This window comes from Pinus tabuliformis, chromosome 9, assembly GCF_031772625.1.
Source record: "Pinus tabuliformis cultivar Carrire ecotype Pingquan chromosome 9, CPIR1, whole genome shotgun sequence".
NCBI lineage: Eukaryota > Viridiplantae > Streptophyta > Pinopsida > Pinales > Pinaceae > Pinus > Pinus tabuliformis.
The window spans coordinates 1,146,949,001-1,147,085,698 of record NC_142307.1 but is presented as its reverse complement, the minus strand read 5'-3'; the positions used below and the strand labels follow the sequence as shown (position 1 = coordinate 1,147,085,698).

At 35.9% G+C, this 136,698-nt stretch overlaps 1 protein-coding gene and 1 long non-coding RNA gene across 2 annotated transcripts; one reads left to right on the top strand and one right to left on the bottom strand.

Annotated features, from left to right (window-relative positions):
- Positions 1-16,409: 16,409 nt before the first annotated feature.
- LOC149152687 (uncharacterized) lies at positions 16,410-116,803 on the bottom strand. The gene is made up of 4 exons (XR_016262201.1): positions 116,719-116,803; positions 16,916-17,002; positions 16,636-16,752; positions 16,410-16,535 (listed from the first exon to the last, which is right to left on the bottom strand). It is a non-coding gene; the product is annotated as an uncharacterized LOC149152687 (long non-coding RNA).
- On the top strand, positions 42,218-43,613 carry LOC149152688 (glyoxylase I 4-like). Its single transcript, XM_089440146.1, has 3 exons — positions 42,218-42,390; positions 42,516-42,621; positions 42,981-43,613. Exons 1-3 carry the CDS (start codon positions 42,218-42,220, stop codon positions 43,308-43,310), a joined length of 609 nt encoding a protein of 202 aa, XP_089296272.1. The 3' UTR covers positions 43,311-43,613.
- Positions 116,804-136,698: the final 19,895 nt, after the last annotated feature.

The following is a 136,698-nucleotide window of genomic DNA, read 5'->3' as shown; positions in this document are numbered from 1 at the left end:
CTGAGGTTATTCACCTCTGTGCTGCAAATTATGAACCAAGTCAAAGGGATGTCAAGTCTTCATCTCGAAGCGTACTTTTTTAAACCACTCCCGTCTCCATCAACTAGATGTTGAACTTCAAAAAGACTCAGTCACTATTGCCCTTTTCCATAAATGATTTGCTGCAAAGTGCCTTTTGGTTCCCTGGTACCAAGATTGAAATGATTGCTAAGACATTTATGAGGGCAGATTGCCAACCAAAGGAACCACCTCCATTTCCTTATGACCATTTTAATGAGGTGGGCCAGCTACTGGTAGATATGGTATCCTATGTATTGGGCTGCACAACAAGTGAACTTGTAGATGAGACAGTCCTAGTTATATTGTCATCTTTCAGCTAAGAACAACCTCCTGTAGTCAAATATAATTATGCCAGGTTCATATCAAACAAAATCCATGACCAGCTCACTAGACTAGATAGGCAGGGAATTTTCAAATATTCCTCCTATATCTATCATTTGTTCATGTTTTATCAATCCGAAAGCTTCCAGTGTCCCATCAAGAAGTTGGATTCAAAAGGAGAAAGGAGGTTTTTTGTCTTTTGGTCATCTGTATTTCATCAGGTCCAGCACTCTCCATATTCATACTGTGAGTTCATTGACCAGTTTGTATACTCGATGTCCTGTCTCTTAATGAAGGTTCCTCCTCCCAGAATAACCTATGAAATGCAAAAGATCTACAGCTGTCTAAGAATTACAAAGTAGGTGATTGGTACCTATATCAAGACCGTACTGTCATCAGAATTTATGGCTTTGAGCTGTGTCCTTACAAGCTCCCGAGATATGTGCCAATGAGGCTGTTTGCACTAGAATACTACAGGCAGCTTATAAATTCAGATTTGACTCACTTCCATTGCACCAAGAAGAAGGAAAAACTGAAATTCAAAGACCGCCTAGGCCCCTTCATCATGACCAAGAAGGATGGTTGGCAAAATGCTGACCTGATACTCAAAGATCAATTTAAGCTGAAAAGGAGTTTCTGGTGGGTCCCTTACGACCCTCTTGTCTTTGTTAGTGCTAGAAGAGTCAAATATAGGTTAACACACTATGACCACTGCAAATACCCAGACATTGAAAAATATGCTAATCAAGATGCATGGGCACATGGGACTTTAGTTGAATAATTTACTCAAGAGGAACTTTTGGAGCAAACTGCTAAGGATTTTGAAAAGATTCTTGACTTGGATTTTGCTGACCAGGTAAATTTCAAGCTGCCTTACCAAATTGAAGAGGGCACTTCTACAGCTGCAGTTTCACAAGCGGCCCAAGGAGCTTCTACATCAGCAACAGGTACAGCCAAAGGGAAGGAGCCGATGGAGACAGAACAAACGGTCACGGAACAGCCGTCACCTCAATGGAAGAAAATCAAGTACAGGCCCCTCCTCACCAAACGGAAACGCTACAAGTGCCACCTCTGCAAACTCCGATCAATGAAGAAAGAGGCAGAAAGCGAGACTGAGAAGACTCCACACCAGCTAGTGGGTCTACACAGCAGCGTGAATAAAAAAGACAAAGAGGGGACTCTCCAATTGAGGAGGAGGTCAATGAAGAGGTCATAGAAATCCCGAGAAGGGAAGCAAGCCTGAATACACCAACAAGCTCTTTTAAGCAATAGCAAGATAGACAACACGACATGGAGGTGTCTCCCTCCACACAAAAAGGCAAGAAACCAGCCAGCACCAAGGCCAACTTCAAAGAAATCAAAGCTCAAAATGAGCTGCTAAGAGTGAAATTGTATAAGCAATTCCTGAAGGCAACACCTGCCAAACAGGAAAGATTGATGGCAGCATTTGATATCAAACAAGAAAAGATGATTCTTAGCCATTTCAAACCCAAGGTTCAGCAGCCACAGTCAGCTGCAGATTTTGTTAAGACAAGGTTGGAGGTCGTGGCCAAGGACATTCACCCAATGGATCAAATAGAATTACACAAGCAGAGAGCCGAAATGCTTTATGCCACCCTTGCAGAGAAGGCCACATTGGCCCATGAGTTGAACGAGTCATTGGAGAATACTAACACTCAGCTGGATTTCGAGAGATTGTCCTCCACAGCCAAAGATAATAGAATTAAAACACTGGAGGAGATTATTGTGGACTTGGGACATGATCCTAAAGATCCTAAGGGTGTGAGAACCCTTATGAAAAAGAAAGATGATGACATTGCTGCATTAAAGAAGAGATTGAGGTTGCTTCCTACTAAGCATCCTCAAACAGAAGAACTGCAGAAGGACAAAGAAGATGAGGATCAGTTGGATTTCATGATGAAATTAAACCAAAGAGTAATTGATTTGGAAGGGGAATTGGAGAAAGCACTGCAAAGAAAGCAGGGAGAGTCGACCTCCCAGCCTCCTCAAACCATCCCAATTGTTGTTGATCCTCCAGCACAAGCAGCAGTGACCCATCCAATTATTCCAGCCACAACGGCAGCTACGGAAACTACAGCGGCAGCAACAACAGTTCCTGAGTCTAGCACGAGTGTGGATGAGTTGAAAAGAGCTGTCAACGAGCTAAAGCTACAAGCAATAGAAATAAAGGAGGCCAAAGAAAAGCTGGCTAAACTAGAAGAAATATATGATAAGTCCAAAATGACAGTGGCTAAACAAACAAGAGAAATTAAGGCCCTGAAGGACAGAATCAAAACCCTGGAGAAAGAGTTATCCTTGGACAAGACCTTGGGCGAAATAAAGAAACTTTTGTGAACCAAAATAAAATAGTCAATCACTGGCCAATGGAGGTCAATTCAAGCAATATATGAACAGGTGGAACTAATTGTTCGTGCTAAGCTTGAAAACCATAGGGCCAAGGTAGCATTAGGAAACATGCCTGAGCAGGCTAAAAGAATGATCAACTTTCTGAATCGTCAGACTAGGGAAGAGCTGGCAGCACTCCATATCATGAACATAACAGATGCCATATTAACAGCAAAAAGTGTGCTCACATTGAGAAGCCTGGTGCAAACTCTGGAGGCAAGATGCCGGGATATACAAAGGCATGTAGACAATTTTGACGTAAAGCTTGCAGCACTATAGATTAGAGGATTGCCTAGCCTGTTGACCAGCGCTGGAAAGCTATTGACATGTGACCAATATGCTACCAGGCTCAATAATTTTGTCACAAATCAGCTTACTGCTGCATCAAGTTCTACAACAGAGGTAGGGCCGCCTACAGGACAGACACTCTACGACAGGCTGGAAAGCTTATTTTACCTAGAGAACGAGGTCAATCATCTGTTTGAGATGCCGCTCAGTTATTACAAGTACACAGAGGCCAATGAAACACTTGTCAAAATACAAAGGCATTAGTTGCCTTCTGAGAACTGGTGGCAGGCAATGCTGGCTGTCTTGCCCAGGTAGCGTCAATTTTCCCCCTTTTTTGTTTATTTTAAGATCACAGTCAGCTGCAGGTCACCAGCAAGCACGGGTTAAGGCACGAAAGCACCGGGCAGAGTAGTCAGAGAGCACGCTGAACAGGTTGAGGCAGTCACAAAGAAAAGACGCTGGGACAACAACCCCCAAAAAAAGCGCGGATTTTTTAGGAAGCACGGCCCCAACCGACTCAAATGAAATCAAAAGTCAATATTTCCTGACAGAAAAGAGCAGCTGTTATATTAGTATTTATTTCAACATTTACTTTCTCATCAACCACTGATTAGGAGTTGGCAGAGAAGTTATGAGCTATTAACTTCCGACTCAGATATTTTTGCATCCAATTTTTGTATATATACCTCCCCCTACATTGTTAGAAGGGTTGGTCGGCTAATGTATCCAGCAGAGACTCGCACTGTATTTCTGATATTTCTCTATAATCAAAGACTGTATGCAAGCTTGGAGAATGGACTGTTGATGTGTTGTTAATGTTTCTGAGGAGTTAAATGAGGAATTCTTGTGCTGCAATGTGATACAATAAGTATTCACTACCTCTGTTATTTCATTTTCATATATGCTCAAGTCACATAACAAAGGATTGGTATGGAATTTGCTTTGCTGCACTCTATGCCCAGGTTCTGTGGCTTCTTAATGTTTTCTTCCTGATCTAGACATAAATATGAATTCTGTTATGGCTCATGTTTGATCTATTTCACATATGAATGACTGATTATCTAAGAATTCTTAACTGCTCCTAGATAAGGTTTATTCATCTTCATTCTGTTAAATTGTTAGAGAGATTCTTTGTTGCCTGTCTTTCCTTAACTTTCATTCCATCTTTAAGCTTTAAATTTTGTTTCATAAGCAGCTACCTTGCTCCTCATTTCCCTCGTGACCAAGAAAACGCACCATCAGTGTGACTCCGTGACTCCATGCCCAATGGTTTGAAACTTACCACACTATGCATTGCCTCTCTGCTTGAAAGCATTTTCCTTCCCACAAAAATACAAAGACCCCTAAACTCAATAGCTAGCCTAAAATGCCTTTTTCAACAAAGCTAAATCCGAAAGAGAGAGCCCTCTCTGACTGCAGGTGGGCTAGAACCTGCAGTCCAAAGTTGGTTTGTGGTTACCTCAGCCGTATCCTTTCTGGAGCTTAAGGATAACCTGAGTGATAACATAATGGCGACTCCGCTGGGGACATCCTCAGATAATTTCACAAAGAAAGTTGGAAAGCTCCACTGAGAGAACCAGAACTTCAGAAGAATTTTAACAATTTCAGTTCTGATCTGTGAGGATGGAGACAGATCAGGCACTTCAAAGTTGAACCATCCACCTGGCGACTCCACCTTATTTTCAAACAAAGACTCCACTGGAGGAGCGAACCTGAAAAGGGAATACCTAGAATTTTTCTTCAAAGATCTAAAGCTTCAAAGTTTCAGAACACTACTTCGGCTAAGTAATCCCAGGTCAAAGAGCTAATAGTAACACAGGATGGCTGGATGTGTGGAAGATCTTGCAAAACAGCAAGCTTTGGATGAATTCAGGAAGCTGTTATCCCAATATGAACTTGATCAAGATTTTATTAGATCTGTGCTGTTAAAAATCAAAACAATAGAGCAGCCTCAAATCAGAATATCTCTCCTGGACCTAGTTGTTGAAGAACATGAGAATGAGATTGAATTTTTGCATTCTCAAATTCAATCATATGATTTTGCTAGTCCTAAAGAGTTCTTCCAAAATCTTCCTTCTCCTAGTCATAAGGAAATTGTATTACCTTCTGACTTACAGACTAAAGATGATCAAGCTTTCAAGGGAAAGAATGAAGTATTGGCTGCAGAGGTTGTTACTAAGGATGCAGCTGTTCCATCAGACAAAGCAAGCCTAGAACAAACTCCCCCACATAATGCTTTTATAGATCCTATAGCTGATTACATGGAGGATCTTTTCAACTCAAAATCTTCAACATATTTTCTCTATGAAGACCAAGACATTCAGCGAATACCTTCATATGTCACAATCTTGATTGTGGGAGCACATGACCAGACAATGTCTCTGATTTCACCAACTGTCAGTCAGACAGTTTGTTTCTTTCTACAAGTGCTAAAATGGTTGCACTGGTTGTTTCATTTTACCTAACCAGCAAACAAGTGCTGATTAGGGTAGGTAGGTAGGATTTCAGTTTTCTGTTTAATAGCAGCTTGATGCAGTTGACGCCCGAAGAGAAGGCCCTAAGCTCTTCAACTCTGCTGTTATATATACAAATAATGCAGCCAGCAAAAGGAAAGTTTTTTAGAGTACAGAAGCAGTTGAAAAACAAGGCAGTCTGACCTGCTGTTCTTGGCTTTTCACAAGGAAAAGCCATCCCCAAGTGGAGCCACTGTTAGCCTCCTGTTGCAACAGGTTTCATATTTCATGATTGACAATGGAAGTGCCAAAAATGTTCATATTTTTCAGGCTGTAAAAGTTCCATTTTTGAATAGTTTCTCAGTTAAGGGGAAGCCAAACAGCTTAAGGTTGGTTCCCCTAGGTTTAATTTTTTTTTTGCTTTAGAATATAGAGAATGTACCTGTCCAAACAGCTTAAGCTTGGCAGAGTAGAAACTAGGTAGAGAATGAAGGAGCCCAACAGCTTAATCTGGGTCCTTGGAAGAAACAAGGGTAGTTTTAGATAGGAAAGGCAGTCTACAAGAAAAAACAATCAGGGTTTGCAAGTCTAAGTGCACCCTTCCCGAAGTAACAAAAAATGCTAGGTGTTGTAGAAAGGGTAGGTAGCTTGGGGTTGCGGAAACAATATTATCTTTAGTTTTGGCTTTGACAGGGATAGCTCATCTCATCAGTGGCAGAGGTAGCAAAGCAGTGTATAAAAGGAAAATTTTTGGAAGCATGTATAACTTCCCTTCTCCTCCCTCTCAAACTCTCTTATTAACATCCCCCTAAAGGACCTTAGGATCTTCCCAACAGGTCCTCATTCCATTTCATTTTTGTGAAACATCAAGTCAAAGTGTTGTCTTTCTTAAATGAAAAGAAGCCACATTTCTTGTCTAAAATCACTTTTTCACTTTCATTTGCCCCTATATCTAAATTTTACTGTTGAAACTTAGCCTTTTGCTCTTCTTTCACCTCATAGAATCATATTAACTTCTAATTGTATTATATAGCTCCCTAACCACTCCCCTCTCCCCATTTACTACAAAAATTATATAAAATCCCAAAAATAATGAATATCCTCCCCGGGCACTATAGCCATATGTTCTAGAAGCGAGGGAAATATTAAGTCCATCTGGGACTTGTATTTAGCCTTTCTCCTTTCCCTTGGGATCAGTTAACCCCTGGTTGAACTGATAACCTTTCATTTCTACCGTTCGCACTCATTTTTTCCAAAGGTTCAATGTTTAAAAGGCTTTATTAAACATTAAATTAACTCTCGCTTGTATATCCTGAAAAACCCACTTTATTAACATTGAACCCCCCCCCCCCACCGTGTGATTAATTAAATTAAATAACGTGCGGGTCCAGTTATTAACCTTCCCCCACCTTACCCGCCCCGCCAGCCGTCAGATCTGGCCCGCCCAAGATGTAAGGTGGGCGGGTCCTTAGCGTGCGCCAACTGCACGAGGGTTAGCGTCCGGGAGTTCGGCAGTTTTGCCATCGTACCCCCGCCACGCGTCAACCTCTCGGGTGTGGCGGAGCCTCTTCCTTCAAAACCACCCAGGCGCTAAGGCGGTTCGCCCAAAACCACTTACCGCCCTCGCCTGTGTGACATCAGCACCATGTCCTCCCTTATGACATCATCTCCTCGCCTCTGCTGCCATACCACGGTGTCGCCACCTCATCCCATTGCACCCGCGCCGTGCCACCTTGTCACTACCACCGTGTCCCTGCCATCACATTGCCACATCACCCATCCGTACATGATGATGTCATATGCTAACGTCATCCTGCCACATCATCCATCCGTACCTGGGACTCGCCGATGACGTCATGCTCACGTCATCCCGAAAAAGCGCCAAAAGTGCCCAAATGTCAATTTTTTCTCAAAAAGAGCACGGACGACCGTTGTAATTCATTTTTATGGGCTCATTTGAATGGTCTGGTGCCCTGTTTCATTCATTTTCTCACTCCCAAAGCTTCAAAGTGACCAGGCAAGCTACTGTGGCCTACAATTCGGCTTGATAGTTTACCTGCGCACCAGTTCGTCCACTTTCGGCATCGTTTGAACCAGGTATTTGTTGTATCTTCCCCCTTCTCGCTCCTGTTCTTCATGTTTACCAACTGCACATATTGTAAACCTGAAAAAAAAAAACTCCCCAATTTGTAACTCTGCGGCACCTAAGGCTCCATTAAACCTACTGGAAGCCCTTCATTTCAAAAAAAGCTTCGTAAATCCTATGCCCATTTACAAATTTACTGTCAAACTCTCGTCAAAGCTCGACATTTCCCTATTTTTACCCTGTTTCGCTGTTCAAGTCTGCCCACTGAAACTGCAATTTCCCTCTGCTCCTCTGCACTATTCCTTATAGTCTCTAGCTCCAGAAATTCATTGAAAAAAGGGAAATTGACCCAAGACTTCGCAAAATTGGCCTCTTACAGCATAAGCTCTCAAAGCTGTCCAGCTACTGTTACATTTGAGTTCAGTTCGCCTACTCCTGCTAGTTGGTGTAAGCAAAATCTGTTAGCCAGTTGTTGCATTAGCCCTCCTTTCAGCTCAAGTATCCAAAGCTGCATAATGGCCACTCCAACTGCCCTGAATATTACTCCCATGAACCCACCAAGTAAAGAGCTCAAGTCCATGCCCTTAGCCGATACAGACTATCTTATTCAAGACTTTGTTGCCAAAAGGAATCATCTACACACTTATTGCCAGCTGAGGAACAGTTTCATAAACAAAACTGACCAGTATGGCATATGGGAGTCCAATCTGCCCCAATTTTTCCTCCCTTCTGTGAATATTTTTCCTGAGATTATTCACCTCTGTGCTGCAAATTATGAACCAAGTCAGAGGGCTGTCAAGTCTTCATCTGGAAGCGTACTTTTCTACACCACTCCTGACTCCATCAACCAGATGTTGAACTTCAAAAAGACTCAGTCACTATTGCCCTTTTCCATAAATGATTTGCTGCAAGATGCCTCTTGGTTCCCTGGTACCAAGATTGAAATGATTGCTAAGACATTTATGAGGGCAGATTGCCAACCAAAGGAACCACCTCCATTTCCTTATGACCATTTCAATGAGGTGGGCCAGCTACTGGTAGATATGATATCCTATGTATTGGGCTGCACAACAAGTGAACTTGTAGATGAGACAGTCCTGGTTATATTGTCATCTTTCAGCCAAGGACAGCCTCCTGCTGTCAAATATAATTATGCCAGGTTCATATCAAAAAAAATCCATGACTAGCTCACTAGACTAGATAGACAGGGAATTTTCAAATATTCCTCCTATATCTATCATTTGTTCATGTTTTATCAATCCGAAAGCTTCCAGTGTCCCATCAAGAAATTGGATTCAAAAGGAGAAAGGAGGTCTGTTGTCTTTTGGTCATCTGTATTTCATCAGGTCCAACACTCTCCATATTCATACTGTGAGTTCATTGACCAGTTTGTATACCTGGTGTCCTGCCTCTTAATGAAGGTTCCTCCTCCCAGAATAACCTATGAAATGCAAAAGATCTTACAGCTGTCTAAGAATTACAAAGTAGGTGATTGGTACCTATATCAAGACCATACTGTCCTCAGAATTTATGGCTGTGAGCTATGTCCTTACAGGCTCCCGAGATATGTGCCAATGAGGTTGTTTGCACTAGAATACTACAGGCAGCTTATAAATTCAGATTTGACTCACTTCCACAGCACCAAGAATAAGGCACAACTGAAATTCAAAGACCACCTAGGCCCCTTCATCATGAACAAGAAAGATGGTTGGCAAGATGCTGACCTGATACTCAAAGATCAATTTAAGCTGAAAAGGAGTTTCTGGTGGGTCCCTTACGACCCTCTTGACTTTGTTAGTGCTAGAAGAGTCAAATATAGGTTAACACCCTATGACCACTGCAAATACCTAGACATTGAAAAATATGCTAATCAAGATGCATGGGCACATGGGACTTTAGTTGAAGAGTTTACTCAAGAGGAACTTTCGGAGCAAATTGCTAAGGATCTTGAAAGGACTCTTGACTTGGATTCTGCTGACGAGGTAAATTTCAAGCTGCCTCACCAAATTGAAGAGGGCACTTCTATAGCTGCAGCTTCACAAGCTGCCCAAGGAGCTTCTACATCAGCAACAGGTACAGCCAAAGGGAAGGAGCCGATGGAGACAAAAAAAATGGTCACGGAACAGCCGGTCACCTCAATGGAAGAAACTAAAGTACAAGCCCCTCCTCACCAAACGAAAACGCTACAAGTGCCACCTCTGCAAACTCCGATCAATGAAGAAAGAGGCAGAAAGCGAGACGAGAAGACTCCACACCTGCTAGTGGGTCTACGCAGCAACCTGAATCAAAAAGACAAAAAGGGGACTCTCCAATTGAGGAGGAGGTCAATGAAGAGGTCATAGAAAGCTCGAGAAGGGAAGCAAACATGCATACACCAACAAGCTCTTTTCAGCAAGAGAAAGATAGACAACACGGCATGGAGGTGTCTTCCTCCACACAAAAAGGCAAGAAACCAGCCAGCACCAAGGCCAGCTGCAAAGAAATCAAAGCTCAAAATGAGCTGCTAAGAGTGCAATTGTATAAGCAATTCCTGAAGGCAACACCTGCCAAACAGGAAAGATTGATGGCAGCATTTGATATCAAACAAGAAAAGATGATTCTTAGCCATTTCAAACCCAAGGTTCAGCAGCCACAGTCAGCTGCAGATTTTGTTAAGACAAGGTTGGAGGTCCTGGCCAAGGACATTCACCCAATGGATCAAATAGAATTACACAAGCAGACAGTCGAAATGCTTTATGCCACCCTTGCAGAGAAGGCCACATTGGCCCATGAGTTGAACGAGTCATTGAAGAATACTAACACTCAGATGGATTTCGAGAGACTGTCCTCCACAGCCAAAGATAATAGAATTAAAACACTGGAGGAGATTATTGTGGACTTGGGACATGATCTTAAAGATCCTAAGGGTGTGAGAACCCTTATGAAAAAGAAATATGATGACATTGCTGCATTAAAGAAGAGATTGAGGTTGCTTCCTACTGAGCATCCTCAAATAGAAGAACTGTAGACGGAGAAAGAAGCTGAGGATCAGTTGGATTTAATGATGAAATTAAACCAAAGAGTAATTGATTTGGAAGGGGAATTGGAGAAAGCACTGCAAAGAAAGCAAGGAGAGTCGACCTCCCAGCCTCCTCAAACCATCCCAATTGTTGCTGATCCTCCATCACAAGCAGCAGTGACCCCTCCAATTATTCCAGCCACAACGGCAGCTACGGAAACTATAGCGGCAACAATAATAGTTCCTGAGTCTAGCACGAGTGTGGATGAGTTAACAAGAGCTGTCAAGGAGCTAAAGCTACAAGCAACAGAAATAAAGGAGGCCAAAGAAAAGCTGGCTAAACTAGAAGAAAAATATGATAAGTCCAAAATGACAGTGGCTGAACAAAAAAGATAAATTAAGGCCCTGAAGTATAGAATCAAAACCCTGGAGAAAGAGTTATCCTTGGACAAGACCTTGGGTGAAATAAAGAAACTTTTGTGGGCGAAAATAAATCAATCAATCACTGGCCAATGGAGGTCAATTCAAGCAATATATGAACAGGTGGAACTGATTGGCCGTGCTAAGCTTGAAAACCAGAGGGCCAAGGCAACATTAGGAAACATGCCTGAGCAGGCTAACAGAATGATCAACTTTCTGAATCGTCAGACAAGGGAAGAGCTGGCAGCACTCCATATCATGAACAAAACAGATGCCATATTAACAGCAAAAAGTGTGCTCACATTGAGAAGCCTGGTGCAAACTCTGGAGGCAAGATGCCGGGATATACAGAGGGATGTAGACAATTTTGACGTAAATCTTGCAACACTACAGATTAGAGGATTGCCTAGCCTGTTGACCAGCGCTGGAAAGCTATTGACATGTGACCAATATGCTACCAGGCTCAATAATTTTGTCACAAATTAGCTTACTGCTGCATCAAGTTCTATAGCAGAGGTAGGGCCGCCTACAGGACAGACACTCTACGACAGGCTGGAAAGCTTATTTTACCTGGAGCACGAGGTCAATCATCTGTTTGAGATGCCGCCCAGTTATTGCAAGTACACAGAGGTCGATGAAACACTTGTCAAAATAAAAAGGCATCAGTTGCCTTCTGAGAACTGGTGGCAGGCAATGCTGGCCGTCTTGCCCAGGTAGCGTCAGTTTTCCCCCTTTTTTGTTTATTTTAAGATCAGAGTCAGCTGCAGGTCACCAACAAGCACAGGTTAAGGCACGGAAGCACCAGGCAGAGCAGTCAGAGAGCACGCCGAATAGGTTGAGGCAGTCACAAAGCAAAGACGCTGGGACAACAACCCCTAAAAAAAGCGCGGATTTTTTAGGAAGCACGGTCCCAACAGACTCAAATGAAATCAAAAGTCAATATTTCCTGATAGAAAAGAGCAGCTGTTATATTAGTATTTATTTCAGCATTTACTTTCTCATCAACCGCTGCTTAGGAGTTGGCAGAGAAGTTATGAGCTATTAACTTCCGACTCAGATATTTTTGCATCCAATTTTTGTATATATACCTCCCCCTACATTGTTAGAAGGGTTAGTCGGCTAATGTATCCAACAGAGACTCGCACTGTATTTCTGATATTTCTCTATAATCAAAGACTGTATGCAAGCTTGGAGAATGGACTGTTGATTTGTTGTTAATGTTTCTGAGGAGTTAAATGAGGAATTCTTGTGCTGCAATGTGATACAATAAGTATTCACTACCTCTGTTATTTCATTTTCATATATGCTCAAGTCACATAACAAAGGATTGGTATGGAATTTTCTTTGCTACACTCTATGCCCAGGTTCTGTGGCTTCTTAATGTTTTCTTCCTGATCTAGACATAAATATGAATTCTGTTATGGCTCATGTTTGATCTATTTCACATATGAATGACTAAATATCTAAGAATTCTTAACTACTCCTAGATAAGGTTTATTCATCTTCATTCTGTTAAATTGTTAGAGGGATTCTTTGTTGCCTGTCTTTCCTTAACTTTCATTCAATCTTTAAGCTTTAAATGTTGTTTCATAAGCAGCTACCTTGCTCCTCATTCCCCTCGTGACCAAGAAAACGCACCATCAGTCTTACTCCATGACTCCATGCCCAATGGTTCGAAACTTACCACACTATGCATTTCCTCTCTGCTTGAAAGCATTTTCCTTCCCACCAAAATACAAAGATCCCTGAACTCAATAGCTAGCCTAAAATCCCTTTTTCAACAAAGCTAAATCAGAAAGAAAGAGCCCTCTCTGATTGCAGGTGGGCTAGAACCTGCAGTCCAAAGTTGGTTTGTGGTTACCTCGGCCGTATCCTTTCTGGAGCTTAAGGACAACCTGAGTGATAACAATATCTACATCGTATATGCACAAATTCCATATACAGAAATTGCGCATATACGGAAATTGTGCATATACGGAAGATATGCGCATATACGGAAATTGCGCATATACGGAAGATATGTGCATATCTTTTGTATATCCCTAACTTTCCCGTATGTGCATATCTTCCGTATATGCACGTCGTTCATGTATTCTTCATGCTCGGTGTGTATGCATTCCAAACTTTTGAAAAAATAATAAATCCACATTAATTGCATGCTCCATAGTGCAAGTTACTAGGTTGTTACACTACACAACCCGAATTTCTACTCCCAATGAACTTAGACAACTTATGAGAGTATAAATAAGGTTTATGTTATGGAGAAGGGGGAATTGACCATTTTTGTACCTTTATTTTGGAGCATTATATTGAGAATTTAACCTTGGATTTTATGGTTCTCTTCTACACAAACCTTTGTTTATAAAGTTGACTCTCTTACTCAAATTTGATATGCAATCCCTTATTGGTTTTCCTTTTCACATATAATGAGGAGTTGTAATTAAAGTTGAAGTCTATAAGTGGTCTAAGTTAGGAGGAACACAACCTTTGTTGATGAAGGCATTGGAATTATATCAAGTATTGCCCACACACATTAACACACGTGCACACACACACACACATGAAGCGATCTCTTCTCTCCCAAAAGAAACTATGTTGTAATTCATTTAATTATTAATTACATGATTTAGAAGAGAAATTAATTACTTGATATTAATTAATATTAGTTAGTTACAAGTGTTCTTGTTTAAATATTATTAATAATTTATATTGTAAATTGTTTGAGCAATGTCATGTGATGATTTTGAGCATATCTCTATAGAAGTTTGGAGCATGCAAGACTTTATCTATACAATTACAAATCCAACCAAGGGACCAACTAATTGGTGAAAGGTATTCTTCCCCGTCCATTATTTATATCTTTGGCATAATAACTTAATCTTAAAAGTTGAGTAATGAGTCTTCTTATTTTCTTTGTCGTTAACTTGACCCTGATAAAGTAGGGATCATTCTCTGTCAACCACCCTGGACTTTCCCAAGAAAACTTTCTTTGTATTTGGTTTGTTTGTATATATATATATATATATATATATATATATATATATATATATATATAACTTTCATTTTAATGTTGTTTGTTAGTTCTTCAATGTATCTATGTGAATGAGAAGCACCATTAATGACACACTTAGCCATCCATAGTAACACTAAAAGAGGTGCTACTATTACATGACAATGCATTACATGACTTACAAAAAGAAAAAAATGGGATGGTGGTGTGTTTCTCTAGTAAAGTAGCAAAACCTACTGTGTTATACCCTAATTATCCCATGTCCATCAATATGCACTTCTCATTCACTTAGTGTAGTTATCAAAGATGTGTGATACACATTATCATATGGGAGTATTGCAATAAGTGCTCCCATACATTTGTTAATGTACCAAAGAGCATAGTAAATTTATGCACATTTCATATATGACTATTTGATGCACTTCAAACGATAGTGAGTTTTGTTAATTGATGTGACCTGTGTACATGCTTAGAGTTAGCATGGTTTGAATTCCAAGGTGACACTATTAAGAACTTTTTAAAAGAAAAAGAAAGAAAATAGAAATGTAGGCTAATTTTAAATGTTTAGCTAGTTAAAACAACTACCAATATATGGTATCTATGTAGATGAAAACTATAGATTTATATGTTTGCCAAATTTCTAAAAATAAATCAAATATATTATGGAATAGAAGGAATAATGAAATATAACAATTCAATAACACAAGACAAAGAAGTGCTCATACTAGAATATAAAGCATCGGTGCTTGTATGTGTGTGGTGCATTATATACAATTTAAAATGAAAAGTTCAATGCGATATATCTTTTTAAACCCTACCATGGTGCCCCACTTATTATATTGAAGGTACAATAAATATTATTTTATAAAATAACTTAACCTACCTTAGTGCACATAGGAGGGTAATACATGGCTATGATGGTATCTTTCATATATAACATTGGCCAAATTTTTTGAAACCTTTACAACATACCATAGAACAATCTACATTAATATAACTCTATTTAACACATTGAAAATAATTTATTAAAAAAAATTGTTGATATTAACATGAATAAGCACTAACAAAAATATATTTAGTAAAACTTTAACCTAAATTTACTTATTAAAAATATAATATAAATAAACTAATTTTATTAAAACATTTTACAAATTAATATTTAATATTTTTTGAATAAATTATTTATTAAATTTGAAACAAAACATTATTTAAATCTAAATTGAAATTGTTGTAAACTTACATTTTAATAATAATTAATTTTTCAAAATTATCAAATTTACCTTAATCTTAACTAAAGTATTTGATTTCAATTTTGTTAAAATTGGTGAAAAGTGCATATGTAAATAAATGACAGATACACAAAATGCTTTAGATAATTGTTATTGTTATAATATACGGAATCGAATATACATGAGTTTGGATTGTATTAAAGTTCATTATCGCCCTTACATCGAGGTGTTAATGTAACAAAGAGCATAGTAAATTTATGCACATTTCATATATGACTATTTGATGCACTTCAAATGATAGTGAGTTTTGTTAATTGATGTGACTTGTGTACAGCGAATTGATGCCACAGATCGGCACCTATGAATACATAAGATGATATAACTTATATTGTGAAGCATTGTTCTGTGCCTAGTGTGTTCTACTTGTCTGGCTCCTTCAACATTTTCTATTCAAACAATGTTTTCATCACCCAAGGGGGTTTTGATATTGTGGTATGACTCAACATAACAGATGCCTTCAACTAGACAAAATCAGAATATCTTAAAATACTTATGTACAACGGATAGAAGCTTTCTGTGTATTGTTGTACCTTATTGTGAAGTAAAACTGTGATCAGCAATCTAATAAAAGAAAGTTAATATATTGAAACTGTCCTTGTAGCCCCTTTATAGACAAAACAATGGCTAAAGTTATATTATTGTAGCCTAAGTCATTTAAACTTGCTGGAATGTTTAGCCTTCAAAGTAGCAAACCTAGTAGGTTTAGTGAGAGCAATGGTAGTTGAGCATATATGCTCTATGTATTGTTTTCGTGACTTGAACCCACATGCTTTCAAGTCCTTTGGCGTGATTTTGGTCCTTTTAACCATAGCATCAACATTTATCTTTTTTGTTTTCTGTGGAAATTAAAACATTATCAATAAATATCAAAATCCACATAGATATAATGAAAATATACGGACCATGTAACGAATATGAAAAGACAATTCATTGACTAGCTATCAATAAATATCAAAATCTATATAGATATAATGAGAATATGGTGAACATGTAACGCATATGAAAAGAAAATGCATTAACTAGTCATAAAAAATATGTCAATGTTATTATGAGCTAAGATATGTAGTGTATAACTTACCTCTCTTAATTTATCTTGAAGTGTAGGTGAATGCCGCAATGGTTGAGGAGAATGTGATTTTTGCTGAGTATCATGTCCACCATCATACATGTGCAAAGGTGTTTTAGGAGATGTATATTCATTACTCTGAACATTAGATTATACATAGATATAAGTATGTGACTCAAATAGAATTAAATGTAAAAATATGATAAAATTATAAGAGTATAAATAAATATAATCTTACCTTGCATTGTGACATTGGACGTGAAGATGGTTGTAGCATTTGAACCATTTCATTTCCATTTTTCTTAAGGCTTCGACAAGGGGTTTTCATTGATTGTGATGGTTCCAAAGGGAACACCTGCACCATAAATAAGAAATACACACACACGCATAATAGAAAAAAATCAAGGATAACGATATATAATACAGAACATCCATTTCTCATCCCACATTATGGTAAAACATAACAATTTATATATTAATGTTTTTAGTGGAATAGGCTATATGGATTAAAAACTTACTGGCCCAGTAACGCCTTGAAAACCTTGAAATCTAGGTGAGCGTCGTAATAGTTGGTGGCTTGAATTTGGGGAATTTTGTTGATTAGGCTATGTATATCAATAATAATGAGAAATTAGTATACAATTATAATAAATATAAATATTATTTAATGTTAAAATGTCTAAAAAATTAATATATGAAAAAAAATGGACTCAACTGTGTTGTCATTGGCCTGATTAGTTTCATCAAAGTTTAATATATGGTTGTGCCCATCTAATCCTTCTTCCCCCACATCATCGGGAACCTCAGTGCTTGCTTTCTCTTTTAAAGAAATATCTATGCGCTTCATTGTCTCCATACGTCTACGAGGTAGGCTCTGATCCCAACGTTGAATTTTTTCACAAATCCTTTGCTTTGAAGTATCATTAAGCTGATCAAATGTAACAACTGACTGTGAAAACAAGTTTGAATGAATTTAGTCCACAACAATAAATTAATATTAATAGAAAACATATACAGATAAATACTAATAAATACTTACAGCTGAAAGAATTTCTTCATTGAAAATATTAATAAAAAATCATATACAAATAAACACTAATAAATACTTACAGCTGAAAGAATTTCTTCATTGACAAATCTTTTATATGCTTGTTGTTGTGCACGACATAGCCTTGCATCTAAATCATATTGTATTTTGGCATTTTGCCTTTTAACTACACTTGTTGATTTGACCGCCCATGTAGCATTTGAATCTCTTACTCGACCTCTTTGACGTGGAGGAATTGGTGGGAGATTGTGGGTGGTAGCCCGATGACGATTAAGGCCATATAGCTTAGATCGACTCAAGTTCCCCGCACAACCACCAACAAGACAAGTGAACACTTTCTTGGTGCCTTTGATAGTTACCTCCCATTCATGTCTAATTTCCTCCATTTTCTTACTTCCTTATAAATGAATATGTAAACAACAATGTTGTTAAAAACATCATAAAAACAATTTAAAGTAAAAATCAATAATCATATCTATTTTTTTGTGGTTACCATAACTATCCGGCTTATCCCAGCATCCTCATTCCACTTAAAATTAGAAAGGAGAAAAAAATCTTGGACAGTCAAGGCTTGTAAGCCTCCGGCAATTGTAAGGCCATTACTGTTGCACATCCGGTAAGGACAAAGTCTGTAAGTGCTTTCATCAACTGATTTTAGTCTGAACATCTAAAGTGTTAATATTTAATGTAAATAATGTCAACTCCCATTTCTTTACTTCTCCATTTCTTCCTATGACATCAGATCCTTCTGTTGTTTCCATGTGTACCTCATTTCTTTATTTCTCCATTTATACTTATTAGATCAAATTTATCTACTGTTTCCACTGTGTATATATACTCACAGTGTTAATAACTAAACAGATTCCTTAACAACAATATTCCACATTTATTAGACTATGCAATTGTTTTGTGATTTTTTACTATGGTTTTCCATTTCTCCATCCAAACAGATGACACCAGATTCATCTACCAATTCCACTGCGTATAATATACCTACAGTATATAATATAAAATTGAATGAAATGAGGATAGGTGATTTTCTGTAAGATTTTGCGGATATAGGAAACACGAATACTTATTAATCAAACATTTAATTGAAAATTTTTACGATCCTAAAGCAGATTTTTGAGAAAAACAAATCATTAGGAGAAAAATTTGAATCGTAACAAAATTATAATTATATTCAAAAATTTAAATCTTTTTTTATCAGGTTGGAAAAAATAAATTAGAGTGAGGAAAAAATTCTATCTATTCAGAATCTTTAAATGCTTGCTTACTACATTTACGATATTTAAATGCTTTTGCTCACAAGATATTTGACTAAACATGCAGAAAAAAGATTCTTTAAAACTTTAATTTTCCGTCAATGGGAAGAAATTTCGATTTTCCTAACTAAAATTCCGGAACACGGTTCTTCATTGCCTCATAAAATTTTGCGAGCGCTGACTTCATCAAAACCCTAATTTTTTTTAAAATTCATCTAATCGAATGAAACTTGAACCTTTTATTAATCAAATTCCAACCAAAATAAGATTTTCACAGCCATTTGGCTTTGGAATACTCCTTATAATTAACCGTGACCAGGACCGATGCTTGTGAGAATGATGAACAAGATTCTTCTTGGCACCGCATTCTTAAGGAGTCAAATAAAATTTATTCCGAACTGTGAGTCCAGTTGTGATCTAAATTTGGCCATATATTACTGCTCCAGAATAAATTTGCTATCTTTTACGAGACAGTTTGGCGGAGTGAGCAAATCGAGCTGTAATCTCTGAATCTTTAAAATACATTTAAATCTTTAAATCAATCGAAACGTGTTTCGGAATCTATGCTAAATCAATTACAGATCATTAACCAGGGAAGAGTTCATAAAACATGAAATGTCGTTCGGAATCTATTTGAAATGCTAGGGCTTTGTCGCGTTGCATATGGCTTTTTAAAATACAGCTTCGAGGCATTAAAAGGATGCGCACTAACCTTACGAAAAGCAATTTTCGATCACCAATGGCCAGCTGCATATAGTTTCAAACTTTCAGTAAAAGCTCCTCTATTATTGAAATTCTGAGATGTATACTACATTTTCAAAGTTTCAGTAAAAGTTCTATCATTATTAAAACGATGGGCCTTGGTTTTGTTCCTTCCTATAACCCGTTGGAGAGCCCTCACAGTTACAGTTCCAATTCCAGATCGGGTGTCGCATTCTAAATTTTATGCGTTGTGCGCTGATTAAAGGGAGATTTATGTGCTGGATCGACGCTGATTGCGTTGAATTGAAGAATGCTTAATTGCTAGGATCTTTTCACCTATTGAGTTTGTGCTATGAATCCAAATCGCTCGAGATCGATTCCAGTCTTAATTACAGTAAATAAATCAAGTTAAAACGCAGCCAGTGTTACATCTGATAGGAATTACAATTGCAGAAGTAAAATTTAATGAAGCATTGGGAAATATATGAAATTACCCTGTCTTGGAATGTCAATTGGGCTATATGCGCTGAAATTACTGAAGATTGGGAGGAATTTCGGGCCGTCTAGGTTGCTACTGCCACTGCTAGACCATGCTGAAAAAGAAAGGTATTCAGGGGTATACGATAATACTTGTATACGCGCAAGACAGAGGTCGAAAGAGCGTTTGAAATCTTCCGTCCTCGAAGCGCTGCATGCACTGAATCACCTTCTGTAACCTCTCCTCCATTCGTCGGAGTTCAATGGTTGTAACCACTCCTCTGTTCACCGGAGTTCAATGCGTGAATTGTCGGGAGTTTGAATTTCCAGGAGGATGGTTGGTAAGGTTCGTAAATATGCCTCAGGTTCATAAATGTGCCTCATCAATACGCCAGAGTGGAGGCCAAAGTGGAGGCGGGCAGGGTCGATGGGTAGGAGCACGACAGACGACAGAGTCACCGGAGAGGGATGCATGCCATGATCCATGGTCGAGCATGTAAGGGCGCCATGACGTCAAGGAGGTTGTCTGCCGCTGTTAGAGGGTGTAAGGACATAGCATTAACTTTGCTATGGAGGTGGAAATAGGAACTGCCGAGCAACAGCTCATTCCTATAGATTTATTTATGATTATATTACTTTTGTTGACGGCCAATTAATTTTGGTGTTCAAAAGCACATGGACATTGCATCGTCGCTTATATAAACTGGCATGAGGCATGTTTTGGAATCTTACAATCAAATCATACCAATTAATAGTTTTTAAAAAAATGCGCTCTCCTCTTTGAAAAAAGTAAATGACCATGTGCATATTGTTGATAAAAATCTATAGGAAAGTTATTTGTAAAGACATAATGGGAGGAGTCAATCTTCCTCTTTGATTTACTGATCATTATTCCAATTATATTGTTTTCTAATCAATGAAACTTAAGACAATAATGTAAGGGAGAGAATTAATTAAATTGAATCATATTTAATTTAAAGCAAATCATTTTTTAAACATTTTGCTTTAAATAATATAAATTGGAATTTAGAATATAATTAATTTTTTTTTTTTTATAAAACCATTAATGTACCTATATAGTTAATGTAAATAATACACAATTGAATTATTAATTAATGTAAATAATATATACTTGAATTTAATATAATTAATTTGAATAATTTCTATAAATATTATAAATAATGTGTATATAGATTTAGATATACGAATTATTATGAGTAAACATACACGAATAAAAAAAAAAAAAAATTATACCTTAAAAGATTTGATCGTTAAATTGAGTGCTAAATTTGAATTTAAAATAAATTGAGATAAATAAATTTCATAACATGTATTGATATTAAAATATAGAAAACAAAAAATAATACAAGAGGAATTTGGGTAAAAAAACCTTAAGCCATAATTTCTATTCTCACATTGTATTCATCTTTCAATGATACAAATATATATTATAATTATGAAACCACCTCAATTGCACTCACCTTGACACCTCACTAAAATATAAGGTAAGATGAGACAAAATATGATCTAGAAACATACTTAGGATAACAACTATATCCCAAGATGTTAAATACAAAATGTGGCATATTAAGACTTCGTGATTGTATATAAGAAAGAGGTTAACATTTCCCCCTCAATTATAAGTCTAATCAGTAATACCCAATGCAACATAAACATGACATAAACTGGCACCATCTCCAAGACATCATGTTGAAGCCCCTAATTTGAGCCTCAATGAAGAACTGCTTGAAAAACTGCCAAAAATAGATATTGAAAACTCTAATATGAAGAGAACACACCAAGAGAATTGAATCAACTGCAAGTATGACACATACATGAAAATGCTTGACAACTCAATCTAATGCCAATTTGTAATGCAAAATATCCATCTATCCCTTACCGGGTCAAATGACCATCCAAGTGAAAAAAAATGTCCACAATTTTCTCTCAATCAACATTGTAATCTTATATCCTATGTATGATTCAACAACAAAATATTGAACCATAATTCTTAAATTTTGCTTGCCCATCCAAAAATTTCATTGTGTTGTTGAAACTTTCAGTCTAACAAAAAATTTCAATTTCATTACTAATTCCACCCTATGTCAGCTAAAAGGAGAGACCACATGTAGTTTTTGTTTGACCACTAACCATCTACATTTAATCTTTGAACCCTCCCACCCTCCTTAAAATGTAGGAGAGTTTCAGCATTGTACTCTCGTTTTAGGCTCATGAGAGTACCATCTTCTTTTCACTGTCAACTACAATATTTATCTTCTCTCATGATCAAATTCTTCAGTAAGATGTAAATAATCGTTTAGATATTGACGACCACTCTCGAGGATCAATCCATTGATAATCAATCTCCAATCTTGTTGGTTTGTTTCTTTCGGAACATATCTTTGACAAATGGTTCTTCTTGCCACAATGGCGACAAAGATAGAGATCAAAATAATGATCTTTCATATGGCCAATGTGATTGCAATGTTGGAATTTATCTTTCCCCTCATTGTTTTTGATGTTTCTTTATCCAAATAATTGCCATTGGAACACTTGAGTGGCCTTGAAAAATTGCAATATGCAATTTGTTATCATATTTGACATATCCTAATGCATGTCATTTTTTGTTGCATTGGATTTCTTCCCATGGTCTTATGATTGTATTTTAAAAACAAGGTTGAGTTTGATCATGTAAAACTTCTTCATCTTCTGCACTTGAATTTGTTTCGCTAAGTGACTCATGAAGAGTTTAATGAACTGAATCATCAACATCATTATCATCGCATTCCTCTTATTTATCATCTTCATGATCATCATCCTCCTACTCAAAAAGGGGGTTGTTATGAAACATTACTATTTCAGAATTTTTTTGTTGAATTTTATCTTGAAGAAACTGAATTTTATTTTGAAGAAGATTAAGTTTATCTTGGTTTACTTGCAGACAATTTACCACTGATTGGAGAGAATTTTTGCGTGGAATGATTGTGACGTGTTTAGTTGTGATTATCAAAATATTTAATAATTCTAATGACTCAATACTTCACTATATTTGATCTTGGAATGATTATGTTGTGTTTAGTTGTAATTAGCAAACTATTTAATAATTATAACGACTCAATACTTCACCACATTTGATCTCGCTTGCTTGAACTATTGAACTTACTCACTTGCATTTCACACTCACTTGATTTTTGCTTCAACAATATTGGGGGTGTTGAATACGACCAAAAATGAACCCAAACTAATGATTGTTAGAAACCAGTGAACACCCAACATTTTTGACTTACATTGATTCAATAGGTGTCGAGTTCAATAAAAAATGCACCTAACACAAGTCAACTTCCAAAAGAATATTATTTGCAAGTTGCAATTTAATTTGGTTTATTTGACACTTACAAAAACTTTGCAAGTACACTATTAATAATTTATTTTGATTTGTCATTAAATTTTGAAGTAGTTGATGCCACTTAAACACATTATTATGAGTTGTGGTTGCTCAATTGCATGTGCTTTTCTTGTTTGTGCTTGATTGTCCTTCATTAAATGTTCTTTGTAGCTACTTGCTTACAGGTACTTAATCACATGTTCATATGGGCTTTAATTTAACTAAATTTCCTTGTACCTCATGTGAGTTGCATTATATGATATGTTGCAAGTGTGTCAAAACTAGAATAAAAAAATGAGCTACATCAAGAATCTAAAAAAGGAAACAAAATATCATTAATTCTCGTATTCAAATTTCAAACCTCATCAAGAACAAAAAAACATCAAAACAATTATTTTTATTATGATTCTTATATAAGTAACTCTCACACTTGAGAACAAATCTTCATGGGAGACACTCAACCCTTTATTCTATAATGACTGGTTGTTGTTCATCTTTCATGGCACTCATTTTCAGAATTATAAACCAAAATGTGATTATAAATATTTAACCGGAATTAATCTTACAGAGAGATATAGGAGACTTGAACAATATGTGAATCAATTAAAGGAACATACAAAAAACTCAAATTAAATGTGTGGAAAAATGCCAAACAACCAACTGAATCTCTTAGAAATAATTTTAAGTTACGGGGCGCAATCCAAACACTCAAGTTGAATTTTGATTCGGGCTTGCTTGGAAGGAACATGATCTGAGAGGATCAACAACTCACGGCCTTGGAAGGTGAGCGCTCATGCTCCTCATTCAAGTTACAAGGGGGGACTACCAGTATAGATTGATACATCAACTATATAGTCCACAGGCTTTACTCAACATAGAGGTTTATGAAATTCTGTGAATCGACTCAACACACCAATTCTCATGCAACTTTTTTTTTTTTTAACATATATATTTTCTTACAGGTCCATGCAGTGATTATCACACTTGATTCGTTCTTTGAATTGCATCTCATCCTCATTTCTCAAAGATTTCATTAGAAAATTCTAACAACAATTCTGCACCATCAGTTTAACCATCAATAATTTTAGCATACCTTGAAATGTTACATGCATAAGAACATTTGCACTTCTATAGAATCTTAAAAAATGTAGTACAATTTCTTATTCAACTAACTTCCTAGAATGGCCACCCCAACCTCAACATCCAAGGATCGATACTCAGGCACAAAAGGGGAAATTTTCCTCTAAATATCGATTCAAAACCTAAAACATAATGAATTTGAGGCCAAACAGAGCTGATAGAGCTCCAATTTCAACTAGATCACCACCTAACTAAACATATTTCTCAAATTTTTGGCCTAAATAAGACTATACAAAGGTCCATGTAGTTCGTTTCACCTTGGTCTACCCATCCGCGCATGGGTCTAGAGAGATCATCTTGCAATTTTCCCTTCAATAAATATATCTGCAAGCCACAAACATGAGATAGGTGTTCAATTCCACTTCAAAAGAAAGAGAAACAATAATTATAGACCCATGATTTTGTTTTTCTTATCTCTTCACCACCAAATGGATAGATTTTTGCCTCTAATCTCGTGCCTGCTCTAGGGAAAGTCTAATTCGAGTTTTGGAACAATGGAATGATCTGCTTGGGAAAATCATGAAGGATATCAACTTCACTATGTGTTGGGAACATATACTATCAATATAACCACTAAATCGATGAGCTAGAAAATATACTTCTCCAAAATCATTTCAAGCATCAAACCCCTTCTATATTATGCCTTTATACCTCTCAATAAAATAGCAATTCCGCATCTTTAGCTTATTGTAATCTTCCTATTTCCATCACATGCATGTAAATTCATTTGACTGGAAGATGAATATGGATGCTTTTGTTTTTCCCATTTTCCTCTTCATCCATCGCCATCAATATTGTTTTTGTTATTAACGAAGAAGAGATAGAAAGTGAGTTGGGTACAATTTCTAGGTGATGTCACTGGTGTGTGGAGTCCCCTTGCTGGAATGTTTGTTTTACTTAGCCTATGCACCATGGGCATGGAGGCAGTGCCTATATACTAGCAAGCAAGACAACAAGCAATTGGGCTATGCAAGCCAAGAAGAGTTCGAAAATGTCCTTTATCTTTGTTGCCTCATGAATTCTATATATGAAGACAACCTAAGGAAAACCAAGTGGGCTCCCCTGTGAGGATACTGGATTAGTTCGAAGTGGATCCCCAAGAAAGTCACTTACAAGAAAACTTAAGGTTGATCTTCTCATTATGTTATCTATTTGGATCATGAAAATTGTTGCATTGTGCAGGAAATCAAAGGCTTGAACATAGTGACGGAAAGTGATTATGACTTGCTCTGATACAAAATCTCAGCAAGGTTGGAAAGGGAAAGACAAAGTTAAAGGTAAATGGAAGCCAAAGTGAACAAGACCTTAGGATGCGAGTGTGACAGAAAATGATGCACCTTACAAGAAGTTTAATGGACCTAAACCCAGAGAACAACAGAATAAAGGTGAGGGTAAGGGATGATTGCAGTGTTGGACATGTGGTAAGGAGCATCTCAAGAGAGATTGTTCACTGAATTAAGGTGGTAGGCCTCATATTTATAGTGCACATGGATGCACAGATAGTTGGGGATGTTGGGCAGAGTATTCTACAGATTTATGTAGCATTAGATAACAGGCAAGAGGATCACCAAGCATCTATTATCGATATGGATGGTAAGATTTTTGATAAAGTTGTTTCTAGTTTGATTGACCTTAGATCTAATTATAGTTATGTAAGTCCTAACTTGGTGGATAAGTGTGGTTTGAATAAAGAAGTGCATGCTGAATATTTGTTAGTGCAATTGGCTATAGGTACAAAGAAGAGATTTCATCATTGGGTAAGAGGTTGTGCATTTAAGTTGAATGGTATGCCTACCTCAACACATTTGAATTTCCTACCTTTGTAATCATATATTATTATTTTGGGTATGGACCGATTGTATCTTCATAGAACTAAGGTGGATTGCTATGAAAAAAATATTGAATGATTGGATGACAATGGGGAATAGAGAATCTTGCAGGGTAATAAGAAAGCTACATCAGTTAGAACGGTGAAAACTATGCAGGTAAAAAAAATTCGGAGGAAAGGGTGTGTGTTATTTGTAGTGCATATTTATAGTGATAAAGGTAAGGATGTCGAGGATGAAGAAGTTATGAAGAGGTACGATCTTACAGTAGTTTTAGGATGTGTTTCCAACAGATATTTCAGAGTTTCCAGCTAACAGAGAAGTGGAATTTTCCATTGAGTTAGTACCAAGGGAAGCACCAACATCACAGGCACCATAGAAGATGAGCACACCTATGTTACTAGAGTTGAATTTGTGGATAAAGGAAATGCTTGACAAGGGATACATCAGGCCAAGTGTATCACCTTGAGGTGTACCAGTGTTGTTTTTGAATAAGAAGGATGGTAGTCTTAGGTTATGCATTGATTACATGCAATTGAACAAGGTCACCATCAAGAACATGGATCTGTTGTTGAGGATTTATGACTTTTTTGATCAGTTGAAGGGAGTGGCAGTGTTCTCAAAGATTGACTTGAGATCTAGATATCATCAGGTAATCATTAAAGAGGAGGATATTTACAAGACTTCTTTTCAAACCGAGTATGGGAAGTATGAGTTTTTTGTAGCTCCATTTGGTTTGACTAATGCTCCAACTACTTTTATGTGATTGATTAATAGTGTGTTGCGTCCTTATTTGGACAAGTTTGTCATTGTATTACTTGATGATATACTGATATATTCTAAGCATGATGAACACTTTGGAACAATGTTGAGATTGCTAAGAGATCATTAGTTGTATGCCAAACTTAGCAAAGGAAGTTTCTTTCAGACAGAGGTACATTACTTGGACATGTTGTTTCCAAGGAAGGTATAGTAGTGGATTCAGAAAACATAAGAGCAATCATGGAGTGGGAAGTTCCTAGAAATGTGGATAAGGTAAGATCATTTATGGGACTAACATGTTATTATAGGAGGTTCATCATGATCTTCTCTCAAATTGCATATCCTACATAGGGGATTCACTGGGGGAGCAAGACCATACCACGTGGATTCATATTGGGGGATATATATTGAGAAAAAATGACATAATATATTGGGGTATATATAAGGGGTAAAGGGTTTTTATATTGACGGGTATTAAGGCTACGAAGTAATTAAGCTCATTAAAGAGGAAGAGTGAACCTAGGGGGATTAAATGGGTAGTGGATTAGGAATATTAAATGACGATATTACTGTTTAATTATTTAATCGTTGATTTTTTTATGTCGTAGGTAGTTGTTACAAGTGGTATTAGAGCCTTCAAGTTTCTACATTGAGGCCTGAATGGATGATCATAGAATAACAAATGTAATTGTGATGCACAGAGAAATAACATTGACACAGCATGAGACAAGAAGCAGGATCTTCCCGCTATAGAGGGATGACCGGGCATAACCCTGAGGTGTGGGTACAGCTGGGAGAGCCACATCAAAATACAAATGTTATATTACTAGAGACAATCCAACAATTATGAGCTGAAATGTTGAATTTACAAGTAGACAATGAAATATTACAATTTGAGCAGGAAACGATTATGAAAATTATATCGGATAGGTAGAATAAAAGAAACCATAATCCCAACCAAGATGAGGAAAATAGAATCGAGTCACATAGACAACAAGAGGAACATCCATATTCGAAGGGAGGGCGAACTGGCCACGAAGAAGAGTTTGATAACGTATCTGATAAGAAAGGATTTAAGAGAGAGAAAACCAAACTTCAAGGGGAATTTAAGAAGATCAAACCAACGATATATAATGGAGAGGTTGAGGAAGCGGTAGAGGCATGGTTAATCAACATGAACAAATACTTTAAAATATACGAATACAGTGATAATTTGAAGGTGAGATTAGAAATATATCAGTTGTAGGGTAAGGCCACTTTATGGTAGGAAGAAATTAAAACAATCAGGGAGATTGATGAAAAATAAGTCACGTGGGAGCACTTCTAGAAGAGTTTCAAGGATAATTACCTAAATGAGCGATTTTATGATGACAAGGTGAAAGAGTTTCATGACTTGAAACTAGGACAACAATATATGGACGAGTTCATAGCTAAGTTTACCTCCTTGTTGAGATATGTTCCATATATTCTAGAAGAGAAAGCTAAATTATAGCGCTTCATCAATAGTTTACCAAGCTATATGAAGGAAAAGTTGGAATTTTACCATCCTAAAATGATGGATGACTCAGTTAGAAAGGCTCAAATTTGCTATCAACAGATGAAGTAGAAAGGCGAGGGCACCAAAAATTGGACTGGTAAGAAGGGAAAAAGAAATTTCCCAAGTAGCAAGAGCATGAAGAATGGTTGTACCAGGTAACCAGGTTGGAAAGGAACAGGTGGATTTGTAAATAAAAATCAGCAGAGGTATAGACCCCACAATGAGGTAAAACAAAGCGAAGCATCTAGTAGGCAGGAAACTAATCAAATTCCTAAACCTCCTTTGCAATGTTGGGGTTTTGGGGAACCCCATTACTACAAAAACTGTCCCCATTGAGGGAGATCGGAACAAGTTACAAATGTTCAAGAAGCTTCTATTGTTTGTGATTTGGCAAGGAACATACCAAGGACTACCGTGACATTAGAGGACCGACAGGCAGAATATCAACCATCGATGGTGGAGCTGCAAGGTAAAATATCCAACCAACCTGTTTCCATTTTGATAGACTAGGGTGCAACCTTAAGTTATGTTAGCCCGAGAATAGTTGATTTATGTCATTTGACGAGTAAAAAGTTTAGAAATCCTTGGTTAGTCTAGTTAGCGATAGGAGCTAAGAGAAGAGTCAACACAAATATAGATGAATGTGTAATTGAATTGGCTGGACAAAGAATTAACGCAAGGTTAAATGTGCTGCCATTAGGGTCCTATGATGTGCTGTTAGGTATGGACTAGTGTTACACAACATTTTGTCACACCTCCTGCACTTGCCTTTGACATACCCCAAAGTACCTGAAACATGACCATAATGCAGTGTACTTACTTAGATATGCAGCCCATATCCTTCCTAGAACATTGATTAGAAAATGCTTTGATCTTTCCCCTAAAGAAATAGCTCCAAAACCCTAATTTTGAGACTCATCGGTCTTATGAGGTTAAAAATCACGATGGTCTGTCGTTGCATCACGCTTGAACCGCGATGGCATCACTCTATTCCCTTGTATACCCACGATGATCCCAAAAAAGGCAATTTTCCCAAAGAGGATGAGAAGCTTCGTGATCTAGAAGCTTCCAAAGTGGCGAGCTAGAGGATGTTCAGTGTAGATGAAGTCGAATTCTCCCAACTTGGACTCTTGGTATTATCCCTATGAGCTACGTCCTTGACATGAGGACCTAATCTTATCTTTGGAAGTTCTAACTCCCTCTCCCAACCTATAAATTCCTCCTTTCCCATTCCCAAATGGTTGGTCTATGTCTATTTGAACCCTTATGCCAAGATTGTGCCTAAAGACTATTCATTAGACTTGGAGGAGTGCTTGGAGATTTCTTGGCTTGGACTTTGATTACCACTCAAGGAGAGCCCTTCAACATCAAGGCTTTCGATGTAAGATTCCCTTAATTTCTTAATAATATATAACTGTTGGTTCATCTTCCCAAAATATATATGTTCATGTATTATTTAGCTTGACATTCCTTGATCAATTAAGTAGGTTTTTATTGGATTTTCTATTGGTTTTGGCATGCTTTTCTATCTCTTGATCACTTGTGTAGGTCCATAAATGCTGAGAGAATCAGGAACAAGTCCGTGACACAAGCAGTTTGAGGCCCTCAACAAGGAAACCAGAATAACATCAGAACAAGGTAGGTCATCTCTTTCGTTCTACTTTTCAATTATAACCTAGGAAGATGTCTAGTTGATTGTCACTTCAGTTGCTAGACCCAACCATTGGGCTAGAGGGGTCTTCTCTATTTGCAGACAGGATTAACCTTGTCAACAAAATGGAGGCTCCGTTGGGGACTCCACCTCGAGGAACAAGTGGCATAAAAGGATAGCAACTAGTTCTGGTAATGATGCAACTGCTAAAAAAATTTAATGGTCAAGAGGTTGGCTAATAATACCACTCATCTCAGATTTTCCTCAAGAAAGGGTAAAACAACCAAGTGAAAGCATATGATCGGCCAAAGAGATGGTGGTGTTCGAATGAAAAAACCAAGGCTCATTTGAAAAAAATCAACTGATAAAAACAACAACCACGAGATGCAAAGAGGGAAATGGTTTCATTTTTTCACAAGATTGAAACATGAGAAAAAATTCTACTTGGATTTGGTTTCATTTTAACAAAAGCTTGAAATGGAAACGAACTATGCTTGGATTTGGTTTCATTTGTACACAATCTTGAAACAAAGATAAACTATGCCTGAGATAAGTTTGCATGCCCCCTGCATAATGACTCAATTCAAGGAACATGCCCCCCAAGATTCATATCATTCACCTAAGTGGATGGAATGAAGGTTCACTTATGAGATCAAGTGAAAGACTCAATTGGGATTTTAGGAGATCTAATCAAAGACTCGAAATGGAAGGGGATTTGCTTCATTTTTTAATGAGATTGACACAACAAAATAACCATGCTCATGACGCCTTGTTTCATTTTTTAATGAGGTTGACATAGTAAAAGAACTATCCTCATATCCTTTGTTTCATTTTTTAAGGAGCTTGAACCAAGACAAGGAAATCTACTCCGTATCCATTATTTCATTTTTTAATGAGCTTGACACAGGACAAGGCACTCTGCTCCTAGGTCCTTATTTCATTTTTTTAACAAGATTGACACAAGACAAGGAACTTTGCTCCATCCTTTTGTTCACAGACCAAAAGAGGCCATGGCTTCCAAGAGGTTCTCATCAGTTAGGAGAACAACACTCTGGAAGGGATACACGTCCAGGATCCAAATGAAAAATCGGGCTCCAATTCTCCCAGCACATGGTGTACTACATCACCTACTAGATCATTAGTAGATGTGGGAATGGAACAGGTGGCAACATAATTAACTTGTGGCGGGGGTGATACTGCTTGCACATAAGAAACATTTAGGGATTATGGTTGAGTGGTAGCTGATTCAGGACCATTAAATGTAAGCTAATCAATGATCACAATGTTTCCTTCATGCGGGAAACACATCACTTGAAAGAGGGAAGAAACAAGAGCTCCCATGACGTAAAAATAGTCACGACCAAGGAGTAGACTAAAATCCAATGGGCCTTGTACAACCATCACGTCTATATAGATAGTCTTTCCTCCCAAAGTAATAGGTAATTTAGGAAGGATCCCCAATGGTTGATTGGTTCCTCTGTTAAAATCTAACAGATTATGGGTGACGAGGAAAAGTTGAGGAGAACCCAAATCTTTCCAAGAAGTTTAGGACATAATACTAATAGATGCACCCTCATCTATGACCATGCTAGGTATAGCCATATGGTAAGCCTGTATTGTGATCTGGAGAGGCAGATAAGACGGAAGGCGATATCCTTCCAGTCGACTCCAATCAAAAGAAGTGACTAAACTACTCAGAGGGGGTGTCATAGGAACATGAGATTTGACTTCTTACTCGATGGGAATAGGAGAAATTATCTCATGCACCTCATAAACATAAGGGTTTACCTCAAGTTCATTCGAAACTAAAGAAACCAGAAGAACCTGAGTAGTATGAGGTTCACACTCTACTAGAAAGGTACGGTTAACTGAAGTTAAAGCCAAGTCACCATTTTCTCAACCAATGGATGGTCAAGAACGTACTCACGAGACTCAATTTCAGAGAGAGTGAGATTGACCAAAGATGACTTTCGATCAAACACTGGATCAACTAATGAAGGATTAGGGGAAAGCTTTCAATACCCACATGGAAGACGAGGTTGAGAAGCCGTAAGGTTTTCCAACTCTTTGGAAGCTTCATCCATAAGAGGACAAAGGTGAATGGGATGATTCGCTACACACAACTTACAAGGAAATTTGACTTTTCCCTTTTTCCCATTGGATTTACTAGTTGAAGGCTTATCACCAACATGATTGCCAGAGGATGATGACAAAGGTCAATGTCAACCTGTAGACCACACTTCTAAGACCTTGGGAATACCAGGAAAATTCCAAAGAAGGTGGTAACCCTTACATAACATGTAAGGGAATTTTACTTTCTAGGGATCATTGGAATATTTTTCTTCATCAGTTTCATCCGTGGCAATGGCTGCTTGGTTTCCCCCTTGCTTATTTTACTTCTTCCTCTTCGTCCTCTTCTTCTTCTTCTTCTTAGCTTCCTCTTTACTAGAATCCAAACTTTCACCAGCCAAAGAAGAGACAAGGTGAAGAAATAGGCGAAGAAGTCGAGGGGTCAACTTTAGGATCAACATGAGGTTGATGTTGTTTAGGTGGAGGAGAACTCGGTTGAAAAGCAGTTTTGACACTCGGAATCACCGAGGTCGAAAACAACCAAACTGGCAGACCAATGGTCAATCCAGGAAGGGATAATGTTTCCATGTAGGGAGCACTAGTATTTCCAAAATAAGGAAAATGACTAGGATTCCCATCAGAGGGGTTTCCAACACTGTAATCATCCCTTACCCTCACCTTTATTCTGTTGTTCTTTGGGTTTAGGTCCATTAAACTTCTCGTAAGGTGCATCATTTTCTGTCACACCCACATCCTGAGGTCTTGTTCACGTTGGCTTCCATTTACCTTTAGCTTTGTCTTTCCCTTTCCAACTTTGCTGAGATTTTGTATCAGAGCAAGTCATAATCACTTTCCGTCACCATGTTCAAGCCTTTGATTTCCTCTAAGTGACTTTCTTGGGGGTCCACTTTGGACTAATCCAGTAACCTCATAGGGGAGCCCACTTGGTTTTCCTTAGGTTGTCTTCATATATAGAAATGATGAGGCAACAAAGATAAAGGACATGTTCGAACTCTTCTTGGCTTGCATAGCTAATTGCTTGTTGTCTTTCTTGCCAGTATGTAGGCACTACCTCCATGCCCATGGTGCATAGGCTAAGTAAACACACATTCCAGCAAGGGGACTCCACACACCAGTGACATCACCTAGAACCTGCACCCAACTCACTTTATATCTCTTCTTCGTTAATAACAAAAATAATATGGATGGTGATGGATGAAGAGGAAAATGGAAAAAACAAAAGCATCCATATTCATCTTCCAGTCAAATGAATTTACATGCATGTGATGGAAATAAGAAGATTACACTAAGCTAAAGATGTGGAATTGGTATTTGATTGAGAGGTAACAAGGCATAATATAGAAGGGGTTCGATGCTTGAAATTATTTTGGAGAAGTATATTTTCTAGATCATCGGTTTAGTGGTTATATTGATAGTATATGCGCCCAACACATAGTGAAGTCGATATCCTTCATGATTTTCCCAAGCAGATCATTCAATTGTTCCAAAACTCGAATTAGACTTTGCCTAGAGTAGGCACGAGATTAGAGGCAAAAATCTATCCATTGGTGGTGAAGAGATAAGCAAAACCAAATCGTGGGTTTATAATTATTTTTGCTCTTTCTTTTGAAGTGGAATTGAACACCTATCTCATGTTTGTGGCTTGTAGATATATTTATTGAAGGGAAAATTCCAAAATGACCTCTCTAGACACATGTGTGGATAGTTAGACCAAGGTGAAATGAACTACATAGACCTTTGTATAGTCTTATCTAGGCCAAAATTTTGAGAAATATGTTTAGTTAGGTGGTGATCCATTTGAAATTGGAGCTCTATCAGCTCTGTTTGGCCTCAAATTCATTATGATTTAGGTTTTGAATCGATATTTAGAGGAAAATTTCCCCTTTTGTGCCTAAGAGTCAATCCTTGGATGTTGAGGTTGGGGTGGCCATTCTAGGAAGTTAGTTGAATAAGAAATGGTACTACATTTTATAAGATTCTATATAAGTGCAAATGTTCTTATGCATGTAACATTTCAAGGTATGCTAAAATTATGTGATGGTTAAACTGATGGTGCGGAATTGTTGTTAGAATTTTCTAATGAAATATTTGAGAAATGAGGATGAGATGCAATTCAAAGAATGAATCAAGTGTGATAATCACTGCATGGTCCTGTAAGAAAATATATATGTAAAAAAAAAAATTGCATGAGAATTGGTGTGTTGAGTCGATTCACAGAATTTCATAAACCTCTATGTTGAGTAAAGCCTATGGACTATATAGTTGATGTATCAATCAATACTAATAGTCCCCCCTTGTAATTTGAATGAGGAGCATGTGCGCTCACCTTCCAAGGTCGTGAGTTGTTGATCCTCTCAGATCATGTTCCTTCCAACCAAGCCAGAATCAAAATTCAACTTGAGTGTTTGTATTGCGCCCCTATCTTAAAATTATTTCAAAGAGATTCAGTTGGTTGTTTGGCATTTTTCCACACATTTAATTTTAATTTTTTGTATGTTCCTTTAATTGATTCACATATTGTTCAAGTCTCCTATATCTCTCTGTAAAGATTAATTCCGGTTAAATATTTATAGGCACATTTTGGTTTAGAATTCTGAAAATGAGTGCCATGAAAGATGAACAACAACCAATCATTGTAGAATAAAGGGTTGAGTGCCTCCCATGAAGATTTGTTCTCAAGTGTGAGAGTTACTTATATAAGAATCATAATAAAAATAATTATTTTGATGTTTTTTTGTTCTTGATCAGGTCTGAAATTTGAATACGAGAATTAATGATATTTTGTTTCCTTTTTTAGATTCTTGATGTAGCTCATTTTTTGATTCTAGTTTTGAAACACTTGAAATATATCATATAATCCAACTCACATGAGGTACAAGGCAATTTAATTAAATTAAAGCCCATAAGAACATGTGATTGAGTACCTATAATCAGGTAGTTGCAAAGAACATTTAAGGAAGGACAATCAAGCACAAACAAGAAAAGCACATGCATTTGAGCAACCACAACTCATAATAATGTGTTTAAGTGGCATCGACTACTTCAGAATTCAATGACAAATCAAAATAAGTTATTAATAGTGTACTTGCAAAGGTTTTGTAAGTGTCAAATAAAGCAAATTAAATTGCAACTTGCAAATAATATTCTTTTGTAAGTTGACTTGTGTTAGGTGCATTTTTTATTGAACTCTACACCTATTGAATGAATGTAAGTCAAAAATGTTGGGTGTTCACTGGTTTCTAACAATCATTAGTTTGGGTTCATTTTTTGTCGTATTCAATACCCCAATATTGTTGAAGCAAAAATCAAGTGAGCGTGAAATGCAAGTGAGCAAGTTCAATAGTTCAAGCAAGCGAGATCAAATGTGGTAAAGTATTGAGTCGTTATAATTATTAAATAGTTTGCTAATCACAACTAAACACAACATAATCATTCCAAGATCAATTATACTGAAGTATTGAGTCGTTAGAATTATTAAATAGTCTGATAATCACAACTAAACACAACATAATCATTCCGAGATCAAATGTATTGAAGTATTGAGTCGTTAGAATTATTAAATATTTGGATAATCACAACTAAACACATCATAATCATTCCACAAAAAAATAGTCTCGAATATGTGGTAAATTGTCTACAAGTAAACCACGATAAACTCAATCTTCTTCAAGATCAAATTCAGTTTCTTCAAGATAAAATTCAACAAAAGAATTCTAAAATAGTAATGTTTCATAACAACCCCCTTTTTAAGTAGGAGGATGATGATCACGAAGACGTTAAATAAGAGGAATGTGATGATAATGATGTTGATGATTCAATTCATTAAACCATTCATGATTCACTTAGCGAAACAAATTCATGGGAAGAAATCTAATGCAACAAAAAATGACATGCATTAGGATATGTCAAATATGATAACAAATTGCATATTGCAATTTTTTCAAGACCACTCAAGTGTTCCAATGGCAATTATTTGGTAAATAAACATCAAAAAACAATGAGGGGAAAGATAAATTCCAACATTGTGATCACACTAGCCATCTAAAAGATCATTATTTTGATCTCTATTTTTGTCGCCATTGTGGCTAGAAGAACCATTTGTCAGGGATATGTTCCAAAAGAAACAAACCAAGAAGATTGGAGTTTGATTATCAATGGATTGATCCTCGGGAGAGGTTGTCAATAGCTAAACTATTATATACATCTCACTGAAGAATTCGACCATGAGAGAAGATAAATTTTGTAAAAATATGACCCAGGTTATCCACAATATTTTGTTTATCATATCGACATTTTGAACCCCAAAGGGGATCCATCATTAGGACAGAAAATGAGTGAAAGACTCAGAGAAGAATTTACCAACCAAGAAAAATAAATAGAAACCTAATGGCTGATAAGTTAAAGTAGAATCCAACTAATTCATTAGTACTAAAATATATAACCTATTTAATTTTGTTTTATTTGTTTTAATTTAATATGAATTACTAGATAATAAAATTAATTAATTCATAAGTTTATTTATTCCTTGTTTTATTTTAACATGATGTGATATAATTACCAATTATAATTAGTTTTGTTATGTTTTACTTTTATTTTGTTTTGATTTTGATTTTAATATGAAATCTCATTATATTATGTTACCTAGTTAAATAAATAGTTTATGTTAATTTTAATTCATATTATTTTTATAAATAATGGATCTGATTAATTTTTACTTTTTATTATTACTGAAATAAATAAATTAATATAATCAATTAATTCTTTTAAATGCCTTATTAATAAAGTAGTAAATATTAGATTTATTTTATTTTATTTTCAATAATTTATAGAATAGTCTTATTTATTTTTTTAATGTTAATGCTAAACCTATGTCATTGAGGGTTAATTTTATATTTTATTTATTTATTAGTTACTTAATATATTTATGTTAATAAATTTTTTGATGATGGTGGTGGTCGTTAACGTCCACTGAGACCAAATTGGTCTGTTGGACCTATAATTTTCTTAGGTCTTAATTGTTTGGGTTCTCGTCATTCTTGGTGAAATTGGTGATGTAGCTTTCTTTTTTTTCTCTACGGTCTTCCAACTTCCTTTATCTTGCATCTCCTTCATCTCTTTTGGTTCTTGGGACATTGGTGTCTTAGCTTCGCGATCTGTTGTGTACGTCCTTTTGAAGATAGTCGGAGAAGAAGCTTGGTCTAGGATATCTACTTTGCTGTTAAATGAAGATTTATTTTGTGCGGTATACGAATCCTCATCACTGTTGATGCTTGAGGGTTGTCGAGTTCACTTTTTTGCTGTTGGGCGGGGCTTTCCCTGTGCTTGTCTTGAGAGTTGTTTCTTTCTTGCCCGATTTCCTGCGATTCAGAGTTTAATAATTAATCACCTTAATTAACTTATAATAAAGTTAATGATTATTATTAATTTATTATTCCTAATAATCATTACTTTATTTATTTATTAATTTATTTGTAATAAATAAAAATTTATTATGACAAATAAGTAATTATTAATTCTTTAACCAACTTTTAATTTATATTATTTTAACCAATTAATTAATTAATTAACTAAGAGAGAGAGGTTAGAAATTAAGGAGGGGGTAGGGGACAAACCTGATGTACTACTCCTCGAAAGGTCTAGAGGATTTGATATATCTAATCAGGGGGAGCCAATTTCCACTAATCTTGTTCCCATTGTCCCTATTGAGGTTATGTGGAACCTTCATAATTTCAATAGCCTTTCTGATTTTTCTCATTTGATAATGATCTTCCCTTGCAATAATTTTGGCATTCTCCAAACACACATGATGCTTGGTTTTGGAGGAGTGCTTCGCAAGAGTTGATGTACAAGATCTCCCATTCTTAATATCTGCTCCTTTCTCTTTAAGTCTTGTTTTCAAAGACCACCCTGTCTCTCCATTATAACTTTTTCCGCATGAACAATCAATCTTATACACACCCTTGAGCTGCTGATGATTAATATTATCTTTAACAGACTTCATTTTCTGCCTAATCATTCCACATGTTGTAAACTGAGTGAATATGTCCTTCTTTCTTAAAATCTTAGTGATTTTATTTGTGACCCCTTAAATGAATGGAAGGTACACCTTCCCGCAACTTTCTTTTCCGTAGTTATCTCGGGCACCCTTGGAGAGGACCTTCTCTTGAGCTCTTTTTATGGCTTTATTGATATTAAACTCCTTGTATCCTATATTTTTAAAAACAGAGGTTAAGTCGTTAATTTCTTCATTAAGGTGATCAGAGTCAGAAATTCTAAGAGCCCTAACATCAAGAGTGTTTGAGATGCCAATTTTTTGGGCTGGATGATGGTATGAATCATCATGGAGATAGCTTTTTGTCTATGTTTTCTTCCTAAAACTTGGAATCCTAAAGTACCATCCTCCTTTCTACTGGCTAGGACATCTGGAAAAGGAAGTTTACCATTTCCTTCAAGCTCCACAGTAAACTTGATTTCGGATGATATAGAGTTAAGATGATTAAAAAACTTCTCAAGCTCAGCCATTCCTTGAGTCAATTTTAGGTTGGTGTCGTCCACAAATATTTTCCACCATGCCGGTTTCAAAGGGTATGAGTCAAGGGCTTTTCTTTCAAAGTGTTCCATGAATAAGTTGGCGACAATGGGTGAAAGTGGGGATCCCATGGCAACTCCCGATATTTTCTCATAATAATTGTCTTGAAAACTAAAGAAAGTGGAATGCAAACAAATTTCCGCAAGTTTAGCTGTATCTGGATGAGTGGCTTCTTTTATAACATGAGCAGCTTCATCAAGAGGGATCTTTGTAAATAAAGAAACAACATCAAAACTAACCAGAATATCATCCTTATCAAACTTTTCATTCTTGATGAGTTCTACAAAATCATTAGAGTCTTTTATAAAGGAGTCTGTGTTTCCAACTAGAGGTTTCAGGATCCTAGCCACATATTTAGCTAATTCATAGGTGGGGGAACTAATGGTGTTGACTATTGGTCTAAGAGGGACCCCCTCCTTATGAATTTTTGGTAATCCATAAATTCGGGGTATGACCTCACTAGATGGAATTAACCTCTTTTTTATTTTATCATCAAGGTTTGATCCCATGACAACCTTCTTAACCTGCTTAATAACCTTGGAAGTGGGGTTGGAGTAGAGTCTTTTGTAACTACCGCAATTTAGATGTTCATTCATTTTATGAATGTAATCATCCTTATCTAAAACAATAGTTGCTCCTCCTTTATCTGCCCTAACCACCACTATCTTGTCATTATTACGAAGGGACCTAAGAGAAACCTTTCCTTACTTATTTAAATTACCCTTTGGCGGCTTAGCTTTCATCATTATAAGGGCACACTCTTGTCTTAGTACTTATTCGTCATCCAGTGAAAGGCCTTGAGTCCCATTCTCAATATTGCATATGATGCTTTCAAATGGAATGTTCTTAGGAGAGAACACAAATCCCAAGCCTTTGTTAAGGAGTGAGAGTTAAGGAGGAAAGATTAATAACCTTCTAATAGGCATTGGTTTTGAAACCCTTACATCTGAGACATTGGGATTCCCTAACCCTTTACTAAAAACAGATCTATCAATTGTGTTGTTTTTATCTTCAAAACTGCGCTCACTTATTAGTTCCATAGTGCTACCCTTATTGTTTCGGCAACCGGCATTGATTTCGATTACAGGCTCACCCCTAACGCTGTTGTAATACCTCCCCTCATAACCTATGCTTCCTCTAATATGTTGGTCACTCTCATTGCTAATTATCCCTTCACCTTCCAGATTTTCAATGTCGTCCTCATAGTCTGGACATTCATGCTGCCTCCTTTCGTGCTGGCTCTTGGTCGGTAAATTCTTCTCTTAGTCTATCACTCATTTTTTGTCCTAATGATGGATCCCCTTTGGGGTTCGAAACGTCGATCTAATGAACAAAGTACTGCGGATAATCCGGGTCATATTTTTCTAAGAAATGACCATGGAAGTTTAAAATTCAACATGAATATTGTAGTTGACAATGAAAAGAAGATGGTACTCTCATGAGCCTAAAACGAGAGTACAATGCTGAAACTCTCCTACATTTTAAGGAGGGGGAGGGGGGTTCAAAGATTAAATGTAGATGGTTAGTGGTCAAACAAAAACTACATGTGGTCTCTCCTTTTAACTGACATAGGGTGGAATTGGTAATGAAATTGAAAATTTTTGTTAGACTGAAAGTTTCAACAACACTATGAAATTTCTATATGGGCAAGCAAAATTTAAGAATTATGGTTCAATATTTTGTTGTTGAATCATACATGGGATATAAGATTACAATGTTGATTGAGAGAAAATTGTGGACATTTTTTTTCACTTGGATGGTCATTTGACCAAGTAAGGGACAAATGGATCATTTTGCATTACAAATTGGCATTAGATTGAGTTGTCAAGCATTTTCATGTATGTGTCATACTTGCATTTGTTTCAATTCTCTTGGTGTGTTCTCTTCATATTAGAGTTCTCAACATCTTTTTTTGGCAGTTTTTCAGGGAGTTCTTCATTGAGGCTCAAATCAGGGGCTTCAACATGGTGACTTGGAGATGGTGCCAATTTATGTTGCATTGAGTATTACTGTTGAGACTTATTATTGAGGGGGGAATGTTAACCTCTTTCTTATATACAATAATGAAGTCTTAATATGCCACCTTTTGTATTTAACATATGGGGATATAGTTGTTATCTTAAGTATGTTTTTAGATCATATTTTGTCTCATCTTACCTTATCTTTTTGTGAGGTGTGAAGGTGAGAGCAATTGAGGTGGTTTCATAATTGTATTACATATTTATATCATTGGAAGATGAATACAATGTGAGAATAGAGATTATGGCTTAAGGTTTTTTTACCCAAATTCTTCTTGTATTATTTTTTGTTTTCTATGTTTTAACATTAATACATGATATGAAATTTAATTATCTAAATTTATTTTAAATTCAAAAATAGTAATTATTCTAAAAATCAAGCCTTTAAAGATCAAAATTTTTAATATATATATATATATATATATATATATATTATAATAGGAGTACATTATATATTAAAAAATTTGATTACTCACAATAATTCATATATCTAAATCTATATACACACACATTGTTTATAATATCTTTATAAAAATTATTTAAATTAATTATATTCTAAATTTTAATCTATATTATTTATTGCAAAATGTTTATAAAATGATTGGATTAAAACTAAATATGATATTTAATTAATTTTAAATTAATCATGGTCGTAAGTTTCATTAATTAGAAAACAATATAATTGGAATAATGATGAGTAAATCAAAGAGGAAGATTGACTCCTCCCATTTAGTCTTTACAAATAACTGTCTTTTAGATTTTATCAACAGTATACAGATGGTCATTTAGTCTTTACAAATAACTTTCTTATAGATTTTTATCAACCATATGCACATGGTCATTTACTATTTTCAAAGAGGAGAGCGCATTTTTGTAAAAACTATTAATTGGGATGATTTGATTGTAAGATTCCAAAACATGCCTCATGCCATTTTATACAAGCGACTATGCAATGTCCATGTGCATTTGAACACCAAAATTAATTCGCCGTCAACAAAAGTAATATAATCGTAAATAAATCTAAAGGAATGAGCTGTTGCTGGACCCGGACGTTTCAGTTTGAAATGAGTTGATGAGATTTCACGTTCCATCACACTCGGACAGCGACCTGTACACGCTGTCATCGCACATTATTCACGTGAATATGGAGAGATAGTTCCGCGTCCGTACCATGTCACTTAATGGCATGATGAACTCAATTTTCATCCGTTTATATGTTGCCCCTTTCAGCTTCTCACAACACATTCATTCTTTGCCTCCTCTCATCTCTGCGTTTTCTTGTTGCCCAGTCCCACCTTTCTTCAGATATCACATTCATTGTTTGCGAGAATGGTGAACAACGGAGGAGTATCAAGATCAAGATCAGGACCCCTCTCTCTGAGGTCGTTGAATCATATTTCCCTCGTTTGTAGATCCATAGAAGAATCCATTAGATTTTACGGAGACATCCTGGGTTTCATTCCCGTTAAAAGACCTGGATCGTTTGGATTTGATGGAGCCTGGTAACTACATTCATTTCTCTTTGCTATTTACATTCACATTTTAGGTATTTGTTCCAAAATGAAAAAAATACCTAAATCAGAGCAAGATGTTTGTTGTTTATAATTTTTGGTTTATACTTTCGCAGGCTCTTTAATTACGGAATAGGCATCCATTTGCTGCAGTCTCCGAACCCGGTGGAAGTACCCAAGAAAACTGAAATCAATCCAAGAGACAATCACATCTCATTTCAGGTATATTATTCACCTATATTATCCTGCAAGATGCACTTGCAGAGATTCATAACTGTATGTATAATTGGTAAGCTTAAATGCGGATCTGACATGAGCATAGAAATCTAATTTCCTCACTTGCAAATTTTTTATGAGTAAATATTATTTAAATATTTTATATATTCAAATAAGCAAAATTTCAACTTTATAATTGACTGATTGACTTGGTTTGGGCTGTAAAATAACTAACTTTATAATTGACTGATTGACTTGGTTTGGGCTGTAAAATAACTACATGTATAATTGGTAAATACCAGCGGATTTTCCTAGTGATTTCTGTAGATGACTATACTGAGTTTCACATGTGTTTGGAATTGCAGTGCGATGATGTGCAGGAGGTAGAGAGAAAGTTGCAAGAAATGAACACCAAGTATGTGAAACGAATCGTGGAGGAAGGAGGGATTTATGTGGATCAGCTCTTTCTCCATGACCCTGATTGCTATATGATAGAGATCTGCAACTGTGAGAATCTTCCAGTGGAGCCCATCGTGGGGTCTGCATCGTCCTGCAATCTGGAATTGCCTTCTAAACCGCGGAATCCATCCACTTGCTTCCAAAATAAAGAGATATGTACGCAAGTTCAGTCAACACTGATGGAGCAGATGATTCTTGTGAGTGCAAGCCCAAGACAAAAGGAGCTTGCTGTGTAAATTCCCAGCCTCACAGTCGACAATATTTTTCCAAATTTCTATTAATTAAAGATTAGTTCGGATATTATTTTTAGAACAAAGATCAATAATCACACCGTGATGTTGTTGTTTCACATGTCTTCTGAGACTTGAGCCCAACAAAATAATTGCTAGCCGTGTATATCTCCTATTTTTATGAATATTCCTAAACGAGCAATAGCCTCATGCAGCTTTGTTTTCTTTTTGTTCGTACGATTTTTGTCCCCTCTGACGTCATGGACGTGCTAACCCAAAACCTAAATAAAATTCTGCCTTATGCCACTCTAAATGTCAGTAGACAATTTACAATGTGGTAAGAGACATAAAAAAAAAAAGATTGGCAAAATCATAAAATTGATAAACTTTGAAAATAATTTAAAACGCGGGAGATTTCTTCTCATGTGTTACTCATTGTCACGATGTTCGAGTTACTCTTTGTTACCAAGTTCGAAATAGAATTTGTCAAATTGAATTTGGATTGGGATTCGATTTCATACTGAAAAAATTCAGGTATCCAAAATTCAATATCGAAAAATTTAGGAATATCTATCTTATCACTATTGAAAAAATGTTTTGTTTTGTTTTGTTTTTTTTTTTTTAAATAATATTTAATATTGTTTTTAATTATATTATGGATATTGTAAATAAAATTAGATATTGAGATAAGTAGAAAAAACTCATGTGGATTGGAAATTAATGATATGGAATGGAAGAATGAACTCCCTTGATAGAAACCAGAAACGAATGGCATTCCAAAATACCTACAAACCATATTATCCATTTTCCCAACAAAATTTTCAAAAACAAGACATTGGCTTTTGTTGGAGAGGCCATGGGGGCTTCACTTAACAAACTTCTAACATAGCATGCGAGTTCATGGCATACTAAACAATACCCTTTATTTGACTACATATTAGAAAATACCTCTAAAATCACATTATTTAACCTCTGCCAATAAAAACCCAATACATATTCCCCATTTAAAAAACACCTACTTTAACTAGATATTGTAGGTATCCATTTTTTCATTCACGTTTTTTATACCTTTTTATATTTTTTTCATTAACTTTGAGCTCAATTTTTTATATTGTCTCCCCCAGTGAATCCCCTGGAAGAGGCAGAGGAGGAAAAATATAATTCACACAAAACAATATGAGTTGCTGCAACTCAATTGATGCTAACTTCAACATGGAAACTTGATAAGAAGTCTGAAGAATTCCAATGTTGTGATCTATATTTTAATTCATTCAAAGAAGGTTACATTTATACTTGAAAACAATAACTGAAAACAGTGGTAGCTAGAAATACCTAATTTATAACTAAATCCCTAACTATACAGAAATCTCGAAGGATTACAACATTTCCCCCCTTAATCTGAAGGGACATCTCACATACCAAGTAAAGATCTAAATTTTTTGAACCTTTCACATCCCAATGCTTTAGTAAAGATATCTATAATTTGTTCTGATGTTGGACAATGTCTCAGATGAATTGTTTTGGCCTCTACATGATGTCGAATCAAATGATACTTGGTGTTGATATGTTTGGTTCTATCATGAAACTTTGGATTCTTGGCCAATTTAATTGCAGAAGAGTTGTCAACAAATAAAGGAGTTGAAGCTTTTTGTTTCTCCTGCAAATATTCAAGTATTTTCCAAAGCCAAATGATTTCCTTAGTGGCTTGAGCTGCTGCAACATATTCAGCCTCAGTGGTAGAATCAGCAGGAACAGATTTCTTGCATGATCTCCAATTGATGGCTGTTGATCCAAGATTCATCAAATAGCCAGAAGTAGAGTCTCCATTCTCTTTATCTCCATCAAAATCGGAATCTGAATAACCAACAAGATGAAAGTCTAAAACTTTGGTATATTTGACGCCGTAAGTTTGAGTTCCATTTAAATATTTCAATACTCTTTTTGCTGCTACCCAATGCCCCTCACAAGGATGATGCATAAATCTGGAAAGTATTCCTACAACAAATGTTATATCAGGATGAGTAATAGATAAATAAATCAAACTTCCAACAAGTTGTCTATCTGAGGCACAAACTTTTCTATCTGATTAAGTTGTCTATCAACAGTGAGGGAATCTTTATCAGATTCAAGAAAAATTACATCTCTTGACAAAATAAATTTCTTGTTCTCTTCATCATATAATCGATATGCCTTAGAAGTCATAAAAGACCCTAAAAAAATACATTTTTTGCTTCGTTCACTCAACTTATTCCTCTGTTGTTTAGGAATCAAAGCATAACATTGAGAATCGAAAACACTGAAATGTTTAATAGATGGAAGATGATTATACCACATTTCATATGGATTTTTGTTATTAATGACAGAGGATGAGCACCGATTTATAATATATGTTGCGCAGAGCACTGCTTCTCCCTAAAACATCAATTTTACATTCTTAAAAAACATCATTGACCTTACCATATTAAGCAATGTTCTGCTCATTCGTTCTGCAACACCATTTTTCTGTGGATTATACGGTATTTTGGTCTGGTGTTTGATGCCATTCTCTTGCAAATATTTTTCAAAGATATGTGAAGTATATTCTCCTCTATTATCAATTCTTATAGTACCAATATTTATTTGAGCTTCATTTGTAATCAAGAGATGAAATTTTTTAAACACATCGAAAACTTGTGATTTTTCCTTAAGCAAATAAACCCAACACATCCTCAAATAATCATCAATAAAAGTCAGTATGTATTTATTTCCATTCGCAGTTGGTATAGGCATAGGTCCACACAAATTATTGTGTATGAGACTTGATTTTCTTGTAGCTTGAGAAGTAGAATTATGAAAAGATTGTTTGTGATGCTTGCCCAATATACAAGCATTACATGAGGTCAATTTTCTGGGAACTGTTGGAAGTCCTTTAATCCCTTGTTGTCTCATAATTCTAATACTTTCATAATTTATATAACCAAAGCGTGCATGCTACAATAAAGAAAATGACAAAGTATCATTTTGCTGAACCAAATAATTTGTGCTCAATGTAACAGAGGACACACCTCTCAATTTCAATAATTTATCTTCTTCTACACCGGTCATTATAGTTTTATTGTCAGTTGCTCTTCGAATTTCCACTTTACCATCAAATATGTGGATGGAATGTCCCTGTTGTGTTATTTGTACAAGAGATAATAAATTTCTTTGGAACCGAGGAATGTAAAGAACATCATTCAAAGTATAATCAGAAAGTCCGGGAATTTTTAACTGAATAGAACCAATCCCCGATGGTTTGATTTGAGACTTATCAGCAAAATAAACTACTCCACCAATATTATCATTGAATTGTTCAATCAAATATCTTCTAAAGGTCATATGACAAGTGGCACCTGTGTGTAAAATCCAACTGTCATGCCATGAAGAAAAAGAGGTACTAAATATATCTTCCATATGAAAATTACAATGAGCAAAAACATAATGTGTATTCTCAGAAGATTGTCCTTTTTCTGGAATTAGATGATCTTTCTCTTCAAGAATTTGTTCTCTTCTTTCATTAATTTTCTCCCAAGGAATTCTACAATTTGCAGCTGTACGTCCAATTTTACCACATCTAAAGCATTTTACAGATGTTTTATCGAGAAAATTTCTTTGTTTATCATTCTGATGTCTATCTCCCTAAATATTTCTGCCCCCCCTGCCTCTATAATTATTGCTACCTCGACCTCTATTACCCTTAGTATTTCTTGCATATTCTTCTTGAGGTTTTTGATCTTTATGAGCAAGACATAGGGTTTCAGTACTAGAATTATGTGATGTTTATTTCTTTCCAAAAGCTTTATCTCTTTCTGCAATTTTCCCTACTAATTTATCAAAATCTAAATCTTTTAACTTCCCAATAGCTTGGAGAGATTCCAAGTAGTGTGAATAACTAGGGTAAAGAGATTTTATAAAGGTAGTGAGTTGTACATCAACTTTAACTCCAGTAGATTCAATTTCATGATTGATGGCTTTAATTTCAGAAGCAAGTTTTAGAGGATCATTATCTTTCATTTCCAAATTAAATAACTTCAACAATAACTGAATTATCTCCAATTCAGAATGTGAATCATAAAGCTCTTTTAGTTTTGTTACGACATCATATGCTATTTTATTCTAAGAAATGTATCTGCTCACCTCTTCTGAGACTGAAGTGGAAATTAAGGCATATGCTTTTTTATCCTTACTTCGTTAGATTGCTAATTGTTTCTCCTCGTCAGTCTAATTTGGTGAATTCCCTTCTTTTCATTCACAGATTCCATCCCACAAATCATTAAAAATAAGTGTATTTTTAACCTTCCTCAACCATTCCTGGTAATTTTCCTTTCCAGACAGAACAATCCCAATTAAAGATACCAAGGAGTTCATCCTTTTTTCAGATAATGACAGAATTATTAAAAAGACTGCTATGATTACAGGAACAAAATTCTTTTAAAAACATTATGTTTCAATCATTACAACATAAATTTCCTTTCAAAAAAAAAAAATTCTGTATTAACTTACAGAAGAAAAGTAATAACAACCCAATGGTTGTATATTAAAAACATCTAGAGCAGAGTCTCCACCAAGCACACCTCTACCAACGCTGCTGACTCCATCAATGTTGCTGCGTACTCTACCAGGTCATGCCTCTACCAACGCTACTGACAGTTAAGTATTCAGGTTAGCAAGCACATCTTCTTCGCCGGTTTACAACAATGGAGGATCTAGGCGTTCTGGTTCAACGGAGTTCGATCCAAGCTCTGATACCACTGATAAGAAGTCTGGAGAATTCCATTGATTCAAACGCTATGATCTATATCTTAATTCATTCAATGAAGGTTACATTTATACTTGAAAACAATAACTGAAAAAAGTTATAACTAGAAATACCTAATTTATAACTAAATCCCTAACTATACAAAAATTCTGAAGGATTACAACAAAACTCTCACCAAATTTAACTTTTTCAAATATAGAATGAACTTGAACTTCTAATATTTGATTTGACTTAATTCAACTCGACTTAACTCGTCACTTCATGCATCACATACCATAGCACTAATTATAATTTCCAACATTCCTATTTAGTTATGACCGCTCAACATAACTCAAACATGATTCAACATTACTCAACTATGTTTGCTAGGCTTACAAGAGAAATTGACTCAATCATCAATTAAACATGCCTGTATAAGGCTCAGTTAGATTTACAATGACTTAAAAACTTTTACAATTTTTTTATTTTATTTTATTTTTTTTCTTCCAAATTCCATATTCTTGAAATTGCCTCATTATCTGTTGTGCTTTCTTGTTGTAAGTTCCATATTTCTTCACTTGTTGCTACTGTAATTTTTTTTTTACTTCTCTTTTATTTGTTCTTAAAAACAATCTAATCATGTCTTCTACACCTTCTTCTTCAAATATTTGTTCAACCATGGAATGCTACCAAAACATTGCATCTTCAAAGTGTCTTCTTTGCTCTACTTCTTTCGCTTCATATTCCTGACTTTCTTTCTACCATATTTCTTGATGAAAAAATCTTATCTCTTCTTGAATGGATTGCTAAAAATTGTTTCAATGATTTATTATTTGTCTTCAGAAACTTCCATATCTTTCTCTTCACTTTAATCATCAGGTATTCTTGTTTTTTCAATGCTTTATTATTTGTCTTCAGAAACTTCCATATCTTTCTCTTCACTTTAATCATCAGGTATTGTTGTTTCTTTCCTGTACTCTGCACACTCAAGATCAATGCTAGAAACATATTTATTCTGCTATGCATTAAGAGATTCCTTATTTTCCTCTTCCTTCTCTTCCTTATCTTCCACTCCTTTACAAACATTTATTGCTACAAACAAGTTATCTTCCACATTGATTTCAAACACAAGTGGGCTTCTCTCACTAAATAACAACATATTAATGTGTTCTTTTTGTTGCATCATGTTAACTACTCATCACTAGTTAATTTGTCTTCATCAAAGTTAACATCAACATAATTTTCATCCATTATGTTGTGGAATTTTCGAACATCCATGTGCTCATTAACAAATTCAACCTCACCAAATTCATTAATTGCGGTTGGATTCACCAATTCACATATCATTTTGCAACCATCATCCATATGTGTTTCATCGCAGTTGGACTCACCATCATCGGCATTATCCATGTTACAATGGAGTCCTTGAGCATTTATATGCTCTTGCTATGCTTTACAGAGGTTGTTGTTTCTCTCTCTGCAACCCTTTTTGTATCTTCTTCATATTTATGTATATATGTGTGCATCATGGGTTTCACTTTTATGGTCTTCATGACCATCATCCAATTTTGGGTGAAATTCTCTAAACTTTGTTTTTTTCGTGGAGTTTTGCTCATCTACTCTCAGATCTGTGGGTGAATCAACAAATTGTGGCACATCTCGTTGCTGCATGTCACTCACCCTTACACCAAATTATTCTTCCAGAGTCTTACATGCTTCCTTGGAAGTTGTGGCTTTTGCTACCTTGCACAAAAACTTCCCATCCAATTTCTGTTTTATTAAATCCAATGCTAAAACATCACTTACTTCATCATATAGGTTATTAGACCAGTGTTCAATTAAGTCTTTAGCTCAAAGAAAAATTAGCATTTTGATAATCCAAAAATTAAAATATGGACAAGTAAACATAGGAGGTGGTAGCAAATCCAGACTACACCAATCACCTCTGGTTTCTTTTCTGTCATCTACTAGACTTCTCAGTTCCTAGGCTATGGCTTGAACCTCTCCAAACATGACACAATCTCCTTTGATTTCTTTGATGTCCTCTACTAGACGTCTCAGTTCGTTGGTGGCGTCTTGAACCTCTCTAAACATGACACAATCTCTGCATCTTCTTTTCGGTTCATTTTCTTGATGTGTTTGAATCACCCTTTGGGATCCATTATCGTTATATTTCTTCTTTCTTATGGTTGCTTTCCTTATTGCATGAGTCTTGTCTCCATATAGCCCCCCAAAAAAATGATATTTAATATACACCGCTATAAAATACAATCTTCACCCAAAATAGTAAAAAAAATTATAAACCAACTCACTTTTTCAAGACCTAAACTCTCTTCCCACTTAAAACTCCTTTTTTTTTTAAATTCTAAAAAATTATCAACAATAACTTTATTAAAAAAACATTTTCTAATATATTAAAACAACTTCAAAACTCCCATATCTCCATAAACATTGTTTTCCAATATCTCATAGCCATATCTTAACTTTTCAACCTTGAATAAACATCCATTTTTTAATATATTAAAACAACTTCAAAACTCCCATATCTCCATAAACATTGTTTTTTAATATCTCATAGCCATACCTTAACCTTTCAACCTTGAATAAACATCCGTTTCCAAAAAAATTACAACCTTTTAAAGCTTGCTCACGTAGACTTTAAACAAAATAACCTTCGAAACCCTTTTTTTTAACCTTTGACTAGCTAGATGTGCGCTTTTCCTTATGCAATACCATAAATAAATAAATAAATAAAACTTTTCAAAAAACGATCAAGCGGATTTAAAAAAAATCCCTGGTAGCACTCTTAAAAAAATAAAAATAAATAAATAAAAAACTTTTCAAAAAACGACCAAGCGGATTTAAAAACAATCCCGGGTAGCACTCTTCAAAAAATAATGTCACGCTTGTGCTTTCACTTTCCAAATTAATTGGAAGTTTTCAACCAGAATCACGGTGCTGGCTCACTCAGGGCGGCTTTTACTTCTCGTCTTTGGTTGGCGGCATCTAGGGCTATGGCCTCTTTAGCTATTACAGTCTACCATTCTCCAAATTATTTTTTTGAACTTCTCCCAGAGGGGCCTAACGCATTAGCTATGGTGGTTCCACCCTCCAAGTGGCTACCCGCGGCTTTGTTACTACTTTTTTTTATGACGAGTATTTATACCTTTTAACAAACAACTCAATTATGCTAATTTCAACATACAAATACTCACTAAATTTAATTTTTCCAAATATAAAATAAACTCTAACTTCTAATATTAAATTCAACTTAACTCAAGTCAACTGAACCACATACATCACATATCAAGAGTAATTATAATTTCTAACAAACTCTAGCAAATATTATTATAAATTTTATTATAATAATAATGTTTATTAATTGGATGGCACTCCTACTTACTAATGCTTAAAAAAAATAAAAATAAAAATTGCTATTCTAATTCATAAAATAATATCCACAAAATTCTGCACGATATGACCATGAATGATTTTTTTACCTTTAATCAGCAAGGTAATTGTGTATCAATTTTTAATTAAAATACTCATGTCCCCTCTTTATTTCACTTAATTCACTTCACTTTAAGGATGGATTTTTTGCGTTCTTACATTCGATTTTTCAACTTATTTAATTAAAATACTCCTTCGGTCAACCATATCTTTAAACGCGTAATTAAAAAAAATAGTCAAACGCCAGAAACGCTACAATGACAGTGTGTTACCGTCGTTATCTGCATTTTCCATTTACTTCTAATGAATTAAACATATGTGTTTCACCATCTCCCGTTTCAATTTTTAACATGAGTGAGTTGTTTTTAATGTAATTTTTTGGATTTTATGGTATTGGAATTTAGCCGAAAAATATGAGGTGAAATCTTGATTTTTGTTATTTAAATTAATTTTTTCACATTGAAATTTTTTTAGCTTATTTAAATTATGCAAAGGTTACCCACCAAATTTATAATTTCAATAAATTTTTAACAAATTTGAGAGAAATTAAACCCAAAAAAACTCACTTAAAAACTTCCAAAAAAATTTCAATAAAACAATTCAGTTTTCGAAATCACACCTGCCATGAATTGAACATGATGCTACCGAATCGAATTTCAACTTATTATCCACGGAATCGAACCGTACCACTGAATTTTGAATAATTTCAACCCGATTCAGACAAATTTGATAACTATGGTGTTACTACAATGTACCACGTGTATAATACAAAGGTACACCTATCTCTATTTTTAATCCTACAAAGGTAAGTAAGACCCTCTAAATACATGAAGGCAATACACATTAATAAACCATCAAATATGGAATAAGAAGAAACATATGAACATATTTCTTACTATAATAGCTATAAATTTATTTAAAGAGAAAATATTTATATAATTTAAATATTTTATAAAAAAAATGAGTTCTCCCTTTTCCGATATATTTAATTAATAAGATAATTTTAAGTATGAAATTTTTATGTTTAATATTAATTTATTATTTATCATAGAATGTTTCATTAACTTTATTTCAAAGTTCGTATAACATAATTTTCTATAAAATGTATATGATTTTTTTTAATATTAAAATAAATATTAAGTGGATAAATTTGAGAGTCGTTATATTCACAAAATTGAGATAAACAATTATTTTAGAGTATTTTTAAAAATTTAAATATTATACAAAAATATTTTTTTAGATAACTAGTCTAATTTGAAAATTCTTGTAAATAAATTTTCAACCAAAACAACATAAAACTCATAAGAATATCTCAAGGGAAGGTAAGATCAGAGAGAAGGTATTTATAAAGATGATGAACCTTTGATTTCAAATCAATAATTTATACCTTCAATAATTTCACTAAATATAAAACGAGTATTAAGTAACTCCACATACTATTTTTATATAAAATCAGATCAATTAAAGTTAGAGGTGAATGATATACGTAACATGAAGTTCACAAAGAATCATACCACGAAGCAATAATTGGTTTGAGGAAGATCATTAGTTTCAATATCGTCATCATTCCACTACAGTACAAAACTTGAAACGATAGCTTATCGTTATGCTAAAATAAAGTAACTATCTCTTATTACAGATTGGAGATTAATATTATAGTTTGGAGAGATATCTAAAGTCTTTTAAGTATTATTATTTGAAAAATGAGAGTAATAATTAAATTGGTATTATTGTTTAAGGGTGAATGTATGAAGACGGTTTTTATTTTTGAGTCAAATGTGTTTATGATTTTTTTTTTTAATCAAATTGAAGTTCTCGAAACTTATACAAGTATTGTAAATTTTGGTTCAAAATAAAAAGACAAATTGTGGAGAATTATATTCTTGTCGTAAGATTTATTTTCGTCAAATATAGTATAATATATCAATTTTTCATTAAATGAAATGAGTGTCCTTGCAAATTTTCACACGTAGATATTTGTGTTCAAGTACCATAACTTAGTCTAGAATGCACCATTATATATATATATATATATATATATATATATATATATATATATATATATATATATATAAAAGCATGGTCTACAAACAAAGAGCTAAGCTTTTCATATTTAATTTTGTTTTATGCAAAATTAAATCTTTTATTATTTTTTGATGTTGGCGATTTTAATTGCATTTTACAGACACGTGTTCACATAAGGTTATTTTTCAAGTATTTAAATAAATTGAAAAACCAAGAGTACCATTTTGAAAAAGACTAGTAAAGGAAGATAGTGGTATTTTTTTAAATTTTTCATCGTGTATATTTTATGATATTGATTTTTTATTCAACCTCCTTAAAATCGTTCAAAAAAAATCAAACATTATGTTTAAAATATCATATGAATTCGAAAATGTCAAACTCATATGTCATTAGATGATCAACTCCACCACTTAAGGACAATTTTTTCCCTAAGTCCGCTAAGGTACTGCTACCTACGTCATAAGAAAATAAATCAACAATTAAATAATTACACAGTAATACAGACATTTAATATTCCTAATCCACTACCCCTTTATCCCTCCTAAGTTCAATGTTCCTCTTTAATGAGCTTAATTACTTCGTAGCCTTAATGCATGCCAGCTCAGTCCCAACTATTGGTTGGTATCCACCCCTCAGTTAAGCACATGTGCAATCCACTTGGAGGTTTGGTTTTGACTGCGTTTGGTTTATGTATTAAATAAATTGTACCCTGGACCTCCGGGACTCTTCCATATGGTTGGCATACGTACTCCTATGGAATTCATCCAATATGAGTTGTTTCACCGATAACTGGTTAGGAGAATATATTCTACCTCTAAACATCAACATATTTTCATCTTTAATACTATACTCACCATATTTACTAGTATGCTCTAGATCTCTAACTTGTTGCCAGAGGTATTCATATTCTGGATCCTTCTGAATTGCTTCCTTGATTTGATCAAAAAAGTTAATTTCCACTTGACTAAATAAAATTCTGTAGACATGATGCAATTTCTTGCTCAATTCATCTGCTACCCGGTTCTCCTTGCCCTTCAGGTATTTGATTTCAAAGTCAAATTCACGTAAGAACGCAATCCTTCTAGCTTGGCATGCATTCAGGGTGGGTTGACTAAAGAAGTTTGTTAAGATGTTATGATCCGTCCTGAGCAAGAATCTCTTCCCCAGCAAGTAGTGACTCCATAGTTTTAAGGCATGCACAACAAAAGCTAACTCTAATTCATAAGTGGAGTACCTCAGCTCATGATCTTTTAACTTACGAGAGTGCAGTGGTAAGAAATTGCTTCAGCTTTTCAAAACTCTCTTGACAGTCCCTCGTCCATTTAAAACTTGTTCCATTTTTTTGCAAGGAGGTGAACGGATATGCTACCTTCGAGAATCCTTTTATAAATCGTCTGCAATATCCAACAAGACCCATAAAAGAGCGTATACCTACCACATTCATTGGGACAGGCCAATTCATGACAGTCTCGATCTTTTCTGGATCTACCACTATACTAGCAGAGGAAATAATATGCCCCAGGTACTAAATCTGGTCCTTGAAAAAGTCACATTTGTTGAACTTGGCGTAAAGTTGGTTTTCTCTTAGGGTCTCAATACTATTCACAAGTGTTCTTTATGTTCTTCTATACTTATGGAATACACCAAGATATAATCAATGAAAATGAGGAAAATTTTATCTAAAAAGGGGTGAAAAATCCTATTCATCATACTCATAAATGTGGTCGAAGCGTTAGTGAGTCCGAAGGGTAGGACTACAAACTCGTAATGACCATAACGCATCCGAAGCATTGTTTATATATATATATATATCCTCATTAGAGATCTAGTGATAGCCAGACTGTAAATCAATTTTTGTAAATACCACTACACCCTTCACTTGGTCAAATAGATCGCTAATTCAGGATAAAGGATACTTGTTTTTGACGGTTAATTTATTCAGTTGTCTATAATCTATGCATAACCACATAGTACCATCCTTTTTCCTCACAAACAAAACTGGGGCCACGCTTGGTCTAATGTAGCCCTTATCCAATAATTATTGAAGCTACATTTTTAAATATGTTAGCTCCAGAACACTCATTCTGTAAGGAGCCTTGGAAATGGGAGCTGCTCCAGGGATCAATTCAATAGTATAATCAAGGGTCCTTTTGGGTGGCAGCCTCGAAATGTCTTCTGGGAAGGAATCCTTAAATTCTTGAACAATCAACATGTTGTCCAAAATAGACAATCTACCTTTAGAGTTAGTGTATCCTACCTGGACTGATTAAATTTGGTAGCCTTTACACATACTTTTCCATAATTGATGAGTTGTAATGGGTCTTAATTTAACTTCTCTTTTAATACCCTGAATTTCTACTCTACTGTCGTAATCATATAAGAAGTTAATGGTCTTGCCCTAAAGGTCCACTAAGGTCTAATTTTGTTCTAAACAATTGTTGACAAGGTTAATCCTCTCTACGGACATAGATGATCCCTCTATCCCAATGATTGGGTCTAGCAACTGATGGGAATAAATTAGACATCTTCATAGGTTATAATATAGAAGTAGAAGGAAAGAGATGACCTACCTTGTTTTGATGCTATTCTAATTTCCTTTGTTGAGGGCCTTGAACCACTTGTGTCACAGACATGTTCCTACTTCTCTCAACGTTTATGTACCTGCACAAGCGATCAAGAGACAATAAAGAAAATCAATAGCAAATCCAATAACAACCTACTTCACCGATCAAGGAATGTCAAGCTAAATAATACATGAACTTATATATTTTGGGAAGATGAACCAACAATTGTATATTATTAAGAAATAAAGGGAAAATTACAACCAAAGCCTTGATGTTGAAAGGCTCTCCTTGAGTGGTAATCCAAGTCCAAGCCAAGAAATCTCCAAGCACTCCTTCTCCAAGTCTAATGAATAGCCTCTAGGCAGAAGATTAGCATAAGGTTGCAAATAGACATAGACCAACCATTTGGGAATGGGAGAGGAGGAATTTATAGGCTAGGAGAGGGATTTAGGACTTCTCCAAAGATAGGATTAGGTCCTCATCTCAAGGAAGTAGCTCATAGGGATAAGACCAAGAGGCCAATTTGGGAGAATTTGACCTCATCTACACTAAAAAACCTCCATCTCGCCGCTCTATAAGCTTCTATATCATGAAGCTTCTCATCCTCTTTGGGAAAATTACCTTTTTGGGGATCATCATAGGTATACAAGGGAACAGAGTGATGCCATTGCGGGTCAAGCATGATGCAACGAACGACCATCGTGGTTTTTAACCTCATAAGAGCAATGAATCTCAAGGCATTAGGGTTCTGGAGCTATTTCTTTAGGGGAAATCCCAAGGCATTTTCCAATCAATGTTCTAGGGAGGATATGGGCTGCATATTTGAATAAGTACACTGCATTATGATCATGTTTCAGGAACTTGAGGGTATGTCATAGGGAATTGTATGAGGTGTGACATATACCCCCTAAAGCATGAAGGTAGAACTAGGAGTGATGGCTGAGATGCTTTACGAGCTTTTGCAAGGTTGAGGAAATACACTGTCAGGAGACCTGCAAATCGAGGATGCATATACATATACATATTTGATATCAAAACATGAATCCATGGTATGGACATAGCCATTCCGATGATGAAGACTATATGAAAAGATCCATGGTATGGGTGCAACCATCCAGATAATGAGGATCATCATAAATATAAAGTCCCATAGTATGGTCACAACCATCCGTATAGTAGAAACATGTGTACAAGCATGAAGAATACATAACTCCATGCAACCTGACTTATAGATCAGACAAATCTCAGGGTCTTGCGCTCCATCCCAACCCGAACAAATTAGTAATTCTAACATGTGAATGAACGTGTCGCAGTCAAACATGGTAGAAGACCACCTGATTACTGGCCATTGATGTGGACCATTAATAGGCACGAGAGGAACCACCCATAATGGCAATGGTTCTCAAGGTACGATAGTACAATCTGTGAATGCGATAAAGAAGCTGAAGTCAAACACTTGTGGAATCACCCAAACGAAGGCTAATAGTTAAAAGCCTGTCGTTGGATGCGAAGCACTTGCCATTAAAGCATGTAATCTATAAGGTACTGAAAGGGAGTTTCTAAGTCATCTTCCTAGACAATGAGCTGAAGTCGATAGGAAGTGACCTGTCGAAGGAGAGTCATAATGAGTTCCCCATCATCGACATGAAATCAGGAATAAAATGGAATGAAAAAAGTAGGATCCAAGACTGTAACAAGGGTCAGACAATGTATAAGTAATAGATTGTCGATAGGACTTCTCTTGAACATATTGCCAAAACGACTCCTGAGTGTGGCAGCATTTGAATCAACATAGGACCAAGGGTCATAATGATAAAGTGGAATAATCAAATGAGAGGCAAAATGGATTTCCCAAACCCGGAAGGACAAGTGACTGAGTGAGGATATCCCAAACCCGACACGAGAGCATAAGAGTGTCATGTTCAAGAGCGACATGCTGCCTATACAAAGGATGTTTCATCTTCATTTCCCCCCGACTATTTCTAGCGAGTACCTGAACTATTTTTATCACAAGCTTGAAGGGGATAACATATGATTGTCATGTAAGTTCATTCTTCAAATGAATCCATCCTATTAAGTTTTGCGAGCCCTAGGAAGGATAAGATCGGTCTCGTCATGGTGACGAATCTTTCATCGTAAAGTTTTAACAAGTTTGACGTAAGAATAACTCGGTATCTTTTTCATATTTAGAGAATTTGAAAAAGAGACGAAAAAGAAAACTCCATCATGTCCCTTTTCGTAATTTGTCCCTCGAATTCAAAAAGGTAGAAAACAATATCCGAGGGAACCTCTGGACCATGTTGATAAAGGTGTACCTTATTTCGTAAATAGTCAATGTCAGCCTGAAAAAGGGGTAAACATATACTGAGGTGATGTCGATTCATTTACTTTAACGAGTTCAAAAAGACAAGTACTCGGAAATCTTTTCAGTTTTCAAGAGTCAGAAAAGATCTCAAAGATGACTCCAAGGGGGTTCCTTTTTCGCTTATTTAATTAGTCTGAAAAAGAGATAAAATAAAACTTGGAAGAATCAATCAATAATGATCATTGTTCAGTTGAAGGTACCTATAAATGTACAAAGAAACGCACCCATCACTGATATTGAGAAAAACATTAAAATATTACAAAAACATTGACAAAAATGACTTGCAAAACTTATAAATAGCGAAAAGTAATTTATTTTTTACCATTTTACCACAATAAGCTTTGAAAGTGCATTTGTGCTCTAATTCTCTCAATTTTCAAGTGGACGTTGTGGGAGATCCATAGTGCCATTTCACGAACCGTCTTCAACAGGTAAGAGGCCCATCCCTGCTCTTGCATTTTATCATCTTTTTATGCATTTTAAACGATAATGTTTATGCTATAAGGGAGGATTTTAAATTTTTAGGGTGTCAACGACCATCGCGGGTATGTTCATCGGACCTGTGATGGTCGCGCTCAAGCCCAAAGCCTCTCGTGATGCCATCACTCTATTTGTAAAAGCAGGTGCGATGGCGTCGAGGCAAATTTTTTGGAAAGAAAATCCTCTTTTAATGCAAAAAATGATGATTTTAATCTAGGAAAAAAGGATTAATTGATGTTAAATGATGTTTTGCAAGAGATCATAGTCTTGGAATGGAAGAAAAGAGGAAATGAGGCTGAAGACTTCCAAGAGTCTCAGGATCCTGAATGTTTAAATGCTCTGAGGAATTGTGGGTTGTTAAAGTTCTTTAGGACCACAGGGTTAAGGGCTCAATGAAATTTCTGCCCTATTTGATCAGTCTCTGGGATGTAGATCGAGAGATCTTCATCATAAAAGGCCAGGAACTAGAAATTGAGGAGATGGATATCTACTTCATCATGGGATTTTTGCGACGAGGGGAAGTGATCCAACTCTTTGGATCTCACCAAGGAGGTCAAAGTACAAGGAATCTAGTCCAGAGGCATTGTCCCAGTGCCGAAATGACCAATGGAGGGAAGGTGAAGATAGCGACAATCACTAACAACCTCACCTTGAGAACGATCTTGTTCACTATGGTGCGTGTATCTAGCACACAAGCCTTGCATGAGGCTTCAAAATCATAATTCTAGTATGTTATTATATGTTTGACCCCAAAAATATTCAATTGGTGTGGAGGCATTTTGTCAAATATGAAACAAAAACTAACCAAGGGGAAGCATGGACACCTGAAGCAATTTGGGTTTGGTTCAATATTGGAGACCTTCTTTTTAGAGTGAGTGCCCTTATTCTGGTATCAGTGGGCCGAGGTACTAGATCCTGCCTCCTGAGATTCAAGACTCGTGCGATGGAGTCAACTCATGCCTCGAGGAGGAACAGGTCAGCATATGCATTACCCACCACAATGTTTTGCTTGGCTAGAATGCCAACTACTCGTGGTAGACAACTACGCTTATGTTGGCATGGAGTTTAGGTGTGATCCAGATCTACCTCTAGCACTACCACCAGGAGAAAAGTGGATCGATGCAAGTAAAAACTTGTTTTTTTAGATTTTTTCAAGTTTTATTATTTTTTCTAAAAGTGCAAACTGAGACTCAACTTGTGATAAATGTGCAGATGTGGGACCAGAGAGACCACCAAGCATGTCGCCCATAGCACGACAAGTTGCACATCAGATAGTGGGCACAAATTATGAAGAAGGGGCAGACCCCTTAGCTGAGATGGAGCACAACCTGGAGGCGATAACTCGAGGAATCCCAGAGTATGCAACTATTGATGATGTTCCATTGCATTGGTAATGACACACAGTGGGAATCTCTACAATACTGTGTCAGCTGTTAGACCGATTGTTTAGAGCGGTCTCATGCTATCATGAGCACTATGCAGGCTGATAGTCTATCTAGCTCCTTTACACATTTTGTAGGCTTTGAAGTCGAAGTGTCCCAGAACACTTTATTTTTTATATCTTGATGTAAACACTCTGATAGACACATATATATATATATATATATATATATATATATATATATATATATATATATATATATATATATATATATATGTTTTATTTCCTACTTATGTGTCCATAATATGATCATTTTTATAAATGACATAAATTCTTATCAAGAAAAAAAATTGCTAATGCATCTGTTAATGTATTTAAATTACGTGGAATATGTTGATATGTGATGAAACCAAAATTTCTTTCCAACAATCTAACACATAGATACATACACAATATTTGTGGATTTCTCACTGAGTAATGATTGTTTAATTGTAACACAACGAGCTGTGAATCCAAGTTGACAACTAAATCCCTAATGCCAAGAGCAACTGCTTCTGACAAGAGTTCAATAACTGTAGTATATTCAACAATATTATTGGTTGTTCAACCAAGGTAGATACCTTGTAAGTTAATCAACTCGCCATTAGGTTCATAGAGTACCCATGACGAAGAAGACAGGTTCCTGTGCTAGGACAAGCACCATCAGCAAAACGAATGTAATGGCTTGACGATGTCTGCAAGCCGAGTGAAACATAGGGTAAGCTAAAAAAACACAAGTCTACAAAGCAAAAAAACACACCAAAAATGAAAAAACGCACACCAATGAGTTAACACACTAATTTAAAAAAGTCATTACACGATTTGCACGCGTAAAAAATTCAGATGGAGCCCATTTTTGCACTCGGGTAATCAATCAACAGAGAATAAAACCGAAGCCTCACCATTGACATGATTTGTAAGCATCGACTTGGCCAAATAATAGAGTAAAACTCATAGAAGGCTATGCCCACATGCCCCCTAGGCGAGTGAGGGTTACGAGTCATAAGATGAAAACCCCATTGCGGTAATGGGAAAATGGTAGAGACTTGGTGAAAAAATATCATGAAAGGAGGCATGAAAAACTTGATTTCATGACGAGGAAAAGGTGCCCCCATTTGAAAGATTTTGACAATTTCAGGGTGAACTGGAATGCCAATGGGTAGGGTTGCAGTGATGTTCCCCATATTACCCTCCAACAAGACTTCATACACCAGGACAGGTGTTTGAAGTGGAGGCGTGGGATAACGAGAAACATATGCTTCAAGACAGGAAGGCATCTCATCGAGGCTGGGAAGAGATGAAGAACGATGATGTAGACTGTTCCATGGAGTTTCATCCAGAGACATAACCTCAACAATACTCTCGTCGGTGGGGAATGTATCGTTAAGAGGATCTGAAGAATCCCAAGAACTAAGCCAAGGAGATGGCACATAAGTGTCCAGGTTCATACTGAAAACATTATGACTTTCTGAAGCGACCATCGAAGCCAAGACAATTTCTTGATAATTTTTCTCCAATGGACTTAAAGGCATAGCATCACCAAATGAATCAATTTGATCCGGGGTAGGGATAATCCAAGGATTCGTAGATACCAAGACCGTATTGATTGAATTAACATGCGGAGGTGGGAGAGTAAAAGTACCCATTAAAGCAGAATCTTTGAAGAGACCTTCCCCCACACTCTCGTAAGGAATCTCAGTATTTCCCATTGTCATTCAATGAACCTTTTGCAATTTGTTGTGACATACCTCGAAGTGCCCAAAACTTTACCATAATACAGTATACTTATTCAAATACTCCTTCCTAGAATATTGATTGGAAAATGCCTTGACCTTTCCCCTGAAGAAATATCTCCAAAACCCTAATTTTGAGACTCATCTCCCTTATGAGGTTAAAAACCACGATGGTCACTCATTGCATCACGCCTGATCCATGATGGAATTTCTCTGTTCCCTTGTATACCCACGATGATCCCCAAAAAGGAAATTTTCCCAAAGAGTATGAGAAGCTTGGTGATCTAGAAGCTTCCAGAGTGGCGAGCTGGAGGTTGTTTGGCGTAGATGAGGTCGAATTCTCCCAACGTGGCCTCTTTTTCTTATCCCTATGAGATACCTCCTTGAGATGAGGGCCTAATCCTATCTTTGGAGAAGTCCTAACTCCCTCTCCCAGCATATAAAGTCCTCCTCTGCCATTCCCAAATGGTTGGTCTATGTATATTTTCACCCTTATGCTAAGCTTGTGCCTAAAGGCTATTCGTTAGACTTGGAGAAAGAGTGCTTGGAGATTTCTTGGCTTGGACTTTGGTTACCACTCAAGGAGAGCCTTTCGACATCAAGGATTTGGTTTTAAGCTTCCCTTTATTTCGTAATAATATACAACTGTTGCTTCATCTTCTCAAAATATATATGTTCATGTATTATTTAGCTTGAAATTCCTTGATCATTTAAGTAGGTTGTTATTGGATTTGCTATTGGTTTTGGCATGCTTTTTTGTCTCTTGATCACTTGTGTAGGTACATAAATGTTGAGAGAAGAAGGAACAAGTTTGTGACACAAGCGGTTTGAGGCCCTCAACAAAGGAAATTGGAATAGCATCTGAATGAGGTAGGTCATCTCTTTTGTTTTACTTTTCAATTATAATCTAGGAAGATGTCTAGTTGATTGTCACTTTAGTTGCTAGACCCACTCATTGGGTTATAGGGATTGTCTTTGTGCGCAGAGAGGATTAACCTTGTCAACAAAATGGCAAGTCCACTAGGGAGCCTATGATCCTTTCCTTCCTTTTCTTCACCTTGTCTTTTGACAAGTTTGATCAAACATTCATTCTTAAACTTCATTTCTTGTTTGTAGTCGGTCCCACTTTCTGGTATATGCTTGAAGGTTGTTGATTTGAGTTGTTCTTGAAGATTTTGTGTTTTTTATTTTCTTTTCTCGACCATCACATTTTTAACCCTAACAGTGGCAATGATATCGCAGGTTTTTTGATTATAATAGTGATGATGGATGCTTTTCTCTTAATAGGTGCGATGATTGTAGAAGTTAGAGAAATTTAGGGTTTGTATTCTTGTTATCAATTCTTTTTGCCTTCTCCCAGTGATTTACCAGTGTGATCTTAGTTGACTCTTTTATTGTCTGATTTCAATCGCCTTTTAACTTGGTTTGAGTGTGATTGAAGTTTGATTAGCCTTTTAGGGTTTCTAGGTCTTCTAGGTCAACCTTCGTCCACTCGTTGGTCTTCTCATCAAAGATCAATTACCTGTGTTAAAGAGTCTTTGTGTGTTCAGACATCCTTTACAAATCACTTTTGGTTCTTGGGTCTTAAGTTTTTTTCCTTGGTATCATATTGAGTAGATGTTGTGGAAGTCACTTAAGTTCTATTTGAAAAATAATATATTACAAATTGATTGTCTCATTTGAATTGAAAGGAAGTGTTTTCTTAAAGTTTTGTGTTTCGAAAAAGTGAAAGTGAAGTGTTTATCTTTTCATAGTTTTTGAAGCATTTTTGTATTGCATTCAAATCATTAATTTGAAAGAGATTTTCATATTTGTTGGCTTGCTAGCATTCTCTTTTACTTTTGCACTAGATTACATTGATTTCATTTAAGTGAAAAAGAGAAAAATCGCCATTATATCTTAAGGTAGTTTTGCTTTAAGGTTTGTTTTGGCATTGCAATTTTTTATCATATGAAAGATTAGATTTCATATTTTTCATTTAGCGTTTGAAGATTTTCATGGATGCACTTTTTCATTTGGTTTGATGCATGATTTGAGTGATCTCCTTCCCTACATAAATATCTTTCATCGAATTGAAGGAGTTCATTTCATCATCTAGTTGCATTTTAGGAGCAAGTAACATCGTTAAGGCCTTAAAATCGAAACATAATTCCAAGGTCAACTTTAAAATCTATCAATTAAATTAAGGAGAAATTGAAATATTAACGTTCATACTTAGTGGTCTAGCCTAGAGACATGTTCTGGCTTTTTGCATGTTATCATTCACTTTTGCATTAGACATCGCTAGCACGGACTTGTGTTCCCTGTACTGTCGAGTATATAATGGGAGACCCTCATAGGTTGAAAACCTTTATCCATAGGAAACCGAGTCTGTCGCCCTATAAATGTGATACACCAAACACAAAATTTAGGGATATTTCTTGCACGTACGTCAAGTCCTTGGTCAATTTATTTGTTGAGGTGTGTACTGCAGTTCACGGTTACTTGGTACTCCTTTTTGCCTAGAGTTACCTGAGTAGTCATTTCGAACTTTTCTGACTCCTTAAATTTGAAAATATCATCGAGCACTTGTCCTTTAAAGCTCGCTAAACCAACGAAAGCGACTGAGTTGCCTTTTTTCTCCTTTTTTTGACTCTTAAAACATGAAAAGGAAAAGTTTTTTTTTCAAATTCTAAAATTAATTTTCTGCAGAATAACATCCTTCCTATGGAAATACTCCTTAGTAGATCTTAGGTTGATATCGATGGCCACATTTCCTGATTCTACCAATCATGGAAACCCCTCTGATGGGAATCCTAGTCCTTTTCCTTATTTTTGAAATACTAGTGCTCCCTACATGGAAACATTATCCCTTCCTGGATTGACCATTGGTCTGCCAGTTTGGTTGTTTTCGACCTCGGTGATTCCGAGTGTCAAAACTGCTTTTCAACCGAGTTCTCCTCCACCTAAACAACATCAACCTCATGTTGATCCTAAAGTTGACCCCTCGACTTCTTCACCTATTTCTTCACCTTGTTCCTCTTCTTTGGCTGGTGAAAGTCTGGATTCTAGTAAAGAGGAAGCTAAGAAGAAGAAGAAGAAGAGGATGAAGAGGAAGAAGTAAAATAAGCAAGGGGGCAACCAAGCAGCCATTGCCATGGATGAAACTGATGAAGAAAAATATTCCAACGAGCCCTAGAAAGTAAAATTCCCTTACATGTTATGTAAGGGTTACCACCTTCTTTGGAATTTTCCTGGTATTCCCAAGGTCTTAGAAGTGTGGTCTACAGGTTCGCATTGACCTTTGTCATCATCCTCTGGCGATCATGTTGGTGATAAGCCTTCAACTAGTAAATCCAATGGGAAAAAGGGAAAAGTCAAATTTCCCTGTAAGTTGTGTGAAGGGAATCATCCCATTCACCTTTGTCCTCTTATGGATGAAGCTTCCAAAGAGTTGGAAAACCTTACGGCTTCTCAACCTCGTCTTCCATCTGGGTATTTAAAGCTTTCCCCTAATCCTTCATTAGTTGATCCGGTGTTTGATCGAAATTCATCTTTGGTCAATCTCACTCTCTCTGAAATTGAGTCTCGTGAGTCCATTCTTGACCATCCATTGGTTGAGAAAATGGTGACTTGGCTTTAACTTCAGTTAACCGTACCTTTCTAGTAGAGAGTGAAGCTCATACTACTCAGGTTCTTCTGGTTTCTTTAGTTTTGAATGAACTTGAGGTAAACCCTTATGTTTCTGAGGTGCATGAGATAATTTCTCCTATTCCCATCGAGTAAGAAGTCAAATCTCATGTTCATATGACACCCCATCTGAGTAGTTTAGTCACTTCTTTTGATTGAAGTCGACTGGAAGGATATTGCCTTCCGTCTTATCTTCCTTTCCAGATTACAATACAGGCTTACCATATGGCTATACCTAGCATGGTCATAGATGAGGGTGCATCTATTAGTAATATGTCCTAAAATTCTTGGAAAGATTTGGGTTCTCCTCAACGTTTCCTCGTCACCCATAATCTGTTAGCTTTTAACAGAGGAACCAATCAACCATTAGGGGTCCTTCCTAAATTACCTATTACATTGGGAGGAAAGACTATCTATATAGACGTTATGGTTGTACAAGGCCCATTGGATTTTAATCTACTCCTTGGTCGTGACTATTTTTACATCATGGGAGCTCTTGTTTCTTCCCTCTTTCAAGTGATGTGTTTCTCGTATGAAGGAAACATTGTGATCATTGATTAGCTTACATGTATTGGTCCTGAATCAACTACCACTCAACCATAATCCCTAAATGTTGCTTATGTGCAAGCAGTATCACCCCCGCCACAAGTTAATTATGTGGCCACCTATTCCATTCCCACATCTACTAATGATCTAGTAGGTGATGTAGTACACCATGTGTTGGGAGAATTGGAGCCCGATTTTTCATTTGGATCCTGGACGTGTATCCCTTCCAGAGCGTTGTTCTCCCAACTGATGAGAACCTCTTTGAAGCCATGGCCTCTTTTGGTCTGTGATCAAAAGGATGGAGCAATGTTCCTTTCCTTCTGTCAATCTCGTTAAAAAATGAAATAAGGACCTAGGAGCAGAGTGCCTTGTCCTGTGTCAAGCTCATTAAAAAATGAAACAATGGATATGGAGTAGATTTCCTTGTCTTGGTTCAAGCTCCTTAAAAAATGAAACAAAGGATATGAGGATAGTTCTTTTACTATGTCAACCTCATTAAAAAATGAAACAAGGTGTCATGAGCATGGTTATTTTGTTGTGTCAATCTCATTAAAAAATGATGCAAATCCCCTTCCATTTCGAGTCTTTGATTAGATCTCCTAAAATCCCAGTTGAGTATTTCACTTGATCTCATAAGTGAACCTTCATTCCAACCACTTAGGTGAATGATATGAATCTTGGGGGGCATGTTCCTTGAATTGAGTCATTATGCCGGGGGCATGCAAACTTATCTCAAGCATATTTTATCTTTGTTTCAAGCTTGTGTAAAAATGAAACCAAATCCAAGCATAGTTTGTTTCCATTTCAAGCTTTTGTTAAAATGAAACCAAATCCAAGCAGAATTTTTTCTCATGTTTCAAGCTTGTGAAAAAATGAAACCATTTCCCTCTTTGCATCTCGTGATTGTTGTTTTTATCAGTTGATTTTTTTTCAGATGAGCCTTGGTTTTTTCGTTCGAACACCACCATCTCTTTGGCCGATCATATGCTTTCACTTGGTTGTTTTACCCTTTCTTGAGGAACATCTGTGATGAGTGGTCTTATTAGCCAACCTCTTGACCATTACATTTTTTTAGCAGTTGCATCATTACCAGAACCAGTTCTTATCCTTTTATGCCACTTGTTCCTCCAGGTGGAGTCCCCAACGGAGCCTCCATTTTGTTGACAAGGTTAATCCTGTCTGCAAATAGAGAAGACCCCTCTAGCCCAATGGTTGGGTCTAGCAACTGAAGTGACAATCAACTAGACATCTTCCTAGGTTATAATTGAAAAGTAGAACGAAAGAGATGACCTACCTTGTTATGATGTTATTCTGGTTTCCTTGTTGAGGGCCTCAAACCGCTTGTGTCACGGACTTATTCCTGATTCTCTCAGCATTTATGGACCTACAAAAGTGATCAAGAGACAGAAAAGCATGCCAAAACCAATAGAAAATCCAATAAAAACCTACTTAACTGATCAAGGAATTTCAAGCTAAATAATACATGAACATATATATTTTGGGAAGATGAACCAACAGTTGTATATTATTAAGAAATTAAGGGAATATTACATCCAAAGCCTTGATGTTGAAGGGCTCTCCTTGAGTGGTAATCCAAGTCCAAGCCAAGAAATCTCCAAGCACTCCTCCAAGTCTAATGAATAGTCTTTAGGCACAATCTTAGCATAAGGGTTCAAATAGACATAGACCAACCATTTGGGAATGGGAGAGGAGGAATTTATAGGTTGGGAGAGGGAGTTAGAACTTCCAAAGATAAGATTAGGCCCTCATGTCAAGGAGGTAGCTCATAGGGATAATACCAAGAGTCCAAGTTGGGAGAATTCGACTTCATCTACACTGAACAACCTCTAGCTCGCCACTCTGGAAGCTTCTAGATCACGAAGCTTCTCATCCTCTTTGGGAAAATTGCCTTTTTTGGGATCATCGCGGGTATACAAGGGAATAGAGTGATGCCATCGCGGTTCAAGTGTGATGCAACGACCGACCATCGTGATTTTTAACCTCATAAGAGCGATGAGTCTCAAAATTAGGGTTTTGGAGCTATTTCTTCAGGGGAAAGCTCAAGGCATTTTCTAATCAACGTTCTAGGGAGTATATGGGCTGCATATCTGAGTAAGTACACTGCATTATGGTCATGTTTTGGGTACTTTGGGGTATGTCACAGGCAAGTGCAGGAGGTGTGACAAAATGTTGTGTAACACTAGTCCATACCTAACAGCACATCATAGGACCCTAATGGCAGAACATTTAACCTTGTGTTAATTCTTTGTCCAGCCAATTCAATTACACATTCATCTATATTTGCGTTGACTCTTCTCTTAGCTCCTATCACTAACTAGACTAGCCAAGGATTTCTAAACTTTTTACTCGTCAAATGACATAAATCAACTATTCTCGGGCTAACATAACTTAAGGTTGCACCCTAGTCTATCAAAATGGAAACATGTTGGTTGGATATTTTACCTTCCAGCTCCACCATCAATGGTTGATATTTTGCCTGTCAGTCCTCTAATGTCACGTTAGTCCTTGGTATGTTCCTTGCCAAATCACAAACAATAGAAGCTTCTTGAACATTTGGAACTTGTTCCGATCTCCCTCAATGGGGACAGTTTTTGTAGTAATGGGGTTCCCCAAAACCCCAACATTGCAAAGGAGGTTTAGGAATTTGATTAGTTTCCTGCCTACTAGATGCTTCGCTTTGTTTTACCTCATTGTGGGGTCTATACCTCTGCTGATTTTTATCTACAAATCCACCTGTTCCCTTCCAACCTGGGTACCTGGTACAACCATTCTTCATGCTCTTGCTACTTGGGAAATTTCTTTTTCCCTTCTTACCAGTCCAATTTTTGGTGCCCTCCCCTTTCTGCTTCATTTTTTGATAGCAAATTTGAGCCTTTCTAACTGAGTCATCCATCATTTTAGGATGGTCAAATTCCAACTTTTCCTTCATATAGCTTGGTAAACTATTGATGAAGCGCTGTAATTTAGCTTTCTCTTCTAGAATATATGGAACATATCTCAACAAGGAGGTAAAATTAGCTATGAACTCGTCCATATATTGTTGTCCTAGTTTCAAGTCATGAAACTCTTTCACCTTGTCATCATAAAATCGCTCATTCAGGTAATTATCCTTGAAACTCTTCTAGAAGTGCTCCCACGTGAATTATTTTTCATCAATCTCCTTGATTGTTTTAATTTCTTCCTACCATAAAGTGGCCTTACCCTGCAACTGATATATTTCTAATCTCACCTTCAAATTATCATCGTATTCGTATATTTGAAAGTATTTGTTCATGTTGATTAACCATGCCTCTGCCGCTTCCTCAACCTCTCCATTATATATCGTTGGTTTGATCTTCTTAAATTCCCCTTGAAGTTTAGTTTTTTCTCTCTTAAATCCTTTCTTATCAGATACGTTATCAAACTCTTCTTCGTGGCCAGTTCGCCCTCCCTTCGAATCTGGATGTTCCTCTTGTTGTCTATGTGACTCGATTCTATTTTCCTCATCTTGGTTGGGATTATGGTTTCTTTTATTATACCTATTCGATAAAATTTTCATAATCATTTCTTGCTCCAATTGTAATATTACATTGTCTACTTGTAAATTTAACATTTCAGCTCATAATTGTTGGATTGTCTCTAGTAATGTAGCATTTGTATTTTGATGTGGCTCTCCCAGCTGTACCCACACCTCAGGGTTATGCCCGGTCATCCCTCTATAGCGGGAAGATCCTGCTTCTTGTCTCATGCTGTGTCAATGTTATTTCTCTGTGCATCACAATTACATTTGTTATTCTATGATCATCCATTCAGGCCTCAGTGTAGAAACTTGAAGGCTCTAATACCACTTGTAACAACTACCTACGACATAAAAAAAAATCAACGATTAAATAATTAAACAGTAATATGGTCATTTAATATTCCTAATCCACTACCCATTTAATCCCCCTAGGTTCACTCTTCCTCTTTAATGACATTAATTACTCCGTAGCCTTAATACCAGTCAATATAAAAACCCTTTACCCCTTATATATACCCCAATATATTATGTCATTTTTTTCTCAATATATATCCCCCAATATGAACCCACGTGGTATGGTCTTGCTCCCCCAGTGAAGCCCCTATGTAGGATATGCAATTTGAGAGAAGATCATGATGAACCTCCTATAATAACATGTTAGTCCCATAAATGATCTTACCTTATCCACATTTCTAGGAACTTCCCACTCCATGATTGCTCTTATGTTTTCTGAATCCACTACTATACCTTCCTTGGAAACAACATGTCCCAAGTAATGTACCTCTATCTGAAAGAAACTTCCTTTGCTAAGTTTGGCATACAACTAATGATCTCTTAGCAATCTCAACATTGTTGCGAAGTGTTCATCATGCTTAGAATTTATCAATATATCATTAAGTAATACAATGACAAACTTGTCCAAATAAGGACGCAACACACTATTAATCAAGCACATAAAAGTAGTTGGAGCATTAGTCAAACCAAATGGAGCTACAAAAAATCATTCTTCCCATACCTGGTTTGAAAAGAAGTCTTGTAAATATCCTCTTCTTTAATGATTACCTGATGATATCTAGATCTCAAGTCAATCTTTGAGAACACTGCTGCTCCCTTCAACTGATCAAACAAGTCATAAATCCTCAACAACAGATCCATGGTCTTGATGGTGACCTTGTTCAATTGCATGTAATCAATGCATAACCTAAGAGTACCATCCTTCTTATTCAAAAACAACACTGGTGCACCTCAAGGTGATACACTTGGCCTGATGTATCCCTTGTCAAGCATTTCCTTTATCCACAACTTCAACTCTACTAACATAGGTGTGCTCATCTTCTATGGTGCCTTTGATGTTGATGCTTCCCTTGGTACTAACTCAATGGAAAATTCCACTTCTCTGTGAGCTGGAAACTCTGAAATATCTGTTGGAAACACATCCTAAAACTACTGCAAGATCGTACCTCTTCATAACTTCTTCATCCTCGACATCCTTACCTTTATCACTATAAATATGCACTGCAAATAACACACACCCTTTTCTCCGAATTTTTTTTACTTGCATAGTTTTCACCGTTCTAACTGATGTAGCTTTCTTATTACCCTGCAAGATTATCTATTCCCCATTGTCATCCAATCATTCAATATTTTTTTCATAGCAATCCACCTTAGTTCTATGAAGATACAATCGGTCCATACCCAAAATAATATATATGATTACAAAGGTAGGAAATTCAAATGTGCTGAGGTAGGCATACCATTCAACTTAAATGCACAACCTCTTACCCAATGATGAAATCTCTTCTTTGTACCTATATCCAATTGCGCTAACCAATATTCAGCATGCACTTCTTTATTCAAACCACACTTATGCACCAAGTTAGGACTTACATAACTATAATTAGATCTAAGGTCAATCAAAATAGAAACAACTTTATCAAAAATCTTACCATCCATATCGATAATAGATGCTTGGTGATCCTCTTGCCCGTTATCCAATGCTACATAAATCTGTAGAATACTCTGCCCAACATCCCCAACTATCTGTGCATCCATGTGCACTATAAATATGAGGCCTACCACCTTAATTCGGTGAGAAATCTCTCTTGAGATGCTCCTTACCACATGTCCAACACTGCAATCATCCCTTACCCTCACATTTATACTATTGTTCTCCGGGTTTAGGTCCATTAAACTTCTTGTAAGGTGCATAATTTTCTGTCACACTTGCATCCTAAGGTCTTGTTCACTTTGGCTTCCATTTACCTTTAACTTTGTCTTTCCCTTTCCAACCTTGCTGAGATTTTGTATCAGAGCAAGTCATAATCACTTTCCGTCACTATGTTCAAGCCTTTGATTTCCTGCACAATGCAACAATTTTCATGATCCAAATGGATAACATAATGAGAAGATCAACCTTAAGTTTTCCTGTAAGTGACTTTCTTGGGGATCCACTTCGAACTAATCCAGTAACCTCACAGGGGAGCCCACTTGGTTTTCCTTAGGTTGTCTTCATATATAGAATTGATGAGGCAACAAAGATAAAGGAAATTTTCGAACTCTTCTTGGCTTGCATAGCCCAATTGCTTGTTGTCTTGCTTGCCAGTATATAGGCACTGCCTCCATGCCCATGGTGCATAGGCTAAGTAAAACACACATTCTAGCAAGGGGACTCCACACACCAGTGACATCACCTAGAACTTGTACCCAACTCACTTTCTATCTCTTCTTCGTTAATAACAAAAATAATATTGATGGCGATGGATGAAGAGGAAAATGGGAAAAAAAAAGCATCGATATTCATCTTCCAGTCAAATGAATTTACATGCATGTGATGGAAATAGGAAGATTACAATAAGCTAAAGATGTGGAATTGCTATTTTATTGAGAGGTAGAAAGGCATAATATAGAAGGGGTTCGATGCTTGAAATGATTTTGGAGAAGTATATTTTCTAGCTCATCGATTTAGTGGTTATATTGATAGTATATGCGCCCAACACATAGTGAAGTTGATATCCTTCATGATTTTCCCAAGCAGATCATTCCATTGTTCCAAAACTCGAATTAGACTTTCCCTAGAGCAGGCACGAGATTAGAGGCAAAAATCTATCCATTGGTGGTGAAGAGATAAGCAAAACCAAATCGTGGGTCTATAATTATTGTTTCTCTTTCTTTTGAAGTGGAATTGAACACCTATCTCATGTTTGTGGCTTGTAGATATATTTATTGAAGGGAAAATTGCAAGATGATCTCCCTAGACCCATGCGTGGATAGGTAGACCAAGGTGAAATGAACTACATGGACCTTTGTATAGTCTTATCTCGGCCAAAAATTTGAGAAATATGTTTAGTTAGGTGGTGATCTAGTTGAAATTGGAGCTCTATCAGCTCTGTTTGGCCTCAAATTCATTATGTTTTAGGTTTTGAATCGATAATTAGAGGAAAATTTCCCCTTTTGTGCCTGAGAATCGATCCTTGGATGTTGAGGTTGGGGTGGCCATTCTAGGAAGTTAGTTGAATAAGAAATGGTACTACATTTTCTTAAGATTCTATAGAAGTAAAAATGTTCTTATGCATGTAACATTTCAAGGTATGCTAAAATTATTGATGGTTAAACTGATGGTGCAGAATTGTTGTTAGAATTTTCTAATGAAATCTTTGAGAAATGAGGATGAGATGCAATTCAAAGAATGAATCAAGTGTGATAATCACTGCATGGACCTATAAGAAAATATATATGCTAAAAAAAAAATTGCATGAGAATTGGTTTGTTGAGTCAATTCACAGAATTTCATAAACCTCTATGTTGAGTAAAGCCTGTGGACTATATAGTTGATGTATCAATCTATACTGGTAGTCCCCCCTTGTAACTTGAATGAGGAGCATGAGTGCTCACCTTCCAAGGCCGTGAGTTGTTGATCCTCTCAGATCATGTTCCTTCCAACCAAGCCAGAATCAAAATTCAACTTGAGTGTTTGGATTGCGCCCCCTATCTTAAAATTATATCAAAGAGATTCAGTTGGTTGTTTGGCATTTTTCCACACATTTAATTTGAATTTTTTGTATGTTCCTTTAATTGATTCACATATTGTTTAAGTCTCCTATATCTCTCTGTAAAGATTAATTCCGGTTAAATATTTATAAGCACATTTTGGTTTATAATTATGAAAATGAGTGCCATGAAAGATGAACAACAACCAGTCATTATAGAATAAAGGGTTGAGTGTGTCCCATGAAGATTTTTTCTCAAGTGTGAGACTTACTTACATAAGAATCATAATAAAAATAATTGTTTTGATGTTTTTTTGTTCTTGATCAGGTTTGAAATTTGAATATGAGCATTAATGATATTTTGTTTCCATTTTTAGATTCATGATGTAGCTCATTTTTTAATTCTAGTTTTGACACACTTGCAATATATCATATAATGCAACTCACATGAGGTACAATGAAATTTAATTAAATTAAAGCCCATAAGAACATGTGATTAAGTACCTGTAATCAAGTAGCTACAAAGAACATTTAAGGAAGGACAATCAAGCACAAACAAGAAAAGCACATGCAATTGAGCAACCACAACTCACAATAATGTGTTTAAGTGGCATCAACTACTTCAAAATTCAATGAAAAATCAAAATAAATTATTAATAGTGTACTTGCAAAGTTTTTGTAAGTGTCAAATAAAGCAAATTAAATTGCAACTTGCAAATAATATTCTTTTGGAAGTTGACTTGTGTTAGGTGCATTTTTTATTGAACTCGACACCTATTGAATCAATGTAAGTCAAAAATGTTGGGTGTTCACTGGTTTCTAACAATCATTATTTTGGGTTCATTTTTGGTCGTATTCAACACCCCCAATATTGTTGAAGCAAAAATCAAGTGAGTGTGAAATGAAAGTGAGTAAGTTCAATAGTTCAAGCAAGCGAGATCAAATGTGGTGAAGTATTGAGTCGTTATAATTATTAAATAGTTTGATAATTACAACTAAACACAACATAATCATTCCAAGATCAAATATAGTGAAGTATTGAGTTGTTAGAATTATTAAATAGTCTAATAATCACAACTAAACAAAACAAAATCATTCTGAGATCAAATGTATTGAAGTATTGAGTCATTAGAATTATTAAATATTTTGATAATCACAACTAAGAACGTCATAATCATTCCACGCAAAAATTCTCTCCAATCAGTGGTAAATTGTCTACAAGTAAACCAAGATAAACTTAATCTTCTTCAAAATCAAATTCAGTTTCTTCAAGATAAAATTCAACAAAAGAATTCTAAAATAGTAATGTTTCATAACAACCCCCTTTTTGAGTAGGAGGATGATGATCATGAAGATGATAAATAAGAGGAATGTGATGATAATGATGTTGATGATTCAGTTCATTAAACCGTTCATGAGTCACTTAGCGAAACAAATTCAAGTGCAGAAGATGAAGAAGTTTTACATGATCAAACTCAACCTTGTTTTTAAAATACAATCATCAGACCATGGGAAGAAATCCAATGCAACAAAATATGACATGCATTAGGATATGTAAAATATGATAACAAATTGCATATTGCAATTTTTCAAGACCACTAAAGTGTTCCAATGGCAATTATTTGGATAAAGAAACATCAAAAAACAATGAGGGGAAAGATAAATTCCAACATTGCAATCACATTGGCCATATGAAAGATCATTATTTTTATCTCTATCTTTGTCGCCATTGTGGCAAGAAGAACCATTTGTCAGAGATATGTTCCGAAAGAAACAAACCAACAAGATTGGAGATTGATTATCAATGGATTGATCCTCGAGAGTGGTCGTCAATAGCTAAACGATTATGTACAACTTACTGAAGAATTTGATCATGAGAGAAGATAAATATTGTAGTTGACAGTGAAAAGAAGATGGTACTCTCATGAGCCTAAAACGAGAGCACAATGGTGAAACTCTCCTACATTTTAAGGAGGGTGGGAGGGTTCAAAGATTAAATGTAGATGGTTAGTGGTCAAACAAAAACTACATGTGGTCTCTCCTTTTAGCTGACATAGGGTGGAATTAGTAATGAAATTGAAAATTTTTGTTAGACTGAAAGTTTCAACAACACAATGAAATTTTTAGATGGGCAAGCAAAATTTAAGAATTATGGTTCAATATTCTGTTGTTGAATCATACATAGGATATAAGATTACAATGTTGATTGAGAGAAAATTGTGGACATTTTTTTTCACTTGGATGGTCATTTGACCCGGTAAGGGATAGATGGATATTTTGCATTACAAATTTGCATTAGATTGAGTTGTCAAGCATTTTCTTGTATGTTTCATACTTGCAGTTGATTCAATTCTCTTGGTGTGTTCTCTTCATATTAGAGTTTTCAATATCTATTTTTGGCAGTTTTTCAAGCAGTTCTTCATTGAAGCTCAAATCAGGGGCTTCAACATGATGTCTTGGAGATGGTGCTAGTTTATGTCATGTTTACGTTGCATTGGGTATTACTGATCAAACTTATAATTGAGGGGGGAATGTTAACCTCTTTCTTATATACAATCACGAAGTCTTAATATGCCACATTTTGTATTTAACATCTTGGGATATAGTTGTTATCCTAAGTATGTTTCTAGATCATATTTTGTCTCATCTTACCTTATATTTTAGTGAGGTGTCAAGGTGAGAGCAATTGAGGTGGTTTCATAATTATAATATATATTTGTATCATTGAAAGATGAATACAATGTGAGAATAGAAATTATGGCTTAAGGGTTTTTTTACCCAAATTCCTCTTGTATTATTTTTTTGTTTTCTATATTTTAATATTAATACATGTTATGAAATTTAATTATCTCAATTTATTTTAAATTCAAATTTAGCACTCAATTTAATGATCAAGTCTTTTAAGGTATATATATATATATATATATATATATATATATATATATATATATATATATATATATATATATATATATATATATATATATATATATATATATATATATATATATATATATATATATATTGATTCGTGTATGATTACTCATAATAATTCATATATCTAAATCTATATACACATTATTTATAATATTTATAGAAATTATTCAAGTTAATTATATTAAATTCAAGTATATATTATTTACATTAATTAATAATTCAATTGTGTATTATTTACATTAATTATATAGGTGCATTAATGGTTTTATAAAAAAAATAAATTAATTATATTCTAAATTTCAATTTATATTATTTAAAGAAAAATGTTTAAAAAATGATTTTCTTTAAATTAAATATGATTCAATTTAATTAATTCTCTCCCTTACATTATTGTCTTAAGTTTCATTAATTAGAAAACAATATAATTGGAATAATGATCAGTAAATCAAAGAGGAAGATTGACTCCTCCCATTATGTCTTTACAAATAACTTTCTTATAGATTTTTATCAACAATATGCACATGGTCATTTACTTTTTTCAAAGAGGAGAGCACATTTTAAAAAAACTATTAATTGGGATGATTTGATTGTAAGATTCCAAAAATTGCCTCATGCCATTTTATACAAGTGACGATGCAATTTCCATGTGCTTTTGAACACCAAAATTAATTGGCCGTCAACAAAAGTAATATAATCATAAATAAATCTAAAGGAATGAGCTGTTGCTGGGCAGTTCCTATTTCCACCTCCATAGCAAAGTTAATGCTATGTCCTTACACCCTCTAACAGCGACCGACAACCTCCTTGACGTCATGGCGCCCTTACATGCTCGACCATGAATCATGGCATGCATCCCTCTCTAGCGATTACAGGTCATGCAGCTCCGGTGACTCTGCCGTCTTCCGTGCTCATGCCCATCGACCCTGCCCGCCTCCACTTTGGCCTCCACTCTGGCGTATTGATGAGGCACATTTACGAACCTGAGGCACATTTACGAACGTTACCAACCATCCTCCAGGCAATTCAAACTCCCGGCAATTCAAACTCCCGACAATTCACGCATTGAACTCTGGCGAACAGAGGAGAGGTTACAACCATTGAACTCCGGCGAACAGAGGAGAGGTTACAGAAGGTGATTCAGTGCATGCAGCGCTTCGAGGACAGAAGATTTCAAATGATCTTTCGACCTCTGTCTTGCGTGTATACAGGTATTATCGTATACCCCTGCATACCTTTCTTTTTTAGCATGGTCTAGCAGTGGCAGTAGCAACCTAGCCGGCCCGAAATTCCTCCCAATCTTCAGTAATTTCAGCACATATAGCCCAATTGACCTTCCAAGATAGGGCAATTTCATATATTTCCCAAATTCTTCATTAAATTTTACTTCTGCAATTGTAATTCCTATCAGATGTAACACTGGCCGCGTTTTAACTTGATTTATTTATTGTAATTAAGACTGGAATCAATCTCCAGCGATTTGGATTCATAGCACAAACTCAATAGGTGAAACGATCCTAACAATTAAGCATTATGCAATTCAACGCAATCAACATCGATCCAGCACATAAAATCTCCATTTAATCAACGCATAACACATAAAATTCAGAATGCGACACCCGATCTGGAATTGGAACTGTAACTGTGAGGGCTCTCCAACGGGTTATAGGAAGGAACAAAACCAAGGCCCATCGTTTTAATAATGATAGAACTTTTACTGAAATTTTGAAAATGTAGTATACAGCTCAGAATTTCAATAATAGAGGAGCTTTTACTGAAAGTTTGAAACTATATGCAGCTGGCCATTGGTGATCGAAAATTGCTTTTCGCAAGGTTAGTGCGCATCCTTTTCATGCCTCGAAGCCGTATTTTAAAAAGCCATATGCAACGCGACAAAGCCCTAGCATTTCGAATAGATTCCAAATGACATTTCATGTTTTATGAACTCTTCCCTGGTTAATGATCTGTAATTGATTTAGCACAGATTCGAAAACACGTTTCGATTGATTTAAAGATTTAAATATTTTTTAAAGATTCAGAGATTATAGCTCGATTTGCTCACTTCGCCAAACTGTCTCATAAAAGATAGCAAATTTTTTCTGGAGTAGTAATAAATGGCCAAATTTAGATCGCCATTGGACTCACAGTTCGGAATAAATTTTATTTGACTCCTCAAGAATGCGGTGCCATGAAGAATATTGTTCATCATTCTCACAAGCATCGCTCCTGGTCACGGTTAATTATAAGGAGTATTCCAAAGCCAAATGGCTGTGAAAATCTTATTTTCGTTGGAATTTTATTAATAAAAGGTTCAAGTTTCATTCGATTAGATGAATTTTAAAAAAATTAGGGTTTTGATGAAGTCAGCGCTCGCAAAATTTTATGAGGCAATGAAGAACCGTGTTCCGGAATTTTAGTTAGGAAAATCGAAATTTCTTCCCAGTGACAGAAAGTTAAAGTTTTAAAGAATCTTTTTTCTGTATGTTTAGTCAAATATATTGTGACCGAAAGCATTTAAATATCGTAAATGCAGTAAGCAAGCATTTAAAGATTCTAAATAGATAGAAGTTTTTCCTCGCTCTAATATATTTTTTCGAACCTGATAAAAAAAGATTTAAATTTTTGAATATAATTATAATTTTGTTAGATTCAAATTTTTCTCCTAATGACTTGTTTTTCTCAAAAATCTGCTTTAGGATCGTAAAAATTTTCAATTAAATGTTTGATTAATAAGTATTCGTGTTTCCTATATCCACAAAATCTTACAGAAAATCATCTATCCTCATTTCATTCAATTTTATATTATACACATGAATTATGAATACTGTAGGTATATTATACGCAGTGGAATCAGTAGATGAATCTGGTGTTATCTGTTTGGATGGAGAAATGGAAAACCATAGTAAAAAATCACAAAACAATTGCATAGTCTAATAAATGTGGAATATTGTTGTTAAGGAATCTGTTTAGTTATTAACACTGTGAGTATATATACACAGTGGAAACAGTAGATAAATTTTATCTAATAAGTATAAATGGAGAAATAAAGAAATGAGGTACACATGGAAACAACAGAAGGATCTGATGTCATAGGAAGAAATGGAGAAGTAAAGAAATGAGAGTTGACATTATTTACATTAAATATTAGCACTTTAGATATTCAGATTAAAATCAGTTGATGAAAGCACTTACAGACTTTGTCCTTGCCGGATGTAGATGATAACTTTTTAAATATATCAAGGATTTAAGAACATTGTATTCTATTCCAGTTTTCAAAATTTTAGTGTTTAAAATGGATTTTAGTGTTTATTCTATTATTATGTTGTTCTTTTTAGATTATGGTATATGGAGAGCATTAGTGTCTTTACTCTCCTGGTTATGTTTGTAGGGAAAAAATATGTCCTGTAAATAAATGGCATCCTATTTTGCCTTTGTTGAAGAATCCATAGAGCCCTCCCCCATGGAGTGTGCGGGTTACGAGCAGTATGTGCATCTCCCCGAGCTCAGTGCCATGTGGAAATTCAAGGAATGGTCTGGTTGGTCTAGAGAGGGGTTGGTAAAGGCTGCCTTACAGTCATTGGAGATTACTTTTCGATTTGTTTCGTCTGTCCTCTGTGACACAAGAACTTACATTGACAAAGAGGAATGGAAGAGAAGGCTTGAATCCTTAATTAGTTCCCAGATTGAGTTGATTTCAATGATTTGTGAAAATGACAAGCAGGTTCCCACTCTTCAGTTGTCAGTAAGTAGTGGTGTTCTCTCGTGGAAAGTTTTCCATGAGGTATGGCAGAGACCTGGTGCTTTACCTGTGGCTAGCAGAACAATTGAAGAGAGCTTACTTCCTCGTTTGGGTACATGGAAAAGAACTGAAGCTATGGTTTCTAGAATATGGCTTGCCATTGAAGGTCATATGCAGAGGACTCCCTTCACTTTAGGTCTGGAGGAACCAAATATGTCAGGTAAGCCTCTTCTTGAATATGATAGAATCTGCAAGCCAAGATATTTGCACTCTTTAAAACAACATAAACAGTTCCATAATCCAGAAGATGTCGAACTTTGCAATGTCCTCCAGATCTTTGAGGCCTGGGTATTTGTAGGCCAAGAATTGTTGCACAGATTATATGAAAGAATAGACTCTGGGGATTTCGTAGGAGCATCCACAGATTGTTGAATGGTTGAAAGGATGTGGAACATGCTCACAGAAATTGTGAATTTGCTTCTAGTGATGGACCAAGATGATTTCCTTTGCCTTAAACACCAGTTGGCAATTAGCAGCACTAGTACGCTTGCAGCCGCATATTGCCTTCGGTCTGCCCCCCTTAGAGACCTTACAAATGCATGCAAGGAACTAAGGCATCTGGTGCCCAAAGTCATGGGTGTTGAGGCTGATCCAAAGGGTGGACCAAGGCTCCAGGAGGCACTTATGCATTTGTTTCATTCACATGGACTTCGCTCACATAACACTTCAGGTGCTTATCATGTTGCAACAATACATGTTCTGTTGGCCTTCCAGGCAATAGAAGCCACAGTGAAAAGGTTTTTCTTCTCATATCAACAGCTGGTAGCAACTGCCATGGGTAGCATTGAAATGAAGGGTCCACCATATCTAGGTGCTTGTGATGCCCTGTGTCAAATATATTTTGAACCACCTTATTTCCCTAGTGTGGATGGTGCAAAGACATTTTTGGGTTACTATTGGCACTAGAAGTCTACAACTATGGTGGATGGTACACTGGAAGATCTACAGACAAATCAAGTGAAGTTTACAAGACAAAGAACAATGCGTTCAGTTTTTCAAAGTATTACCCCAAATTCATACATATACTTCTTACATTGACAGTTTTGAGTACTATACATAGAATTATATTGGATATAGGATTAGACTCATTTTTGTTCATCCCCATCAGTAGGACCAATCAATAGAACAGTGCTAGAAATTTGGAAAAAAAAAAAAAAAATTCCCTCTCCAACATGGATAGGATACTAAGGATTCATAGTGTGCAATTCCTCCTTCGTTAAATACTGTAAAAGATTGTCCAAAATTAAAAAGGTAATTATTAAAATTGTTAAATTTTACGAGTTGTTTCTTTTTTTTTAATTTTTTAATTCTTTACCTAAATTCTATGATGAGTTTAATGATATTTATATAATTCATTATAAATTTTAACATGAAATGTAGTTTAATGCTGTTATTTTTTTATTTTTTTAAAGATTTTTTAAATCAGTGTGTGAAACTGAGATAATTATAATTTTAAATTGTTAAGTTTATTTAATGGAATGCATCATAACTTTTTTGATGCATTATTTTTTTATATTTAATCAGATTTTTTGTTTTTTAAGATTTTTTAATTCACCGTGTGAAATTGAGATAATTATAATTTTAGATTATTGAATTTATTTAATGGAATAGATCATAAAAAATTTAATGTATTAAATCTATATCATATTTAAATATATAATTTAAATGATGGAACAAAATTGAGATAATTATAATTTTAGATTATTGAATTTATTTAATGGAATATATCATAAAAAATTTAATGTATTAAATCTATATCATATTTAAATATATAATTTAAATGATGGAACATTACAATTTCATTACGGGTCATACTAAATAATTATCTCTTTAAACTAGGCCTCAAAAAATATAATTCTTTTATTTGAATATTTTCTGCTTCAAAATTAATATGAGTGAACCAACTATCCAAGGGTCTTATTGGATCTTGTTCTGATTTATTGGTTTAAGGATATATAAGATATATCATTATACTATTGATGAGTCATCTTATACGGTGGCTTTATCCAATTTTCCCTTATTGACAAAGATATATATATATATATATATCAATTTTTTGGATATATTGACATCATACCGTTATGTTTTTTTCCTTTTTGCCCTACATTTGACATTTTGTGTTACGTGTTTGTGTCATAACAAATTTGATTGAGTAGTAAGGGGTGAATGAGACTATTCTAAAGGTTGTCTCTTGCTCATCATCTCTGCAACGCTTTTCATGGTGGGTTTCTATTTGACAGTGATTTTCTTCCTTTGCAGATTGTTCTTCAAAAACCATTTTGATGCATCTTTTCTATAAAAGTGGACATACTTTGTAAGTCAAAACACCAAAACCATAATGAAATTTGTTCCTTCATACTGTATAATTGTAATAAAATCCATTATGGCCTCTTCCCAACACTCACTTGGTATGGACAATGGTTCTAGTAGACTTGGTCTCTTGATTATTCCTCTTTTGTATTCAAGCTACATTCCTACCATAAATATCCACTCATTTCCAAAGTTTTGAGAGAAAATATTAGATAATGCATTTTGGATTGACTAATAACATATAATTAGTATAATTTTTTTATCTCTACATTTATTTTACAAAGTACTCTGATACTTCTTTATACTCTACTTTAATTTTCTTGCACATGGCCTTGTGTTATTGCTTAGGATGTCATTTAATTTAACTGAATTTATGGTAAAGGTATAAATTTTGCCTTTAGTTCTTCAATACTAATTTGTTTTAGTGAGATTGTAAATTTTAGTCAAATTATTTCTAGTATAGTATCATTTATAAAATACGTTGTTCTTTAATCATATAAGTTTAAATTTAGAACATTGATAATGCATATTGCTTATAATCATTCTCACTCTTAATATCTATAATTTGGATTAACATTATCATTTTCTTGCAGATTGACACACGGTTCGCTCGCTTGTGCATAGCCTAACCCCACAGTTTACAAAGAACAAAAACAATCATTGTATTTTTTCTTTCGTGGGTGACTGGCAACCTTTAGTGAATTGCCTTCACCTCTGCAATTTTTTTCCATATAGTTCAGATTGTTTTAGTAATCAGTATTAGTAGGGCAATTACTTAGCCTTTACTTTAAAATTTTTACGTTTCACACATAGCTTAATTAAGGGGAAAAGTAAGTGGCCATAATCCACACATTTTTTCAATTTGTTTTGCTATTTTACCCAAGTCAAATAGCTTAATTAGCAAAGGAGTAAGTGGCCCATAATTAACTCATATTTTTTACTAACCAAAGCATCTTTAATTCATTAGCGTTGGGACTAGGAATTGGTGTTATTAAAGAAAGGAGTAGCCCCTACTTCCCTTGCGTCTTTTAGAAGATCCTGGGCTTGCATCTGAAATCTTTCTGAAAGCACTCAGTTTTTCATCTCCCTTTTTAGGCTCACATAGTATAATAGGAAGGAAGTAAGTGGCCCATCAACCACACATTATTTTATTTGCAGGTAAGGAACAAACATAATTTAGTATAAGTAGACAAAGTTGAAAAGGATCATCGAATATCCAAACTTTGTATGTTCACTCTGTCACTTACACACATTTCACTACACACACTAAGCTACTCTAAACTTTAAACAAAGGGAATCAAGTGTAAAAACCTTTTGTACTTAGTTTATTTAAGCTTAATTTTTCACACCATAAGTGAAGGAAGACACGTAAAAGCAATCATAACTTGAACACACTAAATTTCCCTACATGGGCCACAAAATAATTTATAGTTTAGGTTAGGACTGTTGGGGGTAGGCATCCAATAAGCCGCCTTGGTCATGTTACATTTTGAAACATAGAAGTTGTCTTTTAGGGTGCTTCAAATCCTTCAATCAGTCCACGGAAAATACAACCCATGCAACACAGAGACCCGATTCAGAGGGGGTTCGGCTTAGGCTCAGTGCGTGCGGTCCTATATGGGGCTACCCAACCTGTATAGTGCTCGGTACTGATAACCGATTACCAAGAAGCTAAAGACTCGACTGCCTCCGTGAGACGAAGGTATCCTATTGGCCAAATTTTAGGGCATCTTTCCCTATAGGTGGAGGTGTGGGAAGCACTAAAGCCTCATTCAATACCTTGGTTGATTCTTTTCGTTGCTGGAAGGGTCACCAGTTCTTTCGGGATGTAGCCCCAGTACTCGTCATTTTGTGGCTGCTGGAAGCATCACGAGTTCTTTCAGGACGTAGCCCTAGTACCCGTCACTTTTTGGTTGCTGGAAGCGTCACCAGTTCTTTCGGGACGTAGCCCCAGTACCCGTCACAAAAGATATCTCCGCAAGGCCCAGTTACTTATAGAGTGAAAGGACGAATAAGTCTTCATAGGACCTTTTATCATACGTAAAACAAACTAAAATATTTTCCTTGTTTGATTGATCACATAGCTTAACTTAAAGGGAAAGTAACACTTTATTTTTCATTTTGCTTTATGTATGTAATTTCTTTTTATACAAATTCCTCTCCTCACCACAAAAGTGACACACATTCCATTTTAAGAATACATAAATACTTTACCCTTTTTCATATTAAGAATAATAAGACAATGCTACACAAAACATTCCAATTCTTGTTTCACCTGAATATACATTGAAATAAATTCTACAAATAAAAATTGAAATGAAACATTTTTTTTAACTGATTTAAAATGAATTATTGGATAACTTGTTATTTATTTTGATATTTTTTGGGTAGAAAAATTGGAGGAATTATCTTTTGTGACATATTTTATGATATGTCTTAATTTTGAGATTTAGAATTTAAAGCCCTCTAAAGTTATTTTGGGATATGAAATGAGTGAAAGCTTTGTGCGCATAGCTCTCTACCTCTTAATGTCGTTTTACACACCAATTCTAGCTTTCAAACAATGTGAAAATCACCTTAATCAAATTTCATATACAGAAGCTATGCCTCCCACAAGTTCAGCTAACTTGTTCATACGATGGTACCAAGTGGACGCTGCATCAACACCATTACTTAGATATGTAGAGTTATTCACGTGTGGACATTCAAGAAGATCCTAAAAGGTCCAAAACCGTAACAGTAATAGTGGCTTGAAAAATGTGAAAACCATAAAGCTTAAATAGTTTCCAAGCTATGTTAAATACTACGTCACTAGGAAGAGAAGGGGTTCCATCATTTTAGGATTGTATTAAAACATAGTTGAGCACAACATCTAGGAGTGGGATTTTAGATCAAAACAAAGGAGAAAGATAATTTGCAACAACCATATAGACAACAACGTCATAGGCAACTCGATCATAAATACCCCTTTCTTTGTATTTGTATTTCCATAATTAAATAAAAAAGAGTAGAGTATAAGCCTCACCTTCTAATTAGGTTTTCTTTTATATGATATCCCCTGAGTTATATCTTGTATTAAATTATATGATTTTTATATTCACTTACATTTTCTTCTTTTATGGGTTTAAATATTTATATGTATTTAACACTAACGAAGTGTTGAGACATGTGAAAACCCTAATCTGAAATCATTATCAAACTATGTTAAACACCAGGTCACTAGAAAGAGGGGGTTCCATCTTTCTAGCATTGTATTGTCTCGTGGTAGAGTAGAGCATCTAAGAGTTAGATTTAAGAGCATAACATAAGAACCATTTAGAATACAATGTCAAAAAAAAACTCTGTAATAAATACTCGTTTTTCTGTATGTAAAGTTTCATAATTAAATAAAATATAATAGAATATAAGTCTGCTTTTTAATTAGATTTCTCTGATATCATATTTTATAAATTACATCTTTTATTAAATCATATAACTAATATTTCCATTTACTTATTATTTTTTAAAATTATTTTCAAATATTTGAATAATAAAATAATAAACAAAATTAAAATTCAAAAAATAAATTAAATAATAAAAATTCAAAAATGACAATGTAGGCTATAATAAATTACTTCCGGTGAATATCTACAATAATTTATATATTGTTGACAATAACTTAAACTTAATATTACTTTTTGAAAAATTCACTCTCAACTTTCAATACCATGACATCTCATGGTGAAGACCTATCCAATATACTTATGTAAAAAACGAAAAAACGAGGGGTATTATTAGACTTGAGAAGCCTCAACCTATGCTTTTACACTTAAAAGTTACCTTTCTCAATGACACATTATCATCTATAACCACATACCTTGAGATCAGGTAAAGGACTCTCCATAATCTACTTAATTAAAAAAGAGGGGTGTTATTAGGCTAAATAAGCCTCTAACTTATGCTTCTAATAAAGCAAAGATGCGGGGTGCATCAACTTATGTTAAGTTGGTTCATTGTTTAATATTAAGTATGTAAGCTAGGGTGAACAATGATATTATGGGGACGAATAACTTAAATTCTTTTTTTTGCTGAAGCAAGATTCGTACCTTATATTCATTAGAAACAAAGAAACAAATTACATATAATACAACTACCCAAAGAGACCTGAGGGACATAGAGTCAACTATCCACTCAGGGCTTGGGTACCAAGCCAAAAGCTTAACATCCGGGCCACGGGTCCACAAATTTAACTGTGAGACATTCAAAATACAAGCAAAAGCCTAAACCAGCCAATCCGTTTGCAAAGTTCTGATGGATGAGACGCAAATAGGAGCCAAAAAAGGCATATTCTTAGATTCCAAAAACGGACCCAATGAAATAATAGAAAACACACTAAACGGATTTCGAGTCCGAATGGTGGAATAAACTTCGCGCATGTGAATCTCCCGAAATCCACCAATTCCAACCTCAAGGCTCAACATGCACGGAAGATAACAGTGAATCCGAACCCGAATTCAAAATAACCCAAAATTGCCACTCGTCCCCGGTAGCCCGCGAGATCTCCCGCAATTCTGTCCCCGGCAGAGTCCCTTTGACATGAACAATCTTGACTGTTGTTCCACATAGAGAAATCCAATGGAAGAGCATAATATCGCACCGAACAAGTGGACCAAACGTTTGTGTGTGATGGGGGGCAGTTTTCCAAACCCTCTATCTGCCACGTGTAGGATGTTGGATGGGATCGCTGCAAAATCGCTAAAACCGTTTCCCACTTTAGGGCGATGCGAACATCCAAAAACCACCAAGGAAGCGGTTTTACTCTACGAGGCCAAAAAATGTAAAGATTTTGATTGCCGGTAAAACAAGGATTCCTTCCATGCCTGCTCAACTTTCTTGCCTGAACCTAGATCCCAGAAAAGAAGAGAGGATCTCCATTAATTAAGGAACTATGGTATCTGTTGTGCTCACGCCAATGAACAGTGATGTTCATCTGACTGACTCTAGGTATTTTAGCGGCCAGCCTATGATTTCCATAGAAACAACTGTTGTATTTTATTAAGTTCTTCTTGTGGTAACGAATCTACTCCTCCTGTGGTTCCCTGTATCAAAAACCCTTCCAGATGTAGGTTTTCTTTATCAAGAATTTCTTGTAGTTCATGATCCTCCAGGTCCATCTCATTTTGGGTCATTTCCTGATCCATATCCAGTTCTACATCTCTCATTATGGCTTCCTTCTGATAATCGATGTCTTATGTGTTTTCCCGGTTTTCTTCAGATTCCTTGTCCGCAGGACTTCCTTCCATTGCTTGATCTTCTTTTGAGATCTCTTCATCTTCCTTAAGCACTTGGAATTTTTTCTGACTGATTTTTTGACCTTCATCTTGATGTTGTTTTGGTCCTCTTTTTCCGCCCTTTCCACGATTCACCACTTTCTTAAAGCTGTATGTTTCCTTCATTGTGTTTTTTTGCTCTTGCTTACTACTTTAATGAGTGGACAATCTCTGAGAAGGTGTCCATGTTCATGACATCTGCGACATCTAAACGGAATGTGCTCATAATCTACTGTTTGCACCCATACTTCATCAAAAACTCCCAAGATCACCTCATCCAGTAGAGCTCCCGATAAATCCATTTCCACACATATTTTGGCAAATGAAGTATATTTTTCTTTTCTTGTGGCTTCAAAAGCTTTAACAAAACGACCTAATTTATTGCCGATAGCGGCCAACAATTCATTTTGCCAGTAATCAAGAGGTAGAGAATAGAGCCTTACCCAAACTGATACTGAAGTAAAAGTTTCACGTTCTAGAACAAAATTCATCATCCATGGCCACATGTAGAGTCTAGCGGCTGCATAGAAGTAAGGTCCTCCTTCAGAAACTCTTTGATCAATATATATGCAAATCAATGCGACCCTGTATTCTTCAAGGACGATGGTTCTAGGCTTTGGCTTTTTAGCTAGAGGAACTAGACTGCATATTGAGGTGTGGTTTGGTGAGTCTTGTCTTTTCGAGCTAGTTGATCCTATTATATCCTAGTTGAGTCCCTATCCTACTCTATAACATTACTAAGTCACCACCACCATGTATTTTTTTCTCAAAGAAGATTTAATAGAGGGGATTTCCTCTTGTCTTAATTCACAAATTTTTTTAGTGGTTTTACTCTTGATATTGGGGGGTTTGTTGGGGATAGGTTTTATGTCTCTCCCTTTCATCCCTATTTGAAGGGACCCATTAATGCACCATCTTGTGTGTCAGTGTTAGGCAGTTCCCTTTGACCAATTCCAGCTCAGCGACTCATCACAAGTCTCCCCTCGACAATAACATGGTGGCCCCACCTCCAGAAAGAATTCATATGTCATACATGGGTTAGTCTAAATTTGTCAGAGATATTTAAGCTTATTAATGAACCAATTTCTTATGATATTAGTTATTGTACAATGTCATCTAAGATCCCCTGAATATTACTTAATCCCAAAGTGGTTTATGTGAAAAGTATAAAATATTTAGTTAAAAATGAGGCTTCCATGCTTAGTACACTATGCATTGATCAAGACCATATTATTTACTCAAACTAAATTATTTTCAATGCAATTTGTACAGGTATTTTAGGAATGAATAAGTGGGGGAGGATTAACGAGTTGGAAGTTGAAGACCCGGAAGATATGATACAATTTTCAGCAGAAGACTTAACATGGACAGAGATTGAGGGGGACCAAGTTGCAGTTATTCCATATTGTCGACTTGATGATTTCATAAGTGGAGAGGAATCAAATGAAAGTGCACCCACTCAATTTCTTCTTAAGAATCATCGAAGTAACAAAATAGAGGATATCAAACACACCAATTACTCAACATTCCTGAAGTACAGTGTGTGAGTCTCTATATGCTTTTTCAAGATATGTATAATTTTTTCAATATGCATAAATATTATATCGAATTTGTAGTAATTTTTTTACGTACAGTTATTGGTGTTCATATGGTCCACAATCGACAAGGAGAATTAGGAGTGCATCATCAGATCCAAAGACAAACCGCAATCGACATGAAAGTATTAAAGTTGGTTGCCAGTGTCACTTCTTTGTGCGACGACTTCAAATGAGACCAGATGATGTTGTAATAATATATACTGCATGTAGACATATTGATAAATCCAATGTTATTTTTCATGGGACAGATGCAATCGGTAGGTCCATGAGATTCAATTATGCACCACATTTAAGTTGGGATATGCGATCTAGTGTCTAACATTTCGTTAAAAGAGGTTTTAATGTTACAATGATATGGGACAAGTTCATCTCTGATGTGAAGGATGGATCTGGTGAGTTATACACTGGGATACCTCGAGATACCTACATGACAAAAAAAGATATAAGTAACATTTACAATGATATCATAAGGCTAGAGTATGTTAAATATCAAAGTGATCCAAAGAGTGTAGAGTGCTGGTATAAGGAAAACCCAAAGAGTTTTTTCTTCTACCAAAAACAAGATCTTGTTGAAAATATCCCTTTTATCATAGGCATACAAACAAAGTGGATGTGTTCAATGATGCTGAAATACTCTCACAATAATATTGTCTCAATGGATTCAACCTTTAGTACAAATAAGTACGGGGTGAGTACATATTTATCCTAAATCCAATTGATTTATTTAACCTCATATTAATGCATGTATCTTATATAAATATAATTATGCACATTTTTTGTAATGCAGTATCAACTTTACACCTTAATGGTTTTCGATGAACATCACAATGGGGTTCCAATAGCTTGGGTGATATCATCACGCAATACTATAACTGATCTTTCTAAATGGATGTTGGCCTTACTTGCAATTGGAAACAAAGAGCGACCAGATTGGCATGTTCTTGCCTTCATCACAGATGATGCTACTGCTGAAATTGAAGCATTGAGGTGATGTGTTTATTATTTTTATAAGAGGCATAAAAATATTGTTAATGTATAATCTCTCTAAAAATTATGTTATTGCAGGTCTTCAATCAAGTGCAAAGTATTATTATGTGTGTGGCATGTTCGTCGTGCATGGTTGAAAAATGTTGGAAACAAGGTCAAAGGGAGGGAAAACCAAATACGCATTTTTCGTGGTTTAGGAGAAATCATGCACATGTGTAAAGATGATGAATCTATGAGAAAGAAAGTTGAAAGATTATTTGAAGAATTCAGTGAACAAAAAAGATATTTGGAATATTTTAGAAATACTTGGTTGTCCAACAACAAAATATGTAAGCTTCTTATTGGTGGTTTTAATGACTCTATTTTTCATGTCATATGTATACTTATTAATATATAACTAATAAATTTATTTCTATAGATATGTGGGCAAAAGCATATAGAAATTTTCCACATTCAAATCAAGATAGGAACAATGCCATTGAATCTTACCATCGGTATATCAAGGAAAGGTACCTATGTGAGAAGAACAATGCATGCCACAGAAGGGTTGATTGTTTAATCTATGTTTTTTTTGACAAAGGTTGTATTATTTTACAATCATATGCACCGTTTAAAAGAAGCTGGTTTTGTATGACCTAGAAAATACAGGAACAATTGAATTCATCCAAGTGTAGAGCTAAGAAAATCCCAAATGAAGATTGTATGCCTGATGAAAAGAGTAATGACTACTGGGTTCGTAGCCAAAATAAGGATACTCGTGAAATTTGGTACAATGTCATATATAAGGGTTCTAATCTACACTTCTGCAATTACAATTGGGCCCTAAATGGAAATATCTGTAAACATGTATTGAAAGTTGAGATGTTAGTGAGTAACACTATTTTGGGTGAAAATGTAGCACCTGGTGTCACTGATCCCAAGACAGAAAGGCCTAGAATTTTATTTGATTTGAATGAAACACCTATATTGGTCCCAGAAATCCAAACAGAGCTTTCGCCTTGCTTTGATTCTCCTCCCAATCTAAATTATCATAATGAAACAAGCATTGATAATTTAGAGAATTTCTCATATAACGTTGAATCGACCAATGTACGACAAGATACTGCATTCTCTTAACATGATGAGATGAAACGTGTTAACTCATCAACTCTTGAGAAATTGAGATCCATAATACCTACAAATTTGGAACAGGCATATGCATTGAACAACTTGGTAGACAAAGCATGTCAAGAATACAACAAAATGTTTTTCAATACTATAACTCCATCCAAGATCACTAACAAGAGAAAACATAGTTTCTTGAGTCCAGTAAATAAAAAGAGGCGATGTGGTCACAAGTCAAAATCAGGGACATATATACTACAATTTGAAAGGGTTGGATGAGTTCATGCAAGGAAAAAAAAAATGGATGAACAATTGGAGTCATCTTCTCAAAAACAAAGGAATGTGGACCACGCGCCTGAGATAATGCAAGATTCTATTATACCCAATATTGGTATGGAAATTTCATGCTATGCATTGTTTTACGTTAAATGCGATATATTAGCATGTTCAACACATTTGCATGACTATATGAAATATTTTTATTGTTACAGCTGAGGGACCAACATCTCACAACATTCCAAATTGTTGAATTCGTTTATTTGATGAACATGCTATTGAAAAAAGATCTAGCATTGGGAACACTGCTTCAGCCATTAACACCCCAATATCCTCCCCAAGGGTGCTCCCCCTATTGTTGAACCAATTAGGATGTATCATCTCCCACACCCACCACCTTTTTCCTCCATAAATTCTTCCATGCCTATAACCACCTCTGTAATACCTTCCCAATGCTCACCCCTACCCTTCAATCATCCACCATTCTCATTTTTTCAATCGTCCACCCTTAACATTCCAATTTCCCCCCTAGGTTAATCCCCCAGCCTACAGTGATTCCCACTATCGTACAACCGGTGGGGGAGTATCGTCGCCCGCACACACTACCTTTTCCCTATTTCACATCCACCATGCCTTTATCCAGCACCCCTGAACCATGCCTATATCTGTCACCAAGTGCTCCGCCATCTACCCAGGAAGGGTTGTCTTCTCCATTGCCTCAAATCCTCACGGTGAGAATGAGTATTTGATCAAAATATCATCATGAATTAATGAAATTGATTATATGCCTTTCAATTTTTACAACTAATTTATTATTGTAATTTTTTGTGGAGATATCAATTTGGAAATCCACCTGGGAGTGCCAAGAGGGATGAGGGTGACTTATAGATCCATACTTTAGATCGATCATGATGTTGTTTTTCCATTATGTCATTTATGGGCATGAGATTCCATTATTTATGTTGGAAATGAAGTTCTATTTTGTAAAAAAAAAAACATGTATAGTTGGACCTATTTTGAATAAAAATACATAAATTTATATTTGTGTTTATGACAACATATTCATTGAATTTTAAATCCTTATGTGGATGCGATGTTATATTCTATCAATGTTACATTACTTTTGATGAATAGTTGTAACGGATTTTGTTTTTATTATTTACAAATTATCAAGTTTATAAGTTAAGTTACTTTTATATTCATATCTTATTTGATGTTTAAAATGTAATCTTAAGAGTTATACCTCGCACCTCAATATTAATCTGTATAAAAATACATATGCCTTTGAAACTTGATACTAGATAAAAAAAACAATAACCACACATTACAATCCAATATCACTTTAAAAATATTCTTACCAAGTCTCTTAACAAATATGTAACCGTAGATATTTTTATCATGAGCTATCATACAATAATGACTCTTAAGTATAATCAAAATATATATCGAAAAATAGTTTCCGTATATGCGCAATTCATGTATATGGAATATGCGCATCTACGATGCAGATACATGAACGACGTGCATATACGGAAGATATGCACATACATGAAAGTTAGGGATATACAGAAGACATGCGCTTACCTTCCGTATATGCCCAATTTCTGTATATGCGCACATCTTCCGTATATGCACAGTTTCCGTATATGCGTAGATACATAAATGAAGATATGTACAATTTCCATATACAGAAATTGCACATATAAGGAAACTGTGTATATACGGAAGATGTGCGCATATACGGAAATTGGGCATATACGGAAGATATGCACATATACGGAAATTGCGCATATACGGAAGATATGTGCATATCTTCTGTATATCCCTAGCTTTCTTGTATGTGCATATCTTTCGTATATGCACGTCGTTCATGTGTCTGCTTCGTATATGCGCAGATTCCATAGACAGAAATTGTGCATATACGGAAACTGGGCATATACGGAAGATATGCGCATATCTTCAATATATGCTCAATTTCCATATACAGGAATTGCGCATATACAGAAACTGTGCATATACGGAAGATGTGCGCATATACGGAAATTGGGCATATAAGGAAGATATGCGCATGTCTTCCGTATATCCCTAACTTTCCTGTATGTGCATATCTTCCGTATATGTACGTCGTTCATGTATTTGCATTGCAAATGCGCAGATTCCGTATACAGGGATTGCGCATATACGGAAACTGTGCATATACAGAAGATGTGCGCATATACGGAAATTGGGCATATACAGAAGATATGCGCATGTCTTCCTTATATCCCTAATTTTCCTATATGTGCACATCTTCTGTATATGCACATCGTTCATGTATCCGCATCGCAGATGCGCAGATTCCATATACAAGAATTGCGCATATACAGAAATTGTGCATATACAGAAGATATGCGCATATACGGAAATTAGGCATATACGGAAAGACATGCGCATATCTTCCGTACATCCCTAACTTTCCTGTATGTGCATATCTTCCGTATATGCACATCGTTCATGTATCTGCATCGCAGATGGGCAGATTCCATATAAAAAAATTGCGCATATAAGGAAATTGGCATATACGGAAGATATGCGCATAGCGCATATCTTCCGTATATGCCCAATTTCCTTATATGCACAATTTTTTTATATGGAATCTGCGCATCTGCGATGCAGATACATGAACGACGTGCGTATACAGAAGATATGCACATACAAGAATGTTAGGGATATACGGAAGATATGCGAATGTGTTTCCGTATATGTCCAATTTCCGTATATCCGCATATCTTCCGTATATGCACAATTTACGTATATGCGCAATTCTTGTATATGGAATCTGCGCATCTGCGATGCAGATAAATGAACAACGTGCATATATGGAAGATATGCACATACAGGAAAGTTAGGGATATACGGAAGACATGCGCATATCTTCTGTACATGTCCGATTTCCGTATATGTGCACATCTTCCATATATGCACAGTATCCGTATATGCGCAGATACATAAACGAAGATATGTACAATTTCCATATATAGAAATTGCGCATATACGGAAACTGTGCATATACGTAAGATGTGTGCGTATAAGGAAATTGGGCATATACGGAAATTGTGCATATACGGAAGATATGCGCATATACGGAAATTGCGCATATACGAAAGATATGCGCATATCTTTTGTATATCCCTAACTTTTCTGTATGTGCATATCTTCCGTATATGCACATCGTTCATGTATCTGCATCGTATATGCGTAGATTCCATATACAGAAATTGTGCATATACGGAAACTGGGCATATACGGAAGATATGCGCATATCTTCCGTATATGCCCAATTTCCGTATATGCACAATTTCTTTATACAGAAATTGCGCATATACGGAAATTGTACATATACGGAAGTTGTGCGCATATACAGAAATTGGGCATATACGGAAGATATGCGCATGTCTTCCGTATATCCCTAACATTCCTGTATGTGCATATCTTCCGTATATGCATATCGTTCATGTATCTGCGTCGCAGATGCACAGATTCCATATACAGGAATTGCGCATATACAGAAGATATGCGCATGTACGGAAATTTGGCATATACGGAAAGACATGCGCATATCTTCCGTATATCCCTAACTTTCCTGTATGTGTATATCTTCCGTATATGCACGTCGTTTATGTATCTGCATCGCAGATGCGCACATTCCATATACAGAAATTGCGCATATACGGAAGATATGCGCATATCTTCCGTATATGCCCAATTTCCGTATATGCACAATTTCTGTATATGGAATCTGCGCATATACGATCCAGATACATGAACGACGTGCATATACAGAAGATATGCACGTACAGGAAAGTTAGGGATATACCGAAGACATGCGCATATCTTCCATATATGCGCAATTTCCGTATATGCGCACATCTTCCATATATGCATGGTTTCCGTATATGCGCAATTCATGTATATGGAAATTGTACATATCTTCGTTTATGTATCTGCACATATACGAAAACTGTGCATATACGGAAGATATGCGCATATACGGAAATTGGGCATATAAGGAAGATATTCTCATGTCTTCCGTATATCCCTAACTCTCCTGTATGTTCATATCTTCCGTATATGCACGTCGTTCATGTATCTGCATCGCAGATGCGTAGATTCCGTATACAGGAATTGCGCATATACGGAAACTGTGAATATACAGAATATATGCGCATATACAGAAATACATGCGCATATCTTCCGTATATCCCTAACTTTCCTGTATGTGCATATCTTCCAATATGCACGTCGTTCATGTATCTGCATCGCAGATGCGCAGATTCCATACACAAAAATTGCGCATATACGTCCGTATATGCACGTCGTTCATGTATCTGCATCGCAGATGCGCAGATTCCATACACAGAAATTGCAACTATACGGAAATTGGGCATAATGCCCAATTTCCGTATAGTTGCAATTTCTGTGTATGGAATCTGCGCATCTGCGATGCAGATACATGAACGACGTGCATATACGGAAGATATGTACATACAGAAAAGTTAGGAATATACGGGAGATATGCGCATGTCTTTCCGTATATGCCCAATTTTCGTATATGCGCATATCTTCTGTATATGCAAAATTTCCGTATATGCGCAATTCCTGTATATGGAATTTGCGCATCTGTGATGTAGATACATGAACAACGTGCATATACTAAAGATTTGCACATACAGGAAAGTTAGGGATATACGGAAGACATGCGCATATCTTCCGTATATGCCCAATTTCCGTATATGCCCACATCTTCCGTATATGCACAGTTTCCGTATATGCGCAATTCATGTATACGGAAATTGTGCATATACGGAAGATATGCGTATATACGGAAATTAGGCATATACGGAAGATATGCGCATATCTTCTGTATATGCCCAGTTTCCGTATATGCACAATTTTTGTATATGGAATCTGCGCATATATGATGCAGATAAATGAATGACGTGCATATACGGAAGATATGCACATACAGGAAAGTTAGGGATATACAGAATATATGCGCATATCTTCCGTATATGCGCATATCTTCCGTATATGCACAATTTCCGTATATGCCCAATTTCCGTATATGCGCACATCTTCCATATATAGACAGCTTCCATATATGCACAATTTTTGTATAGTTAAATTGTACATATCTTCGTTTATGTATCTACGCATATAAGAAAACTGTGCATATACGGAAGTTGTGCGCATATACGAAAATTGGGCATATACAAAAGATATGCGCATGTCTTCCGTATATCTCCAATTTTCGTGTATGTGCATATCTTCCGTATATGCACATCATTCATGTATCTATATGGCAGATGCGCAGATTCCATATACAAGAATTGCGCATATAGGGAAACTATGCATATACGGAAGATATGCGCATATACGGAAATTGGGCATATACGGAAAGACATGCTCATATCTTCCATATATCTCTAACTTTCCTGTATGTGCATATCTTCTGTATATGCACGTCGTTCATGTATCTACATCGAAGATGCGCAGATTCCATATACTGAAATTGCGCATATACGGAAATTGGGCATATACGGATGATATGCGCATATCTTCCGTATATGCCCAATTTCCGTATATGCGCAATTTCTGTATATGGAATTTGCGCATCTGCGATGCAGATACATAAACGATGTGCATATACGGAAGATATGCACATACAGGAAAGTTAGGGATATACGGAAGATATGCGCATGTCTTTCCGTATATGCCCAATTTCCGTATATGCGCATATCTTTCGTATATGCGCATATCAATTTCCGTATATGCGCAATTTCCGTATATGCGCAATTCCTGTATATGGAATCTGCGCATCTGTGATGCAGATACATGAACGACATGCATATACAGAAGATATGCATATACATGAAAGTTAGGGATATACGGAAGACATGCGCATATCTTCCGTATATGCCCAATTTCCATATATGCGCACATCTTCCGTATATGCACAGTTTCTGTATATGCGTTATTCTTGTATACGGAATTTGTGCATTTGCGATGCAGATACATAAACGACGTGCATATACAGAAGATATGCACGTACAAGAAAGTTAGGGATATACAGAAGACATGTGCATATCTTCCGTATATGCCCAATTTCCGTATATGCACAGTTTCCGTATATGCGCAATTCCTGTATACGGAAATTGGGCATATACGGAAAATATGCGCATATACGGAAGATATGTGCATATACGGAAATTGGGCATATACGGAAGATATGCGCATATCTTCCGTATATGCCCAGTTTCCGTATATGCACAATTTCTGTATATGGAATCTGCGCATATACGATGCAGATACATGAACGACGTGCATATATGGGAGATATGCACATATAGGAAAGTTAGGGATATACAGAAGATATGCGCATATCTTCCATATATGCGCAATTTCCGTATATGCGCATATCTTCCGTATATGCGCAATTTCCGTATATGCGCACATCTTCTGTATATGCACAGTTTCCGTATATGCGCAATTTATGTATATGGAAATTGTACATATCTTCGTTTATGTATCTGCGCATATACGGAAACTGTGCATATACGGAAGATGTGCGCATATACGGAAATTGGGCATATACGGAAGATATGCGCATGTCTTTCGTATATCCCTAACTTTCCTGTATGTGCATATCTTCCGTATATGCACGTCGTTCATGTATCTGCATCGCAGATGCGCAGATTGCATATACAAGAATTGCGCATATACAGAAACAGTGCATATACGGAAGATATGCGCATATACGGAAATTGGGCATATACGGAAAGACATGAGCATATCTTCCGTATATCCCTAACTTTCCTGTATGTGCATATCTTTCGTATATGCACGTCGTTCATGTATCTGCATCACAGATGCGCAGATTCCATATACAGGAATTGCGCATATGCGGAAACTGTGCATATACGGAAGATATGCGCATATACGGAAATTGGGCATATACGGAAGATATGCGCATATCTTCCATATATCCCTAAATTTCTTGTATGTGCATATCTTCTGTATATGCATGTCGTTCATGTATCTGCATCGCAAATGCGCAGATTCCATATACGAAAATTAGGCATATACAGAAGATATGCACATAACTTCCGTATATGTGCAATTTCTGTATATGGAATCTGCGCATATGCGATGCAGATACATGAACGATGTGCATATACGGAAGATATGCACATACAGGAAAGTTAGGGATATACGGAAGATATGTGCATATCTTCCGTATATGCCCAATTTCCGTATATGCACAGTTTTCGTATATGCGTAATTCCTGTATTCTGCGCATCGGCGATGCAGATACATGAACGATGTACATATACGGAAGATATGCACATACGGGAAAGTTAGGGATATACGGAAGACATGCACATATCTTCCGTATATGCCCAATTTCGTATATGCGCACATCTTCCGCATATGCACAGTTTTCGCATATGCGCAATTCCTGTATACGGAAATTGTGCATATACGGAAGATATGCGCATATACGGAAATTGGGCATATACAAAAGATATGCACATATCTTCCGTATATGCCCAGTTTTCGTATATGCACAATTTCTGTATATGGAATATGTGCATATACGATGCAGATACATGAACGACGTGCATATATGAAATATATGCACATACAGGAAAGTTAGGGATATACAAAAGATATGCGCATATCTTCCGTATATGCACAATTTCCGTATATGCGCATTTCTTCCGTATATGCACAATTTCCATATATTCCCAATTTCTGTATATGCGCACATCTTCCGTATATGCACAATTTCCGTATATGCGCAATTTCTGTATATGGAAATTGTACATATCTTCATTTATGTATCTGCGCATATACGAAAATTGTGCATATACGAAAGATGTGTGCATATAGGGAAATTGGGCATATACGGAAGATATGCGCATGTCTTCCGTATATCCCTAACTTTCTTGTATACGCATATCTCCCTCTCATACTCGGATGAATGCTCTGATGACATGACTGCAAGGTGAGCTGTGATGAAGCTGCCGCTTTGATGATCGTGTGAGGTTGGGGTGCCTTTGTAGTATCTGTTACCAAGGGGAAAAAATGAAACAGGGAATGTTAGGAAGGGAGTGATGAAATGGGAATAGGGGTTATGGGGAGAAATTTGTTAGGGATTTGGGAGGAGTTTGGGATTTTTGATAGGGTAGGGTTTGGGGTTTCTATTGAGCAATAGGAGGGAAAAGGGAATATGATTTTGGTAGTGTTAGGGCAGTGGTGATAGGAAAAATGGCATATGGGAACAAGGGAAAAAGATAAGGAAGGGAAAAGGGGACCTTGACATCAATAATACAATTCCACAACCCTAGCAAAATGGTCTCTTGGTGTCTTCATATGGTTGCCTTAAGAGTTTTGTTTCATCTCCATCATTGGGCATAAAACCACCATGTCTTTAACAAATTTGATGAAAAAGTGGGTTAATAGAGCCTAACTTGCAAATTTATGTGCTTCCCAAAAAATTTGAGTGAATTTGGCACGTTCTGGGCACTTTGGTTCTGTGCGCTGCACCTCTGTCTGTGTGCCGCGCTTCGGGTGTGCACCGCACACGTTATAACTTTGAACTGGGGGCAGGGGATGTGTGCGCCATGCCCTGCGTGTTCACCGCGCCCTTAACCTCACCTCCAACTGACCTTTCGCTGCTTGTTTACTTCTCGGCCTGTATGCGCCGCGTGCAAGGCCTTGTGCGCCACGCTCTGGGTGTGCGCCGCGCGTGTTACAACTTTGAATTTAGTGTAATTTTGGTTGCTTAAGAGAAATATTGGTTTTAGGTTTCTTTAATCTAACCCTTTTCAACGTTTACAACAATAAATTAATTTAAAGTTCAAATGTTTTTAAATATTTTTCTAATTATTTGAGTATATTTTTGAAATATAAAAAAATTATAATAAAAACAATAATTCTTAATCAAAAGTTTAATTTTTATTTTAGGTTTATTAAAAAATATTTATTAAAAAAAATAATACATTTTATTCAAATTATGTTTCATCACCTCCTAAGCTTAATGGTTTTTTAAATGTTTATCAATTAATTACCAACAACAAAGAAGCTTTTAGCAAATATCTAATTCATAACACTATATTTAACAAACAATTAATTCATGACATTGTATTAATTAATTATATGATAACAATGATGATTAAAGTCCACTAAGACCACAAGAAAGAATGAGCTTTGAGTTATAAAAAGTAGGTAAGTTGTCTAATTACTCTTGTCTGCCTTGATTTGATTTCCAATAAAATTATAAGGGCTATGTAGTATCCATAAGTACTTCATAAAGATAGCCAAAGAAGAAACGAAACTTACATGGTATACCTTTCTATAATATAAATAATATTATTAAAGACCAAGATCGATCTATCTTAAGTAAGCATCTATCAATCTATGAGAGGAACAAAACTTTCAGAACTTTGCACTAAACAAGAGTTTTTCACATTTAGAGATTTGATCCCTTTTGGTTTTTGGTTGATTCTAGGTTAAGATGGATATACTCTCGTAGAAAACAAGTTTATAGTTTAGTTGATTTTTCCAATTATAACAATATGGGATCTCTCATGAAATAAGTATTTTGATGTTTATCATGTATTAATGCCTCATAGTATTTATAATCGATTTAATTTGTAAAATTGCATTAGTTATGCATGGATTTCATTTTTTTCTCTCTTCATCTAATTTTGTAATAGCCTTTAAACAGACTCCATGATAGTAGAGATGTTCTCATAAGCCTTTCGTTATATTTAAACAATAATAATAAAATACTTCCGTTAAAAAGAAATACAAATAAACTTTAAACTAAAAATTACATTAGTTTTAGAGTAAATTTACATATATATTTTGGAATTAAAATTAGAAATAAAAAAAATTGTTGATTTTATTACATTATAATAATAATAATAAAAAATTGCTTTTTAATTATACATTTCTTATAAAAACATATGACAAAATGTGTGCTTAGTTTATGACAAGAAAATTCATAAAGACTTATTTATGCTAATGGTTTTTCTTAACCATTATATTAGAAAAATGTTTTTTTATTGGTTTACAATAAACTAAAAAAATCGGAAGTATGTAGGATGTGTTCATAGTTCATTGCATAGATAGTAGTGAGATGATCTACAACATAGTATATAGGAGATGTTGTCACATGTGTAGGACAATAATAACAATAAAATCATAAATTAGTGTGTACATATGTCCATGACTATATTTAAAAAACTAAACCAACATAGATCTATCTTAAGTCTATATCTATGAAGCAGCAAAGATGGATCAAATTTATTAAAGTGTAATTTTTTCAATCTTTTAATATTAAGGAATTAATACATGGCATAAAATTAATGATAAAAAAAAATTATACCTTAATAAATTTGAATTTTGTATGGATTTGGGTTTAAGATGGACATGATAATAATGTGTATACACGTCAAATATCTCTCTATTTTTCCTCTTCTCGCGTCACATATTTTCCTCTTCTCACTTTCTCCTCATTCTCCACTCATGCACCCGCGACCCCCTTGTGCCCACGTCTCTTTGTCTCACATATCCTCCTTCTTCTTACCTCTCTCAACTTTTCCACCCATGTCCATCCACTTTCTCTCTTCGTTCACCTCCTCTACCAAGCCCTTAAACATAAGTTATCCTTCTACCCCTCACCTACACCTTCTCCTAAGAAACAACATTTTTCATTCCCATCTTCCTTACCCTTACCTCCTCACCTCTCCTCCAACTTCCGATTCATCCTATCTCTCCCTTTCCATTGGCTCTTACCTCCTTCCTTCATCCACACCACCCCTACCCATCTATCCTTCACCTATTTTCATCTCCTTCCCCTTTTCCCCTCTCACTACACCTCATGATGTTGTCGTAGCCTAGTCTTGCCTATCTACCTCTCTTCTCCCCCTTCATGCTTTGCATCTCATTCCCATTGACATTTCTTTTGTTATGACCTCCTATCCTCACCCTTCTACGTATTTTCCCTCCTTTCCTCCATTCGCACGAATCCACCTCCCTTACCCATCAATCCTTTAGCTCTTCTCAAGTCCTTAGTCCATTACATCTCACCTCCCTCTTTCCCTCCCTCACCTCCTCCCCACAAATGAATTATTAAGGGAATTATTTTCCTCTAATTGGGTATATAGGTATTTATAACTATTTTTAGTAGTAGTTATGGGTCTTCATGCCTTATACATGGTTGTGGGTGGAATGAAGAATGCTAGGCACTAAAGAAATCTTCTATCCATCTAGGTCCAATAAAAATGTCTCAAACAACCACACATCACCTCTTGAAAGTATCATTATCCTATTATTATCGATGTTACTGCACTATTAGGTGGTTTTGAGAAAGGATATGTCCCCAGGCCTTGGAAACTATAACATCCCTATTTTAATTCCCATAAATTGTATTGCTATTGTGCAAATTTTATTTAGGTTGGTGAGATAGTTTGTTGTGGGTTGGAGATCATACCCTTATTAATATGGTTGAGGCCCAAAATTGGCATGTAAATTGTATGTTGAATTTATTTATAAACACAAATCATTGGTTATATATACCACTCTCTATGCGCCTCAACTCTTTCCCATCCATATCCATTAACCTTCGTATCCACTCTCCTCCACTCCCAACCCATTTAAGAACTCCATCCCCTCTACCCCTCATCTCCACTCTCCCTTATTCCACTATATTTTCCCTTTCCCTCTAAGTCACATTTTCCTCCTATCTCCTCTATCATCTCCTTTTTCCATCTTTACGCTCCCACTTAGCCCTTCCTCCTATTGTTCATGCTCAATACTCCCCTCTCCTAACTATCTACCCTTACCATTTTCTCACCTCCTCCTCCTTTTCCCCTTTTATCGTTAGGTATCAGAGTCAAGGCCCTAATAAGGTTTGAGGGGCAATTAAGACTCAGTTGAATTAAGCCTCTCTCTCTCTCTCTATAACCTCATCGACTTTTTAACATCCCCAACACTTAACCCCATTGAAATTCTAATTCTAATTAATTAGGTTATTGATTCCTTTTAAGAACACCTAAATGAAAATGGGAAAAATACTCAAAATAATTTTAATTATAGTTTAAACACTAGATAATGAAGCAGTGAAGGATTCATATGATATAGACCATGAGAATTCATGAGGAGGAGGGTAGCAAAAAAAAAGAGGATAGCTAACTTTCCTATCCTTCTTGAAATTAATTTTATAACCCATGATGTTTTAGTTTGACTACCCAACATCCAACGAAGTTACAAAAAGGATAGGGAAGGAGGTACCATGTTACGCTAAGAATGGGTTGTGTACCCTGTAGCAAGTCCTATTTGACTCCACAGTCTAAGGAGGGACCTTGGAGCTCTCATGCAAAGAAAATGGTCATGAAAAAAGAAGGGAAAATGTTCACTAGAGATACATTGTGTGTGAATTATGAACCATCACATGCTATAGAGTGATAACAACTTGTGAACCCACAAATAGTAGTTCGGCGTTTGAATACTAAACTACAGGACTTGTGGAAGAGTGACCTGAACAAAGGGAGAAAAACAATCCCTTAGGTCATGACAAGCCTATGAGGGAGTCCATGTTTAAAATATGTTAGTGGTGGAAACTAGGGAGGGATCCATCACAATGAGTCAATTAGACCAAGAGGAAATCAATTGTTTGGTTGTATTTTGTGTGCAAAGAAATGGAGAGAAGGAGATTCATCAAGGTATTCATGGAAGCAATGAAGCTGTTTTCTTATTCTATGCATTCCTTTAATGGGAATATTTTGTTGTGTCATGATCCTAGGTTCAGTTCTTGAGAGGTAGCATTCATGTTTCTTGAACATGACGGAAGGAGAGTGGCCTTCATGCTTACACCACGTCGTTCATGTATATGCATCGTATATGCGCAAATTCCATATACACAAATTGCGCATATACGTAAATTGTGCATATACGGAAGATATCTTCCGTATATGTGCAATTTCCGTATATGCGTAATTTCTGTAATGGAATTTTCACATATACGATGTATATACATGAACGACGTGCATATATGGAAGATATGCACATATAGGAAAGTTAGGGATATACGGAAAATATGCGCATATCTTCCGTATATGTGCAATTTTCGTATATGCCCAATTTCCGTATATGGAATTTGTACATATCTTCGTTCATGTATCTGTTAGCCTCCTGTTGCAACAGGTTTCATATTTCATGATTGATAGTGGAAGTGCCAAAAATGTTCATCCTTTTCAGGCTGTAAAAGTTCCATTTTTGAATAGTTTCTCAGTTAAGGGGAAGCCAAACAGCTTAAGCTTGGTTCCCCTAGGTTTAATTATTTTTTGCTTTAGAATATAGAGAATGTACCTGTCCAAACAACTTAAGCTTGGCAAATTAGCAACTAGGTAGAGAATGAAGGAGCCCAACAGCTTAATCTGGGCCCTTGGAAGAAACAAGGGTAGTTTTAGATAGGAAAGGAATTCTAAAAGAAAAAACAATCAGGGTTTGCAAGTCTAAGTGCACCCTTCCTGAAGTAACAAAAAATTATAGGTGTTGTAGAAAGGGTAGGTAGCTTGGGGTTGCAGAAACAAGATTATCTTCAGTTTTAGCTTTGACAAGGATAGCTCATCTCATCAGTGGTAGAGGTAGCAAAGCAGTGTTTAAATGGTAAAATTTTGGAAGCATGTCTAACTTCCCTTCTCCTCCCTCTCAAACTCTCTTACTAACATCCCCCTAAAGGACCTTGGGATCTGCCCAACAGGTCCTCATTCCATTTCATTTTCGTGAAACATCAAGTCAAAGTGTTGGCTTTCTTAAATGAAAAGAAGCCACATTTCTTGTCTAAAATCACTTTTTCACTTTCATTTGCCCCTATATCTAAGTTTTACTGTTGAAACTTAGCCTTCTTCTCTTCTTTCACCTCATAGAATCATATTAACTTCTAATTGTATTATATAGCTCCCTAACCACTCCCCTCTCCCCATTTACTACAAAAATTATATAAAATCCCAAAAATAATGAATATCCCCCCCGGGCACTATAGCCATATGTTCTAGAAGCGAGGGAAATATTAAGTCCATATGGGACTTGTATTTAGCCTTTCTCCTTTCCCCTGGGATCAGTTAACCCCTGGTTGAACTGATAACCTTTCATTTCTACCGTCCACACTCATTTTTTCCAAAGGTTAAAAGGCTTTATTAAACATTAAATTAACTCTCGCTTGTATATCCTGAAAAACCCACTTTATTAACGTTAGACCCCACCCGCTGTGTGATTAATTAAATTAAATAACGCGTGGGCCCAGTTATTAACCTTCCCCCACCTTACCCGCCCCGCCAGCCGTCAGATTTGGCCGGCCTAAGATCTACGATGGGCGGGTCCTTAGCGCGCGCCAACTGCCCGAGGGTTAGCGTCCGGGAGTTCGGCGGTTTTGCCGTTGTACCCCCGCCACGCGTCAACCTCTCGGGTGTGGCAGAGCCCCTTCCCTCAAAACCACCTAGGCGCTAAGGCGGTGTGCCCAAAACCACTTACCGCCCTCGCCTGTGTGACATCAGCACCATGTCCTCCCTTATGACATCATCTCCTCGCCTCTGCTGCCATACCACGGTGCCGCCACCTCATCCCATTGCACCCGCACCCTGCCACCTTGTCACTACCACCGTGTCCCTGCCATCGCATTGCCACATCACCCATCCGTACATGATGACATTATCTCCTGACATCATCCTGCCATGTCATCCATCTGTACGCGGGACCCGCTGATGACGTCATGCTCAGATTGAAATGATTGCTAAGACATTTATGAGGGCAGATTGCCAACCAAAGGAACCACCTCCATTTCCTTATGACCATTTCAATGAGGTGGCCCAGCTACTGGTAGATATGATATCCTATGTATTGGGCTGCACAACAAGTGAACTTTTAGATGAGACAGTCCTGGTTATATTGTCATCTTTCAGCCAAGGACAGCCCCCTGCTGTCAAATATAATTATGCCAGGTTCATATCAAACAAAATCGATGACCAGCTCACTAGACTAGATAGGCAGGGAATTTTCAAATATTCCTCCTATATCTATCATTTGTTCATGTTTTATCAATCCGAAAGCTTCCAGTGTCCCATGAAGAAATTGGATTCAAAAGGAGAAAGGAGGTATGTTGTCTTTTGGTCATCTGTATTTCATCAGGTCCAGCACTCTCGATATTCATACTGTGAGTTCATTGACCAGTTTGTATACCCGGTGTCCTACCTCTTAATGAAGGTTCCTCCTCCCAGAATAACCTATGAAATGAAAAAGATCTTACAGCTGTCTAAGAATTACAAAGTAGGTGATTGGTACCTATATCAAGACCATACTGTCATCAGAATTTATGGCTGTGAGCTGTGTCCTTACAGGCTCCCGAGATATGTGCCAATGAGGCTGTTTGCACTAGAATACTACAGGCAGCTTATAAATTCAGATTTGACTCACTTCCACAGCACCAAGAAGAAGGCACAACTGAAATTCAAAGACCGCCTAGGCCCCTTCATCATGAACAAGAAGGATGGTTGGCAAGATGCTGACCTGATACTCAAAGATCAATTTAAGCTGAAAAGGAGTTTCTGGTGGGTCCCTTATGACCCTCTTGGATTTGTTAGTGCTAGAAGAGTCAAATATAGGTTAACACCCTATGACCACTGCAAATACCCAGACATTGAAAAATATGCTAATCAAGATGCATGGGCACATGGGACTTTAGTTGAAGAATTTACTCAAGAGGAACTTTTGGAGCAAACTGCTAAGGATCTTGAAAAGACTCTTGACTTGGATTCTGCTGACCAGGTAAATTTCAAGCTGCCTTACCAAATTGAAGAGGGCACTTCTACAGCTGCAGCTTCACAAGCTGCCCAAGGAGCTTCTACATCAGCAACAGGTACAGCCAAAGGGAAGGAGCTGATGGAGACAGAACAAACGGTCACGGAACAGCCGGTCACCTCAATGGAAGAAACTCAAGTACAAGCCCCTCCTCACCAAACGGAAACGCTACAAGTGCCACCTCTGCAAACTCCGATCAATGAAGAAAGAGGCAGAAAGCGAGACCGAGAAGACTCCACGCCTGCTAGTGGGTCTACGCAGCAGCCTGAATCAAAATGACAAAGAGGGGAATCTCTAATTGAGGAGGAGGTCAATGAAGAGGTGATAGAAAGCCCGAGAAGGGAAGCAAGCCTGCATACACCAACAAGGTCTTTTCAGCAAGAGCAAGATAGACAACACGGCATGGAGGTGTCTTCCTCCACACAAAAAGGCAAGAAACCAGCCAGCACCAAGGCCAGCTTCAAAGAAATCAAAGCTCAAAATGAGCTGCTAAGAGTGAAATTGTATAAGAAATTCTTGAAGGCAACACCTGCCAAACAGGAAAGATTGATGGCAGCATTTGATATCAAACAAGAAAAGATGATTCTCAGCCATTTCAAACCCAAGGTTCAGCAACCACAGTCAGCTGCAGATTTTGTTAAGACAAGGTTGGAGGTCCTAGCCAAGGACATTCACCCAATGGATCAAATAGAATTACACAAGCAGACAGCCGAAATGCTTTATGCCACCCTTGTAGAGAAGGCCACATTGGCCCATGAGTTGAACGAGTCATTGAGGAATACTAACACTCAGCTGGATTTCCAGAGACTGTCCTCCACAGCCAAAGATAATAGAATTAAAACATTGGAGGAGATTATTGTGGACTTGGGACATGATCTTAAAGATCCTAAGGGTGTGAGAAACCTTATGAAAAAGAAAGATGTTGACATTGCTGCATTAAAGAAGAGATTGAGGTTGCTTCCTACTGAGCATCCTCAAACAGAAGAACTGCAAAAGGAGAAAGAAGCTGAGGATCAGTTGGATTTAATGATGAAATTAAACCAAAGAGTAATTGATTTGGAAGGGGAATTGGAGAAAGCACTGCAAAGAAAGCAGGGAGAGTCGACCTCCCAGCCTCCTCAAACCATCCCAATTGTTGCTGATCCTCCATCACAAGCAGCAGTGACCCCTCCAATTATTCCAGCCACAACGGTAGCTACGGAAACTACAGCGGCAGCAACAACAGTTCCTGAGTCTAGCACGAGTGTGGATGAGTTGACAAGAGCTGTCAACGCGCTAAAGATACAAGCAACAGAAATAAAGGAGGCCAAAGAAAAGCTGGCTAAACTAGAAGAAAAATATGATAAGTCCAAAATGACAGTGGCTGAACAAACAAGATAAATTAAGGCCCTGAAGGACATAATCAAAACCCTAGAGAAAGAGTTATCCTTCGACAAGACCTTGGGCGAAATAAAGAAACTTTTGTGGGCCAAAATAAATCAGTCAATCACCGGCCAATGGAGGTCAATTCAAGCAATATATGAATAGGTGGAACTGATTGGCCGTGCTAAGCTTGAAAACCAGAGGGCCAAGGCAGCATTAGGAAGCATGCCTGAGTAGGCTAACAGAATGATCAACTTTCCTAATCGTCAGACTAGGGAAGAGCTGGCAGCACTCCATATCATGAACAGAATAGATGCCATATTAACAACAAAAAGTGTGCTCACATTGAGAAGCCTGGTACAAACTCTAGAGGCAAGATGCCGGGATATACAGAGGGATGTAGACAATTTTGACGTAAAGCTTGCAGCACTAAAGATTAGAGGATTGCCTAGCCTGTTGACCAGCGCTGGAAAGCTATTGACATGTGACCAATATGCTACCAGGCTCAATAATTTTGTCACAAATCAGCTTACCGCTGCATCAAGTTCTACAGCAGAGGTAGGGCCGCCTACAGGACAGACACTCTATGACAGGCTGGAAAGCTTATTTTACCTGGAGCACGAGGTCAATCATCTATTTGAGATGCCGCCTAGTTATTACAAGTACACAGAGGCCGATGAAACACTTGTCAAAATACAAAGGCATCAGTTGCCTTTTGAGAACTGGTGGCAGGCAATGCTGGCCATCTTGCCCAGGTAGCGTCAGTTTTCCCCCTTTTTTGTTTATTTTAAGATCACAGTCAGCTGCAGGTCACCAGCAAGCACGGGTTAAGGCACGAAAGCACCGGGCAGAGCAGTCAGAGAGCACGCCGAACAGGTTGAGGCAGTCACAAAGCAAAGACGCTGGGACAGCAACCCCCCAAAAAAGCACAGATTTTTTAGGAAGCATGGCCCCAACCGACTCAAATGAAATCAAAAGTCAATATTTCCTGACAGAAAAGAGCAGTTGTTATATTAGTATTTATTTCAGCATTTACTTTCTCATCAACCGCTGCTTAGGAGTTGGCAGAGAAGTTATGAACTATTAACTTTCGACTCAGATATTTTTGCATCCAATTTTTGTATATATACCTACCCCTACATTGTTAGAAGGGTTGGTCGGCTAATGTATCCAGCAGAGACTCGCACTGTATTTCTGATATTTCTCTATAATCAAAGACTATATGCAAGCTTGGAGAATGGACTGTTGATGTGTTGTTAATGTTTCTAAGGAGTTAAATGAGGAATTCTTGTGCTACAATGTGATACAATAAGTATTCACTACCTCTGTTATTTCATTTTCATATATGCTCAAGTCACATAACAAAGGATTGGTATGGAATTTGCTTTGCTGCACTCTATGCACAGGTTTTGTGGCTTCTTAATGTTTTCTTCCTGATCTAGACATAAATATGAATTTTGTTATGGCTCATGTTTGATCTATTTCACATATGAATGACTGATTATCTAAGAATTCTTAACTGCTCCTAGATAAGGTTTATTCATCTTCATTCTGTTAAACTGTTAGAGAGATTCTTTGTTGCCTCTCTTTCCTTAACTTTCATTCCATCTTTAAGCTTTAAATGTTGTTTCATAAGCAGCTACCTTGCTCCTCATTTCCCTCGTGACCAAGGAAACGCACCATCACTCTTACTCCGTGACTCCATGCCAAATGGTTCGAAACTTACCACACTATGCATTGCCTCTCTGCTTGAAAGCATTTTCCTTCCCACCAAAATACAAAGACCCCTGAACTCAATAGCTAGCCTAAAATCCCTTTTTCAACAAAGCTAAATTAGAAAGAGAGAGCCCTCTCTGACTGCAGGTGGGCTAGAACCTGCAGTCCAAAGTTGGTTTGTGGTTACCTCGGCCGTATCCTTTCTGGAGCTTAAGGAAAACCTGAGTGATAACAGTATCTACATCGTATATGCACAAATTCCATATACAGAAATTGCGCATATACGAAAATTGTGCATATACGGAAGATATGCGCATATACAGAAATTGCGCATATACGGAAGATATGTGCATATCTTCCGTATATCCCTAACTTTCCTGTATGTGCATATCTTCCGTATATGCACGTCGTTCATGTATTCTTCATGCTCGGTGTGTATGCATTCCAAACTTTTGAAAAAGTAATAAATCCACATTAATTGCATGCTCATGAGTCCAAGTTACTAGGTTGTTACACTACACAACCCTAATTTCTATTCCCAATGAACTTAGACAACTTATGAGAGTATAAATAAGGTTTATGTGATGGAGAAGGGGGAATTGACCATTTTTGTACCTTTATTTTGGAGCATTATATTGAAAATTTAACCTTGGATTTTATGGTTCTCTTCTACACAAACCTTTGTTTATAAAGTTGACTTTCTTACTCAAATTTGATATGTAATCCCTTATTGGTTTTCCTTTTCACATATAATGAGGAGTTGTAATTAAAGTTGAAGTCTATAAGTGGTCTAGGTTAGGAGGAACACAACCTTTTTTTATGAAGGCATTGGAATTATATCAAGTATTGCCCACACATATTAACACACGTGCACACACACACACACATGAAGCGATCTCTTCTCTCCCAAAAGAAACTATGTTGTAATTCATTTAATTATTAATTACATGATTTAGAAGAGAAATTAATTACTTGATATTAATTAATATTAGTTAGTTACAAGTGTTCTTGTTTTAATATCATTAATAATTTATATTGTAAATGGTTTGAGCATATCTCTATAGAAGTTTGGAGCATGCAAGACTTTATCTATACAATTACAAATCCAACCAAGGGACCAACTAATTGGTGAAAGGTATTCTTCCCTGTCCATTATGTATATCTTTGGCATAATAACTTAATCTTAAAAGTTGAGTAATGAGTCTTCTTATTTTCTTTGTCATTAACTTGACCCTGATAAACTAGGGATCATTCTCTGTCAACCACCCTGGACTTTCCCAAGAAAACTTTCTTTGTATTTGGTTTGTTTGTATATATATATATATATATATATATATATATATATATATATATATATATATATATATATAACTTTCATTTTAATGTTGTTTGTTAGTTCTTCAATGTATCTATGTGAATGAAAAGCACCATTAATGACACACTTAGCCATCCATAGTAACACTAAAAGAGGTGCTACTATTACATGACAATGCATTACATGACTTACAAAAAGAAAAAAATGGGATGGTGGTGTGTTTCTCTAGTAAAGTAGCAACACCTACTGTGTTATACCCTAATTATCCCATGGCCATCAATATGCACTTCTCATTCACTTAGTGTAGTTATCAAAGATGTGTGATACACATTATCATATGGGAGTATTGCAATAAGTGCTCCCATACATTTGTTAATGTACCAAAGAGCATAATAAATTTATGCACATTTCATATATGACTATTTGATGCACTTCAAACGATAGTGAGTTTTGTTAATTGATGTGACCTGTGTACATGCTTAGAGTTAGCATGGTTTGAATTCCAAGGTGACACTATTAAGAACTTTTTAAAAGAAAAAGAAAGAAAATAGAAATGTAGGCTAATTTTAAATGTTTAGCTAGTTAAAACAACTACCAATATATGGTATCTATGTAGATGAAAACTATAGATTTATATGTTTGCCAAATTTCTAAAAATAAATCAAATATATTATGGAATAGAAGGAATAATGAAATATAACAATTCAATAACACAAGACAAAGAAGTGCTCATACTAGAATATAAAGCATCGGTGCTTGTATGTGTGTGGTGCATTATATACAATTTAAAATGAAAAGTTCAATGCGATATATCTTTTTAAACCCTACCATGGTGCCCCACTTATTATATTGAAGGTACAATAAATATTATTTTATAAAATAACTTAACCTACCTTAGTGCACATAGGAGGGTAATACATGGCTATGATGGTACCTTTCATATATAACATTGGCCAAATTTTTTGAAACCTTTACAACATACCATAGAACAATCTACATTAATATAACTCTATTTAACACATTGAAAATAATTTATTAAAAAAATTTGTTGATATTAACATGAATAAGCACTAACAAAAATATATTTAGTAAAACTTTAACCTAAATTTACTTATTAAAAATATAATATAAATAAACTAATTTTATTAAAACATTTTACAAATTAATAGTTAATATTTTTTGAATAAATTATCTATTAAATTTCAAACAAAACATTATTTAATTCTAAATTGAAATTGTTGTAAACTTACATTTTAATAATAATTAATTTTTCACAATTATCAAATTTACCTTAATCTTAACTAAAGTATTTGATTTCAATTTTGTTAAAAAAAAAAAAAATTCTCGTTAAGACTACGCTATTCTATTATATACAATAAAAGGAAAATAGTTACAGTCAGGAGTTCATATTGGCAAAGGCCGAGAATGGCACTCTGGACTTACAGTGCTCAAAAATACCACCCATACAGGGTCCACACCTCTAAAACTGAAAACCCGCGCAGGGGCCCTATCCTGGAGACAGGTCACCCTCGCAGGGGCACTACCACTGTGATTGAGTGCCCACGCAGGGGCTTTATACCATTGAGGAACATTGAGAGCAAAAATGGTCATCCCATTCCGGGGCATAGACGAGAAAAAGAAAACCTTCAACCATATCCCTCGTAGGGGCTTTAACAGACATTGACATATATAATTTGAGAACCAAACAAAGACATTCAAGACATACAGTATTTCGTTATGGCGATTCATGGCAAAACCAGAGCATCATTTGAAGGGAAGAGACTGAGCGAGCGGACGACTATTCGTCCGGCTCCTCTTCATAAATCCAGCACGCACCTTCTGGGGGGGGCCCCAATCGACCTTGGCTTTCTCTGACGAAGGCGCTTCCTGAGTCGTAGGTGGGTCGATGTTCGGCTCTGGGCGATCCTCTGGCGTACCCTCAGCGGCCCTTGAGCTTTCAGCTTGATGAAACTGTGAGCGGGGTGGCTCCCCGCCTTCCTCCGTCGGTTCTTCCAAAAAAAGAACAGACACATGGGCGTTAACACGAGAATTGCCATGGGAATTGCTGAAGGAGAAGACCGCTGAACCAAACGCAGGAAGTGGATTAGAGCCCGAATCAGGATTGCCCGAATCCATGAACTGGCTCGCCTGGATGGGATGAGCCTCTGCAACTTGGTGGCAGAGACAGCGGCAGCAGCGAGAGGGTGCACTAGCGACTGAGGGACGAGAGGGTCCGCCTCTGCCAGAGCCTCGGCGGCTGATGAGGCGCTGTCGAGGCTTAACCATGATGTCGCTGCAGGCAGGAAAGTGGAACAGAGCCGGGTAAGATGAGAAGGACTGCGTGAAACAACCGTCGCCCTCCCTTGCAGACTGGATACCACCCTCAATTGCCAGAGGGGCGACTTGCACCTTAGCTCTGAGAGCCAACAACCATACTCCCAATTCAAAACTCTGAGAACGACCGAATGCATTATTTTCCATACCCCCAACATTCTTATGCTCCTCTGCATTGTCTCGATTCTTGTATGCCATAACTGCACACTGCAAACAAAATCGAAACCCGGACAAGGCAGTAAATTGCCGTCCTTTCTCGCTCCATCACTCACGCTTGCAATCCCCGACGGCGGATTGCAGTAAATGCCCTTCTTATGCTCGAGATCGCTCATGGTGACCAGGTGTCATTCCGATGCCCTCGGTCGTGTCACCCGCATCCGAGGTCAATTTTGTTAAAATTGGTGAAAAGTGCATATGTAAATAAATGACAGATACACAAAATGCTTTAGATAATTGTTATTGTTATAATATACGGAATCGAATATACATGAGTTTGGATTGTATTAAAGTTCATTATCGCCCTTACATCGAGGTGTTAATGTAACAAAGAGCATAGTAAATTTATGCACATTTCATATATGACTATTTGATGCACTTCAAATGATAGTAAGTTTTGTTAATTGGTGTGACTTATGTACAGGGAATTGATGCCACAGATCGGCACCTATGAATACATAAGATGATATAACTTATATTGTGAAGCATTGTTCTGTGCCTAGTGTGTTCTACTTGTCTCGCTCCTTCAACATTTTCTATTCAAACAATGTTTTCATCACCCAAGGGGTTTTTGATATTGTGGTATGACTCAACATAACAATGCCTTCAACTAGACAAAATCAGAATATCTTAAAATACTTATGTACAACGAATAGAAGCTTTCTATGTATTGTTGTACCTTATTGTGAAGTAAAACTGTAATCAGCAATCTAATAAAAGAAAGTTAATATATTGAAACTGTCCTTGTAGCCCATTTATAGACAAAACAATGGCTAAAGTTATATTATTGTAGCCTAAGTCATTTAAACTTGCTGGAATGTTTAGCCTTCAAAGTAGCAAACCTAGCGGGTTTAGTGAGAGAAATGGTAGTTGAGCATATATGCTCTATGTATTGTTTGCGTGACTTGAACCCACGTGCTTTCAAGTCCTTTGGCATGATTTTGGTCCTTTTAACCATAGCATCAACATTTATCTTTTTTGTTTTCTGTGGAAATTAAAACATTATCAATAAATATCAAAATCCACATAGATATAATGAAAATATGCGGACCATGTAACGAATATGAAAAGACAATTCATTGACTAGCTATCAATAAATATCAAAATCTATATAGATATAATGAGAATATGGTGAACATGTAACGAATATGAAAAGAAAATGCATTAACTAGTCATAAAAAATATGTCAATGTTATTATGAGCTAAGATATGTAGTGTATAACTTACCTCTCTTAATTTATCTTGAAGTCTAGGTGAATGCCGCAATGGTTGAGGAGAATGTGATTTTTGCTGAGTATCATGTCCACCATCATACATGTGCAAAGGTGTTTTAGGAGATGTATATTCATTACTCTGAACATTAGATTATACATAGATATAAGTATGTGACTCAAATATAATTAAATGTAAAAATATGATAAAATTATAAGAGTATAAATAAATATAATCTTACCTTGCATTGTGACATTGGACGTGAAGATGGTTGTAGCATTTGAACCATTTCATTTCCATTTTTCTTAAGGCTTCGACAAGGGGTTTTCATTGATTGTGATGGTTCCAAAGGGAACACCTGCACCATAAATAAGAAATACACACACACGCATAATAAAAAAAAATCAAGGATAACGATATATAATACAGAACATCCATTTCTCATACCATCATTATGGTAAAACATAAAAATTTATATATTAATGTTTTTAGTGGAATAGGCTATATGGATTAAAAACTTACTGGCCCAGTAACCCCTTGAAAACCTTGAAATCTAGGTGAGCGTCGTAATAGTTGGTGGCTTGAATTTGGGGAATTTTGTTGATTAAGCTATGCATATCAATAACAATGAGAAATTAGTATACAATTATAATAAATATAAATATTATTTAATGTTAAAATGTCTAAAAAATTAATATATGAAAAAAAATGGACTCAACTGTGTTGTCATTGTCCTGATTAGTTTCATCAAAGTTTAATATATGGTTGTTCCCATCTAATCCTTCTTCCCCCACATCATCGGGAACCTCAGTGCTTGCTTTCTCTTTTAAAGCAATATCTATGCGCTTCATTGTCTCCATACGTCTACGAGGTAGACTCTGATCCCAACGTTGAATTTTTTCACAAATCCTTTGCTTTGAAGTATCATTAAGCTGATCAAATGTAACAACTGACTGTGAAAACAAGTTTCAATGAATTTAGTCCACAACAATAAATTAATATTAATAGAAAACATATATAGATAAATACTAATAAATACTTACAGCTGAAAGAATTTCTTCATTGACAATGTTAATAAAAAATCATATACAAATAAATACTAATGAATACTTACAGCTGAAAGAATTTCTTCATTGACAATATTAATAAAAAATCATATACTAATAAATACTTACAGCTGAAAGAATTTCTTCATTGACAAATCTTTTATATGCTTGTTGTCGTGCACGACATAGCCTTGCATCTAAATCATATTGTATTTTGGCATTTTGCCTTTTAACTACACTTGTTGATTTGACCGCCCATGTAGCATTTGCATCTCTTACTCGACCTCTTTGACGTGGAGGAATTGGTGGGAGATTGTGGGTGGTAGCCCGATGATGATTAAGGCCATATAGCTTAGATCGACTCAAGTTCCCCGCACAGCCACCAACAAGACAAGTGAACACTTGCTTGGTGCCTTTGATAGTTACCTCCCATTCATGTCTAATTTCCTCCATTTGCTTACTTCCTTATAAATGAATATGTAAACAACAATGTTGTTAAAAACATCATAAAAACACTTTAAAGTAAAAATCAATATTCATATCTATTTTTTTGTGGTTACCATAACTATCTGGCTTATCCCAGCATCATCATTCCACTTAAAATTAGAAAGGAGAAGAAAAGCTTGGACAACTAAGGCTTTTAAGCCTCTCGCAATTGTAAGGCCATTACTGTTGCACATTTGGTAAGGACAAAGTCTGTAAGTGCTTTCATCAACTGATTTTAGTCTGAATATCTAAAGTGTTAATATTTAATGTAAATAATGTCAACTCTCATTTCTTTACTTCTCCATTTCTTCCTATCACATCAGATCCTTCTGCTGCTTCCATGTGTACCTCATTTCTTTATTTCTCAATTTATACTTATTAGATCAAATTTATCTACTGTTTCCACTGTGTATATATACTCACAGTGTTAATAACTAAACAGATTCGTTAACAACAATATTCCACATTTATTAGACTATGCAATTGTTTTGTGATTTTTTACTATGGTTTTCCATTTCTCCATCCAAACAGATGACACCAAATTCATCTACCGATTCCACTACGTATAATATACCTACAGTATTCATAATTCATTTGTATAATATAAAATTGAATGAAATGAGGATAGATGATTTGCTGTAAGATTTTGCGGATATAGGAAACACGAATACTTATTAATCAAACATTTAATTGAAAATTTTTACGATCCTAAAGCAGATTTTTGAGAAAAACAAATCATTAGCAGAAAAATTTGAATCGCAACAAAATTATAAATATTCAAAAATTTAAATCTTTTTTTATCAGGTTGGAAAAAATAAATTAGAGCGAGGAAAAACTTCTATCTATTTAGAATCTTTAAATGCTTGCTTACTGCATTTACGATATTTAAATGCTTTCGGTCACAAGATATTTGACTAAACATGCAGAAAAAAGATTCTTTGAAACTTTAATTTTCCGTCACTGGGAAGAAATTTCGATTTTCCTAACTAAAATTCCAGAATACGGTTCTTCATTGCCTCATAAAATTTTGCGAGCGCTGACTTCATCAAAACCCTAATTTTTTTAAAATTCATCTAATCGAATGAAACTTGAACCTTTTATTAATCAAATTCCAACCAAAATAAGATTTTCACAGCCATTTGGCTTTGGAATACTCCTTATAATTAATCGTGACCAGGACCGATGCTTGTGAGAATGATGAACAAGATTCTTCATGGCACCGCATTCTTAAGGAGTCAAATAAAATTTATTCCGAACTGTGAGTCCAGTTGTGATCTAAATTTGGCCATATATTACTGCTCCAGAATAAATTTGCTATCTTTTACGAGACAGTTTGGCGGAGTGAGCAAATCGAGCTGTAATCTCTGAATCTTTAAAATATATTTAAATCTTTAAATCAATCGAAATCTGTTTTGGAATCTGTGCTAAATCAATTACAGATCATTAACCAGGGAAGAGTTCATAAAACATGAAATGTCGTTCGGAATCTATTCAAAATGCTAGGGCTTTGTTGCGTTGCATATGGATTTTTAAAATACAGCTTCGAGGCATGAAAAGGATGCGCACTAACCTTGCGAAAGAAATTTTCGATCACCAATGGCCAGCTGCATATAGTTTCAAACTTTCAGTAAAAGCTCCTCTATTATTGAAATTCTGAGCTGTATACTACATTTTCAAAGTTTCAGTAAAAGTTCTATCATTATTAAAACAATGGGCCTTGGTTTTGTTCCTTCCTATAACCCGTTGGAGAGCCCTCACAGTTAAAGTTCCAATTCCAGATCAGGTGTCGCATTTTGAATTTTATGTGTTGTGCGCTGATTAAAGGGATATTTTATGTGTTGGATTGATGCTGATTGCGTTGAATTGCAGAATGCTTAATTGCTAGGATCGTTTCACCTATTGAGTTTGTGTTATGAATCCAAATCGCTGGAGATGGATTCTAGTCTTAATTACAGTAAATAAATCAAGTTAAAACGCAGCCAGTGTTACATCTGATAGGAATTACAATTGCAGAAGTAAAATTTAATGAAGCATTGGGAAATATATGAAATTGCCCTGTCTTGGAATGTCAATTGGGCTATATGCGCTGAAATTACTGAAGATTGGGAGGAATTTCGGGCCAGCTAGGTTGCTACTGCCACTGCTAGACCATGCTGAAAAAGAAAGGTATGCAGGGGTATACGATAATACTTGTATACGCGCAAGACAGAGGTCGAAAGAGCGTTTGAAATCTTCCATCCTCGAAGCGCTGCATGCACTGAATCACCTTCTGTAACCTCTCCTCTATTCACCGGAGTTCAATGGTTGTAACCACTCCTCTGTTCGCCAGAGTTCAATGCGTGAATTGTCGGGAGTTTGAATTGCCAGGAGGATGGTTGGTAAGGTTTGTAAATGTGCCTCATGTTTGTAAATGTGCCTCATCAATACGCTGGAGTGGAGGCCAAAGTGGAGGCGGGCAGAGTCGATGGGTAGGAGCACGACAGACGGTAGAGTCGCCGAAGAGGGATGCATGCCATGATCCATGGTCGAGCATGTAAGGGCACCATGACGTCAAGGAGGTTGTCTGCCGTTGTCAGAGGGTGTAAGGACATAGCATTAACTTTTCTATGGAGGTGGAAATAGGAACTGCCCAGCAACAGCTCATTCCTTTAGATTTATTTATGATTATATTACTTTTTTTGACGGCCAATTAATTTTGGTGTTCAAAAGCACATGGACATTGCATCGTCACTTATATAAAATGGCATGAGGCATGTTTTGGAATCTTACAATAAAATCATCCCAATTAATAGTTTTTAAAAAAATGCGCTCTCCTCTTTGGAAAAAGTAAATGACCATGTGCATATTGTTGATAAAAATCTATAAGAAAGTTATTTGTAAAGACATAATGGGAGGAGTCAATCTTCCTCTTTGATTTACTCATCATTATTCCAATTATATTTTTTTATAATTAATGAAACTTAAGACAATAATGTAAGGGAGAGAATTAATTAAATTGAATCATATTTAATTTAAAGCAAATCATTTTTTAAACATTTTGCTTTAAATAATATAAATTGAAATTTAGAATATAATTAATTTTTTTGTTTTATAAAACCATTAATGTACCTATATAATTAATGTAAATAATACACAATTGAATTATTAATTAATGTAAATAATATATACTTGAATTTAATATAATTAATTTGAATAATTTCTATAAATATTATAAATAATGTGTATATAGATTTAGATATATGAATTATTATGAGTAAACATACACGAATCAAAAAAAAAAAAATTATACCTTAAAAGATTTGATCGTTAAATTGAGTGCTAAATTTGAATTTAAAATAAATTGAGATAATTAAATTTCATAACATGTATTAATATTAAAATATAGAAAACAAAAAAATAATACAAGAGGAATTTGGGTAAAAAAACCTTAAGCCATAATTTCTATTCTCACATTGTATTCATCTTTGAATGATACAAATATATATTATAATTATGAAACCACCTCAATTGCTCTCACCTTGACACCTCACTAAAATATAAGGTAAGATGAGACAAAATATGATCTAGAAACATACTTAGGATAACAACTATATCCCAAGATGTTAAATACAAAATGTGGCATATTAAGACTTCGTGATTGTATATAAGAAAGAGGTTAACCTTCCCCCCTCAATTATAAGTCTGATCAGTAATACCCAATGCAACATAAACATGACATAAACTGGCACCATCTCCAAGACATCATGTTGAAGCCCCTAATTTGAGCCTCAATGAAGAACTACTTGAAAAACTGCCAAAAATAGATATTGAAAACTCTAATATGAAGAGAACACACCAAGAGAATTGAATCAACTGCAAGTATGACACATACATGAAAATGCTTGACAACTCAATCTAATGCCAATTTTTAATGCAAAATATCCATCTATCCCTTACCGGGTCAAATGACCATCCAAGTGAAAAAAAATGTCCACAATTTTCTCTCAATCAACATTGTAATCTTATATCCTATGTATGATTCAACAACAAAATATTGAACCATAATTCTTAAATTTTGCTTGCCCATCCAAAAATTTCATTGTGTTGTTGAAACTTTCAGTCTAACAAAAATTTTCAATTTCATTACTAATTCCACCCTATGTCAGCTAAAAGGAGAGACCATATGTAGTTTTTGTTTGACCACTAACCATCTACATTTAATCTTTGAACCCTCCCACCCTCCTTAAAATGTAGGAGAGTTTCACCATTGTACTCTCGTTTTAGGCTCATGAGAGTACCATCTTATTTTCACTGTCAACTACAATATTTATCTTCTCTCATGATCGAATTCTTCAGTAAGATGTATATAATCATTTAGATATTGACGACCACTCTCGAGGATCAATCCATTGATAATCAATCTCCAATCTTGTTGGTTTGTTTCTTTTGGAACATATCTTTGACAAATGGTTCTTCTTGCCACAATGGCGACAAAGATAGAGATCAAAATAATGATCTTTCATATGGCCAATGTGATTGCAATGTTGGAATTTATCTTTCCCCTCATTGTTTTTTGATGTTTTTTTATCCAAATAATTGCCATTGGAACACTTGAGTGGTCTTGAAAAATTGCAATATGCAATTTGTTATCATATTTGACATATCCTAATGCATGTCATTTTTTGTTGCATTGGATTTCTTCCCATGGTCTGATGATTGTATTTTAAAAACAAGGTTGAGTTTGATCATGTAAAACTTCTTCATCTTCTGCACTTGAATTTGTTTCGCTAAGTGACTCATGAACGGTTTAATGAACTGAATCATCAACATCATTATCATCACATTCCTCTTATTTATCATCTTCATGATCATCATCCTCCTACTCAAAAAGGGGGTTGTTATGAAACATTACTATTTCAGAATTTTTTTGTTGAATTTTATCTTGAAGAAACTGAATTTGATTTTGAAGAAGATTAAGTTTATCTTGGTTTACTTGTCGACAATTTAACACTGATTGGAGAGAATTTTTGCCTGGAATGCTTATGACGTGCTTAGTTGTGATTATCAAAATATTTAATAATTCTAATGACTCAATACTTCAATACATTTGATCTCAGAATGACTTTGTTTTGTTTAGTTGTGATTATTAGACTATTTATTAATTCTAACAACTCAATACTTCACTATATTTGATCTTGGAATGATTATGTTGTGTTTAGTTGTAATTAGCAAACTATTTAATAATTATAACGACTCAATACTTCACCACATTAAATCTCGCTTTCTTGAACTATTGAACTTACTCACTTGCATTTCACACTCACTTGATTTTTGCTTCAACAATATTGGGGGTGTTGAATACGACCAAAAATGAACCCAAACTAATGATTGTTAGAAACCAGTGAACACCCAACATTTTTGACTTACATTGATTCAATAGCTGTCGAGTTCAATAAAAAATGCACCTAACACAAGTCAACTTCCAAAAGAATATTATTTGCAAGTTGCAATTTAATTTGGTTTATTTGACACTTACAAAAACTTTGCAAGTACACTATTAATAATTTATTTTGATTTGCCATTGAATTTTGAAGTAGTTGATGCCACTTAAACACATTATTATGAGTTGTGGTTGCTCAATTGCATGTGCTGTTCTTGTTTGTGCTTGATTGTCCTTCCTTAAATGTTCTTTGTTCCTTGTACCTCATGTGAGTTGCATTATATGATATACTGCAAGTGTGTCAAAACTAGAATAAAAAAATGAGCTACATCAAGAATCTAAAAAAGGAAACAAAATATCATTAATTCTCGTATTCAAATTTCAAACCACATTAAGAACAAAAAAACATCAAAACAGTTACTTTTATTATGATTCTTATATAAGTAACTCTCACACTTGAGAACAAATCTTCATGGGAGACACTCAACCCTTTATTCTATAATGGCTGGTTGTTGTTCATCTTTCATGGCACTCATTTTCAGAATTATAAACCAAAATGTGCTTATAAATATTTAACTAGAATTAATCTTTACAGAGAGATATAGGAGACTTGAACAATATGTGAATCAATTAAAGGAACATACAAAAAACTCAAATTAAATGTGTGGAAAAATGCCAAACAACCAACTAAATCTCTTTGAAATAATTTTAAGTTAGGGGGCGCAATCCAAACACTCAAGTTGAATTTTGATTCGGGCTTGCTTGGAAGGAACATGATCTGAGAGGATCAACAACTCACGGCCTTGGAAGGTGAGCGCTCATGCTCCTCATTCAAGTTACAAGGGGGGACTACCAGTATAGATTTATACATCAACTATATAGTCCATAGGCTTTACTCAACATAGAGGTTTATGAAATTCTGTGAATCGACTCAACACACCAATTCTCATGCAATTTTTTTTTTAACATATATATTTTCTTACAGGTCCATGCAGTGATTATAACACTTGATTCGTTCTTTGAATTGCATCTCATCCTCATTCCTCAAATATTTCATTAGAAAATTCTAAAAACAATTATGCACCATCAGTTTAACCATCAATAATTTTAGGATACCTTGAAATGTTACATGCATAAGAACATTTGCACTTCTATAGAATCTTAAAAAATGTAGTACCATTTCTTATTCAACTAACTTCCTAGAATGGCCACCCCAACCTCAACATCCAAGGATCGATTCTCAGGCACAAAAGGGGAAATTTTCCTCTAATTATCGCTTCAAAACCTAAAACATAATGAATTTGAGGCCAAACAGAGCTGATAGAGCTCCAATTTCAACTAGATCACCACCTAACTAAACATATTTCTCAAATTTTTGGCCTAAATAAGACTATACAAAGGTACATGTAGTTCGTTTCACCTTGGTCTACCTATCCATGCATGGGTCTAGAGAGATCATCTTGCAATTTTCCCTTCAATAAATATATCTACAAGCCACAAACATGAGATAGGTGTTCAATTCCACTTCAAAAGAAAGAGCAACAACAATTATAGACCCACAATTTGGTTTTTCTTATCTCTTCGCCACCAATGGATAGATTTTTGCCTCTAATCTCGTGCCTGCTCTAGGGAAAGTCTAATTCGAGTTTTGGAACAATGGAATGATCTGCTTGGGAAAATCATGAAGGATATCAACTTCACTATGTGTTGGGCACATATACTATCAATATAACCACTAAATCGATGAGCTAGAAAATATGCTTCTCCAAAATCATTTCAAGCATCAAACCCCTTCTATATTATGCCTTTCTACCTCTCAATAAAATAGCAATTCCGCATCTTTAGCTTATTGTAATCTTCCTATTTCCATCACATGCATGTAAATTCATTTGACTCGAAGATGAATATGGATGCTTTTGTTTTTCCAATTTTCCTCTTCATCCATCGCCATCAATATTATTTTTGTTATTAATGAAGAAGAGATAGAAAGTGACTTGGGTACAAGTTCTAGGTGATGTCACTGGTGTGTGGAGTCCCCTTGCTGGAATGTGTGTTTTACTTAGCCTATGCACCATGGGCATGGAGGCAATGCCTATATACTGGCAAGCAAGACAACAAGCAATTGGGCTATGCAAGCCAAGAAGAGTTCGAAAATGTCCTTTATCTTTGTTGCCTCATCAATTCTATATATGAAGACAACCTAAGGAAAACCAAGTGGGCTCCCCTGTGAGGTTACTGGATTAGTTCGAAGTGGATCCCCAAGAAAGTCACTTACAAGAAAACTTAAGGTTGATCTTCTCATTATGTTATCTATTTGGGTCATGAAAATTGTTGCATTGTGCAGGAAATCAAAGGCTTGAACATAGTGACGGAAAGTGATTATGACTTGCTCTGATACAAAATCTCAGCAAGGTTGGAAAGGGAAAGACAAAGTTAAAGGTAAATGGAAGCCAAAGTGAACAAGACCTTAGGATGCGAGTGTGACAGAAAATGATGCACCTTACAAGAAGCTTAATGGACCTTAACCCGGAGAACAACAGAATAAAGGTGAGGGTAAGGGATGATTGCAGTGTTGGACACGTGGTAAGGAGCATCTCAAGAGAGATTGTTCACCGAATTAAGGTGGTAGGCCTCATATTTATAGTGCACATGGATGCACAGATAGTTGGGGATGTTGGGCAGAGTATTCTACAGATTTATGTAGCATTGGATAACAGGCAAGAGGATCACCAAGCATCTATTATCGATATGGATGGTAAGATTTTTGATAAATTTGTTTCTATTTTGATTGACCTTAGATCTAATTATAGTTATGTAAGTCCTAACTTGGTGGATAAGTGTGGTTTGAATAAAGAAGTGCATGCTGAATATTTGTTAGTGCAATTGGATATAGGTATAAAGAAGAGATTTCATCATTGGGTAAGAGGTTGTGCATTTAAGTTGAATGGTATGCCTACCTCAGCACATTTGAATTTCCTACCTTTGTAATCATATATTATTATTTTGGGTATGGAGCGATTGTATCTTCATAGAACTAAGGTAGATTGCTATGAAAAAAATATTGAATGATTGGATGACAATGGGGAATAGAGAATCTTGCAGGGTAATAAGAAAGCTACATCAGTTAGAACAGTGAAAACTATGCAGGTAAAAAAAATTCGGAGGAGAGGGTGTGTGTTATTTGCAGTGCATATTTATAGTGATAAAGGTAAGGATGTCGAGGATGAAGAAGTTATGAAGAGGTACGATCTTGCAGTAGTTTTAGGATGTGTTTCCAACAGATATTTCAGAGTTTCCAGCTCACATAGAAGTGGAATTTTCCATTGAGTTAGTACCAAGGGAAGCACCAACATCAAAGGCACCATAGAAGATGAGCACACCTATGTTAGTAGAGTTGAAGTTGTGGATAAAGGAAATGCTTGACAAGGGATACATCAGGCCAAGTGTATCACCTTGAGGTGTACCAATGTTGTTTTTGAATAAGAACGATGGTACTCTTAGGTTATGCATTGATTACATGCAATTGAACAAGGTCAGCATCAAGAACATGGATCTGTTGTTGAGGATTTATGACTTGTTTGATCAGTTGAAGGGAGCGGCAGTGTTCTCAAAGATTGACTTGAGATCTAGATATCATCAGGTAATCATTAAAGAAGAGGATATTTACAAGACTTCTTTTCAAACCAGGTATGGGAAGTATGAGTTTTTTGTAGCTCCATTTGGTTTGACTAATGCTCCAACTACTTTTATGTGCTTGATTAATAGTGTGTTGTGTCATTATTTTTACAAGTTTGTCATTGTATTACTTCATGATATACTGATATATTCTAAGCATGATGAACAATTTGCAACAATGTTGAGATTGCTAAGAGATCATTAGTTGTATGCCAAACTTAGCAAAGGAAGTTTCTTTCAGACGGAGGTACATTACTTGGGACATGTTGTTTCCAAGGAAGGTATAGTAGTGGATTCAGAAAACATAAGAGCAATCATGGAGTGGGAAGTTCCTAGAAATGTGGATAAGGTAAGATCATTTATGGGACAAACATGTTATTATAGGAGGTTCATCATGATCTTCTCTCAAATTGCATATCCTACATAGGGGCTTCACTGGGGGAGCAAGACCATACCACATGGGTTCATATTGGGGGATATATATTGAGAAAAAATGACATAATATATTGGGGTATATATAAGGGGTAAAGGGTTTTTATATTGACTGGTATTAGGGCTACGAAGTAATTAATCTCATTAAACAGGAAGAGTGAACCTAGGGGGATTAAATGGGTAGTGGATTAGGAAGATTAATTGACCATATTACTGTTTAATTATTTAATCGTTGATTTTTTTATGTCGTAGGTAGTTGTTACAAGTGGTATTAGAGCCTTCAAGTTTCTACACTGAGGCCTGAATGGATGATCATAGAATAACAAATGTAATTGTGATGCACAGAGAAATAACATTGACACATCATGAGACAAGAAGCAGGATCTTCCCGCTATAGAGGGATGACCGGGCATAACCCTGAGGTGTGGGTACAGTTGGGAGAGCCACATCAAAATAAAAATGCTACATTACTGGAGACAATCCAACAATTATGAGCTGAAATGATGAATTTACAAGTAGACAACGAAATATTACAATTGGAGCAGGAAACGATTATGAAAATTTTATCGGATAGGTAGAATAAAAGAAACCATAATCCCAACCAAGATGAGGAAAATAAAATCGAGTCACATAGACAACAAGAGGAACATCCATATTCGAAGGGAGGGCGAACTGGCCACGAAGAAGAGTTTGATAACGTATCTGATAAGAAAGGATTTAAGAGAGAAAAAACTAAACTTCAAGGGGAATTTAAGAAGATCAAACCAACGATATATAATGGAGAGGTTGAGGAAGCGGCAGAGGCATGGTTAATCAACATGAAAAAATACTTTCAAATATACGAATACAGTGATAATTTGAAGGTGAGATTAGAAATATATCAGTTGTAGGGTAAGGCCACTTTATGGTAGGAAGAAATTAAAACAATAGGGGAGATTGATGAAAAATAAGTCACGTGGGAGCACTTCTAGAAGAGTTTCAAGGATAATTACCTGAATGAGCGATTTTATGATGACAAGGTGAAAGAGTTTCATGACTTGAAACTAGGACAATAATATATGGACGAGTTCATAGCTAAGTTTACCTCCTTGTTGAGATATGTTCCATATATTCTAGAAGAGAAAGCTAAATTACAGCGCTTCATCAATAGTTTACCAAGCTATATGAAGGAAAAGTTGGAATTTGACCATCCTAAAACGATGGATGAATCAGTTAGAAATGCTCAAATTTGCTATCAACAGTTGAAGTAGAAAGGCGAGGCCACCAAAAATTGGACTGGTAAGAAGGGAAAAAGAAATTTCCCAAGTAGCAAGAGCATGAAGAATGGTTGTACCAGGTAACCAGGTTGGAAAGGAACAGGTGGATTTGTAAATAAAAATCAGCAGAGGTATAGACCCCACAATGAGGTAAAACAAAGCGAAGCATCTACTAGGCAGGAAACTAATCAAATTCCTAAACCTCCTTTGCAATGTTGGGGTTTTGGGGAACCCCATTACTACAAAAACTGTCCCATTGAGGGAGATCGGAACAAGTTACAAATGTTGAAGAAGCTTCTATTGTTTTTGATTTGGAAAGGAACATACCAAGGACTAATGTGACATTAGAGGACCAACAGGCAGAATATCAACCATCGATGGTGGAGCTGGAAGGTAAAATATCCAACCAACCTGTTTCCATTTTGATAGACTAGGGTGCAACCTTAAGTTATGTTAGCCCGAGAATAGTTGATTTATGTCATTTGACGAGTAAAAAGTTTAGAAATCCTTGGTTAGTCTAGTTAGTGATAGGAGCTAAGAGAAGAGTCAACGCAAATATAGATGAATGTGTAATTGAATTGGCTGGACAAAGATTAACGCAAGGTTAAATGTGCTGCCATTAGGGTCCTATGATGTGCTATTAGGTATGGACTAGTGTTACACAACATTTTTTCACACCTCCTGCACTTGCCTGTGACATACCCCAAAGTACCTGAAACATGACCATAATGCAGTGTACTTACTCAGATATGCAGCCCATATCCTCCCTAGAACATTGATTAGAAAATGCTTTGAGCTTTCCCCTAGAGAAATAGCTCCAAAACCCTAACTTTTGAGACTCATCGCTCTTATGAGGTTAAAAATCATGATGGTCTGTCGTTGCATCACGCTTGAACCATGATGGCATCACTCTATTCCCTTGTATATCTACAATGATCCCAAAAAAGGCAATTTTCCCAAAGAGGATGAGAAGCTTCGTGATCTAGAAGCTTCCAAAGTGGCGAGCTAGAGGTTGTTCAGTGTAGATGAAGTCGAATTCTCCCAACTTGGACTCTTGGTATTATCCCTATGAGCTACGTACTTGACATGAGGGTCTAATCTTATCTTTGGAAGTTCTAACTCCCTCTCCCAACCTATAAATTCCTCCTCTCCCATTCCCAAATGGTTGGTCTATGTCTATTTGAACCCTTATGCCAAGATTGTGCCTAAAGACTATTCATTAGACTTGGAGGAGTGCTTGGAGATTTCTTGGCTTGGACTTGGATTACCACTCAAGGAGAGCCCTTCAACATCAAGGCTTTGGATGTAAGATTCCCTTAATTTCTTAATAATATACAACTGTTGGTTCATCTTCCCAAAATATATATGTTCATGTATTATTTAGCTTGACATTCCTTGATCAATTAAGTAGGTTTTTATTGGATTTTCTATTGGTTTTGGCATGCTTTTCTGTCTCTTGATCACTTGTGTAGGTCCATAAATGCTGAGAGAATCAGGAACAAGTCCGTGACACAAGCAGTTTGAGGCCCTCAACAAGGAAACCAGAATAACATCAGAAAAAGGTAGGTCATCTCTTTCGTTCTACTTTTCAATTATAACCTAGGAAGATGTCTAGTTGATTGTCACTTCAGTTGCTATACCCAACCATTGGGCTAGAGGGGTCTTCTCTATTTGCAGATAGGATTAACCTTGTCAACAAAATGGAGGCTCCGTTGGGGACTCCACCTCGAGGAACAAGTGGCATAAAAGGATAGCAACTGGTTCTGGTAATGATGCAACTGCTAAAAAAATGTAATGGTCAAGAGGTTGGCTAATAAGACCACTCATCACTGATGTTCCTCAAGAAAGGGTAAAACAACCAAGTGAAAGCATATGATCGGCCAAAGAGATGATGGTGTTCGAATGAAAAAACCAAGGCTCATTTGAAAAAAATAAACTAATAAAAACAACAATCACGAGATGGAAAGAGGGAAATGGTTTCATTTTTTCACAAGCTTGAAACATGAGAAAAAATTCTGCTTGGATTTGGTTTCATTTTAACAAAAGCTTGAAATGGAAACAAACTAAGCTTGGATTTGGTTTCATTTTTACACAAGCTTGAAACAAAGATAAATTATGCTTGAGATAAGTTTGCATGCCCCCGGCATAATGACTCAATTCGAGGAACATGCCCCCCAAGATTCATATCATTCACCTAAGTGGATGGAATGAAGTTTCACTTATGAGATCAAGTGAAAGAATCAACTGGGATTTTAGGAGATCTAAGCAAAGACTCGAAATGGAAGGGGATTCGCGTCATTTTTTAATGAGCTTGACACAACAAAATAACCATGCTCATGACACCTTGTTTCATTTTTTAATGAGGTTGACATAGTAAAAGAACTATCCTCATATCATTTGTTTCATTTTTTAAGGAGCTTGAACCAAGACAAGGAAATCTACTTCATATCCATTGTTTCATTTTTTAATGAGCTTGACACAGGACAAGGCACTCTACTCCTAGGTCCTTATTTCGTTTTTTAACGAGATTGACACAAGACAAGTAACTTTGCTCCATCCTTTTGATCACAGACCAAAAGAGGCCATGGCTTCCAAGAGGTTCTCATCAGTTGGGAGAACAACACTCTGGAAGGGATACATGTCCAGGGTCCAAATGAAAAATTGGGCTCCAATTCTCCCAGCACATGGTGTACTACATCACCTACTAGATCATTAGTAGATGTGGGAATGGAACAGGTGGCCACATAATTAACTTGTGGCGGGGGTGATACTGCTTGCACATAAGAAACATTTAGGGATTATGGTTGAGTGGTAGCTGATTCAGGACCAATAAATGTAAGCTAATCAATGATCACAATGTTTCCTTCATGCGGGAAACACATCACTTGAAAGAGGGAGGAAACAAGAGCTCCCATGACGTAAAAATAGTCACGACCAAGGAGTGGATTAAAATCCAATGGGCCTTGTACAACCATCACATCTATATAGATAGTCTTTCCTCCCAAAGTAATAGGTAATTTAGGAAGGATCCCTAATGGTTGATTGGTTCCTCTGTTAAAAGCTAACAGATTATGGGTGATGAGGAAACGTTGAGGAGAACCCAAATCTTTCCAAGAATTTTAGGACATAATACTAATAGATGCACCCTCATCTATGACCATGCTAGGTATAGCCATATGGTAAGCCTGTATTGTAATCGGGAGAGGCAGATAAGACGGAAGGCGATATCCTTCCAGTCGACTCCAATCAAAAGAAGTGACTAAACTACTCAGAGGGGGTGTCATAGGAACATGAGATTTGACTTCTTACTCGATGGGAATAGGAGAAATTATCTCATGTACATCAGAAACATAAGGGTTTACCTCAAGTTCATTCGAAACTAAAGAAACCAGAAGAACCTGAGTAGTATGAGATTCACACTCTACTAGAAAGGTACGGTTAACTGAAGTTAAAGCCAAGTCACCATTTTCTCAACCAATGGATGGTCAAGAACGTACTCACGAGACTCAATTTCAGAGAGAGTGAGATTGACCAAAGATGACTTTTGATCGAACACTGGATCAACTAATGAAGGATTAGGGGAAAGCTTTCAATACCCAGATGGAAGATGAGGTTGAGAAGCCGTAAGGTTTTCCAACTCTTTGGAAGCTTCATCCATAAGAGGACAAAGGTGAACGACATGATTCCCTTCACACAACTTACAAGGAAATTTGACTTTTCCCTTTTTCCCATTGGATTTACTAGTTGAAGGCTTATCACCAACATGATCACCAGAGGATGATGACAAAGGTCGATGCGAACCTGTAGACCACACTTCTAAGACCTTGGGAATACCAGGAAAATTCCAAAAAAGGTGGTAACCCTTACATAACATGTAAGGGAATTTTACTTTCTAGGGCTCGTTCGAATATTTTTATTCATCAGTTTCATCCGTGGCAATGGCTGCTTGGTTGCCCCCTTGCTTATTTTACTTCTTCCTCTTCGTCCTCTTCTTCTTCTTCTTCTTAGCTTCCTCTTTACTAGAATTCAAACTTTCACCAGCCAAAGAAGACGAAAAAGGTGAAGAAATAGGCGAAGAAGTCGAGGGGTCAACTTTAGGATCAACATGAGGTTGATGTTGTTTAGGTGGAGGAGATCTCGGTTGAAAAGCAGTTTTGACACTCGGAATCACCGAGGTCGAAAACAACCAAACTGGCAGACCAATGGTCAATCCAGGAAGGGATAATGTTTCCATGTAGGGAGCACTAGTATTTCCAAAATAAGGAAAATGACTAGGATTCCCATCAGAGGGGTTTCCAACACTGCAATCATCCCTTACCCTCACTTTTATTCTGTTGTTCTTCGGGTTTAGGTCCATTAAACTTCTCGTAAGTTGCATCATTTTCTGTCACACCCGCATCCTGATGCCTTGTTCACGTTGGCTTCCATTTACCTTTAGCTTTGTCTTTCCATTTCCAACGTTGCTGAGATTTTGTATCAGAGCAAGTCATAATCACTTTCCGTCACCATGTTCAAGCCTTTGATTTCCTGTAAGTGACTTTCTTGGGGGTCCACTTCGGACTAATCCAGTAACCTCACAGGGGAGCCCACTTGGTTTTCCTTAGGTTGTCTTCATATATAGAAATGATGAGGCAACAAAGATAAAGGACATGTTCGAACTCTTCTTGGCTTGCATAGCTAATTGCTCGTTGTCTTGCTTGCCAGTATGTAGGCACTGCCTCCATTCCCATGGTGCATAGGCTAAGTAAACACATATTCCAGCAAGGGGACTCCACACACCAGTGACATCACCTAGAACCTGCACCCAACTCACTTTATATCTCTTCTTCATTAATAACAAAAATAATATGGATGGCGATGGATGAAGAGGAAAATGGAAAAAACAAAAGCATCCATATTCATCTTCCAGTCAAATGAATTTACATGCATGTGATGGAAATAAGAAGATTACAATAAGCTAAAGATGTGGAATTGGTATTTGATTGAGAGGTAACAAGGCATAATATAGAAGGGGTTCGATGCTTGAAATTATTTTGTAGAAGTATATTTTCTAGATCATCGGTTTAGTGGTTATATTGATAGTATATGCGCCCAACACATAGTGAAGTCGATATCCTTCATGATTTTCCCAAGCAGATCATTCCATTGTTCCAAAACTCGAATTAGACTTTCCCTAGAGTAGGCACGAGATTAGAGGCAAAAATCTATCCATTGGTGGTGAAGAGATAAGCAAAACCAAATAGTGGGTTTATAATTATTTCTTCTCTTTCTTTTGAAGTGGAATTGAACACCTATCTCATGTTTGTGGCTTGTAGATATATTTATTGAAGGGAAAATTGCAAAATGATCTCTCTAGACACATGTGTGGATAGTTAGACCAAGGTGAAATGAACTACATAGACCTTTGTATAGTCTAATCTAGGCCAAAATTTTGAGAAATATGTTTAGTTAGGTGGTGATCCATTTGAAATTGGAGCTCTATCAGCTCTGTTTGGCCTCAAATTCATTATGCTTTAGGTTTTGAATCGATAATTAGAGGAAAATTTCCCCTTTTGTGCCTAAGAGTCGATCCTTGGATGTTGAGGTTGGGGTGGACATTCTAGGAAGTTAGTTGAATAAGAAATGGTACTACATTTTTTAAGATTCTATATAAGTGCAAATGTTCTTATGCATGTAACATTTCAAGGTATGCTAAAATTATGTGATGGTTAAACTGATGGTGCAGAATTGTTGTTAGAATTTTCTAATGAAATATTTGAAAAATGAGGATGAGATGCAATTCAAAGAACGAATCAAGTGTGATAATCACTGCATGGTCCTGTAAGAAAATATATATGTAAAAAAAAAATTGCATGAGAATTGGTGTGTTGAGTCGATTCACAGAATTTCATAAACCTCTATGTTGAGTAAAGCCTGTGGACTATATAGTTGATGTATCAATCAATACTAGTAGTCCCCCCTTGTAATTTGAATGAGGAGCATGTGCGCTCACCTTCCAAGGCCATGAGTTGTTGATCCTCTCAGATCATGTTCCTTCCAACCAAGCCAGAATCAAAATTCAACTTGAGTGTTTGGATTGCGCCCCCTATCTTAAAATTATTTCAAAGAGATTCAGTTGGTTGTTTGGCATTTTTCCACACATTTAATTTTAATTTTTTGTATGTTCCTTTAATTGATTCACATATTGTTCAAGTCTCCTATATCTCTTTGTAAAGATTAATTCCGGTTAAGTATTTATAAGCACATTTTGGTTTAGAATTCTGAAAATGAGTGCCATGAAATATGAACAACAACCAGTCATTATAGAATAAAGGGTTGAGTGCCTCCCATGAAGATTTGTTCTCAAGTGTGAGAGTTACTTATATAAGAACCATAATAAAAATAATTATTTTGATGTTGTTTTGTTCTTGATCAAGTCTGAAATTTGAATACGAGAATTAATGATATTTTGTTTCCTTTTTTAGATTCTTGATGTAGCTCTTTTTTTTATTCTAGTTTTGACACACTTGAAATATATCATATAATCCAACTCACATGATGTACAAGGCAATTTAATTAAATTAAAGCCCATAAGAACATGTGATTAAGTACCTATAATCAGGTAGTTGCAAAGAACATTTAAGGAAGGACAATCAAGCACAAACAAGAAAAGCACATGCATTTGAGCAACCACAACTCATAATAATGTGTTTAAGTGGCATCGACTACTTCAGAATTCAATGACAAATCAAAATAAGTTATTAATAGTGTACTTGCAAAGGTTTTGTAAGTGTCAAATAAAGCAAATTAAATTGCAACTTGCAAATAATATTCTTTTGTAAGTTGACTTGTGTTAGGTGCATTTTTTATTGAACTCGACACCTATTGAATGAATGTAAGTCAAAAATGTTGGGTGTTCACTGGTTTCTAACAATCATTAGTTTGGGTTCATTTTTTGTCGTATTCAACACCCCAAAATTGTTGAAGCAAAAATCAAGTGAGCGTGAAATGCAAGTGAGCAAGTTCAATAGTTCAAGCAAGCGAGATCAAATGTAGTAAAGTATTGAGTCGTTATAATTATTAAATAGTTTTCTAATCACAACTAAACACAACATAATCATTCCAAGATCAATTATAGTGAAGTATTGAGTCGTTAGAATTATTAAATAGTCTGATAATCACAACTAAACACAACATAATCATTCCGAGATCAAATGTATTGAAGTATTGAGTCGTTAGAATTATTAAATATTTGGATAATCACAACTAAACACATCATAATCATTCCACACAAAAATAGTCTCGAATCTGTGGTAAATTGTCTACAAGTAAACCACGATAAACTTAATCTTCTTCAAAATCAAATTCAGTTTCTTCAAGATAAAATTCAACAAAAGAATTCTAAAATAGTAATGTTTCATAACAACCCCCTTTTTAAGTAGGAGGATGATGATCATGAAGACGTTAAATAAGAGGAATGTGATGATAATGATGTTGATGATTCAGTTCATTAAACCATTCATGAGTCACTTAGCGAAACAAATTCATGGGAAGAAATCTAATGCAACAAAAAATGACATGCATTAGGATATGTCAAATATGATAACAAATTGCATATTGCAATTTTTTCAAGACCACTCAAGTGTTCCAATGGAAATTATTTGGCAAATAAACATCAAAAAACAATGAGGGGAAAGATAAATTCCAACATTGCGATCACACTAGCCATCTGAAAGATCATTATTTTGATCTCTATCTTTGTTGCCATTGTGGCAAGAAGAACCATTTGTCAGGGATATGTTCCAAAAGAAAAAACCAAGAAGATTGGAGTTTGATTATCAATGGATTGATCCTCGGGAGAGGTCGTCAATAGCTAAACTATTATATACATCTTACTGAAGAATTCGATCATGAGAGAAGATAAATTTTGTAAAAATATGACCCAGATTATCCACAGTATTTTGTTCATCAGATCGACATTTTGAACCCCAAAGGGGATCCATCATTAGGACAGAAAATGAGTGAAAGACTGAGAGAAGAATTTACCAACCAAGAAAAATAAATAGAAACCTAATGGCTGATAAGTTAAAGTAGAATCCGACTAATTCATTAGTACTAAAAAATATAACCTATTTAATTTTGTTTTGTTTGTTTTAATTTAATATGAATTACTAGATAATAAAATTAATTAATTCATAAGTTTATTTAT

Coding starts and splice junctions, on each gene's coding strand:
- LOC149152688 (XM_089440146.1), top strand. CDS start 42,218: ATGGTGAACAACGGAGGAGTATCAAGATCAAGATCAGGACCCCTCTCT. Junction 42,391..42,515: donor TTTGGATTTGATGGAGCCTG/GTAACTACATTC, acceptor ATACTTTCGCAG/GCTCTTTAATTACGGAATAG. Junction 42,622..42,980: donor ACAATCACATCTCATTTCAG/GTATATTATTCA, acceptor TTGGAATTGCAG/TGCGATGATGTGCAGGAGGT.